General features: G+C 33.4%; 2 protein-coding genes across 3 annotated transcripts; one reads left to right on the top strand and one right to left on the bottom strand.

Moving 5' to 3' along the window:
- The first annotated feature begins 7,027 nt into the window (after nucleotides 1-7,027).
- Nucleotides 7,028-34,661, top strand: beta-Man (beta-mannosidase). Its single transcript, XM_075290343.1, has 11 exons — nucleotides 7,028-7,601; nucleotides 24,252-24,389; nucleotides 24,462-24,975; nucleotides 25,092-25,188; nucleotides 25,291-25,471; nucleotides 25,548-25,658; nucleotides 28,306-28,779; nucleotides 28,841-29,262; nucleotides 29,334-29,531; nucleotides 34,041-34,226; nucleotides 34,308-34,661. The coding sequence occupies exons 1-11, from the start codon at nucleotides 7,415-7,417 to the stop codon at nucleotides 34,581-34,583; spliced, it is 2,784 nt and encodes a 927-aa protein (XP_075146458.1). The 5' UTR covers nucleotides 7,028-7,414; the 3' UTR covers nucleotides 34,584-34,661.
- Nucleotides 34,662-43,236: 8,575 nt separating this feature from the next.
- Nucleotides 43,237-98,710, bottom strand: LOC142220898 (uncharacterized). Of its 2 annotated transcripts, XM_075290319.1 has the most exons (3): nucleotides 98,316-98,710; nucleotides 98,117-98,197; nucleotides 43,237-44,853 (listed from the first exon to the last, which is right to left on the bottom strand). In XM_075290319.1, exon 3 carries the CDS (start codon nucleotides 44,808-44,810, stop codon nucleotides 43,368-43,370), a length of 1,443 nt encoding a protein of 480 aa, XP_075146434.1. In that variant the 5' UTR covers nucleotides 44,811-44,853; nucleotides 98,117-98,197; nucleotides 98,316-98,710; the 3' UTR covers nucleotides 43,237-43,367. The 2 variants fall into 2 exon arrangements, with proteins under 2 accessions (XP_075146434.1, XP_075146425.1); XM_075290310.1 differs by lacking the exon at nucleotides 98,117-98,197 and having other exon boundaries at nucleotides 98,316-98,708.
- Between the last annotated feature and the right edge of the window lie 6,210 nt (nucleotides 98,711-104,920).

Genomic DNA, 104,920 nt, shown 5'->3' with positions numbered 1-104,920 from the left:
TTTATCTATATAGAAATATTTTTCAAAATTTCATTTTATAGAATTTTTTGAAAAAATTTGTTAAAATTTTATTTCCATAAATAATTTTTGTTAAGTTTTATCAACATTTTTTTTATATAAACGATTTTGTCAAAATTATATCTCTATAGAATATTTTATGGAAATTTTATTTCTATAGAAAATTTTATTACGTATAGAAAAATTTTCTCACAATTTTATCTCTATAGAAAATTTTCTAAAAATTCTATTTCTATAGAAAATTTTGCAAAATTGTATTTCTATAGAATTATTTGTCAATTTTTTTAACATTTTATTTCTATAGAAATATTTGTCAATATTTTACTTCTATAGAAGATTTTCAAAAAACATTTCTATAGAACATTTTCGCAAAACTTTATCTCTACCGAAAATTTTCTCAAAACATTTTATTCATTATATTTTGTCAAAATTTTACTTATATGTAAAATTTTACCTCCATACAATTTTTTTCAATTTTTTATTTCTATTGAAATTTTTGTTAAATATTATCAAAATGTTATTTCTATAGAAAGTTTTATAAAAATTTTAGTTCTATCGAAATTCTATTTCTATAGAAAATTTTATCAAAATTTTATTTCTGTAGAAAATTTTGTAAAAATTCTATTTCTATAGAAAATTTTATCTCTATAGAAAATTTTGTCAAAATTTTATCTCTACAGGAAATTTTCTCAAAAATTTATCTCTATAGAAAATTTTATCAAAAAAAAATTATAGAAAATTTTATCAACATTTTATTTCTATATATAATTTTTTCAGAATTTATTTCCATATAAATTTTTTTCAAAATTAGTTCTATAGAAAAATTTCTGAAAATGTTTTCTCTATACAAAATTTTCTCAATTTTTTTTTCTATAGAAAATTTTTTCAAAATTTTGTTTCTATAGAAAATGTCAAATCTTGCATACAAAGGTACTTGGGTTTAATCCCAGTTTGAATCAAACAACTACAAATTTTTCAGTAATGCTGATGACATTTCTGAGTGCCTCAGAGGTTCTCTAAGAGGTTTCACCGAAATGGAGATCCCTTTTCATTGAGCTAAGCATAGAATCGGTCAGCACTCAGTAATACGATAGCAGTTCACCACTGTGATATCACAATGGACTGAATGGTCTAAATGAGCATGAAAGTGTTGCCACTATACTACTTTAGAAACTATGTCTGCATTACCAAGGACTTTATATCTGCTTGACTGTCGATGAAAAGCAAATATCGCTCAAATGAACTCTTTCGTGGCAAGAAGAAAATTCCGAACTATGTTCGTTGGTATAAAATTTCGTTTGGGTGGCAAGATTTTTCTGCGTATGTCTTTTATGAAAGTCATACTCAAGGTCTCTGCACATTTTACTTACCTTACAAATTTTACTCATATCAAACATATGTATGTCCCCTACCTTCGTGTTGAATACACAGATTACTTCAAATTAATTTCCTTCACAATTGCAATCCCTACTTTTCTAATTTCCTAGCAAAGCTTAATTCATTCGACTTCTTATCCAAACCTTAACGTTTAATAAAAAGTTCATTAACAAGGTCATGAAGTCTTCCGTAAATTTCCATTCTAGTACAATGCTAGTGAAAATGTGCATGCTGTCATGGATGGATGATTGGGTGAATGAATGGACGTTAAATTGCTAGCACTCGTTTTAGCACTGTATCACTCTTTTACTTTTTGCCCCTCCACTACATACACTAAAATGGACCCATCGACCATTTCAAGTTCAGTGACTGGAAAATGATAATAGCTGCATTGTTTAGATAGTTTTAAGATATACAATTGACATGGTAAATAGTTTCTAAATTGATAAGAAATATATCACTACTAAAAGCTATTGAAGAATATTTAATATTGTGTCATGATCATGGTTGTCACTCGTCTAAAAAATAATCACCCAAAATTTGAAGAAACTTTTAAAATTTAAAACATTTTATTTTGAAGTTTTTGATCAAAATTTTACCAACTTTTTTCTCTAGAAAATTTTGTCAAAATTATATTTCCATAGAAAATCTTTTCAATTTTTTTTTTTTTGCTATAGAAAATTTCAAAATTTACTTCTATAGAATATTTTGTCAAAATTTTATTGCTATAGAAATTTATCTCAAAATTTTTTCTATAGAAAATTTTGTCAAAATCGTATTTCTATAAAAATTGAAATATATCTTATTTGGATAGGAATGTTTTGCAAAATCTACAAAAATACCAAGAATTCTACCAAACAGTAAAAAATCCAAAAACGTTTAAATTCGTTTTATATTCCAAATGAATTGGTTTAGTTTAAATTCCATTGTTTCCCCTGGATTGATATCATTAATGCTGAATATAATCTCACATCAAACACTTTTGTTATGAACTTATAGCATGCGATATAAAATACACTCGTATGAGAGTGCATAATGATTAATTCTCTGCAAAGACAATAGTAAAGAGAGGATCCCAATAAACACAAACACTGGGGCAATTCAAATATTTAACACGCTTTGAAACTTTTTTCAACGCATTGGGCTAAAATTCAAAAAATCGTGTTCTCAACAAACATACATTCAAGATGTTCTACGGGTAATTACGAACTTAGCTCCTTTTTGTTCTAGGACGCATCGTTAAGAAAATATGAACATAAAAAGATTTTCATATAAAAATTTCGAATGTTACAGCATTTCGGTGGAATTTTGGCGTTTTCTAGGCGTGATGAGAGAAGTTCATCAATGTGGTATCACAATGGACTGAATGGTCTAAGTGAGCCTGATATATCGGGCTGCCACCTAACCTAACCTAGGCGTGATTACGAATTAAGTTCCTTTTCGCTCTAGAACACATAGTTAAGGAGTTATGAGCAAACGAAATTTTTCATACATAACAGGTTGGCTGATAAGTCCCCGGTCTAACAAAGAAAAACACTTTTTTTTTTTAAATTCGTTTTTATTATTCAACATAGTTCCCTTCAAGAGCGATACAACGATTATAACGACCTTCCAATTTTTTGATACCATTTTGGTAGTACTCCTTCGGTTTTGCCTCAAAATAGGCCTCAGTTTCGGCGATCACCTCTTCATTGCAGCCAAATTTTTTCCCTGCGAGCATCCTTTTGAGGTCTGAGAACAAGAAAAAGTCGCTGGGGACCATATCTGGAGAATGCGGTGGGTGGGGAAGCATTTCGAAGCCCAATTCATGAATTTTTGCCATCGTTCTAAATGACTTGTGGCACGGTGCGTTGTCTTGGTGGAACAACACTTCTTTCTTCTTCATATGGGGCCGTTTTTCCGCGATTTCGACCTTCAAACGCTCCAATAACGCCATATAATAGACACTGTTGATGGTTTTTCCCTTTTTTTTTCCCAGAGGCCATTACTTTGCCAGCGGGCTTTTGAGTCTTTCCACGCTTCGGAGACGGTTCACCGGTCGCTGTCCACTCAGCCGACTGTCGATTGGACTCAGGAGTGTAGTGCTGTAGCCATCCATTGTCATATATCGACGGAAAAATTCGGGTGTATTACGAGTTAACAGCTGCAAACACCGCTCAGAATCATCAACACGTTGTTGTTTTTGGTCAAATGTGAGCTCGCGCGGCACCCATTTTGCACAGAGCTTCTGCATATCCAAATATTGATGAATGATATGACCAACACATTCCTTTGATATCTTTAGAGCCTCTGCTATCTCGATCAATTTAATTTTACGGGCATTCAAAATCATTTTGTGGATTTTTTTCATGTTTTCTTCGGTAACCACCTCTTTCGGGCGTCCACTGCGTTCACCGTCCTCCGTGCTAATTTCACCACGCTTGAATTTTGCATACCAATCAGTTATTGTTGATTTCCCTGGGACAGAGTCCGGAAACTCATTATCAAGCCAAGTTTTTGCTTCCACCGTATTTTTTCCCTACAGAAAACAGTATTTTATCAAAACACGAAATTCCTTTTTTCCATTTTTTTCACAATAACAAAAGTTGCTTCACAAAAGACTCTCTATCTCACAAACTAATTGACTTACCGACGTCAAATTTTGACGCGAATCATTTGAAGGTTGGTACTATATAAAAATAATATGCATTTAATACTAACGACGCCATCTATGTGTCGAACCGGGGACTTATCAACCTGTTATAATACCTGTTATAATACAAAATTTCGAATTTTGCAGGAGTTGGGTTGAATTTTTGATTTTCCAGGGGGTGACCACGTATAAATGTTTCTTGCCTCAACAATACACTCAAAAAAATATGTTCGTGGTATTAGAGTTTATACAACATACATATTAGGATACGCAATTTACACAACATTAAGGAAAAACTTCTTTAAAATGAATTGAATGAAGTTTTAATTAAAAGAAAACTTGTAATCTTTGCTTCAAAAAAAAAATTTTTTTTGTTTTCATTAAATTTAGGACACAAATTTTGGGCCCTCCGTTAAAACTACATGTCTTTGAACTAAGGCAAAGAAAAATATTTGTGATTTAAAGAAATCGTCCTTAAATTAATCTTTAGACTTAAGATTGAAACGAAGACTTATTTTGAGGATTTTGTATCTGTGGTTTAAAGTTTTTGTGCAATTAAGAAAACATTTTTATACCCTCCATCATATGATGGGGGTATATTAACTTTGTCATTCCGTTTGTAACACATCGAAATATTGCTCTAAGACCCCATAAAGTATATATATTCTGGGTCGTGGTGAAATTCTGAGTCGATCTAAGCATGTCCGTCCGTCCGTCCGTCTGTTGAAATCACGCTAACTTCCGAACGAAACAAGCTATCGACTTGAAACTTGGCACAAGTAGTTGTTATCGATGTAGGTCGGACGGTATTGAAAATGGGCCATATCGGTCCACTTTTACGTATAGCCCCCATATAAAGGGACCCTCAGATTTGGCTTGTGGAGCCTCTAACAGAAGCATATTTCATCCGATCCGGCTGAAATTTGGTACATGGTGTTGGTATATGGTCTCTAACAATCATGCAAAAATTGGTCCACATCGGTCCATAATTATATATAGCCCCCATATAAACCGATCCCCAGATTTGGCTTGTGGAGCCTCTAAGAGAAGCATATTTCATCCGATCCGGCTGAAATTTGGTACATGGTGTTGGTATACGGTCTCTAACAATCATGCAAAAATTGGTCCACGTCGGTCCATAATTATATATAGACCCCATATAAACAGATCCCCAGATTTGGCTTGTGCAGCCTCTAAGAGAAGCATATTTCATCCGATCCGGCTGAAATTTGGGACATGGTGTTGGTATATGGTCTCTAACAATCATGCAAAAATTGGTCCACATCGGTTCATAATTATATATAGCCCCCATATAAACCGATCCACAGATTTGGCTTGCGGAGCCTCAAAGAGAAGCAAATTTCATCCGATCCGCCTGAAATTTGGTACATGATATTGTTATATGGCCTCTAATAACCATGCAAAAATTGGTCCACATCGGTTCATAATTATATATAGCCCCCATATAAGCCGATCCCCAGATTTGGCTTGCGAAGTCTCCAAGAGAAGCAAATTTCATCCAATCCGGTTGTAACTTTTAACATAGTGTTAGTATATGATCTTTAACAACCGTGCCAGAATTGGTCCATATCGGTCCATTATTATATATAGCCCCCATATAAAACGTTCTCCAAATTTGACCTCCGGAGCCTCTTGGAGGAGCAAAATTCATCCGATCCGGTTCAAATTAGGAACGTGGTGTTAGTATATGGTCGCTAACAACCATACTAAAATTGGTCCAATCACACAAAAATTGGTCCATATCGATTCATAATCGTGGTTGCCACTAGAGCAAAAAATAATCTACCAAAATTTTATTTATATAGAAAATTTTTTCAAAATTTTATTTCTATAGAAAATTTTGTCAAAAATTTATTTCTAGATTTTTTCTAGATTTCGGTTCATAATAAAATTTTCATCATTGTCAAAATTTTATTTCTATAGAAAATTTTGTTCAAATTTTATTCGGTTCATAATCATGGTTGCCACTCGAGCCAAAAATAATCTACCATGATTTTATTTCTATAGAATATTTTGTCAAAAGTTTATTTCTATAGAAAATTTTGTTAATATTTTATTTTTGTAGAAATTTTTGTCAAAATTTTTATTTCTATAGAAAATTTTGTGAAAATTTTATTTCTATAGAAAATTTTGTTAAAATTTTATTTCTGTAGAAAATTTTATCAAAATTTTATGTCTACTTTGTCAAACTGAATTATATACGTATTGGATCGATCTTTTTTGATTTAATATATACCACGTATGGATACCTTGCCATCGGCAAGCGTTACCGCAACTTAAGTAATTCGATTGTGGATGGCAGTGTTTAGAAGAAGTTTCTACGCAATCCATGATGGAGGGTACATAAGCTTCGGCCTGGCCGAACTTACGGCCGTATATACTTGTTTACTTTGAAGTATCTGTTATAATTTGGATTTTTAAATTGACATTTGTTTGTACGTGAATATCTTTATTAATATATCGAAAAAAGCGAATAAAAATTCCATAAATATTATCGTTATCTTAGTTTTATTTTTTCCCCTTGTTTTTAAACCACATTACATCGAATTTAAACTTTAGTATATAACCCGACATACATGATCCCACAAAAATGCCTTAATTTATTTATGTATACTTAAGGTTTGCTTGTGTAAGTTAAGTTCAAGAAACTTTTGTTTCCAATGCCCTAAAATTTTTAACTCTATGTTTGTATTTTTATGGAAAAAAGCGCCAATTTAGCAACATTTCGGCAAGTGAACATCTGCTCAATTAATAATTCTTTAGTCTCTCTCTCTCTCTATCTCTCTCTCTTGGTCTCCCTTTTTATTCTACAATGCATTTAATTGTATACTCTCTCACTCTTATACAAATTTTCTAATCTCTCGACGAAGGAGTTTGCACGTTGGCTTGCAAATAAAAAAATAATAATAATTGTATGAATGAATGACTGGATAGACAGACCAGCAGATAGTCCCATTGCTTCTGATGGATACGTACAAATTCATTTCATATTCCAGCTGTTTTTCGCAACATAAGGTAGCCCCCACAACAGTCGTCATTTGTTTGTGGTCGCGGTAAAACCAACTGTACGATTTACCGGGTAACAGAAGCTCGAAGTGTTGGCGATAAACAAAGCTATGGTTTTTTTTGGAAAGTTTTAATCGTAAAATAATTCGGAAGAAATTAAATAGAAATTATCAACAAATTATGATGATATGCTAACAAAAAAAAAAAAACAACGCTAAGAATTTGTTAAACGAAGCACAGCAAAATAATTACGATAATTGTGTCAATTTGAAGAGTTTTTGTTTATATTTTTGTGGCATTTGCTTGAGTAAACAACGAGTGAATGTGAGAGTGAGGGGAGTTGGTGAATTTGTCAAGAAAATGTCGAGATTAGTACAGAAGAGTATGTCTGCGCTAAAAACACATATAATTGATGGGAACAAAGTACTGGGATTAATTGTTTGCTCTTTCTTCTTTGCTCTGCTGTCAAGCCCTCAACAAGTGGCATCGGATTCCGTAAGTGTTGTCTACTTGAATCGGAAATGGTCTCTGAGGAATCAAAATGAATGTGAGTATCGAAATAAATACAACAAATAAACTATTAACTAGGTATCAGGGATGGAAAATACAATTTTTAAGAAGTACAAAAAAGGTATTTTTTTGAGCAAAAAAGTACTTTTCACTAAATTTGAACAAAAATTCCATTGGAAGATTATTGTCAAGAGCTCCTTTAGACTGAATTTGAAAGACAATAAAATTTTGTTTGTCAACTCCTCATTTGTAAATATTTTTTAGTTTTATATCCGCTTACAAAGACTGCCGTAGTATTGTAATCACGGTTGCCACAGTTGTACTTCATGCTACATCATAAATTTTCTGTACATAAATTAAAGTAAATTTTTGACAATACTTTCTAATGAAATAAAATTTTAACAAAATTGTTTATAGAAATAAAATTTTGATAAAATTTTCTATAAAAATAAAATTTTGACCAAATTTTCCAAAAGAAAACAATTTTGACAAAATTTTCTGTAGAAGTAAAATTTTTACAAAATTTTCTGAGTTATTATGCAAAATAATATTTTTTGGTAGTTTTTGGTAAGAAATGTTGGTAGATTATTTTTGTCTCAACTTTCGACCGTGACTGACGAATGGTTCGCATTATTCTTGAAATTCAATAAAATCGTGTTTTTGACTATGGCTTTTAAAAATCAAGATTTTCTTCCCGCATGAACTTGTCTGTTTTGCCAAATTTGTAAAAGAGCAAATAAGCAAAATACTTTCTAAAAATATTAAAATATTTTATCAAAACTATTGTACCATAAATTCGATATCGGGTCAAAAAATGTCTATACAAAAGGTACTAAATCATTCGCGGGGGTACTACGGTACTGATCAGGGGGAAAAAGTATTGAAAAAAGTACTATAGTACTGCATTTTCCATCCCTGCTAGGTATCGATATTTTTAAATTTCACATTAAATTGACGTAGATTTTTACACTCCATTATCCAGCAAAGAAAATTAGAAGTTATTCCTACACCCTAAAAAAAAATCGCTTCTTTAACATATGTTCCAAACATATTTTGCAGGAAGCACATATATTATTGGATACTGCCGAAACATTAATATGTTTGTTTTATGTGAACATATTATATGTTTGGAAGCATTTTGAGCCCAAAAATATTATATGCTTGGAAGAATTTTTCGCAAAGACGATTGTGCTCATTCCCTAACATACTCGTAATTTTCACTTCAACGAAATATTTTAGTTCTGGGCACCTTTTTCTGTAATACAAATAATGTTGAAGAAATTATTCACTTTTATAAATTTTCTAAACTTTACCTTTCGCCTGCACGGAGAATCGAACCGAGGACCATACAGTTTGTAAGCCAACACACAATCCACTGGGCTATGTAGCTGTTATAGTCACCAGTAGATAATTATCGTTATAAGTTACATTTATATAGCATAGTTTGCGGCGCCCACGAGCCCATGCAAACAAAACATTATTTAACAGAAACATACATTTGTTTGCCACGTGGAGCAGTGGTTAGCATGTCTGCCTTGCATGCAAAGGGTCGTGGGTTCAATCCCTGCTCCGACTGAACACTTTTTTTTAATTTACACATTTATAATTATACTATATTAAATTTTTATAATGAAACTTCGAAATGTGGGTTATTAAAGATTTATAGTCAGTAACAGTGCTTGATATAAATGAAATTGACTGATTTTTGGATAAAATATTATTTTTTTATTGCAAAAATAACAATTTTGTAACAAAAAAACTGTTTTTGGTACAAAACTTTTAAATTTGGAAGGGATTCAAAAACACTAACAAAAGAAGAACGTGGAGCCGAGTATAAACATACATAAATAATTTTATAATATAAACATAAATTTATTTAGGCGTGAACAGTTTTTACTACCATCATGGGAGACCCCGTGCTGCAATGGTTAGCATGCACGCCTTGCATACACAAGGTCGTGGGTTCGATTCCTGCTACGACCGAACACCAAAAAGTTTTTCATCGGTGGATTATCCCACCTCAGTAATGCTGGTGACATTTCTGAGGGTTTCAAAGCTTCTCTAAGTGCTTTCACTGGAATGTGGAACGCCGTTCGGACTCGGCTATAAAAAAGAGGTCCCTTGTCATTGAGCTTAACATGGAATCGGGCAGCACTCAGTGATAAGAGAGAAGTTCACCACTGTGGTATCACAATGGACTGAATAGTCTAAGTGAGCCTGATACATCGGGCTACCACATAACCTAACCTAACCTACTAGCATTTAACACCATCGCTCTAAAATGCCTTTTATTTTTCTTTAATAATTCATTTTAAAGAAAATAAACTTTTTAAATTGTTTTAGCTGCAAAACTCGAACTTAATGCCCGCTTTTATATTTGAAGGTGTCCGTCAACTCCTCGTGGACTACTTATTAATAAAGAGGAACTAAACTTTGTTTTTATACATTTTACTGTGTAATTTTTCACTATTTCCTCCTCATTTAATTTTACTGTCCCAACTCTAAAAAGAGTATAGTGCCCTTTCGTTATTTTTATGAAGACCCCTGATTTCTTTTAACGAACCAAGAAAAAAATTGTACCCGTAATGCCAAAACGATAAACAAAACACATGTCCACACATACATAAAATGCTGGTCTCAAATGTCTATTCTCTTGGTTCCGAATGTCTATTCTCTTTATTCAAATTAAATAATATTTAGACTTAAGTACATCAAATTTTTGGCCTTATCATAAAACAGTTTTCCGAAACAACATTCAAGCGGTTTCACAGAAATTGTTCTCTTGTGATTCTTTCGCTGTGTTATGTTGATATCTTTCGTCAACTCTCCTGGTTTCCATCTCTATTTCTTTCTCTATACTCTCTCTGTCGCTAAAATATCACAACATAGGTATGTTTAGTCGAAATTTGTAAATTTATATATGTTTGCATTCACACATATGATTTTTATGAAACATTCATGCCCCAAACATAATATATTCTAACATATTAACATAGATGTCCCAAACATTTACTGTTAGTTTAGGAACATTACATGTTTGCACATAAATATATTGTGTTTTAAAATTGTGCCCGAAACACATTTTGTTTATATCGGAACATATGAAAAACATATTTTTCTAACAGTGTAAAAATACTACTTTCTAAGCGCTTCCCGGGATGCCCTATCACGACTCGAGACAAATATAATACAACAAAATTTTAAGAAAATTCAAACATAAATCTCCCAAATTAAAAAAGTGTCATTTTGAAGTTTTTGATCAAATTTTCGTGCACTCAAAAAAAAAGTGAACTCACTATTTCACTAAAGCCAAAAGCCAAAATTATTATATTTGGAGAAAGTTTCATTTACTCTAATAATTTTTTGCGTACCTTAGTTAAATGAACTAAAAGACGGGGAAAAAAATTATACACAAATTAAGGATAGAGATTTACTAAATTCGTATTTCTCATAAAATAGTTAATTATTTCTTCAAATTTTTAAATTTTACTACAAAAGCGTCCATCATGAACTTCGTATGTCACTAAAGACATTCTTGCAATTTTGAACTCAATATTTTTTCCTTCAAAATACAAAATTTTCTTTAAAAAGTTAAAAAGATTATTTATGTCTACAAAATTTTCTTAAATTTGTCGAAAAATATTTACTTATTTTTGTGATATCGGCGTGATGCCAGCGCTTGTAATACTCTTTAGTTAAAATTTTTTAAAAATATTAAAAAGTTTCTAAAATTAATCAAAAGTTTTCTTCACTGTTTTTTCAGTGTGGTTGGTAAAAAATTCTTCCTTTTAATTTCTTTTCATTCTTGGCGTTACATACAAATGGACAAATCTATTATACGCTGTACCACAGTAGGGTTGAAGGGTATAAATAGTGAAATACACTTAAAAAAAAGTGTACTTGGATCCAAAGATTTTGAGCTTCCCTTAAGGATTTTTGTATTGATTCCGAGCCAAAGATTCGGCTTCTTTAAAATAAAGACATCTTTGATGGACCTCCCTGGCTTTAAATCTAGGATAAATAAAATTAAAATTTGATACTGATCTCATTCATCGAATTTTTATCCTCTATTTGCGATATATTAATAAAGGTATGTGCAAACAAATTTTAAATACAAATTATGACAGGTACTTTAAAGTAACAAGTATATACGGCCGTAAGTTCGGCCAGGCCGAATCTTAAATACCCATCACCATGGATCAAATATTAGGGTTTCCTTTGAAATTTCAGGGGGTTTGAGGACAAATCAAGCAGAGCGGTTCAACCAATACACTTCCCGGAGATAAATCTAAAGATTTTACCTATGAAGACTATATCAGATTCTGGATTTGTAAGAACCATTTTTGTTTTAGAGGAATCATTAACATCTCTTGTAAGTGTGCAAGAACATTTTAAAATAACGTCTTGATTTGAAATCTTAAATCTGTAGATTTTCACCCGAGAAGTCAAATCTGGAAATTTTACATTGAGTTTCAAGTTATTTTCATGATCGGTGTGCCTTCTATACCTTCAAGAAGTGAAATTTCAGACAAATCGGATAAAAACTACGGTTTCTAGAAACCCAAGCAGGAATCGGGAAATCGCTCTATATGGGGGCTATATTAAAACACTGACCGATACTCAGCATTTTCGGCGTATCTCTTTATGATCCAAAAATAATTCTAGATTTCGAATTTCATACAAATTGGAAAAAACTACGGTTTTTATAATCCCAAGAAATAAAATCCGGAGATCGGTCATTATTGGGGATATACCAAAACATGAACCAATACACGCCCTTTTCGGCACACCTCTTTATGGTCCAAAAATACCTCCGGATTTCCAATTTCTGGCAAATTGGATAAAAACTTCCGATTCAAGAAGCCCAAGAAGCAAAATCGGGAAATCGCTCTATATGGTGGCTATACCAAAACATGGACCGATACTCACCATTTTCGGCACGCCTATTTATGGTCCTAAAATACCTCTAGATTTCCAATTTCAGGCAAATTGGACAAACACTACGGTTTCTATAAGCCCAAGACCCCAAATCGGCAGGTCGGTTTATATGGGGACCATACCAAAACATTGAAACTCACCATTTTTGGCACACCTCTTTATGGTTCTAAAATACCTCTAGATTTCCAATTTCTGGTAAATTGAATAAAAACTGCGGATTCTAGAAGTCCAAGAAGTAAAATGGGGAGATCGGTCTATATGGGGGCTATACCAAAACATGGACCGATACTCACCATTTCTAGCACACCTCTTTATGGTCATAACATACCTCTAGATTTCACATTTCAGGCAAATTGGATAAAAACTACGATTTCTATAAGCCCAAGTCCCCAAATCGGGAGGTCGGTTTATATGCGGACTATATCAAAACCTGGACCGATATAGCCCATCTTCGAACTTGACTTGCCTGCAGACAAAAGACGAGCTTGTGCAAAATTTCAGCATGATTGCTTCATTATTGAAGACTGTAGCGTGATTAAAACAGACAGCCAGACAGACAGACGGACATCGTTATATCGTCTTAGAATTTCTCCCTGATCAAGAATATATATACTTTATATAGTCGGAAATCGATATTTCGATGTGTTACAAACGGAATGACAAACTTATTATACCCCCGTCACCATTCCATAGTGGTGGGTATAAAAACAGTTTTTATACCCTGCTCCACACTGTGGAACAGGGTATTATAAGTTAGTGCATATGTTTGCAACACCCAGAAGGAGACGAGATATACACATGGTGTCTTTGGCAAAAATGCTCAGGGTGGGCTCTTGAGTCGATATAGCTATGTCCGTCTGTCCGTGAACACATTTTTGTAATCAAAGTCTAGGTCGCAGTTTTAGTCCAATCGACTTGAAATTTGGCACAAGTATGTGTTTTGGCTCAGAATAGATCCCTATTGATTTTGGAAGAAATCGGTTCAGATTTAGATATAGCTCCCATATATATATTTCGCCCGATATGGACTTCTATGGCCCCAGAAGCCAGAGTTTTACCCTAATTTGCTTAAAATTTTGCACAAGAAGAACAATTAGTACTATAGTCAAGTGTGCCAAATTTTATTGAAATCGGTTCAGATCTAGATATAGCTCCCATATATATCTGTTGCCCGATATAAACTAATACGGTCCCAGAAGCCGGAGTTTTACCCCAATTTGGTTGAAATTCTGCGCAGGGAGTAGTATTAGCATTGTAGCTATGCGTGCCAAATTTGGTTGAAATCGGTTCAGATTTAGATATAGCTCCCATATATAACTTTCACCGGATTTACACTCAAATGACCACAGAGGCCAATTTTTTGCTCCGATTTAGTTGAAATTTTGCACAGGGAGTAGAATTAGCATTGTAGCTATGTGTACCAAATTTGGTTGAAATCGGATTCAGATTTATATATAGCTCCCATATATATGTTTTTCTAATTTCGACAAAAATGGTCAAAATATCAACATTTTCCTTGTAAAATCGCCACTGCTTAGTCGAAAGGTTGTAAAAATGACTCCAAGTTTCCTCAAAACTGCTTCAGATTTAAACGTTTCCCATATTTTTTTACTAACATTGTGTTCCACCCTAGTGCATTAGCCGACTTAAATTTTGAGTCTATAGATTTTGTAGAAGTCTATCAAATTCTGTCCAGATCGAGTGATATTTAAATGTATGTATTTATTTGGGACAATCCTTTATATATAGCCCCCAACACATTTGACGGATGTGATATGATATCGAAAATTTAGATCTACAAAGTGGTGCAGGGTATAATATAGTCGGCACCGCCGGACTTTCCTTACTTGTCTTAATGTTAAAAAAAAAAAAAAACTTTAAATCAAAGATGCATATCCTTAAAATAAGTCTTAGCCTATATTTGAAGCGATTTTATCTTAAATTTAAAAATGCAATATGTCAGTTGAGTTAAAGACGATTTCTTAAAATTAAAAATGTTTTTATTTATTTTAAGGAAAATTTGCCTTACTTCAAAGATCTACAACTTCAGCAGAGAGACGGAAAATTTAAAGATTTGTGTCCTAAATTTAATAAAAAAAATTTTTTTGAAGCAAGGATTATAAACTTTCATTCAATTAAAATGCCATTATTTTAAAGAATTTTGTCCTTAACTTTGGGTAAATTTCGATTCCTAAAATTTAAGTTGCATAATCTTCCATATTAGGACACTACTTGTTTCAGTGTAGGTGAAAAAAATTTAGCTTATATCTGAAATTTCTTTATTCATATAAAAATCCAAGGCATAACCTCTACGAATAAACGCCAACGAATAAACGTAAATAAACGCCAAGGACTTGAAAATTGAATATTTCCATCCTATGATAAACCCATTTAAAATTCATTGGAGACGATCCAAATTTGTTCCACTTCCAGATCACAAGTTGGGGAACCTTTTTGGGAAGCTCTCTTTTTGCTGGGATATAATATTTAGCTTAACAATTGAGAAATGATCCATATTGTGAGGTTTCCAATTAATCAAGATTCGTTTGCACTTTTAGACTGATTACAAAACAAATAATTCTGTTGTAAACTTTTATCTTTTTATCTATTTCTTTAGTAATACGATCCATGGTAAATGTTTTTAAAATTTTGTGTGTCCACTCACATACTCTAGACATACAAATTTTGTTTCAATTGCTGGTATTATCATTTTTTATTATGGCGATTCAATTTTACTCGTTCAATTCTAATCATTAGTCATTATTTATAGAGGTGGCAATTGTATGAAATTAAGGAAAATAATTTTTATCAAATAGATAAATAGAACATTGATAGAATTTTAAATTATGATTCTAAAAACTACTGTCTGAAAATGACAAACAAATTCTAAGATTTCCTGACCTATCCAAATGAAATAAAAATTTAAATTTTTGTTAGTACTTTTTTCAAAATTGTTATTGAAATAAATATTTGAATTAGATCAATTTCCTAATGTAATATGCGATTTGTCTTTGTGGATTTGATAACACCTTCCCATTATATTTACTATCAGTGATTGAATCAGTTTTATTAAATGATGAATTACCTAGTGTTTGGTGATTAGATTAGGAAAGTGTAAATAAGTGACTTTCTTTAAAAATCAATTACCTCCTATACTATGGTCAATTGCAATATAACACACTATAGCACTGATGTTCTTAGAAAAACCATAAACGATAGTTAATATTGTTTTTGAACATGTTCGATCATTTTTGTTATACTTTACATTATTAAGCCAAAACTTAATTTCATTACACACGGAGAAAAAAGGGTCTTGTAATTATAAAATTTAAGAGCAAAATATTATGATTCAAAGAAAAAAACAATATAATGTTTTCTTCATAATACAGAGAAAGGTATAACGTTAGTAATGAAACCCAATATCAGTCATGAGTGCGTTTATAGGACCCTATTATTTTAATAATATATTGCATAACAAAATATTTAATAATATTGTAATAATAATATAGATAAAGAGTATTGCAACAAACCCGTTTACAGTAATATACAGTATTACTCTTCAAAATATTGCAACTGAGTATTGTAGCTTTGTGTTGTCTTTGTCTGCTTTGTTTTATGCAGAGGTTCTCTAATGTATATCTCTTGTTTTTCATTTTTCTCTTTGTGTAATATCTTAACACTCTTTAAATCTTCAATGTGGCATTGCTTTTTAACATATTGTGCCAAAACCGTGCTCTGTTTCAGCTTCATGCTCACTTTCAGCTTCATGCTCACTTATGGTATTTTAATGACCAGCATTCCATTGCACTGTTACTTCAAATGCCACATTGTTTTTTTTTTTTTTTGTAATATTTCAGTGTGTTCCATTTCTCTTGTAAAAATTGCACTGAGTGTTTCGTATGACTTATACGCTATTGTTGTTGTGTTGTTATGTATTATATTCTTTAATATTTTAGAAACGGTCAAGTGAGGTACACTGAGAAAAATATTGTCGTGAGATTTCATCTTGATCTTCTTCAAGTACGAATTCGAATTTTGCTTGGCGCGTAGTTTCTAATAAAGGGTGATTTGTTAAGAGCTTGATAACTTTTTTTAAAAAAAAAAACGCATAAAATTTGTAAAATCTCATCGGTTCTTTATTTGAAACGTTAGATTGGTCCATGACATTTACTTTTTGAAGATAATTTCATTTAAATGTTGACCGCGGCTGCGTCTTAGGTGGTCCATTCGGAAAGTCCAATTTTGGGCAACTTTTTCGAGCATTTCGGCCGGAATAGCCCGAATTTCTTCGGAAATGTTGTCTTCCAAAGCTGGAATAGTTGCTGGCTTATTTCTGTAGACTTTAGACTTGACGTAGCCCCACAAAAAATAGTCTAAAGGCGTCAAATCGCATGATCTTGGTGGCCAACTTACCGGTCCATTTCTTGAGATGAATTGTTCTCCGAAGTTTTCCCTCAAAATGGCCATAGAATCGCGAGCTGTGTGGCATGTAGCGCCATCTTGTTGAAACCACATGTCAACCAAGTTCAGTTCTTCCATTTTTGGCAACAAAAAGTTTGTTAGCATCGAACGATAGCGATCGCCATTCACCGTAACGTTGCGTCCAACAGCATCTTTGAAAAAATACGGTCCACACGGATGAAAAAGGCTGTTTTTCATATGTTTGGCTATAAACATTATATGTTTGGAACACAAATTTTTAAACACAATATTTTTGAGTGCAAGCATATAATGTTCATAAACTAGCATAACATGTTTGGGACATATATGTTAATATGTTAGAACATATTATGTTTGGGACATAAAATGTTTGTAAATATAATATGCTTGGATGCAAACATATATTAATTTAGAAATAGCCTATAAACATATATGTGTTTAGTAGCTTGGAGCGCTATTTAACAGGGAGCGATATTGAATTAAGTTGGTGGTTGTTACTTGTTATTACAAAATTAACATTTTATTTTTCCTTGGGCAATTGATCAGCTACTTCTTTGATCCTTACAAACTGTGTGGTCCGCTGTTCGAATCCCCGTCCGGCAAAAGGTAAAATTAAAATAAAAAAAATCATACAATTGAATAATTTCTTCTACAATGTTTGTATTACAGAAAAAGGTGCTAAGAACTAAAAAATCTCGTGGACGTGAGAAAGATGTGGGGGAATATACAATTGGGCAGAAACAAAATTTTGAGCATTCAGGTCGAAAACCTATGTTGTTAGCACCTATATTACCTGTTTATTTTCATAATTCGTTATGATTGTAAATATATAAATAAATAAATAAAATTTTGAGCACAATATTGTTTGGGAGAATTTTTTTTAAGCATATAATATTTTTGGGTGCAAAATGATTCCAAACATATTATATGTTCACATAATAACTTATTGTTTTTTGGAAGACAACATTATTGAATTTGGATGCAAAAATACAAAATGTTTGGAACTTAGAGTACCCAAACATATATTGTTTAGACTAATATGCTTTCAAACATATTATATATTGGAAGAGATCAAACATATAAATGTTTGGGCAATACCCAAAAATGTATATGCTTGAAGCAAAATATGTTTGGGAGTATATGTTACAGAAGCGATTTTTTGTGAGCGTGCAATGATTCCACCAGCGTACAAACCACACCAAACAGTGCATTTTTCGGGATGCATGGGCAGTTCTTGAACGGCTTCTGGTTGCTCTTCACTCCAAATGCGGCAATTTTGCTTATTTACGTAGCCATTCAACCAGAAATGAGCCTCATCGCTGAACAAAATTTGTCGATAAAAAAGCGGATTTTCTGCCAACTTTTCTAGGGCCCATTCACTGAAAATTCGACGTTGTGGCAGATCGTAAGTCTATTCATGATGAAATGTCAAAGCATACTGAGCATCTTTCTCTTTGACACCATGTCTGAAATCCCACGTGATCTGTCAAATACTAATGCATGAAAATCCTAACCTCAAAAGAATCACCCTTTACAAAGTTCTTCCTTGTCCAAAAGGCGATACACTTTTCAATGAAGTCGTTTTTTCCTTATAGTTAAGTGATTTAAAATTGGTTATCCTAACATGAAAGAACAGTTTTTTTTTTAATCCAAGGGCAACTTGGCTTTACTAATTCAGAAAAACTTTTCAAAACTTTTGAACAACTATAATAATAAAAGACATTGTCTTTAAATTTGTTGAATTTTTGCATCTTAACTACAAAGCAAAAACACATTTAAAAATAGGAGATTTTTTCAACACTTTATTTTAAAGATTTTTTTTAATTGAAAATCTAAGTTATCGTTAAGATGATGTCAAAGGACTCTAAAGCACATAAAGAAAACGAATAAATTTAAATTTGTTTCCTATTGTCAAGTACGCCAAACACAAATTGAAAAAAGAGAATTTTGTGTTAAATATGTACATACCTGAATTCTCCGCTTCTTTGAATCGGAATCAATATCAAATATCATTAGTGTAAAGACAAAAAATCTTTGGAACCGGACAGCCTATCATTTCAGTGAAAATTTTATAATGTTTATTAATTGTTCAACTAAACAACTGTAATCTTAAAATTATTACTTTTCAAGTAGATGAGATCTCCAAATAGAAGTCAACAAGTATTGACGGCATGTTGGGATAAACATATAAAAAGGTTTCTTCTTTACATCAATGAATTTTGGTCCAATTTGCTATATAAAACATTAAAGTAAAAATCAATCAATCATTTTATTATCAGATATTATTATACCCTCCACCATTGAATAGGTGTATAGAAACTTTGCCATTCCGTTTGTAACACATCGAAATGTTGATCTGAGACCCCATAAAGTTTACATATTCTAGGGCATGGTAAGTCGATCTAGCAATGTTCGCCGATCCGTCTGTTGAAGTCGCTTTAGTTTTAGAATGAAACAAGTTATGGACTTACAACTTGATACAATTAGTTGACATTGATGGGAATAGCCCCATATAAACTGATACTCAGATTTAACTTCCGGTGGACTGGTTTAACATTTTACATTGATTGTCGGTTTTGTCGAAAATCCACGAGTTAAAAATAATAGTCAAATTTTTTATATAGTCAAAATGTTATTTGTATAGAAAATTTTGTCAAAATTTTATCTGTATAGAAAATTTTGTAAAATTTTATTTATACAGAAAATTTTGTGAGATAACAATCTCTATAGAAAATTGTTGCAAAATTTTGTTTCTATGGCATTTATTCCTATAGAAAGTTTTGTCAACATTTTATTTCTATAGAAAATTTTGTAACAATTTTATCCCCAAAAAAATTTATTTCTATGGAAAATTTTGCCACAAGTTTATTCCCAAACTAATTTTATTTCTATGGAAAATTTTGTCAAAATTTTATTTCTATAGAATTTTTTTCAAAATTTTAATTATATAGAAAATTTCACCAAAATTGTATTTCTATAACAAATTTAGTCAAAATATTATTTCTATAGAAAATTTTGTCAAAATTTTATTTCTACAGAGAATTTTGTCAAAATGTTATTTCTACAGAAAATTTTGTCAAAATTGTATTTCTATACAAAATTTTCTCATAATTTTACTTCTATAATTATTTTTTGAAAATTGTGTTTCTATAGAAAGGTTTCTCCAAATTTTATTTCTATAGAAAAATTTCTCAAAATTATTTTTCTGTAGAAAATTTTGTCAAAATTTTATCCCCAAACAAATTTTATTTCTATGGAAAATTTTGTCACAATTTTATCCCCAAACAAATTTTATTTCTACGGAAACTTTTGTCAAAATTTTAGTTCTAGAGATTTTTTTTTTAATTTTAATTCTATAGCAAATGTCACCAAAATTGTATTTCTATAGCAAATTTGGTCAAAATGTTATTTCTATAGAACATTTTGTCAAAATGTTATTACTATACAAAATTTTTTCAAAATTGTGTATCTATAGAAAATTTTGTCAAAATTTTATTTCTATACAAAATTTTCTAATAATTTTATTTCTATAATTTTTTTTTTTGAAATTGTGTTTCTATAGAAAAATTTCTCCAAATTTTATTTCTATAGAAAAATTTCTCCATATTTTATTTTGTAGAAAATTTTGTCAAAATTTTATTTCTGTAGAAAATTTTGTCAAAATTGTATTTCTGTAGAAAATTTTGTCAAAATTTAATTTCTACAGAAAATTTTGCCATAGAGAAAATTTATTCCTATAGAAAATTTTGTCAACATTTTATATCTATAGAAAATTTTGTAACAATTTTATCCCCAAACAAATTTTATTTCTATGGAAAAATTTGGCACAATTTTATCCCCAACCAAATTTTATTTCTATGGAAAATTTTGTCAAAATTTTATTTCTATAGAATTTTTTTCAAAACTTTAATTATATAGAAAATTTCACCAAAATTGTATTTCTATAGCAAATTTAGTCAAAATGTTTTTTCTATAGAACATTTTGTCAAAATTTTATTTCTATAGAGAATTTTGTCAAAATGTTATTTCTACAGAAAATTTTGTCAAAATTGTATTTCTATACAAAATTTTCTCATAATTTTACTTCTATAATTATTTTTTGAAAATTTCTCAATTTTTTTTTCTGTAGAAAATTTTCCCTTCTTTTTGTTTTGTTATTGTTGGTTTTGTTCTTTAAGCATTGTTGTTGTTTTTTATTGCAGCTTAAAACCATACATTGACTAAACTACAAGTGTAGCTTAACCAACAGAGGAAAAGAATGTTTGTCAAATTTATTTGGGCAAAAACCTATAGAATGCAAGATGGTTGGATGGACGCACTATCAACCAAACTATCAACCAATTATCAGAATAAATTCAGGCAGTTTATTAAACCCAACAAAAACCACTCTTGAACCCTCCGAAAAAAGGTTTTACATTGATAGCCGGCTTATGCCGAAATAAATTCGAAACAAACATATCTCTTTTCCTATGCCACTGTCAAATCATCGATTTGAATTCAGTTGGCTGGGTTTATTTTGAGCGTGCCTCCTCTTCTTTTTCCATTCGTTTTGTTTTGTTATTGTTGGTTTTGTTCTTTAAGCATTGTTGTTGTTTTTTATTGCAGCTTAAAAATTTGGTCAAAATGATATTTCTATAGAGAATTTTGTCAAAATGTTATTTCTATACAAGATTTTGGCAAAATTGTATCTCTATATAAAATTTTGTCAAAATTTTATTTCTATACAAAATTTTCTCATAATTTTATTACTATATTTTTTTTGAAAATTGTGTTTCTATAGAAAAATTTCTCCAAATTTTATTTCTATAGAAAAATGTATCCAAATTTTATTTCTGTAGAAAATTTTGTCAATATTGTATTTCTGTAGAAAATTTTGTCAAAATTTTATTTCTGTAGAAAATGTTGTCACAATTTTATTTCTATAGAAAATTTTGCCAGTCAAAATATTATTTCTATAGAAAGTTTTATCTATTTAGAAAATTTTGTCAAAATTTTATTTCTGTAGAAAATTTTCTCGAAATTTTATTTATATAGACATTTTTTTTTAACGAAAACTTTCTCAAAATTTTATTTTTATAGAAAGTTTGTCAAAATTTTATTTTTATAGAAAAGTTGCCAATATTTTATTTCTATAAAAAATTTTGTTAAAATTTTACTTCCATAAAAATCTTATCAAAATTTTATTTCTATAGCAAATGTTTGCAAAAACTTTTTTCTATACACGCAAAAAAATAATTCTTTCATCCCAAACGAAATTTTAGACAAACAAAGTTCGTTTCTCATTTGCTTTTCACTGTAAGGAAGTGTATTTGGAAGAAAAGTATATACTTTTTGTGATAAGCGTTTATTCTTTTCCAGGATGTAAAAACAATTTCATAAGGACAAACTAAAAAAACATTGTTTTCTTGCTAATTGCATTTTCCCTCACATCTTTCTCACATCCACGAGATTGTTTAGTTCTTAACACCTTTTCCTGTAATACCAACAATGTAGAAGAAATTATACGATTTTATAAATTTTTAAAATTTTGTTACCTTTCGCCTGGACGGAGAATCGAACCGCGGGCCATGCACTTTGTAAGCCAACACACTAACCACTGAGCTACGTACCTGTTATGGTCATCAATAGATAATTATCTATATAAGTTATATTTATATAGCATAGCTTGCGGCGCCCACGAAACGAATAAACAAAGTTTATTTAACAGAAACAAACATTTCGTTTGGCACCGTGGAGCAGTGGTTGCTACGTCCGACTTGCATGCCAAGGGTCGTGGGTTCGATCCCTGCTTCGACCAAAGTTTTTTTTTTTGTTTTTTTTTGTTTTTACATATATTCCAGATATGTTCGGAAGATTCCGAAAAATTGTTCAACATTACATTGTACTATATTAAATTTTGAACTGTAAAATGTGTCTTATTAAAGACCTAAAGTCAGAAAAGAACAGTGTTTGATATAAAGGAAATGGACTGTGTTGTTGTTTCAAAAATAACTTTTTTTTATTGAAAAAATAAAAATTTTGTAACAAACGAATTTTTTTGGTGATAAAAGTTTAAAATTTTCGAAGCAATTCAAAAAACTCTAACAAAAGAAAAACGTTTTCGGTAAATGTTTTCCAAACGTTTTTTTTTTTTTCTTTGCGTGTAGAAAATTTTATTTCTATACAAGATTTTTCCAAATTTAATTTCTGTAGAAAATATTGTCAAAATTTTATTTTTATGGAAAATTTTGTCAAACATTTATTTCTATAGAAAATTTTGTCAAAAATTGTATTTCTATAGAAAATTTTCTCAACATTTTATTTCTATAGAAAAATTTCTCGAAATTCTGTTTCTATAGAAAATTTCCTCGAAATTTTATTTATATAGAAAATTTAATTTCTATAAAAAATTTTGTCAAAATTTTATTTCTATAGAAAACTTTGTCGAAATTTTATTTCTGTATAAAATTGTGTAAAAGTTTTTTTTTATATAGAAATTTTCCTCGAAATTTTATTTATATAGAGAATTTAATTTCTATAAAAAATGTTGTCAAAATTTTATTTCTATAGAAAACTTTGTCGAAATTTTATTTCTGTATAAAATAGTGTAAAAGTTTTTTTTTTTATAGAAAATGTTGTCAAAATTTTATTTCTAAAGAGAACTATTTCTTGTGAAGTAACTCTTCGTTGGAGAATAATATTTAGCAAAATCTACATCAACTAACATTAAAAAATCTACCATTTTTAATATGTCTTCCTTGCTTAAAATCCCGGAAAAAAAGAGTCGCCAACAAAGTAATGAAAATGTTCTTTTTGGATCCGGAAGTGGTGCAAAATTGACACATAAGCGATGAATTTAACATGGACTTGTCATAGGACGGAAGTCCTCCATTTCAACAGCCGTTGCACTGAATTTGCATCACTTCTTTAGGTGTGATCCGAATTCAATGTTTTGGATGTAAATTAAAAACTTCTGTGATATTTTATCAAATAAATAATTTTTATAATTTTTTATAATTTTTAATGGATTCTAACGGTTGTCGGAAACGTATGACCTCAAATATTTTCAAAAATGCACAATTTTTTCAGATTGGATTTATCATTTTTTCGACAGAGTTTTAACCTTTTACAGAGTTTTAACCTATTTGAAACAAAAACATTAAAAATAACCTATTATTAGTATGAAAAAGTTATAAAAGTTTATATAAAAATGTTATAAAAAATTGAATTAAAAGAACTTCCTGCGTAGTTAAAATAAATATTTTTTTTTAAATATTAATTATTAAATATTTTTATTTAAATTTCCATATTTCTTCTAATTATCCTTCAGCTATAAGTCTTACCGATATTTCCTTACCTAGCGGAGTATATTCGGCATTATATGGAGAAGAGGTATTGGACTCTTGGAATGATGTTAACATGAGATGGATAGCCTATGATAATTGGACATATACAAATGAATTTTCAGGTAAGGGCTTACACAATACCCCTTCAATCGAAATCGGGACGAAATTTGAATACAAAATCCCCCCAATTTTAGTTAACACCACGGAATTGCGAAATATTCGTTTTAAAAATCTTACTCTCTATGGCATTGATACAGTGGCCGAGATACGACTCAATCATTATCTTTTGGGTCGTACTGATAATATGTTTGTCCGTTACTCCTATGAAATATCGAAATTCTTAAAAGAGGAAAATCTTTTGGAAATTGAAATTCTATCACCCATTCATGCGGCTTTGAAAAAGTCACAAGAATTGCAGGCACAAAATTTAGAAGTGCCACCAAATTGTCCTAATCCCCGATATCATGGTGAATGTCATATGAATATGTTACGTAAAATGCAAGCAAGTTTCTCTTGGGATTGGGGTTTGGCAGCACCCTCCATGGGTATATGGAAAACGGTGGCCTTGGAATATTATGATGTGGCTTTGATACGAGACGTTGATGTGGCCATGACAAAAAATGATACCCATTGGAATATGGATTTGCGAGTATTTATGGATTGTGCTGGCCAACATGATTTCTATGCTGAATTGACCTTCTATGCTGTGTAAGTTGAAGATGCCTCAATTAGGTTTGAAATCAATCTCAATTGAAGTTCAATATTCTGGTCTTTGTCATTATGGATTTTTAATTTTGTTTATATGTAAATTGTACAATTGCTAGAGAACTACTTAAGAATCCGGTGATCATCAGTGACCATACCAAAATCCCAATTAGTTACAAGGCTCCCGTAATTATGTTCCAGTTGGCTTTTCCCATTGTAAGTATGCATGTGCGACAACGAGTCAGTGTTAAATTGCCACTGATTCGAAAAACAAAATTGAAATTTATTTTCATTGTTGCAATTTTTGTTTTTTTTTAGGATGAGGTTACTCTATGGTGGCCCAATGGCTATGGCGAACAAAAACTCTATCCCTTACATTTTAGCTTAAAGGCATGGTGGGATGCCGGCGGTACGAGTTTAAGGAGTAAAACTATTTCCAAAAAATCCATTCGCATTGGTTTTCGTACAATTGAATTGGTAGAGGAACCTGTTAGCGAAGGTAATCGTAGATTTTTCACCTATGAAGTCAAGTTGAGGTCTACTGCATATTCTCTTCTTGGTGTTTTTTTTTCCAGGATCTGGCAATACATTCTACTTTAAAGTCAATGGCAAAGAGATTTTCATGAAGGGCAGTAACTATATTCCAAGTCACATATTACCCGAATATAGTTTGGATGCTAACAGACGTGAGTAGTGCTTTTTTTATTAACCCTCTAATGCCCCATTTTTGGCTTACGACACAAAAGCAAGAGAACAAAACAAGAAAAATCAGTACGGTAAAATCCAGTGAAGACTGCAATAGAGTTCTGAATAAGTTTTGATTTAATTTTACTCATTTTGGTTGACTTTAGGTGTGTTTTACAAAAAGCTTCCCGGTTTGGGCGTTAGAGGATTAAGGATTAATTTAAAATACTTCTAAAAGTGATGTGGGTTCATCGTTGATATAAAAAAACAAGTAAGGAAAGTCTAAAGTCGGGCGGGGCCGACTATATTATACCCTGCACCACTTTGTAGATCTAAATTTTCGATACCATATCACATCCGTCAAATGTGTTGGAAGCTATATATAAAGGTTTGTCCCAATTACATACATTTAAATATCACTCGATCTGGACAGAATTTGATAGACTTCTACAAAATCTATAGACTCAAAATTTAAGTTGGCTAATGCACTAGGGTGGAACACAATTTTAGTAAAAAAATATGGAAAACATTTAAATCTGAAGCAATTTTAAGGAAACTTCGCAAAAGTTTATTTATGATTTATCGCTCGATATATATGTAAAGGGTGATTTGTTAAGAGCTTGATAACTTTTTTTTTTAAAAAACGCATAAAATTTGCAAAATCTCATCGGTTCTTTATTTGAAACGTTAGATTGGTCCATGACATTTACTTTTTGAAGATAATTTCATTTAAATGTTGACCGCGGCTGCGTCTTAGGTGGTCCATTCGGAAAGTCCAATTTTGGGCAACTTTTTCGAGCATTTCGGCCGGAATAGCCCGAATTTCTTCGGAAATGTTGTCTTCCAAAGCTGGAATAGTTGCTGGCTTATTTCTGTAGACTTTAGACTTGACGTAGCCCCACAAAAAATAGTCTAAAGGCGTCAAATCGCATGATCCTGGTGGCCAACTTAACGGTCCATTTCTTGAGATGAATTGTTCTCCGAAGTTTTCCCTCAAAATGGCCATAGAATCGCGAGCTGTGTGGCATGTAGCGCCATCTTGTTGAAACCACATGTCAACCAAGTTCAGTTCTTCCATTTTTGGCAACAAAAAGTTTGTTAGCATCGAACGATAGCGATCGCCATTCACCGTAACGTTGCGTCCAACAGCATCTTTGAAAAAATACGGTCCAATGATTCCACCAGCGTACAAACCACACCAAACAGTGCATTTTTCGGGATGCATGGGCAGTTCTTGAACGGCTTCTGGTTGCTCTTCACTCCAAATGCGGCAATTTTGCTTATTTACGTAGCCATTCAACCAGAAATGAGCCTCATCGCTGAACAAAATTTGTCGATAAAAAAGCGGATTTTCTGCCAACTTTTCTAGGGCCCATTCACTGAAAATTCGACGTTGTGGCTCGTTAGTAAGTCTATTCATGATGAAATGTCAAAGCATACTGAGCATCTTTCTCTTTGACACCATGTCTGAAATCCCACGTGATCTGTCAAATACTAATGCATGAAAATCCTAACCTCAAAAGAATCACCCTTTATTAGAAGTTTAGGAAAATTAGAGTCATTTTTACAACTTTTCGACTAAGCAGTGGCGATTTTACAACGAAAATGTTGGTCGAAATCTGAAAAACATGTATATGGGAGCTAAATCTAAATCTGAACCGATGTCAACCAAATTTGGCACGCATAGCTACAATGCTAATTCTACTCCCTGTGCAAAATTTCAACTAAATCGGAGTTAAAAATTGGCCTCTGTGGCCATATGAGTGTAAATCGGGCGAAAGCTATATATGGGACCTATATCTAAATTTGAACCGATTTCAACCAAATTTGGCACGGATAGCTACAATGCTAATTATACTCCCTGTGCAAAATTTCAACTAAATCGGAGCAAAAAATTGGCCTCTGTGGTCATTTGAGTGTAAATCGGGCGAAAGCTATATATGGGAGCTATATCTAAATCTGAACCGATTTGGCTGATATTTTGCAAGTTTTTCGAGACTCATAAAATATTCGGATGTACGGAATTTTAGGAAGATCGGTTGATATACACGCCAATTATGACCAGATCGGTGAAAAATATATATGACAGCTATATCTAAATCTGAACCGATTTTTTCCAAAATCAAAAGGGATCGTCTTTGAGTCGAAACAGGACCCTATACCAAATTTTAGGACAATCGGACTAAAACTGCGAGCTGTACTTTGCACACAAAAATACATCAACAGACAGACGGACATCGCTAAATCGACTCAGAATTTAATTCTAAGACGATCGGTATACTAAACGATGGGTCTCAGACTATTCCTTCTTGGCGTTACATACAAATGCACAAACTTATTATACCCTGTACCACAGTAGTGGTGAAGGGTATAAAAATAATATTACAGTGTGGATAATATGTATTACAACTAACTTCAGATTGTTACGAGGATTACCTTTTATATTTCGGGATTTGAAAGCAAATATTAATCATCAAAATTCCCTTTATTGTTTTTGAAAATATTCCCCATTAAGATCTGTACACTTTTGCATTTTTTAAACCATTTGTTTTTGGTTTCACAGTGGAGGGGTTGTCTATTTGGCCATGAGATTTAGTTAGATTAACTTTATCCTTACTTCATCTAATTGCGAATATTCTTCTATTTCAGTTGGACATCTCTTGCACTCTGCTAAATCAGCACATCAGAATATGATTCGTGTTTGGGGTGGTGGAATATACGAATCGGATTATTTCTATGATTTAGCTGATTCCTATGGAATTTTAATCTGGCAAGATATGATGTTTGCATGCGCCATGTATCCTGCCACCGATTCATTTTTATCTTCGGTACGTAAGGAAATTCTACAAAATGCCCAAAGAATTGCCCATCATCCAAGTGTGGCTATATTTGCCACAAACAATGAAAATGAAGTGGCCATAGCGCAAAATTGGTATGGAACTCTGGAGGAGAGATATAAAACGGAATATCGTAAACTCTATGTGGCCACAGTGGTCCACGAACTAAAGGCGGTGGGACACTCAGATCGACCAGATCCATTGGTATCATCACCATCGAATGGCAAGGAATCCATTAAGGATAATTATATATCCGATAATCCACAGGATCCCAATTATGGGGATGGTAAGTTTTGAGTATCATAGCTAACATTGGCCAATTTCTTAGAAAAATTCAATTTTTTCAGTTCATTTCTATGATGTCTTCAAAGATGGCTGGAATCCCTCAATATATCCTCGTCCCAGATTTGCTTCCGAATATGGATTCCAGAGTATACCTTCAATGACAGCATGGCATCGTTCTATGAATGAAGATGACAATTTAAATGACTTAATCGAACATCGTCAGCATCATCCTTTGGGCATGTTAGCCATCACCACTTTAGTTAGGCAACATTTTCCCTTACCTTTGCCCGAAGATGTCAATTATTTGGAAGCTTTGGCCTATTTCAGTCAACTTACCCAGGCCATGGCCACCAAAGTTGAGACAGAGTTATATCGTAGTCTACGCAATACTGAACATCGAACTATGGGCGCCCTCTATTGGCAATTGAATGATGTATGGGTGGCTCCATCATGGTCGGCCATAGATTTTTATGGAAATTTTAAGGTGTGATCTGTGTTTTGTCATTATTTTAATATTTCATTTGTAATTGTTATTATTTTATCCCCTCCCCACAGCTTTTACATTATTGGTCCAAGGAATTTTTGGCACCCACCTCTATTGTAGCCCTATTGGATAGCAAAACAAATTCTTTAAATGTATCCTTGATATGTGATCTATTTGAAGTGGACACTTATGGCCTACAAGTTTCGATGAATGTTTACAAATGGACTCAATTGTATCCCAAAGATACGAAAACATGGCCCGTGACTTTGGTAAGATTTTGAAAGAGTTTCGGCAGAGAGGAAAATTATGAACAGTCAAATATGTATGGCTTACGATTACCAATCTTGCCAGCTTATCTTTAAAAATCTTGTTTTGAATTGTTGATCATGATTGATTGGGAGAATTTCCATTCGTAGATTATCGAAAGTTGATGGGGATTTCAGTTCGTAAATGATCGGTGATTTATGAGAGCTTCGGTTTGTTGATGATTACGTCGGTCCGTTGATTATTGGTAGTTGATGAAAAATTCGGTTCATTGATAATAAGAACATCGATTCGTCAATGAGGAATTTCGATTCGATGAGTCGTAGTTTATGAGATCTTCAGATCGTTGATGCGGGCATAGATTTGATTGATGGGTTACGGAAGATGACATTCGGGTCGATTTTTAGATGATCGTGAATTGGTATCTTCGCTAAGATGAATTTGATCGAAAGTTAATGGTCAGAAATCGTTGGTAGATAGAAGATGGCGTGATTATCCGATGTTGTTTGGAATACAGATGATTGGAGGTTGATGAGAATAATTCGTAGATTTCGAATTCGGTTCTGAGATAATTGCTTCGTTGATGAGAATTTCTTTTCATTGATGATCGGTGGTAGATGGTAGATGAGTTGATCGGCAGTTTATGAACTCTTAGGTTAATTTGGTTACTAACGGTTTTACTACTGCTGATGACTGTCATGCTAGCTAGTCTACATCGGAAATGTACATTGGAAAAGTTCTCAGTGGTGCATTTTTAGGACCTGATTGGCATACTGTGGCGCGGTGGTTTATGAGAGCTTCGTCGATCAGGAATTCGATGGGGAATTTCGGTTCGTAGATGATTCATAGTTTATGAGATTTTGGGGTCGTTGATGAGGACGTCGATTTGGTGGATAAATTATGGAAGAAGACTTTCCGATTGTGGAGGAAGACATTCTAAATTTCGTCAATTTGTACATGATCGTGAAATGGTTTATTCGCTGAGATGAAGGTGGTCGAAATTCGTTGGTAAATAGAAGATGGCGTGATTATCCGATGTTGTTTGGAATACAGATGATTGGAGGTTGATGAGAATTATTCGTAGATTTCGAATTCGGCTCGGAGATGATCGCTTCGTTAATAAGAACGTCTTTTTGTTGATGATCGGTGGTGGATGAGAATTTGGATTTGCTGTTGAGGAATTCGGTTAGTAGATGATCGGCAATATTGCTAATCTACATAGGAAATGGTGATAAGAACGTCGGTTCTTTGGTAATCGGTGGATGAGAAATTCGATTCGTCGATGAGGAATTTCGGTTCATAGATGATTCATAGTTTATGAGATGATCGGCTCTTAGATGAGGACGTCGATTTGGTGGATAAATTATGGAAGAAGACTTATCGATTATGAAGCAAGACATTCGAAATTTCGTCAATTTGTAGATGATCGTGAAATGGTTTATTCGCTGAAATGAAGGTGGTCGTAATTCGTTGGTAGATAGAAGGTGGCGTTGTTTGAAATATATATGATTGGAGGTTGATGAGAATAATTCGTAGATTTCCAATTCGGTTCGGAGATGATCGCTTCGCTAATGAGAACGTCTTTTCGTTGATGATCGGTGGTGGATGAGAATTTGGATTTGCTGTTGAGGAATTCGGTTAGTAGATGATCGGTAATATTGCTAATCTACATAGGAAATGTTGGCCTGAAGTTCTCAGTGATTCATTTTAAGGCCCGAATGTCTCATTGGGGTATTGTAGACCCCAATGTTTCAGTGGTAGAACTATAGGCCCGGAGGTTTCAGTGGTGGAACTTTAGATTCGAAATCTCAGTCGTGAAACCGTATGACCAAACGTCTCAGTGGTGGAACCCTAAGGGCTCAGTGGTGGAACCCTAAGGCCTCAGTGGTACTATGAGAGTTGCCTTTTATTTTTCGGGATTGGGCAACCCTATTGTCGCAATATGCCAACTAATAATTCTATCGTAAAGCTGAACATTTTTGAGGTTAAACGCATTCTGAACATTTTGACATACGAGCGCTATTTGTGTTGTATACAGCAACATAAAAGATTCATCTCGCCCAAAAAATGGAATTAAATCGTGAACATTTTCGTGCGATTATTTTTTTATAACTTTCGACGTGCATCGATAAACCTAATTAAATTTTTTACTATGAAGCTCCGTCAAGGACCACTGTTTATCTATGGTATGGTGAAATCAACCGAGGCCGCAATTCACTCCAAGACGAATTGCATGAAGATTGCCCAAAATCAGTTGCTTTTCCGGAAACCATCGACCAACTGATATTCCAATATCGTCATGTGACCTCTATGTAACGACATGTTTTCATCAATATTATCCATGGAAGACTTAGCGGGTACCAGGGTCGTTACAAACCAATTATTTTTAGTTGACTGTCAGAGAGAGAAATACTGCTTATTTCTATTAAATGCACAAAAGTTCTTTATTTACACAGATTGAACACAATAATCACACAAAAATGTTAAGTAACAAATCTAATCGTAACGGAGTAACGCAGATAGTTACTCCTCGCGGCACTGGGAGTATGCGGGCGGATATACGTTCACGTTTTCCTTGACTGAGGACCAAGGGGAACTCGGAGACAGGGGTTGCAGATCGGCCGGCGACGTCCTATTTCGCTTATGAAGGGGGAGTGGAGAGTAGATCAGACGAAGATTATATTTCGCTTAGCAAGGGGTCGGAGAGGGGTGTCAGACGAAGATTATACTTCGCTGCGCAAGGGGGGAAGGAAAGGGGGTCAGACGAGGATTATACTTCGCTGAGGGGAGGACAGACGAAGATTATACTTCGCTAGAGAGAAAGGAGGAAGGAGAGGGGTGTCAGACGAAGATTATACTCACTGAGCAAGGGGTCGGAGAGGGGTGTCAGACAAAGATTATACTTCGCAGAGCAAGGGGGGAAGGAGAGGAGGTCAGACGAAGATAATAATTCGCTGAAGAAAAGGGGAAGACAGATGAATGGGAGGATGGAGAGGGGCGTCAGACGAAGATTATACTTCGCTGAGAGAATGGGAGGATGGAGAGAGGTGTCAGACGAAGGTTATACTTCGTTGAGAAAGGGAGGGAGGAGAGGAGTGTCAGACGAAGATTATACTTCGCTGAGAAAGGGGGCGGAGAGGGGTTCAGACGAAGATTATACGTCGCTGAGCAAGGGGGAGGAGAGCGGTGTCAGACGAAGATTATACTTCATTGAAGATTATATTTGTGTCAGACGAAGGTTAGGTTATAATACTTCGCTGAGCAAGGTGGGAAGGAGAGAAGGTCAGGCGAAGATTATATTTCGCTGGGCAAGGTGGTGAGGATAGGAGGTCAGACGAAGATTAAGGGTGTGAGGAGAGGGTGTCAGACGAAGATTATACTTCGCTGTCAGTGCTACACTGTATGGAAGATCCTCTTTTGAGATTTGTATTAATTTTATTTCAAGCTGAGATTTACTCCGCATCAACTAAAATTAATTCTTAACTCTTTGGCGATCACCAACCATCTGCCCAGTTTGTGCGCTTGCTACTCCTTTTATAGCTGTTTGGTCGCCCATGCACTCACACACAGTTGACTGCATAAATGCTTACTGCTTTCCAAATCCCACAGATGGCGCTATCCTATTTTCTTTTCCGTTAAATTCAAACATCTTACTTCAAAGAAAACGTTATTGACTTTTCTTTTAATTTAAATAAGAGAAAACATAATTAAATAGGATAACTTACATACATTATTCTTCACTAATATTATAAACAAAGTAATAATATTAGAAAGGCAATGGATTTTGTGGGTAAAAACGAGCTGGCGACTTTTGCCCTTACACCTACCGTGATATTGAGACATTCTTAGGCATTGGTAGGACCAGGATAGATTCAATATTGCATGGAGATTTGACCGTCAAAAAATTTGTTCGCGTTGGATCCCATAAAAATTAGTAAATCGCTCAAAAAAGGGCTCGTGTGGGGTTGAAAGAAATTATCCAAAAATAGAAACACTTTACTTCGAAAAGCGTCTAACGAAGTATGTGTATTTCAAGATGAGCTCAATCCCACACAAGTTGATCGCGTACGAAGCACTTTCAAGTAATTGATCGCCTGTTTTTTTCGGAAAACTGGACGTGACACATTCATAATCGTAGAACAAGGCAGAACAGTCAATTCTGAGTTGTAAATAACCATAACCATCGATTTGATGGGTCATCCGCCGTATAGTCCTGACATGGGACGAATGACTTCTTTTTATTACCGTACATAAAATATCAAATGAGAGGTCAATGTTTTCGATCCCGGAAGAAATTGCAAACGTGTTTCGACAATTGGTTCAAACGTATGCATACGGGCATAGATCTTAATGGGGAATATTTTGAAAAGCAATAAGGCGATTTTCGATGAGCAATATTTGCATGTGTTACCCAAACACGAAATATAAAAGGCAACCTTCGTATTGTAATTGGAATTTCGCTGCTCCAATTTTACAGAAACATTTCTTCATATATCTAAATTTTGACCTTATAGGTTCCAAATGGTGTTCAATATGACAAGGTAATACCGATTGATGACATCATTAGTGGAGAGTTTACAAAACAAAATAGCTTTGTGGAGTTTGTTTTGCATCGTAGCAATAATCTTGTACTGGCCCGTACCTTCTATTTCCCAACAACATTCAATAGTGTTCAAGCTGTAAAGGATCCTGAATTGGATGTGAGTACAAAGTAGCATATCTATTTGTTTTAAGTAAAAATTTTAATTTATCAAAAATGTTTGGTGTATTTTCGTTTTCAGCTGGAAGTTCGAAACACATTTTGTCGAACCACAGAAAATGTTAAGCTAAACAGTTTTAGCCTTGCTTTGACCTCTAAATATCCGGCCATATTCGTTTATATTGAATTGCTGCTTGAGGATCGTACGGATATATCAACATATAAATTGTCCAAGAATGGTTTTATGTTGACTTCTGGAAGTTGTGTAGTCCATTTGGAGTTTGAATCCAAGAAATGTGTTAAACTTAAGAGATCTGATCTGAATTTGATGACAGTTAATCAATTTCTAAAAGTGTAACAATTATAGATAATATTACTGTAATGTTTATTAAAAGAGAAAAATTAAAAAAAAAATAAAAATTATTAATTAAAATTATTTCCATTCCTAAAAGTTTTTGTAATGGAATGACAATTAAAAACCGCATACAAGTTGCATTATATGTTGTGATTATTTGGTGAAATGATAAACTTAACATAAATTTGTTAAAATTTTAATACAGACCAAATATGGATGAAAAAGGCTTTGCACATCAAATGAGTAACTTCACAAGTTTTTGAAATACATTATTACAGATAGCAGCAAAATATATTGATTTTCCATGGGAAACCCGAACTTTTATAGCAAAACCCGAATATAGTGGATAAATAGTCGAAATTGGGTTGTTGTCTATTGTTAGTCTAAATTTATTCTATATAGCATACCTTTTGGCGCAAGCATACCTTTAGTATTGTATTTAGCACTGTACACATAAATCCATAGTCTAAACTCAAATTTGGAACGGTATCACCTGATGCATACCTTTAGGCGCAATCATTTTACACTACAGTCATGTCCAGGTACTGTATTAAACATAAATGAAAGTCTGTTACTTAAATACGCACTGTATATTTTAAGAAAAAGAAATAGATGAAAAAATAAGATGCAAAAATTCGCAAAAAAATGTGGATAAATGTGCTGTGTAGTTTTTGAATATTATATATTTTTTTGGAGGAATCGGTGGTCTTGTGCATTTAAGGCCAAGGCAAATTTTTCCACTTTCCTTTAAATCTAGGCAGATTTGATTATTTATTTTACCATAATTAGGAGTATTCGAATTTTGTGACCATTTAACAGTTAGAAATATTTATACCCTTCGCCACACTGTGGAACAGGGTATGGTTAGGTTAGGTGGCAGCCCGATGTATCAGTCTCTCATAAACTATTCAGTTCATTGTGATCACTGAATGGTGCTCGATTCCATGTTAAGCTGAATGACAAGGGACCTCATTTTTATAGCCGAGTCCGAACGGCGTTCCACATTGCAATGAAACCACTTAGAGAAGCTTTGAAACACTCAGAAATGTCACCAGCATTACTGAGGTGGGATTACCCACTTTTTGGGTTTCGGTCAAAGCAGGAATCGAACTCACGACCTTGTGTATGTAAGGCGGGCATGCTAACCATTGCACCACGGTGGCTCCCTGCAATGAAAAAAGCATGCCCGGTTCCAAAGATTTTGTCTTTACTTTAACAATTTTGGTATTGATTCCCAGCCGAAGAAGCGGAAAAGCAAATTTTAATTTTTATAACCTCCACCATAGGATGGGGGTATATTAACTTTGTCACACATCGTTTGTCACACATCGAAATATTGCTCTAAGACCCCATAAAGTATATATATTCTGGGTCGTAGTGAATTTCTGAGTCGATCTGAGCATGTCCATCCGTCCGTCTGTTGAAATCACGCTAACTTCCGAACGAAAAAAGCTATCGACTTGGAATTTGGCACAAGTAGTTGTTATTGATGTAGGTCGGATGGTATTGCAAATGGACCATATCGGTATAGCCCACATATAAACGGCTAGCCGCCAAATTTGGCTTGCGATTGCTCTAAGAGAAGAAAATTGCATCCGATCCGGCTGAAATTTGGTACATGGTGTTGGTATATGGTCTCTAACAACCGTGCAAAAATTGGTCCACATCGGTCCATAATTACATATAGCCACCATATAAACCGATCCCCCGATTTGGCTTGCAGAGCCTGTAAGAGAAGCAAATTTCACCCGATCCGGCTGAAGTTTGGTACATGGTGTTAGTATATGGTCTCTAACAACCATGCAAAAATTGGTCCACATCGGTCAATAATTATATATAGCCCCCATATAAACCTATCACCAGATTAGACCTCCGGAGCCTCTTGGAAGACAAAAATTCATCTGATTCAGTTGAAATTTGGTAAGTGTTGTTAATATAAGGGCGGAAACACCCATGCAAAAATTGGTCGCAATCGGTCCATAATTATATATAGGCCCCATATAAACCGATCGCCAGATTTGACCTTCGGAGCCCCTTGGAAGAGCAAAATTCATCCGATTCGGTTGAAATTTGGTACGTGATGTTAGTATATGGTATCCACCAACCATGCAGGAATTGGTTCATATCAGTCCATAATTATATATAGCCCCCATATAAGCCGATCCCCAGATTTGACCTCCGGTGCCTTTTGGAGAAGCAAAATGCATCCGATCTGGTTGAAATTTGGTACGTGGTGGTAGTATATGATATTTAACAACGATGCCAAAAGTGGTCCATATCAGTCCATAATCATATATATAAACCGATCGCGAGATTTGGTTTTGGAGCCTTTTGGAAGAGCAAATTTCATACGAATCAGTTGAAATTTGGTACATTGTGCTAGTATATGGCCGTTAACAACCATACCTAACTAGGTCCATATCGGTCTATAGTTATATATAGCCCTCAGATAAATCGATCCCCAATCACACAAAAATTGGTCCATATAAGCGACCCCCATATTTCAATTCTGGCTCTCTACACTGAAAAAAAAGCATGTTCGGTTTCAAGGATTTTGTCTTTACATTAACAATTTTGGTATTGATTCCGAGCTAAAGAAGGGAAAATACATATAAGGATACTTTTAAGACACAATTCTCTTTTAAATTTAGATTTTGTGTACTTGACTCTAGAAAGCAAATTTTAATTTTTCGTTTTTTTAGTTTGTTTTCTTCATATGCTATTAAAGTCCTTTAAAAACGGGTTAACAACGACTTTATTTTCCAAATTCAGATTCGACTTCCAGCAGAAATTGTGCTATGTTTCAAGTAAAAAACACCTTTAAAATAAAGTGTTGAAAAACGTGTCCTATATTTGAACGATTTTTTGCTTTGTAGTCAAGATGCAAAAAGACAACAAATTTAAAGACAATTTCAGTAAATTTAAAGAATTTTTCTGAATTATTAAAGTTGACCTTAGCTCAAAATTTTTTTCTTTCATGTTATGATACCCATTTTTAAGTCAAATCACTTAATTATAAGGACAATACGACTTCATTGAAAAGTTTATGGACTTTTGGACAAGGAAAAAAACTTTATATTAGAGAAATGCGTCTTCTATGCTAAGCAAAATTTGCATTCGTATTTTAAAGAAATGAAATCTTTGACCTCAGGACAATATTTTTTTCAGTGTACGTACCGTGCAAAAGCCCATGCCGATTCGTAATTATTTGTAGACTTAGCTATACATACATTTGTTGTCTAATATATACCACGTATGGACTAACTCACAATTTAGAAAACGATGTTAACAAGTTTTAAAATACCACAATCCAAGTAATTCGATTCTGGATGACAGCCTTTCGTAGAAGTTTCTACGCAATCCATGGTGGAGGGTACATAAGATTCGGCCTGGCCGAATTTACGGCTGTATATACTTGTTCCTTTTTTAAGCTTTTTGTTTTAATATGCTATCAAAGTTCTTTAAAAACGCCTTAACGACAACTTTATTTTCCAAATTCAGACTCGACTTTCTATACAAACTATGCTATGTTTCAGGCAAAAAACGTCTTTAAAATAAAGTGTTGAAAAACATGTCCTATTTTTTAACGATTTTTTGCTTTGTAGTCAAGATGCAAAAAGACATCAAATTTAAAGACAATATCATTAATTTTAAAGACTTTTTCTGAATTACTAAAGTCAAGTTGACCGTACCCCAAAAAAATTTTATTTCATGTTATGATACCCATTTTTAAGTCAAATCACTTAATTATAAGGACAAAACGACTTCATTAAAAAGTTTATCGACTTTTGGACAAGAAAAAAAACTTTAGATCAGTGAAATGTGTCTTTTATGCTAAGCAAAATTTGCGTATTTTAAGGACATGAAATCTTTGGTCTCATGACAATATTTTTTCAGTGTGGAACAGGGTATTATAAGTTTGTGCATATGTTTGAAACACCCAGAATGAGACGAGATAGACATATGGTGTCTTTGGCAATATTGCTCAGGGCGAGTCCCTGAGTCGATATAGTCATGTCCGCCTGTCTGTGAACACATTTTTGTGCTCAAAGTTGCAGGTTGCAGTTTTAGTCCAACCGACTTCAAATTTGGCACAAGTTTCTGTTTTGGGTCAGAATATTGATATGGAGCCAAATTTGCTCGACTCCGACTCCAGGATTTTTAATCAACCTCCGTGTAATATAACTAAATCTCATTTTAATACCACTAATTTGTAGTTCTATTGTGGGGGGTACCTTTAATGGATCGATAGAAATTATCGTATTTATTTATGTGTGCAAAAAAGATGTTAATTTCACATTTGATGCCAATTGAACTCTATATTTCAATTTTAAGGCAATGCCGGTCATATGTTTAACAAATAAAATATATATGATATAAGTAAACATCATAATATGAGCAGAAACCAAAAGTCTTCAGTATATGTATTTATAGACAAGTAAAGAAAGTTCAAAGTCGAACGGGGCTCATTGAATTATACCCTTCAACACATTGTGGACCAAAATTATTGATAACATCTCAAATCCTTTAAATTTATATAAAGGTTTATATTCCCATATGCATGAATTTGAACCTGAACCGATTTAGACAAAAATGTAAAAATTGTAAAATTGTGTTGTGGGACAAAACACAATTTTAGTAAAAACAAATAAAGAAAGCCTGAAGTCGGTCGGGGCCGACTATAATATTCTCTGCACAACTTCGTATTTAGATCTGCATTTCGATAAAATCTCAAATTCTTCAAATTTTGAGCAAATTTGCTATAGAAATAAAATTTTGAGAAAATATTTTATAGAAATAACATTTTGAGCAAATTTTTTATAGGAATAAAATTTTAACCAAAACATCTATAGAAATAAAATTTTGACAAAATTTTTTATAGAAATAAACTTTTGACAAAATTTTTTATAGAAATAAAATTTTGACAAAATTTTTTATAGAAATAACATGTTGACAAAATTTTCTATGGAAATAAACTTTTGACAAAATTATCAATAGAAATAAAATTTTGCAAAATTTTTTATAAATATAAAAGTTCTACCAAACTTTTACAAAATTTTCTATAGAAACAAAACTTTTACAAAAAATTTTGTAGCAATAAAATTTTGACAAAATTTTTTATAGAAACAAAATTTTGACAAAATTTTCTATAGCAATAAAATTTTTACAAAATTTTTAAGAGAAATAAAATGTTGACAACATTTGCTATGGAAATAAATTTTTGAAAAAAATATCAATAGAAATAAAATTTTGCAAAATTTTCTATAGAAATAAAATTTTGCAAAATTTTCTATAAAAAAAGGTTTACCAAATTTTCTAAAGAAATAAAATTTTCACCAAATTTTTTATAGAAATAAAACTTTTACAAAATTTTCTATAGAAATAAAACTTTTACAAATTTTTTTTAGAAATAAAGTTTTGACAAAATTTTCTATAGAAATGAAATTTTGACAAAATTTTTTTTTTATAGAAATAAAATTTTGACAAAATTTTCTTAGCAATAAAATGTTTACAAATTTTTTTATATAAATATAATGTTGACAAAATTTTCGACAAAAATAGTATTTTGACAAAATTTTCTATGGAAATAAATTTTTGAAAAAATTATCAAAAGGAATAAAACTTTTACAAAATTTTCTATTGAAATAAAACTTTTACAAATTTTTTTTAGAAATAAAATTTTGACAAAATTTTCTATAGAAATAAAATTTTGCAAAATTTTGTATAGAAATAAAATTTTACAAAATTTTCTATAAAAATAAAAGTTTTACCAAACTTTATAAAGAAATAAAATTTTCACCAAATTTTCTAACGAAATAAAATGTTCACCAAATTTTTTATAGAAATAAAACTTTTACTTCATTTTCTATAGAAATAAAACTTTTACAAATTTTTTTTAGAAATAAAGTTTTGACAAAATTTTCTATAGAAATAAAATTTTGACAAAATTTTTTTTATAGAAATAAAATTTTGACAAAATTTTCTTAGCAATAAAATGTTTACAAATTTTTTTATATAAATATAATGTTGACAAAATTTTCGATAGAAATAGTATTTTGACAAAATTTTCTATGGAAATAAATTTTTGAAAAAATTATCAAAAGGAATAAAACTTTTACAAAATTTTCTATTGAAATAAAACTTTTACAATTTTTTTTTTTTTAATAAAATTTTGACAAAATTTTCTATAGAAATAAAATTTTGCAAAATTTTTTATAGAGATCAAATGTTGACAAAATTTTTTATAGAAATAAAATTTTGACAAAATTTTTTATAGAAATAAACTTTTGACAAAATTTTTTATAGAGATCAAATGTTGACAAAATTTTTTATAGAAATAAAATTTTGACAAAATTTTTTATAGAAATAACATGTTGACAAAATTTTCTATAGAAATAACCTTTTGACAAAATTATCAATAGAAATAAAATTTTGCAAAATTTTTTATAAATATAAAAGTTCTACCAAATTTTTTATAGAAATAAAACTTTTACAAAAATTTCTATAGAAATAAAACTTTTACAAAATTTTCTATAGAAACAAAACTTTTACAAAAAAATTTTTATAGAAACAAAATTTTGACAAAATTTTCTATAGCAATAAAATTTTGACAAAATTTTTAATAGAAATAAAATGTTGACAACATTTTCTATGGAAATAAATTTTTGAAAAAAATATCAATAGAAATAAAATTTTGCAAAATTTTCTATAGAAATAAAATTTTGCAAAATTTTCTATAAAAAAAAGGTTTACCAAATTTTCTAAAGAAATAAAATTTTCACCAAATTTTTTATAGAAATAAAACTTTTACAAAATTTTCTGTAGAAATAAAACTTTTACAATTTTTTTTAGAAATACAGTTTTGACAAAATTTTCTATAGAAATGAAATTTTGACAAAATTTTTTTTATAGAAATAAAATTTTGACAAAATTTTCTTAGCAATAAAATGTTTACAAATTTTTTTATATAAATATAATGTTGACAAAATTTTCGATAGAAATAGTATTTTGACAAAATTTTCTATGGAAATAAATTTTTGAAAAAATTATCAAAAGGAATAAAACTTTTACAAAATTTTCTATTGAAATAAAACTTTTACAAAATTTTCTATAAAAATAAAAGTTTTACCAAATTTTATAAAGAAATAAAATTTTCACCAAATTTTCTAAAGAAATAAAATGTTCACCAAATTTTTTATAGAAATAGAACTTTTACAAAATTTTCTATAGAAATAAAACTTTTACAAATTTTTTTTAGAAATAAAATTTTGACAAAATTTTCTATAGAAATAAAATTTTGAAAAAAAATTTCTATAGAAATAAATTTTTGAGAAAATTTTGTGCCAATATTCGACATATGTATATAGGTATATGGTCTTAAAATAAAATTAAAAAAATAAAATGTTTGAAATATTTCAAATAATTTGTTATGGTGGTGGGTATTAAAATGGATCGATTCAGACCATCTGCTAGTCTAGGAAAAATAAAATGATCTCCGTAATTGGAAGTTGGTTTTCATTTACATTCATATATAAAACATTGATCGAATGAATAACGAAATGGAAACTAATTTGCGTAAAAAATTATTTAGTTACACAAATGTGAAGTGTTTTAAAAATTTTAGTTTATCCGGAAACGGACCCGAGCAAAATTTTTACGACTCCAGCAAAATCTTCAGACTCTGACTCCAATCATGCAAATTTCTCGGACATTATGTATGTGATTTCGAATACCATTTTATGTTAAGCCAAAAAATAAATGTTTGCGACAAAAATGTTCCATGTTCCCCACCCAAAAAAATAACATGTTGCTCTAGGAGATGATCATATTCCTTTTCTGCGTGTGTACTGACAAGGACAAGAGATCATTGTGTTTACGACAATATTGTTTTCAGTAGTCGTACATCAAAAATCAATTAAAAGAAAATGAATATAAAAAAAATTCTTAAATTGTATTAACAAAAATAAAGTCGATTAGGCGACCTTACCCACTTTTAAAATAAAACATATCCCATTGATCGACATTTCATTTATTTGAATCATCAAAATGTAGTGAGACAACTTTTGTTGAAATCTCTTATCATGAAAATAAAATAAGCTATTTAAGTATTTATTTATAACGATATAATGAATAAAAAAATCTAAATTACATAGTAACTTTATATAAAACATATTGTAATAAATTACAAATAAATAACAATAATAATTATGGATTATTATAGATACAAAAAAATATGTTTTTTTTTGTGATAGTATTTACTCTCGGAGAATCTGTAAGCTGTTGGAAATAAATATATTTTTTCTTATACGAAACGAAATTGTACCCTTTACATGTTGATTATTCATTTAGTATTGTTGAAGACAAACGACTAAAACTCAAGGGTACGTTGAATTGAAATTTGTTTAGCATAAAAAAAAACAAACTTTCCCAAGAACAGAAAACTTTGTTGATTTAAAATTTCGTTTCCAATAAAAAAAAAAAAAAATAAATAATTTTTTGTGTGCATTTTAAAGTTCAGTTGTTTCCTCCTAAGCGATTTGTAGTTAAAGATATTCTTCAAGACAATTAAAATTTATTTTCCCTTAGAGAAGAAACTCTAACTACAAAATGTATTTTCGTTTCGTTGCTCCAAAATTCCATTTCAGAGGAATATATAATGTTTTTTTTTTTTCAAATAGGCTAATGATCTTACTTTAAGCTAGAAATAAATTTTAGACAGATATAATAAATTCTAAAAGACAAGATTTAGATCCACAATTGCTTTGCAATCCCATCCAAAGCTCTGCTCTATCTATCGAACGACTGTATTTGAACCTTAGGAGGTGTATAACCCTCAGGATATGGCACCAATTGATTATTGAGGACACGAGCATTACGCCAAGTTTTAACCTTATCTTCAGGCGTGTCGGGTACTCGTATGCCTTCGATGACGGTTACGGCGGGTCCATCCACTATGGAAGCAGTCGATGATGTTTGTGGTGAACGGGTATAGCTTTTGGGTTCATCAAATTGCACCGTCGTAGCATATGATATTTGAGGTTTCTTGTTATTAATCTGACTTAAGGATTGCAAAGATTTCTTCTCATTGGCTAAAGATGATTGTACAGTTTTTGTACCGGAATTTTCTTGAACTGCTGTGGAAGAGGTCACCATAATGGGTTGAGGTACACGAATATGTGCTCGTTTGGCTTGAGCATAATTTTTCTTAGTGATTATATTCACTGGAGTCCTATGAGATTGAGTATCATCCTGGGCCTTATTGGCATTGGAGGAGGAGGCTACATGTCTTGAGTTACGATAATAGGCATCATCATAATTGTCATTCACATAGGATTGTGTATAACCAAAATCAACAGGGAATGATGAGGGCACCAAATGCTCTTGTATTTGTCTTAAATTACGATTACGCATATCTCTAACCTCCAAGGGTTGCCGTTGTTTCATCTGTGAGTAGGAATGAGATTGGAATCTGCTTTGTTGATCTTCGGTGGGAAAAGAAAAATTCCTTTTCCTTTCGAGCGGCACATAAGAGGGAGGAGCTTTCACATTGGATCTACTCAATGGTTGCTGAGGTCTCAAATACATATCTTCGGTGTATTGTTGTTGATTGTAGTAGGACTCATCATTTTCAAAGCGTACACGACGAGCTGCCCTTGCTCGGGCCCCTTCCACATTTTCTTGCTGCCTCCAATTTTGAACCTTTATCAATTTCAAATCTTCCAATTGTTTCTGTCTAGCATCTGCATCCTCCTTACGTTGCTGATAATTTTTGGCCTCTCTGACTAATTCCTCTTGTCTCAACAAAGCCATTGAGTGGGGGAATAGTAAATCATCCGTGGAGGAGGAAGAAGATCTCATGGCACTTTTTGCCTCTTGAGGTTTACGCACATCTGCGGAGCGTACAAAGAAACTATGGCCATCACTAACTCGAGCTTTACGACTATTTTTTCCCACAAGTAGCTCGACATCATCCCCCTTGTCTGATTTCACAGTTACCACACGAACTTTTTCGGGATCCAAATTTCGGCCAAAACGTAACTCGGTCCTTAGAATTGCTGGCTTGAATACTCGTTTAGTATCCCCAGAATTGGCAGGTGTATAGCCTGTATCCTCAAGATTCACATGGGCTTCACCTCGAGCATATTGGGAGTAGCTTGAATGTAGAATACTCAGAATACAAAATAAAGACAGGAATTTTACTACTCCAGTAGACATTGTAGGGATTCGCATTCACTTGGCTGTATAGAGAATTTCAACAGTGAACAGTTTGACTCTGAAAGTAGAAAACAAAAACTGATTTACTATGGAGTTTTTATAAGGTATTTAAATGGATTTTTTTTTGAAATGTTCTTCTTATCACTACTGAAATTGAATGTCAGCAATATGTTAATGTATTGAGTTCCATTTTCTGTGCTAAGGTCAAGAAAGATATTTATGTTAATTTTATGACTAATAAAGAGAGTGGATTGGAAAATTTATTTTTTAGTTTAGTATTTTGAGGAGTTTTGATGAGTTTCTCAAGAGCATTCCAGGATCAGGGAACATAAACAAATTGTATTTTTATAGAAGATTTTGTCAAAATTTATTTTAATAGAAGATTTTGTCAAAATTTATTTTAATAGAAAATTTTGTCAAAATTGTATTTTTATACAAATTTTTTTAAAGTTTTATTTTTATAGAAATTTTTTTTCCAAAATTTTATTTTTATAGAAATTTTTTCCAAAATTGTATTTTTATAGAAAAATTTGTCAAAATTTTATTTTTATTGAAAATTTTGTCAAAATTTTATTTTTATAGAAAATTTTGTCAAAATTGTATTTTTATAGAAAATTTTGTCAAAATGTTATTTTTATAGAAAATTTTGACAAAATTTTAGTTTTATAGCAAATATTGTCAAAATTGTATTTCTATAGAAAATATTGTCAAAATTTTATTTTTTTGGAAAATTTTGTCAAAATTTTAATTTTATAGAAAATTTTGTCAAAATTTTATTTTTTTGGAAAATTTTGTCAAAATTTTATTTTTATAGAAAATTTTGTCAAAATTGTATTTTTATAGAAAATTTTGTCAAAATGTTATTTTTATAGAAAATTTTGACAAAACTCTTGTTCATCTCGAGAAGTAGTTAGAATTTTATGTCTTTGTATCGTTTTCAAGGTTGCCACGCGAGCCAAAAATAATCTACCAAAATTTGGAGCAAATTTTTTCAAAATTTTATTTCTATAAAAATCGTGTCAGCCAAAATTCTATTCCATTTTCTATAGAAAATTTTGTCAACATTTATTTTAGTAGAAAAAAATTTTCAAAATTGTATTTTTATAGATTTTTTTTCAAAATTTTATTCTTATAAAACATTTTGTCAAAATTTAATTTCTATATAAATTTTTTTCAACATTTTATTTCTATAGAAAATTTTGTCAAAATTTTATTTCTGTAGAAAAATTTGCCAACATTTTATTTCTGTAGAAAAATTTGTCAACATTTTATTTCTATAGAAAATTTTGTACCTCTTAGTTGGAGAGGAATATTTTCCAAAATCTACCAAACCTGAAGAATTCTAGCAATCTACCAAACAGTAAAATATCTACCATTTTTGGTAGAATTCTACCAACTGTGGCAACCGTGGTCATATTACCAATATATTTGAATTGACGCCTCGTGTTCAATGGCTTTTGTACCTGAGTGTGCTAAGGCGTTCTGTTATAGTGCCAACAGATTCAGGTTCAACTCCTGGAGGGAGCGAAAAAGTTTTTCAAATTGTAAATGTTAAATAAAAAAAGTGTAGAAAAAAATATTGATAACTATAAAAAGTGAGATTGCCGAAAAACAATGTTTTTTTTTGTATTTTTTCGTTCAAATTAACTTCCAAGGCATAACTTCTAAAGCAATGCAAAGCATCCAAAAACGGAGTACTTCCATCCTATGAAAAGCCCATATAAAATTCATTGGAGATGATCCAAGTTTGCACTATTTCCGGATCACAGATTGGGGATCAAAACTAATTTTGAGAAAACTGTTGGTGTGCTGAAAAAGTTTTGATTTTATCCATATTTGACCAACTCGGTAAAACATACATATGCGAGCTTTGTCGAAATTTGAGCCGATTTTGCTACAAATTGCTATAATATAAATTGTATTCTCTGTGCAAAATTTGAAGAAAACTTTGGCCTTTGTGGTCAAAGCGGTATATTAATAAAGCTACTCATGTACAAGCAAATGCCAGTTAAAAAATCCAAATTATAGCGGAATTCCAAAAAAAAAACTTCAAACCAAAAATGCTAAATTCTCAAAATAAGTCTTAGCCTATATTTGTAGGATTTTATCTTAAATCTAAAGATTCAGTATTTCAATTAATTTAAGGACGATGTCTTTAAATCAAAAATTCGTTTCTTTACTTAAAGGAACATTTTTCTTAGTTCAAAGACATTCAACTTTAACGGTGGGACGCAAATTTACAAAATTGGTGTTCAAAATTTAATAAAAAAAAAATTTAGAAGAAAAGATTATAAACTTTGTTTTAATTAAAATATCATTATTTTAAAGAAATTTGTCCCTAAATTTTTGTAAATTGCGCATCCTAAAATTTAGGTTATATTAGGTTAGGGTTTTCGTCAAATCTACGGGAATTTAGCTCCATACAATGAAAAAAAGCATGTCCGGTTCCAAAGATTTTGTCTTTACTTTAAAAATATTGCTATTGATTCCGAGCCAAAGAAGCGGAGAATACAAGTAAGGATACTTTTAAGACACAATTTACTACTACTAGGAAGCAAATTTAAATTTTTCGATCTCTCAGCTTGTTTTCTTCATATTCTATCAAAGTTTGTTAAAAACATGTTAAGGACAACTTAATTTTCCAAATTCAGACACGACTTCCAGTAGAAATTATGCTATGTTTCAAGTAAAAAACGTCTTTAAAATAAAGTGTTGAAAAACATGTCCTATTTTTGCACGATTTTTTGCTTTATAGTCAAGATGCAAAAATACAACAAATTTAAAAGCATTTCATTAAGTTTAAAGAATTTTTCTGAATTATTAAAGTCAAGTTTACCTTAGACAAAAAGAAAATTTCTTTCATGTTTTAATACCCATTCTTAAGTCAAATCACTTATTTATAAGGACAACACGACTTCATTGAAATGTTTATTGACTTCTGAAAAATGAAAAAACTTTATATTAGAGAAATGAGTTTTCTAAGCTAAGCTAAATTTGTATTCTTACATTAAGGACATGAAATCTTTGGCGTTCCAACTATATTTTTTTTCAGTGTATATCCATATAGACATTTTTAAAAGTTTCTTCGCTAAAAATGTTAAAGTTCTTCAGCTTCGTTTTCAAATATGTTCACGGGTGTTCAATTAGAGGGTGAGGTAATACGTTTTTGGTGTTGTATAGCAAGTATTTCTTAACAATATGGGACGTCTGCTTGAGTTCATTATCTTGGACAAACGCAAATCCATCATCCAGACTCATTTTCCAAATTATTCTTCAGTATATAAATTATCTATTTTATGTATATTTCCTTTAAGAAATATGAGGTTTCCAACGCCATTTGCATGCCGTCCAATTCCCACCTACCAAATAGACTCCTGGCAGTATAAAACACTAAGGGCTGCCATATATAGGCTGTCCATTACATCTCTTTTAAAGAGAACATGTTCTCTTTTTGTGTTCGTATCTTTTTGTTCACTCTCTTTTTGGTGCCGTATTTTTATGTCCAACAATGCTCTTTATGTACTCTATTTCAAAAACAAAAATCCTAGATTGATGGAATTTTATTTATTTAGTAGGAATTCGTCACAATTGTTCGCCACTAATTGTTTACTGGGTAAAATCTGTTGGCAAATTAAAGGCCGGAACACAATTGCGACGTTTCGACGTACGGCGTAAAAATTAGAAATAGATGTAATTGAACGTACGACGTAAATACGCCAATACGTTGTCGTCGTCAATTTATTTTGTTTATTTTTTAAGAAAATGTGATTCTTTTTGTTTTTTATTGTTTTATTATATATTTATTTCGTTGTTTCTATCATTAGAAACTATTATTATTTTAATTTTAACATCAATAAAATTATTAATTATTTAATAAAGAATTTTTTTATTTTAAACTTTTTTTAGTTAACATGTTCTCTTTTTTTAAAGCGAAAGTTCTCTTTTGAAAATTATCCATATGGAAACCCTAGCCATATAAAATATTAAAAATTTGTAATATTTTGTGTTTAACCCAATAATTTATATTTAGTTGTAGTGTACACGTTTTTTTTTTTTTTTGGCTAAATGAAATTAGCTTGTTTTTGTTATTTATTTCCCTAAACAGAATTAAATCTAAATTATTTTTCTTTCTATAATGTAGCCCGGATCTCAAGCTCTAATTTAAGGTATAATACATATACGTACATATACATATTTAGTTCATATTTTTCATGTCATTTCACAACTCACTTCAAATTTATAGGTGTAAATTTTTTTTTGCTTACTTTATCTAAATTTTAAAATAATAAAAAACTATGATTTTTAGAGAATATTTAATAAATAAAAACTAGTATAGTAATTGGACCTTAAAATTCTTCTAATGGACTTAATATACTCTCAAAATAAAGTATCCAAATCACGTGTTTCTTAACATTGACAGATAAACCCAGTACACATAATCTGCTAACATCTGGTGTTAACAGTCATTGCAAAACTGCATTGTGTTAAAATTTTCGGCAACAGAAAAACGTGCAAACAAAACCTGAATACGATCCACGATTTAAATTTGCTTTGGTGATTAACTTGTTTTACTACGAATGTTTCGGTTATGGTTTGGTTGTAAATGAATTCCGGTTTATAATATCTTACCTTACCCCCCAAAAAAAAAGTTAAGATTTGCAATGAAAACATTACAACGTATTATATAATACCTACAAATGTAGTTATCTTCCAGAGATCTGCATGAAGGCTAAGAAACAGTATAGTAAACAAATTGAGCAAATAAGAGTGTGAGAGAGAGAGAGGGAGAGAAACGTTACAAATTACCGTTTGTGTTTGTTTTACAAACATACGAATGAACTGAAAACCCCATAGTAAAAACCCGTGACATTGAAGTCTATTGAAACTGAAAGCTGACTGACTGGCTAGTAGGTTGGTCATAACAACAACATGGGAAAATAATACAACACAATAAAAGAGATACCGAGTAAAAAGCATGGCATGGTTAATAAACTACCATAGTTGCGCATTAAGGTAGTGAGATGGTACTTTGCTTGTTCGTAACGGGATTTTATTCTTAATAGAGAATGCGAGCAAATATTTACCAAAGCAATGCGATCTTTTAAAGGAAGTGATAAAAAGGTCAAGAGTATACGAGATCTGATAAGACAAAGATAATCGTTATTTTCATACTTCGTGCATACTGTTCGATTTTCTGCTATATATCTTTTGATAAGATATCTTATAACTCTTACACTCAAAAAACTGTGAACCTCTTAGGAAGGGACATTTTGAATAATTTTAGAAAATCTTAACTAAACTAAATTACAAACGCCGATATCACAAAAATAAGTATATATTCTTCGACAAATTCAGAAAAACTTATTAGTCATATTTATTTGTTTTTCACTTGTTAAGGTTGATACTGTGTTCACTTTTCGCGGCGAAAACCAGCTTATTTCCACGGTTACATTTTGGAATTAGTTAATTTCATAAGACAAAATGCTACACAACTAACGGCCATTTGCATGTAGCTCCGTTAGGCTTTAACTGCCAGTTGACAGAAAGAAAAATGGAAATATCTTTTCTCCGGTTAACTTTAACTGAACAATTTTCAGCAGTTAAGTTTCTAACTGGCATATGGAATATATACGCAAGATGACAGATATGTAGATATCACGGTTTGAAAGTTCGTTAGCTAACGTAGCACTAACGGAGCTTCATGAAAATGGGGGTAAACCTTAAAAACTTTTCCACCCACGGTTTGACATATTTTTATACCCTAAACCACATAGTGGTCAGGGTATAATAAGTTTGATCGGCAAAAAAATGTGCCTACCAGAAATATTGATTTTGGACCCCATAAAATATATACCGATCGACTCAGAATCACCTCCTGAGTCGATCTAGCGCTTGGTGTCCGTCCGTCTGTCCATGTATTTGTTGTTCACAGGATTCCGGTCGCAATTATTAACCGATTTTGATGAAATTTGGTACAAGGAGTTTTTTGGGCACAAGGACGAACGCTATTGAATTTGGAAGAAATCGGATCAAATTTAGATATAGCTCCCATATATATGTATCGCCCGATTTCGACAAATGGGGTCACGTTGCGTTTTTTTTCAAACGGATCGTCACCAAATTTGGCAAAAGGTAATCTTTTCCAACGCCCTTCAAGTCTGCAAAATTTCATCCAAATCGGTTCAGATTTAGCTATAGCTCCCATATATATGTTTCGCCCGATTTTCCCAAATTTGGCCATAAAAACCTTATTTATTGAGCGACCTTACTAAAACTTGGCTTACTCTAATCTTTTATGGTACTGACAATATGTTCCAAAAATAATCGAAATCGGTTCAGATTTAGATATAGTTCCCATATATATGTATCGCCCGATTTGGTCAAATTTGGCCGTAAAACCCTTATTTATCAACCGATCTTACTCAAAGTTGGCTAAATGTAATCTTCTATAGCACTAACTGTATGTGCAAAATTTCATCGAAATCGGTTCAAATTTAGATGTAGCTCCCATATATATTTATCGCCCGATTTTGAAAAATTTGCCCCTAATAACCTTATTTTTGACCATAGGGGCCTGATCGTACTCAAATTTTACACAAAGTGACCTTCTGTGGTATCAATCCTGCAAAATATTATACAAATTGGTTCAGATTTAGATATAGGTCCCATATATACATAAGCGTAGGAAGGCCTCTGGGGAGGGGGCTTAGACCCCCCCAGAAAAATTTTAGTCCCCCCCAGAATTTGAAACTCTATTTATGATTTTCCATTTTTCAATAAATGTCAATAGTTTTTTTTTTTAATTTTTATAAAAATTAAACAAGTATATACAATCGCACAAAGTTCCGCTAAAGACTTTCATGAACAATCGAATTACTTGGGTTGTGGTAGCAGTTGCCGATGGCAATGTTTCAAGTCAGATATTTATGAAATAAAGCTGTGGTTGAACTTATGATTGATTTAGTTTAGTCAATTTAATTAAACAAATAGTAATTGATATTAAAACTATTTTTTCATAAATTAATATCTTAATAATGCTGCGAAAAAGCGTCGCCAAAAAAGTAGTGAAAATGTTCTTTTTGGTCTAGAAGTGGTGCAAAATTGGCGGAGAAGCAATGAATGTAATATGAGCTTGTCATGGGACAAATGTCCACCGTTTCAACAGCCGTTGCAATGAATTTGCATCACTTCTTAATGTGATATCCGAATTCAGTGTTTTGAATGTGAATTAAAAAATTCTGTGATATTTTCCTAAATAAATAATTTTTATATTGTTTTTATGATTTTAATGCATTCTGACGCTTGTTTGAATCGTTTTTCCTCGAACAATTTCCAAAATTATCGATTTTTCTATAATGGATTTAGCAGTTTTGTGGCAAAATTTGAATAATTTGTACCAATTTATTTATTCTTACTCTTTTTTTAAACTATTTGAAAAAAAGAAAACAAAAAATTACACATTAAAATATGAAAAAAATCAAGTAAAAAAACTTCCTGTGTAGTTAAAATAATTGAGGACATTTTTGGAAGTACTTTAGAACAACTCACAATTTTTTTGCTGGGAAAAGTGTGGAACTACTTTTAGTTGCTTTATTATAAATTAATTGACGAGTTATTTTGATGTCTAATTTTTTATTAAATTTTATGAAATAAAACATTAATTGAACCTATAAGTTCACCTATAAGTTTCCTAGGGGAAACTAGCTACGCTAATGCATATATATGCATCGCTCGATTTTGTCATATTTGGCCATAATACACTTATTTATTAACCTATGTTTTTGAAATTTTGATGTACTAGCTGATCGTATGTAGACTTACATGTAGTTCTTATATAATTCTATTGTCCTATTTGCAGAAATTTGGATTTATTGCCCACAACTAATTGACCGATTTCCTCTTTTTTAATAATGGACTCAATATTAGTGGCATAATAACTATTTTGGTGCAAAATAAACTATAGCTGCTAATATTAGACATTTCTGCTCAGATTGTGACAAGACACCCATAAACATGTACCCCCCTTTATGTTCTCCAAAACCTATACCAATGATATCCCACAAATGCTTAAACTAAAAAAAAGCATACTCCGTTCCAAAGATTTTGTCAAAATTTGTATTCGTATTTTAAAGACATGAAATCTTTGGCCTCACGACAATATTTTTTCAGTGTATGTTTACTAATTCAGTAGGGGTGGTTTAGGGTATGATATAGTTGGCCCCGTCCGACTTTTTACTGTACTCACTTGTTCAAAGATGCGTTCAACCAATAAAAAAGCAAAAAGACAGTGCATTTACTAACGATTTCTGGGAATTTCAGTACAAGGTCCCTGAGGACCTTTTCACTCGTTCCCGTACTAAACACTTTCAAATCTCGTATCGCTTTTTTACGATTCTAGATAAAATTTCCATGCAATACATGTGGAGGTCGGGTATTCTTCCATTGGACCATAAAGTAGTAAATGAAAAGGTCCCCAGGGATCTTCTCACCTGTCGGAAGGTGTTAACTCAATGATAATGGATCCGAGTTCGAACGGCATTCCACGTTGTGGTGAAGCTACTTAGAGAAGCTTTGAAACACTTAGAAATATCACCACAATTACGGAGAGGGGATAAACCACCGGGATGCTATATCAGTTGTTTCCACTTCCGATTAAGTTAAGTTTTTTTGGACCAGTCTTAGAAGATACGTTATTTAGCGGTATTAAGTCAAAATTTAAATTTTGGACAATATCAATAAAAAGTAAAAAAACACAATGAAAATAAAATTAAAAGTTTTACGACGGCGGGAATTTGAACCTGTGTAAATTACGAGAATGTGCAATTTTTTTTTTGAGTTTAAGTGGAAATAAAATATATGTCGAAAATAACAAAATAAAATATTATAACATAAAAAAAATAATATTTTAGAAAAACATTTGATAAAATATAACCGTTGAATAAAATATATTGACAAAAATAAATAGTGAAATTGGTAACAAAAATTATGTATTTTATTTATTTTTTAATAAAATTCAAATGAACTTCCATGGCACAATTTCTAAAGCAATGCAAGGATCCGAGGGTGATAAGGTCAAAATTTGCTCAATATAAACTTGACGTATTTCTTTCAATTTTGCATTTAAAAAACCTGAACACCCCTCATTTTGAAAGTGTGTGTGTGTGTAGAATGTTGCTCCTATTTTGATTTTGGAATTCACTCTTCAGTTGTCAAAATGCCGTCCAAGCAAGAAGAGCAGCGTATCAAAATTTTGCTCGCGCATCGCGAAAATCCGAGCTACTCGCACGCAAAGCTGGCAAAATCGCTAAAAGTTGCCAAATCAACCGTTACAAATGTAATTAAAGTGTTCGGGGAACGTTTGTCGACAGCCAGGATGTCTGGATCGGGGGGAAATCGAAAACCGGAAGCCGCTGAGACGACAAAGAGAGTTGCCGGTAGTTTCAAGCGAAACGCTAACCTCTCTCTCCGAGATGCCGCAAATAAGCTGGGTGTATCGTCTACAACCGTGCATCGAGCCGGACTATCGACTTACAAGAAGGTAGTGAGTCCAAATCGCGATGATAAACAAAATACGACGGCCAAAGAGCGATCCCGGAGGCTGTACACGACGATGCTGACGAAGTTTGACTGCGTGGTAATGGACGACGAAACCTACGTCAAAGCCGACTACAAGCAGCTTCCGGGACAGGAGTTTTATACGGCAAAAGGAAGGAGAAAGGTAGCAGATATTTTCAAGCACATAAAACTGTCAAAGTTCGCAAAGAAATATCTGGTTTGGCAAGCCATCTGTACCTGTGGCTTGAAAAGCAGCATTTTCATAGCTTCCGAGACTGTCAACAAAGAAATATACGTGAAAGAGTGTTTGAATAAACGTCTGCTGCCTTTCCTGAAGAAACACGGTTGTTCCGTACTGTTTTGGCTGGATTTGGCATCTTGCCATTACGGTAAAAAGGCCATGGAGTGGTACGCCGCCAACAACGTGCAGGTGGTTCCCAAGGACAAGAACCCTCCCAACATGCCAGAGCTCCGCCCAATTGAGAAATACTGGGCTATTGTCAAGCGGAACCTAAAGAAGACCAAAAAAACTGCTAAGGACGAGCAGCAGTTCAAGGCAAACTGGCTTTCTGCAGCGAAGAAGGTGGACAAGGTGGCTGTACAAAATCTGATGGCAGGTGTCAAGCGTGAGGCCCGGCAATTCGGATTTGGAAAAGCGAAAGCCTAACTGAATATTTTCCTGAATTTTATACTAATTGAACTTGAAAAAGAAATTTAATTTGATTTTTTAAATAAACGATTTCACCGATTTACACGCGTTTTCCCTTGACCAAATTTTGACCGTATCACCCTTTACTCCGTTTCCCCCCTTATGACAAGCCCATGTAAAATTCATTGGAAATGATCCAAATTCGCATTACTTCCGGGGAGTTCAAACTACTTTTTTAGAAGCTCTTTTCTTGCTGAGGCTCAAAATATCCCTTGCCACATAATTTTCATTTAATTTCCACTAATATTTTTGCGTATATTCAAATTTCTTTTGTTCGGTAGCAAATTTCATAACAGACTATCAGGGCGATGTTTCGTTGAATATAATCTTCAAGATCATCAACATTTCCCCCCTTTACATCTAGGTCTGACAATACCAGCGAATCTTGTGGATGCCACTTTGACTCTCATTATAAGAAAAATGAGGCAATGAGATAAAAACAACTGAAAGTGAAAGTATTAGACAGCAATGTTGCCTGTTTAGTTGCAGTAAACATCACACAGATCTGAGTGGGTCTCTAAAGTAAGGGGTTTTTGAAGGGGATTCCCCTTTATGCATAAGGTGTTGATTGTGGGTCTATAATTTAACATGGATGGTTTCTTAGATGTGGGTTTCCTTTGACAGACTCCAAGTATTTTCAAAGCTGTAACAACGAAGCTACGCTTGACAATCATTAGAAACGTCAAAACACGCCTACTTTTTGATGTTGCACTCACACGCTTGTGGTATGCGGTATTGGGAAAAATCACTTGAGAAAACCTATGATGAAAATTGGCAATTATTTTATTTAATTGAGCTCTGCCAATGTTGCTACAGATACCAATCTTTATACTGTTGCTGTTTTTCTCCAAGAGATGATCATCATGCTAAATAAGGTAGGCCTTGAATAAAACATGTTTTCAAAGCTTGTTGCATGTTCCATGTCTCTTCTTTATCTCGGTTTCGGATATTGCAACATATAATTTTTTCCTTAAAATACCTTAATTAGCTATAGATAAACAATAGACATCATAAAAGCCTAATCGAAATATCCCATATTCATAATAGATATTTTTCGATGCGTCATCTTTTAATTGTGAGCTACCCACCTAGTCGATGGCGGATTATTATGATCGGAGCAAATATTGACATGAATCTTTTATAAGTGTTACAAACGCTTTTGTTCGTACAACTAAAATCGAAAGTGTTGTGACGCTTTATTGATGTACAAGCAGTGTTGCCAGGTGATTTTTCGTTTGAAGATTAAAACAAAATCTAACTTGTTATTGATTTTTATACCCACCAACATAGAATGGGGGTATATTAACTAAGTCATTCGGTTTGTAACACATCGAAATATTGGTCTAAGATCCCATAAAGTATATACACGAACGAAAAAGACTGTTTTTCATATGTTTGGGTGTAAAAATTATATGTCTGGAACTCAACTTTTTTAACACAATATTTTTATGTGCAACAATGTTCATAAACTAGCATAACATGTTTGGGACATATATGTTAATATGTTAGAACATATTATGTTTGGGACATACAATGATTGCAAATATAATATGCTTGGGTGCAAACATATATTTATTCAGTAATAGCCTATAAACATATATGTGTTTAGAAAGAGAGACCTAGAGAGTATGCTGCAAGTAAAAGAATGGAAGTAGCCAATTGGTGCCTTAAAAATTTATATACACAAAAAAAAAGTTTCATTAAAATTTGTTTCTACCAGAGTCTGCCTAAGGTGAAACAAAATATGTTTGAACAATACAAAAAATATTTTGTTTGGACCAATAGTGAAAATAAATATATTTGAAGCAAAACGTGTTTGGGATATATGTTACAGAAGCAATTTTTTTAGGGTGTATATTCTGGGCCGTGGTGAAATTCTGAGTCGATCTAGCTATGTCCGTCCGTCCGTCCGTCTGTGGAAATCACGCTAACTTTCGAACGAAACAAGCTATCGCCTTGAAACTTGGCACAAGTAGATGTAGGACGGATGGTATTGCAAATGGGCCATATCGGATCACTTTTACGTATAGCCCCCATATAAACGGACCCCCAAATTTGGCTTGCGGACCCTCAAAGAGAAGCAAATTTAATTGGATCCGGCTGAAATTTGGTACATGGTGTTAGTATATGGTCTGTAATAACCATGCAAAAATTGGTTCACATCGGTCTATAAATATATATAGCCCCCCATATAAACCGATCCCCAGATTTGACTTTCGGAGTCCAAAATTCATCTGATTTAGTTGAAATTTGGTACGTGGTGTTAATATATGGCCTCAAACACCCATGCAAAAATTGGTCGAAATTGGTCCATAATTATATATAGCCCCCATATAAACCGATCCCCAGATTTGACCTCCGGCGCCCCTTGGAAGAGCAAAATTCATCCGATTCAGTTGAAATTTGGTACATGATGTTAGTATATAGTATCCAACAACCATGCATGAATTGGTTTATATCAGTCCACAATTATATATAGCCCCCATATAAACCGATCCCCAGATTTGAACTCCGGTGCCTTTTAGAGAAGCAAAATTCATCCGATCTGGTTGAAATTTGGTACGTGGTGGTAGTATATGATATTTAACAACCATGCCAAAAGTGGTTCATATCAGTCCATAATCATATATAGCCCCATATAAACCGATCCCGAGATTTGGTTTTGGAGCCTCTTGAAGGAGCAAATTTCATCCGAGTCAGTTGAAATTTTGTACATTGTGCTAGTATATGGCCGTTAACAACCATTCCTACTTAGGTCCATATCGGTCTATAGTTATAAACGCCAAGTTTTTTTCCGAATTTTATTTGACATTTCTCTAAGACTTACTCAATTTGAACCATGGAGAGATACACAATCCAACAACGTGTTAAAGTTATCCAGACTAATTATGAAAATGGGCGTTCAAATCAAAATGCATATCGTGCACCTTCATCTTCATTGATGAGGCATATTTTCACCTCAGTGGATTCGTCAATAAACAGAATTGCCGCATTTGGGCGAATGAGAATACAAGAGTGATTGTCGAAAAACCAATGCACCCACAAAGAGTGACTGTTTGGTACGGTTTATGGGCTCGCGGCATCATCGGGCCGTATTTTTTTCAAAATGAGGCCGGTCAGGCAGTTACTGTGAATGGTGTTCGCTTTCGTGAGATGATAACGAACTTTTTATGGCCCGAATTGGAAGATATGGATGTGGACGATATGTGGTTTCAGCAGGACGGTGCCACTTGCAACACAGCTAACGAAACAATGGCTCTTTTGCGCAACAAATTCAATGGCCGTGTTATCTCACGTAATGCCAATTGGCCGCCAATATCATGTGATTTGACACCGTTGGACTTTTTTCTTTGGGGTTATTTGAAAGAAAAGGTGTACGTTGATAAGCCAGCAAAAATTCAAGAGCTAAAGGATGAGATAATTCGGCACATTAACGGCATAGAACCTCCATTATGCCTCAGCGTCTGCGAAAATTTAGACCATCGGATGAAGGTGTGCCACCGAGGTCGCGGCGCCCATTTGGTCGATATTTTGTTCCATACATAATTGAGTAATACCAATATATCATAATAAAATAAAATTACAATAATTTCCTAAATAGTTTGAGTTTTATTCAAAATCAACATTGGCCCTTGAAATTTTATCCACCCTTTATATAGCCCTCAGATAAATCGATCCCCAATCACACAAAAATTGGTCCATATCAAGTTTATAATTGTATATAGCCCCCATTTAAGCGACCCCCATATTTCAATTCTTGCTCTCTACGTATTGTGCAAAAGTCCATATCGATTCGTAATTATTTGTAGACTTACCTATACACACCTTTTTTGTCTAATATATATACCCCGTATGGACTAACTTACAATTGAGAGCACGGTGTTAAGAAGTTTTAAGATACCTTGCCATCGGCAAGTGCTACCGCAACCCAAGTAATTCGATTGTGGATGACAGTCTTTAGTACAAGTTTCTACTCAATCCATGGTGGAGTGTACATAAGATTCGGCCTGGCCGAACTTACGGCCGTATATACTTGTTTTAATTTATACTATAATTTCTGTGACATTACAATTAAAAAATTAATTGGATCAATTAATTTCGCGATTTAATCAAAACAAACATTTTTTGTGTGTTCTGTGATTGAAGACATTTCAATTCAAAATTAATTGGATCAATTAATTTCGTGATTGAAGACAACAAATATTTTTTTGTGTGTAGGCGCCAAATTATGACCTTTTTATACCCTGCGCCACACTGTGGAACAGGGTATTATAAGTTAGTGCATATGTTTGCAACACCCAGAAGGAGACGAGATAGACACATGGTGTCTTTGGCAATAGTGCTCAGGGTGGGTCCCTGAGTCGATCTAGCCATGTCCGTCTGTCGGTCCGTCCGTCTGTCTGTGAACACATTTTTGTGGTCAAAGTCTAGATCACAGTTTAAGTCCGCCTTCAAATCGCCTTCAAATTTGGCACAAGTTCCTGTTTGGGGTCAGAATAGAACTCTATTGATCTTTGAAGAAATCGGTTCAGATTTAGATATAGCTCCCATATATATCTTTCGCCCGATATGCACTTATATGGACCCAGAAGCCAGAGTTTTACGCTGATTTGCTTGAAATTTTGCACCAGGAGAACAATAAGTACTATAGTTAGGTGTGCCAAAGTTGATTGAAATCGGTTCAGATTGAGATATAGTTCTCATATACATATTTCGCCCGATATAGACTTATATGGCCCCAGAAGCCAGAGTTTTAGCTCAATTTGGTTGAAATTTTGCACTAGAAGCACAATTAGTAGTGTAGTCAAGTTTGCTAAATTTTATTGAAATCGGTTTAGATTTAGATACAGCTCCCATATATCTTTCGCCCGATTTTCCGTCATATGGCCACAGAGTTCAAAGTTGTAGTCCGATTTACGTGAAATTTTGCACAGGGAGTAGAATTAAAATACTAAGTATGCGTGTCAAATTTGGTTGAAATCGGTTCAGATTTCTATATAGATTCCATATATATGCTACTCCGATTTGGACAAAAATTACCAAAATATCCACATTTTCCTTATAAAATCACCACTGCTTAGTCGAAAACTTGTAAAAGTGACTCAAATTTTCTTTTATTTCTAATAACATACATATCTATTGACCGATAAATCATAAATACACTTTTGCGAAGTTACCTCAAAATTGGTTCAGATTAAAATGTTTCCCATATTTTTTTACTAATTGGGAAGCCACCGTGGTGCAATGGTTAGCATGCCCGCCTTGTATACACAATGTCGTGGGTTCTATTCCTGCTTCGACCGAACACCAAAAATTTTTCAGCGGTGGATTATCCCACCTCAGTAATGCTGGTGACATTTCTGAGTGTTTTAAAGGTTCTCTAAGTGGTTTAACTGCAATGTGTAACGCCATTCGGACTCGGCTATAAAAAGGAGGTTCTTTGTCATTGCGCTTAACATGGAATCGGGCAGCACTCAGTGATAAGAGAGAAGTTCACCTATGTGGTACCACAATGGACTGAATTGTCCAAGTCAGCCTGATATATCGGGCTGCCACCTAACCTAACCTTTACTAACATAGTGTACCATCCCAGGGCATTAGCCGACTTAAATTTTAGGTCTATAGATTATAAATTTGGTTCAAATTGAGTCAGATTTAATTGTATGTATTTGGAACTAAAGCCTTTATATATAACACCCAACACATTTGACGGCTTTGATATAGTATCGAAAATGTGGATTTACAAAGTGGTGCAGGGTATATTATAGTCGGCCCCGTCCGACTTTAGACTTTCCCTACTTGTTAACCATACAGTAGTTCATTCTTACTATTTTTGGGAATCGTATGAAAATGTACTTTTGCTTTAGTTCATATTGAACTTATGTACACAGTCATTGGACTTTATACCTACTTTTAATTCATAAAATGTTTGAGATATGCGTAAAAAAAATAAGATTTTATTAAGCTGTAGAAATTTTCGAAAAAAAAAATAACAACTAGCAAATATTGTTTAGCTATGGATTTGTTTTTTCTGTGTAGATTAGATTAGATTATGGAGGATGACATCAATCCGTGGAAACGGATTTGTTGTCCAATTATACCTAATTGGTCCATTGCGGTTCTTCTTTCTCTTCTTCTTCGTGACTGTTCCATTTATTCCAGACTAAACAAAAGCATGCCAGGTTTCAAAGATTTTGTCTTTACACTGATGATTTTGGTATTGATTCCGAGCCAAAGAAGCGTAAAATTGAAGTAAGGATTTTTTTATATATATTTTTAAGACAGAATTGTCCTTTAAATTTAAGTTTTGCATACTTGATTCTAGGCAGCAAATTTTAATTTATTAATTTTTCTGTTTTTTTTTCTCCATGCTCAATTAAAGTCATTCAAAAATTTGTTACCGACAACTTCAAGTAGAAATTATACAATGTTTCAAGTTAAAATCGTTTTTAAAATAAAGTGCTGGAAAACATATCCTATTTTTAAACGCTTTTTTGGCAAGATGCAAAAAGACAACAAATTTAAAGACAATTTTATTAATTTTGAAGAATTTTTCAAAATTATTAAAGACAAGTTGACCTCAGTCACACAAAATTTTCTTTCATTTTAAGTATCCCATTTTTATGTTGTATCAGTTAATTATAAGGAAACAGCGATTTTATAGACAAGTTTACCGTCTTTTGGACAATGAAAATAACTTCATGGCTGAGAAATGTGTCTTCTACTCGTATGCTAAGCAAAAAATGCATTCGTATTTTAAGGACATGAAATCTTTGGCCTCACGACAACAATTTTTTCAGTGCATATGCTAAGTTCTTATTTCAAGTTAAAAATCCTAGAATCCAATAATCTGTTTGTTTTTACTATCGAATCAACGAACACGCCTAATTAATCAATAGAAAAGGATAAACTCTCTAAGGCCTTTGATTCGGTGGATCATAACATATTGTGTGCTAAGTTATTAAATATTTATAATTTTTCGTCATCCGCGACACGTCTCGTTTGGTCCTATTTGTGAAATCGGTCGCAATCTGTTAGTGCAAATGGTTTACTGTCAGGAACTCTGCCAGTCAACAGAGGTGTTCCTCAGGGGTCAATCTTGGGCCCTCTGCTATTCTCAGTCTATTCCAACGACCTTCCCTCTCATCTATCGTACACTAAGGTACATTTATATGCCGATGATGTACAAGTGTATATTTCAAGTCCCCTATCGGAGCTCAATGACTGTGTTGACAGATTGAATCAGAACCTGCACGCTCACAAAAAATCGCTTCTGTAACATATACTCCCAAACATATTTTGCTTCAAGCATATACATTTTTGGGTATTGCCCAAACATTTATATGTTTGATCTCTACCAATATATAATATGTTTGAAAGCATATTGGTTTAAACAATATATGTTTGGGTAGTCTAAGTTCCAAACATTTTGTATTTTTGCATCCAAATTCAATAATGTTGTCTTCCAAAAAACAATATGTTATTATGTGAACATATAATATGTTTGGAAGCATTTTGCACCCAAAAATATTATATGCTTAAAAAAAAATCTCCCAAACAATATTGTGCTCAAAATTTTATTTATTTATTTATATATTTACAATCATAATGAATTATGAAAATAAACAGGTAATATAGGTGCTAACAACATAGGTTTTCGACCTGAATGCTCAAAATTTTGTTTCTGCCCAATTGTATATTCCCCCACATCTTTCTCACTTCCACGAGATTTTTTAGTTCTTAGCACCTTTTTCTGTAATACAAACATTGTAGAAGAAATTATTCAATTGTATGATTTTTTTTACTTTAATTTTACCTTTTGCCGGACGGGGATTCGAACAGCGGACCACACAGTTTGTAAGGATCAAAGAAGTAGCTGATCAATTGCCCAAGGAAAAATAAAATGTTAATTTTGTAATAACAAGCAACAACCACCAACTTAATTCAATATCGCTCCCTGTTAAATAGCGCTCCAAGCTACTAAACACATATATGTTTATAGGCTATTTCTAAATTAATATATGTTTGCATCCAAGCATATTATATTTACAAACATTTTATGTCCCAAACATAATATGTTCTAACATATTAACATATATGTCCCAAACATGTTATGCTAGTTTATGAACATTATATGCTTGCACTCAAAAATATTGTGTTTAAAAATTTGTGTTCCAAACATATAATGTTTATAGCCAAACATATGAAAAACAGTCTTTTTCATCCGTGTGGTGAGGATTCATACTTGGGCATGTGCTAACGGGCTCTGCATAAACCCCCGAAAATCAAAGTGCCTCATCATGGGTAAGAGGAAATCGAATCTCCGATATGATGTCAATGTTAGTATTAATGACATCGGTATATCGATTGTGTCGTCGGCAAGAAATCTCGGGGTTATCTTTAATGATACACTGACATGGTCGGATCATATCTGCTCCGCTGTGGGACAAAGCTATGCGAAGCTACGTGCACTCTGGTCGACTCATTCTTTTACTCCTTTGGGAGTCAGACGTCTATTAGCGAAGACTTACATTTTGCCAGGTCTATTATATGGTTCTGAATTATTCGCTAGCTGTGACTCTGCTACACGCAAAGAAAAAAAACGTTTGGAAAACGTGTACCGAAAACGTTTTTCTTTTGTTAGAGTTTTTTGAATTGCTTCGAAAATTTTAAACTTTTATCACCAACAAAATTCGTTTGTTACAAAATTTTTATTTTTTCAATAAAAAAAGTTATTTTTGAAATAACAACACAGTCCATTTCGTTTATATCAAACACTGTTCTTTTCTGACTTTAGGTCTTTAATAAGACACATTTTACAGTTCAAAATTTAATATAGTACAATGTAATATTGAACATTTTTTCGGAATCTTCCGAATATATCTGGAATATATGTAAAAAAAAACAAAAGCAAAAAAAAAAACTTTGGCCGAAGCAGGGATCGAACCCACGACCCTTGGCATGAGAGTCGGACGTAGCTACCACTGCTCCACGGTGCCAAACTAAATGTTTTTTTCTGTTAAATAAACTTTGTTTATTCGGTTCGTGGGCGCCGCAAGCTATGCTATATAAATATAAATTATATGGATATTTATCTATTGATGACCATAACAGGTACATAGCTCAGTGGTTAGTGTGTTGGCTTACAATGTGCATGGTCCGCGGTTCGATTCTCCGTCCAGGCGAAAGGTAAAAAAAATTTTAAAAATTTATAAAATCGTATAATTTCTTCTACATTGTTGGTATTACAGGAAAAGGTGTTAAGAACTAAAAATCCTCGTGGATGTGAGAAAGATGTGAGGGACAATGCAATTAGCAAGAAAATAATGTTTTTTTTTTTGAGCTAGTCTTTATGAAATTGTTTTTACATCCTGGAAAAGAATAAACGTTTATCACAAAAAGGATATACTTTTCTTCCAAATACACTTCCTTACAGCGAAAAGCAAATGAGAAACGAACTTTGTTTGTCTAAAATTTCGTTTGGGAGGAAAGAATTATTTTTTTGCGTGTAGTCGAAGGAGATTGAACGTCCTTTTTAATAGCATAACACGCTACATCTTTGGGCTGAGTCGTCGTGATTCCGTTACCCGATATTCACTAACTCTATATGGTGTATCCTTTGATAGTTTGTTATCTATTAGGAGCCTTGTATTCCTCCACAAATTGGTCTACTCTGGGACACCTGAGTATTTATTCAATAGGCTTCGATTCACTCGCTCCAGTAGGGGTAGGAGAATTATACCGTTTGTGCAACGTAGCCTTGTTTCTGATTGGCAATTTTTTGTGTCGTCCGTTCGTCTTTGGAATTCGTTACCTATCTGTATTCAAACCATTAGCGACACCAATACATTTAAGAAAAAATTGTTTAATTACTTTGCTATCACCTGAAAGTCTTTGTTTTTCCTAATTCGTTGTTGAATGTTGTATTTTTATTTATTTGTTTTTTTTTTTCTTTCTTTGTATTTTTTTTTCTTCTTATTCTCGTCTCTGTTTCTGTATATTAATGTCACTTCTAATTTTATCTTTGTTACCGTACCCAAATTTAATTATACCAATTTTTACAATATTGTCAAATCTTATAACTTTTATTATTATTTTTCTTTTTTATTTGCCATTCTCTTTTATTTTTGATAATTATATTTTATTTTTAAAATCATTACAAACATAAAATTTAATTGTCAATTTCATTTCATTTCATTTAGTTTTTCGTTTCTTATTTTTTTTAATTACATTTAAGTTTCGATTTATGAGATTATACAAACATTGGATAAACTTCCCTGTACTATAATTATAAGAATCTGTTATTCTTGTTGTACAGGTTTTATGAAATAAATAAATAAATAAAATAAACAACAAAACGAGCTCGACCTGACTCAAATTTGCTTGATTGCATATTTCCATTCCCGAAGAGACACGACCGTCTTCTCTTGTGTTATTGTGTTCAATTCGATCACCGTAACAGAAAATATTGAAAAGTGTAACGCTTCTTAATGCCACTTACCAAATACATTGCACTCTAACAGGTTGGCTGATAAGTCCCCGGTCTAACAAAGAAAAACACATTTTTTTGTCAAAATTCGTTTTTATTCTTCAACATAGTTTTCTTCAAGAGCGATACAACGATTATAACGACCTTCCAATTTTTATACCCACCACCATAGAATGGTGACGGGGGTATAATAAGTTTGTCATTCCGTTTGTAACACATCGAAATATCGATTTCCGACTATATAAAGTATATATTCTTGATCAGGGAGAAATTCTAAGACGATATAACGATGTCCGTCTGTCCGCCTGTCTGTCTGTCTGTCTGTCTGTCTGTCTGTTGTAATCACGCTACAGTCTTCAATAATGAAGCAATCGTGCTGAAATTTTGCACAAACTCGTCTTTTGTCTGCAGGCAGGTCAAGTTCGAAGGTGGGCTATATCGGTCCAGGTTTTGTTATAGTCCCCATATAAACCGACCTCCCGATTTGGGGTCTTGGGCTTATAGAAATAGTAGTTTTTATCCAATTTGCCGGAAATTTGAGATCTAGAGGTATTTTATGACCATAAAGAGCTGTGCAAAAAATGGTGAGTATCGGTCCATGTTTTGGTATAGCCCCCATATAGACCGATCTCCCGATTTTACTTCTTGGGCTTATAGAAACCGCAGTTTTTATTCAATTTACCTGAAATTGGAAATCTAGAGGTATTGTAGGACCACAAATACGTGTGCCGAAAATTGTGAGTATCGGTCCATATTTTGGTGTAGCCCCCATAGAGACCAATCTCCCGATTTTACTTCTTGGGCTTATAGAAACCGCAGTTTTTATTCAATTTACCTGAAAATGGAAATCTAGAGGTATTTTAGGACCATAAAGAGGTGTGCCAAAAATTGTGAGTATCGGTCCATATTTTGGTGTAGCCCCCATATAAACCGATCTCCCGATTTGGGGTCTTGGGCTTATAGAAACCGTAGTTTTTATCCAATTTGTCTGAAATTGGAAATCTAGAGGTATTTTAGGACCATAAAGAGGTGTGCTGAAAATTGTGAGTATCGGTCCATATTTTGGTATAGCCCCCATATAGACCGATTTCCCGATTTTACTTCTTGCCTTCTAGAATCCGAAGTTTTTATCCCATTTGTTTGAAATTGGAAATCTAGAGGTATTTTCGGGTCATAAAGAGGTGTGCCGAAAACGGTGAGTATCGGTCCATATTTTAGTATATCCCCCATAAGAACGATCTCCCGATTTAACTCCTTGGGTTTCTAGAAACCGTAGTTTTTATCTGATTTGCCTGAAATTGTAAATATTCTGGTATTTTAGGCTCACAAAAACGTGTATCGGATTAAGTTTTTATCGGTCCGTTTGGTAATGCCTCCGTATAGACCGACTTCACTTCTTGAGGGTGTAGAAGGCGCACTGATAATGAAATTGCTTGAAACTCAATGTAAATTTTCCAGATTTTACTTCTACAGATTTAAGATTTCAAATCAAGTCGTGTTTTTATAATTTTCTTGCACACTTACAAGAGATGTTAATGATTCCTCTAAAACTAAAACAAAAATGGTTCTTAAAAATCCAGAATCTGATATAGTCCTCATAGGTGAAATCTATAAATTTATCTTCGGGAAGTGTCCTCAAGTCCTCAAGCCCTCCTGAAATTTCAAAGGAAACCCTAATAGTTGGTTCATGGTGGGGCCGTTTTTCCGCGATTTCGACCTTCAAACGGTCATTCAAATCATTTTGTGTATTTTTTTATGTTTTCGTCGACACGAATAATTTGAAGGTTGGTACTATATAACAAGTCACCATTCTATGGTGGTGGGTATAACAAGTATATACAGCAGTAAGTTCGGCCGGACCGAATCTTAAATACCCACCACCATGAACCAAATATTAGGGTTTCCTTTGAAATTTCATGAGGGCTTGAGGACTTGAGGACACTTCCCGAAGATAAATTTAAAGATTTCACCTATGAAGACTACACGCAAAGAAAAAAAACGTTTGGAAAACGTGTACCGAAAACGTTTTTCTTTTGTTAGAGTTTTTTGAATTGCTTCGAAAAGTATACACTTTTATCACCAAAAAAATTCGTTTGTTACAAAATGTTAATTTTTTTAATAAAAAAAGTTATTTTTGAACCAACAACACAGTCTATTTCGTTTATATCAAACACTGTTCTTTTCTGACTTTAGGTCTTTAATAAGACACATTTTACAGTTCAAAATTTAATATACTACAATGTAATGTTGAACATTTTTTCGGAATCTTCCTAACATATCTGGAATATATGCAAAAAAAAAAAAACTTTGGCCGAAGCAGGGATCGAACCCACGAACCTTGGCATGCAAGTCAGACGTAGCAACCACTGCTCCATGGTGCCCAACTAAATGTATTTTTGTGTGAAATAAACTTTTTTTATCGGCTCGTGGGCGCCGTAAGCTATGCTATATATGAATATAACTTATATGGGTAATTGTCTATTGATGACAATAACGGCTACATAGCTCGGTGGATAGTGTGTTGGCTTACAAATTGCATGGTCCGCGGTTCGATTCTCCGTCCAGACGAAAGGTAAAAAAATTTAAAAATTTATAAAATCGTATAATTTCTTCTACATTGTTTGTATTACAGAAAAAGGTGCTAAGAACTAAAAAAACTTTGTGGAAGTGAGAAAGATGTGAGGGAAAATGCAATTAGCCAGAAAAAAAAATTTTTTGAGTTAGTCTTTATGAAATTGTTTTTACATCCTGGAAAAAATAAACGTTTATCACAAAAAGTATATACTTTTCTTCCAAAGACACTTCCTTTCAACGAAAAGCAAATGAGAAACGAACTTTGTTTGTCTAAAATTTCGTTTGGGAAGAAAGAATTATTTTTTTGCGTGTATATCAGATTCTGGATTTATAAGAACCATTTTTGTTTGAGTTTTAGAGGAATCATTAACATCTCTTGTAAGTGTGCAAAAAAATTATAAAATAACGTCTTGATTTGAAATCTTAAATCTGTAGAAGTAAAATCTGGAAATTTTACATTGAGTTTCAAGCAATTTTCACGATCAGTGCACCTTCTACACCCTCAAGAAGTGAAGTCGGTCTATATGGAGGCATTACCAAATGGACCGATAAAAACTTAATCCGATACACGTTTTTGTGATACCTAAAATACCAGAATATTTACAATTTCAGGCATATCAGATAAAAACTACGGTTTCTAGAAACCCAAGGAGTTAAATCGGGAGATCGTTCTTATGGGGGCTATACTAAAATATGGACCGATACTCACCATTTTCAGCACACCTCTTTGTGACTCGAAAATACCTCTAGATTTCCAATTTCAGGCAAATAGAATAAAAACTTCGGATTCTAGAAGCCCAAGAAGTAAAATTGGGAAATCGATCTATATGGGGGCTATACCAAAATATGGACCGATACTCACCATTTTCGGCACACCTCTTTATGGTCCTAAAATACCTCTAGATTTCCAATTTCAGACAAATTGGATAAAAACTACGGTTTCTATAAGCCCAAGACGCCAAATCGGGAGATCGGTATATATGGGGGCTATACCCAAATATGGACCGATACTCACAATTTTTGGCACACGTATTTGTGGTCCTACAATACCTCTATATTTCCAATTTCTGGTAAATTTAATAAAAACTGCGATTTCTATAAGCCCAAGAAGTAAAATCGGGAGATCGGTCTATATGGGGGCTATATCAAAATATGGACCGATACTCACAATTTTTGGCACACATATTTGTGGTCCTACAATACCTCTAGATTTCCAATTTCAGATAAATTGAATAAAAACTGCGGTTTCTATAAGCCCAAGAAGTAAAATCGGGAGATCGGTCTATATGGAGGCTATACCAAAATATGGACCGATACTCACAATTTTTGGCACACGTATTTGTGGTCCTACAATACCTCTAGATTTCCAATTTCAGGTAAATTTAATAAAAACTGCGTTTTCTATAAGCCCAAGAAGTAAAATCGGGAGATCGGTCTATATGGGGGCTATACCAAAATATGGACCGATACTCACAATTTTTGGCACACGTATTTGTGGTCCTACAATACCTCTAGATTTCCAATTTCAGGTAAATTGAATAAAAACTGCGGTTTCTATAAGCCCAAGAAATAAAATCGGGAGATCGGTCTATATGGGGGCTATACCAAAACGTTTACCGATACTCACCATTTTTGGCACACCTCTTTATGGTCATAAAATACCTCCAGATTTCAAATTTCAGGCAAATTGGATAAAAACTACGATTTCTATAAGCCCAAGACCCCAAATCGGGAGGTCGGTTTATATGGGGACTATATCAAAACCTGAACCGATATAGCCCATCTTCGAACTTGACCTGCCTGCAGACAAAAGACGAGCTTGTGCAAAATTTCAGCACGATTGCTTCATTATTGAAGACTGTAGCGTGATTACAACAGACAGACAGACAGACGGACAGACGGACATCGTTATATCGTCTTAGAATTTCTCCCTGATCAAGAATATATATACTTTATATAGTCGGAAATCGATATTTCGATGTGTTACAAACGGAATGACAAACTTATTATACCCCCGTCACCATTCTATGGTGGTGGGTATAAAAATAATATGCATTTAATACTAGCGACGCCATCTATGTGTAAGACCGGGGACTTATCAGCCAACCTGTTACAACCTATATCCAATTGTATTGGCTTCCAGCCAAGGTCAAGTGTTCGTCAATTCCATTGAATGAAAAATGGACCTTTATTTTTTATGATTAATGTCATGCACAGACCAACTCACACTACACCAAAATACCACCCAAAATTGCTTATTATCAAATCAATCTGACCTTTCTTCCTCATACTCAATACGCTACCCATAGCATTTGTCTCTCACTAAACAATGGCCTTTTCTTCCAATTTAAGTCGTTAGGATTTTGGGTAGTGATTGTAATCAAAACCGCTACGCTTGCGCATAGTTAACCGCTGTTAGTTATCTCCACCGCAAGTGTGGCAAACTAGACCACACAATCCCATGTATTGACCATAACCTAGACCAATATTAATCTTGCAGTAGTTTCAGCTATTGGCATAATAAATAATGAAGATGACGATGATGATGATAATCATCATTATTGAATATTTTTTTTTTTTTTATGGGATTTTCTCATGAATCGCCCTTTGTGTTTGCGTATGAATCAGACTTTAATTAACATATGACTGAGTTGGCCTGTGTTTGCGTTTGTTTAGACTTGTGTCCATTTTGGGAAATCATTAAATGATTGATACCATTGTGGTTACATGACGTTGATGAAATCTAATGATTACCATTTGCATGAGATGTAAAAATAATTGCCGGTAAGTTTAAAACATTTTTGCTTTTTTCGCAGCTCATTTTTAATATCATTAATATCTTGCTTTTGGGGGGAGCATATCCAAAGGTTTTGATTTGATGTCAAATTTTTTGAAGAAGTGAGGAAATGTAAAAAACGTTAATTAGACGTATTTATATTTAGGCTTATCAGTTTGCTCATTATAAATTTTAATTAAAATCAGAATAGCCAAAGGGGCTATAACGCCCTTAGCAAAAAAAGTTATTTTTAATGCAGTTAGAGATTCAGGCTTCTATATAACAATACAATTCATTTATAATAAAGAAACTACACTCTAAAAAATAATTTATTTTCTTTTTTTGAGTTCTAGGGGAATTTTAAACATCTCGCCTAAGTATGCGAAATAACTCCTTCTAATTTCAAATCTAAATTCTAAAGATTTAAAATCGAAAAATATTTCTTTTAGTTTCGTTAATAATGATGAAATACCCGGGTCAACGGTGTGGTGGTGGGTATAAAAAGTGGTGAGAATCAGGGTTGCCATTTTGGTCCGATCGGACCAAAATTTGTTCCAAAAAATTATTAATTTTTAAATTTAGTCAGATGGTCGGACCAAATGGAATTTGGTTGATTTTGGACCGTTTGCATCAAGCGGTATTTATTTAAAAATTTTCTATAGAAATGAAATTTTCTATAGAAGTGAAATTTTCTATAGAAAAACATTTTCTATAGAAATTTTCTATACACACAGAATTTTTTTTTCTGATTCAATCACAAAATTAATTGAAATGTCTTCAATCATAGAAATGATAGTATCAATTAAAAAAATAATTGATGCTATTTGTGATTGATTTTTGTTTCAATTAAAAATCTGTTGAACCAATTAAAATTTTAATTGAATATTTTTTTTTCGTGAAAATATTTTCTGTGTAGAAAAGAAAAATAAAATTTTGCCAAAATTTTGTAGAGAAATAAAATTTTAAAAAATATTTTATAGATACCAAATTATGCCAAAATGTGGGGAGCCACCGTGGTGCAATAGTTAGCATAGCCGCCTTGCATACACAAGGTCGTGGGTTCGATTCCTGCTTCGATCGAACACTAAAAAGTTTTTCACCGATGGATTATCCCACCTTAGTAATGCTGGTGACATTTCTGAGGGTTTCAAAGCTTCTCTAAGTGGTTTCACTGCAATGTGTAATGCCGTTCGGACTCGGCTATAAAAAGGAGGTCCCTTGTCATTGAGCTTAACATGGAATCGGGCAGCACTCAGTGATAAGAGAGAAGTTCACCAATGTGGTATCACAATGGACTGAATAGTCTAAGTGAGCCTGATACATCGGGCTGCCACCTAACCTAACCGAATCTAACCTTGTATAGGAAGAAAAATTTGTAAAAATTTTATAAAGAAATAAAATTTTACGATAACTTTCTATAGAGATAATATTTTGATAAAATTTCCTAAAGAAATAAAATTTTGACAAAATTTTCATAGAAATAAAATTTTGACAAAATTTTCTATAGAAATAAAATTTTGACAAAATTTTCTATAGAAATACAATTTTGAAAAAATGTTCTATCATTCGTTTTGTTTTGTTATTGTTGGTTTTTTTTCTGTAATCATTGTTGTTGTTTTTTTTGATTTCTATAGAAAATTTTCTATAGAAATAAAATTTTGATAAAATTTTCTATAGAAATAAAATGTTGACAAAATTTTCTATAGAAATAAAATTTTGACAAAATTTTGTATAGAAATAAATTTTGACAAAATTTTCTATAGAAATAAAATTTTGACAAAATTTTCTATAGAAATAAAATTTTGACAAAATTTTCTATAGAAATAAAATTTTGACAAAATTTTCTTTAGAAATTAAAATCTTGAATAGAAATAAAATTTTGTCAAAAATTTCTATCGAAGTAAAATTTTAGGAAAATTTAAACTATTAAACGATATTAATTTAATTTGGAACAATAGTACGAATTTTGGTCCAACTGTGGAAAAATGTTGGTCCAAACTAAAAATTCATTGTGGCAACGCTGGTGGGAACTACGTAGGCAATGTGTAAGTGGCAAGAAAATTAAAAAAAAAATGGTCGGCATCTATCGCAAAAAGTCTATACTTCTTTCCAAACAAACTTTCTTACATCAAAAAGCAAGTGGTAAAATAGGGTTTCTTTTGTCTAAAATTTCGTTTGGGAGGAGAGAATTATTTTTTCCATGCACATTTGTGAACCTAAAATAACAGGTTGGCTGATAAGTCCCGGTCTAACAAAGACAGGTAGTACTCCTTCGGTTTTGCCTCAAAATAGGCCTCAGCTTCGGCGATCACCTCAGCCAACTTTTTTTTATACCCTTCACCACTACTGTGGTACAGGGTATAATAAGTTTGTGCCTCAACCTACAGGGTATAATAAGTTTGTGCATTTGTATATAACGCCAAGAAGGAAAAGTCTGAGACCCATCGTTTAGTATACCGATCGTCTTAGAATTAAATTCCGAGTCGATTTAGCGATGTCCGTCTGTCTGTCTGTCTGTTGGTGTATTTTTGTGTGCAAAGTACAGCTCACAGTTTTAGTCCGATTGTCCTAAAATTTGGTATAGGGTCCTGTTTCGGCTCAAGGACAATCCCTGTTGATTTTGGGAAAAATCGGTTCTGATTTAGATATAGCTGCCATATATATTTTTCACCGATCTGGTCATAATTGGCGTGTATATCAACCGATCTTCCTCAAATTCCATACATCCGAATATTTTATGAGTCTCGCAAAACTTACAAAATATCAGCCAAATCGGTTCAGATTTAGATATAGCTCCCATATATAGCTTTCGCCCGATTTACACTCATTTGCCCACAGAGGCCAATTTTTTGCTCCGATTTAGTTAAAATTTTGCATAGGGAGTAGAATTAGCATTGTAACTTTGCGTTCCAAATTTGGTTGAAATCGGTTCAGATTTGGATATATCTCCCATATATAGCTTTCGCCCGATTTACACTCATATGACCACAGAGGCCAATTTTTAACTCCGATTTAGTTGAAATTTTGCACAGAGAGTAGAATTAGCATTGTAGCTATGCGTGCCAAATTTAGTTGACATCGGTTCAGATTTAGATATAGCTCCCATATATATGTTTTTCTGATTTCGACAAAAATGGTCAAAATACCAACATTTTCCTTGTTAAATCGCCACTACTTAGTCGAAAAGTTGTAAAAATGACTCTAATTTTCCTAAACTTATAATACATACATATCGAGCGGTAAATCATAAATAAACTTTTGCGAAGTTTCCTTAAAATTGCTTCAGATTTAAATGTTTCCCATATTTTTTTACTAAAATTGTGTTCCACCCAAGTGCATTAGCCAACTTAAATTTTGAGTCTATAGATTTGGTAAAAGTCTATCAAATTCTGTCCAACTCATTATCATTATTGTCCGGAAACTCATTATCAAGCCAAATTTTTTTTTTGCTTTTTTCCATTTTTTTCACAACAACAAAAGTTGCTTCACAAAAGACGCTCTATCTCACAAACTGATTTACTTACAGATGTCAAATTTTGACACGAATCTTTTGAAGGTTGGTACTATATAAAGGGTGATTTGTTAAGAGTTTGATAACTTTTTTTAAAAAAAAAAAAAAACGCATAAAATTTGCAAAATCTCATCGGTTCTTTATTTGAAACGTTAGATTGGTCCATGACATTTACTTTTTGAAGATAATTTCATTTAAATGTTGACCGCGGCTGCGTCTTAGGTGGTCCATTCGGAAAGTCCAATTTTGGGCAACTTTTTCGAGCATTTCGGCCGGAATAGCCCGAATTTCTTCGGAAATGTTGTCTTCCAAAGCTGGAATAGTTGCTGGCTTATTTCTGTAGACTTTAGACTTGACGTAGCCCCACAAAAAATAGTCTAAAGGCGTCAAATCGCATGATCTTGGTGGCCAACTTACCGGTCCATTTCTTGAGATGAATTGTTCTCCGAAGTTTTCCCTCAAAATGGCCATAGAATCGCGAGCTGTGTGGCATGTAGCGCCATCTTGTTGAAACCACATGTCAACCAAGTTCAGTTCTTCCATTTTTGGCAACAAAAAGTTTGTTAGCATCGAACGATAGCGATCGCCATTCACCGTAACGTTGCGTCCAACAGCATCTTTGAAAAAATACGGTCCAATGATTCCACCAGCGTACAAACCACACCAAACAGTGCATTTTTCGGGATGCATGGGCAGTTCTTGAACGGCTTCTGGTTGCTCTTCACTCCAAATGCGGCAATTTTGCTTATTTACGTAGCCATTCAACCAGAAATGAGCCCCATCGCTGAACAAAATTTGTCGATAAAAAAGCGGATTTTCTAGGGCCCATTCACTGAAAATTCGACGTTGTGGCAGATCGTTCGGCTATTCATGATGAAATGTCAAAGCATACTGAGCATCTTTCTCTTTGACACCATGTCTGAAATCCCACGTGATCTGTCAAATACTAATGCATGAAAATCCTAACCTCAAAAGAATCACCCTTTAAAAATAATAAGTATTTAATACAAGCGACGCCATCTATGTGTCAGAGCGGGGACTTATCAGCCAACCTGTTATGTCTAGATATGAAATTTCAAGCAAGTAGTAGAATCGGGGGACTATGGACAAATATAAACCAAAGTTGACAAATATCTGACAAATCGGCTAAAAATTGCGGTGTCTACAAGCCCAAGAATTGAAATTGGTACATCCGAAGAAACAATACATTCCGCCTGAACGAAATTTCAGACAAACGAAATTCCCCTTTAATGTAAAGCATTTTCTTTAAGACCAAATAAACCAGAATTCTTGACAAACGAACAAATTATTATATTTAACCTTCTTTATGTGTTTTTAAAGAAAATTTGTTAGCATCAAAAGAAAACATTGTTTGTCTAAAATTTCGTTCCTCAGAAAAGAAAGCTGTTCTCTCAGTAGTATATCGGTCGATACATTCAAAAAAAGTTGACTTGGAATTCGATAAAAAATTTTAAGACATACGTTTTTTTCGGGTTGTATCTTAAAAGATACAGTGCACCTTTGAGGGTTAATATTATGTACATATTTTCTTCAGTGTATGGAGACACTATATAGTTGTGAAAATGCCTATAGGAACAGCGGAGAAAATTTGCGTCTGTCTATATGGAGGCTTTACCAAAATATGGCTCGATACACACCATATGTGGCACCCTAAAATATATCTTGTTATCAAGTTTCATACCAGGTATACCGGTATGAAATGAGCGTTTTTTTTTCATGTGGCACCAATTTTCCACACTTTTGATAGAAACCCCAGAAGACAAATCGGGAGTTCGGTCCAAAAACATTAAAAAGTAAAATCGTGGAAATTGGTCTATATGGGGACTAAACCATAAAAAGGACTTATAAAACCAATTTAATTGGTAGACTTAAAATACCTGAATTTCAGCGACTATACACATGGACCATGGACCATGGACCCATATAGCCCATCTATTAATTTATTCTGATCATGAATATATATTTTTTTCATGGTCGAAAATAAATATTTCCATATATAAACAAGTAAGTAAAGGAGAAAGTCGGGCGGGGCCGACTATATCATACCCTAAACCACCATTACAGAATTAGTAATCATAAGCATTTGTGGGGTAACATATAGGTCTGGGAGATAAACCGCAGTTGCATATTTAAGAAAATTAAGGGGTACATGTCTATGGATGCTTTGTGTCAATCTGACTATAGCTCATAGTCAATGTTGCCACGGAAAATGTTCGGTTTATCCTACAAGGACAAAAAAGTTCCCTACTTTCCCATACATTCCCAAATAATTTTCCCTACTATATTTTTCGTTAAATTTAAAAAATTTTACAAAACAAAAATGGTTCTAAGTACTTTATTATCTTAAAACATGAATATGCAACGTATATAACTTAGAATATAAAATTGTATTACCATCACGGTTGCCACAGTTGGTAGAATTCTACCCAAATTAGTAATCTTTTTTGTTAAATCTCTATAAAAATAAAATTTTGGAAAAAGTTTCTATAAACAAATTTTTGTGAGAAATTTTTCTATAGAAATAAAATGTTGACAATAAATTCTATAGAAATAAAATTTTGAGAAAAAATTCCACAGAAATAAAATTTTGAAAAAAATAGAAATAAAATGTTGACAAAATTCTCTACAGGAATAAAGTTTACCACACATTGTTAAAAATCAAGCCTTGCCGGCTTCTAATTTCTAAGTAAAAATTATTACAAAATGTGTTGAGTGAAAATGTCCTACATTGTGGCCCTACATAGAAAAACCCTACATATAGGGAATTTCCCCTACTTCTAGCAACACTAGCTGTGTTGATATTGCGCCTACGGAGTTAGTATGCCACTAATATTGAGCCCATTATTAAAAACGAGAAAATCGTTAAATTATTGTGGGTGATAAATACAAATTTGTAAAAATCGAGCAATATTCTTATGTAAGAGCTACAAGTACGTATAAGTACGATCGGCTAGTACATCAAAATTTTAAATTTGAGTACCATTGGTTAATAAATAAGAGTACTATGGCCAAATTTGGGAAAATCGAGCGATGCATATATATGGAAGCTATATCTAAATCTGAACCAATTTGCATAATATTTTGCGGGTTTGATTAATACCACAAAAGGTTACCTTGTGCAAGATTTGAGTAAGATCAGTTAAGAAATGAGGCCTGTATGGTCAAACATAAGGTTATTAGGGGCGAATTTTTCAAAATCAGGTGATACATATATGGGAGCTATATCTACATCTGAACCGATTTCGATGAAATTTTGCACATATAGTTAGTACTATAGAGGACTGGATCTAGCCAACTTTTAGTAAGATCGGTTAATAAATAAGGGTTCTATGGCCAATTCTGGGAAAATCGGGCTATACATATATATGGGAGCTATATCTAAATCTGAACCGATTTCGATGATTTTTTGCACATATGGTTAGTGCTATAGAAAACTACATTTAGCCAAATTTGAGTAAGATCGGTTGATAAATAAGGGTTTTATGGCCAAATTTAGAAAAATCGGGCGAAACATATATATGAGAGCTATATCTAAATCTGAACCGATTTGGATGAAATTTTGCAGACTTGAAAGGCGATGGAAAAGATTACCTTTTGCCAAATTTGGTGACGATCCGTTTGAAAAAAAGCGCAACGTGACCCCATTTGTCGAAATCGGGCGATACATATATATGGGAGCTATATCTAAATTTGATCCGATTTCTTCCAAATTCAATAGCGTTCGTCCTTGCGTCCAAAAAACTCCCTGTACCAAATTCCATCAAAATCGGTTAATAATTGCGACCGGAATCCTGTGAACAACAAATACATGGACAGACGGACGGACGGACGGACACCAAGCGCTAGATCGACTCAGGAGGTGATTCTGAGTCGATCGGTATATATTTTATGGGGTCTAAAATCAATATTTCTGGTAGGCACATTTTTTGGCCGATCAAACTTATTATACCCTGACCACTATGTGGTTTAGGGTATAAAAACGGCATAGCAAACTTATTATTCCTTCACCCACCTAGAGTGTTGGGCATAAAAATAATTACGAAAAATATGGTAGGTTTTGCCCACTATTCAGTTGAACCTCAACATGGTGAGTGTGACCACGTTATGAGAAAGCAAAGCGGGGATTTGGTAATTGTCGCATAAAAACACAAATTAGTTGTCGTCTTGGCTTGCAAATAAAACTAAATGGAAATGTAATGGAATTAATAAAATATCAACGTGATCAGACAGATTAATGGGCGTCAAAGACATGCGGTCACCTTTATAATCCAGATAGAAAAGTTAGCAATAACCCACCAGCACCACAAACAACAAAAAACGCTCTAACCCCCCAACATCCAATTTCAAGTGGACATATTGAACGATCAAAATGCCACAAATCACGGAGCTAATGTTTTGTACTTTTATAGATGAACAATGCGATGACTAGATTGGATTCATCCAATGTCTAGTATATCACTACAAGGTGAATAACACTTTCTTTTTCAATTGAAATTATTTATCGCCATACTTGCATTTATCCATCTATCTGTCCATTCATGCAGCTCATGTCCGATATTCGTTCGCATTCAAGTGGCTTTTGTTGCAGATACAACGTATAACACAAAACGGAAGGAGTTTGCGTACAGAATGATCAACTACCTTGAAATTCCCATTCATCCGTGTTGAGGCAAAAAAAAAAAAAAAATGAAGAGTGGTATTAAGTAATCGCAGTCAGAGTTGATGTTGAATGCAAGTGACATGTCACCTTTTTTTACATAATCGCTATGTAAAAAAAGGTTGATGTTGAATGCAAGTGACATGTAGTGTAAAAAAAAGGTTCGTGTATTTCATACACTGTCCAAAAAAGATCAACGATTTTTTTGGGCAAATATAACCCAGAAAGTATAGAGGAATAGGGGGCTAATCACTGCATCCTATGTGGAATTCATAATTGTATCGAAAAAATTGTCGATACGATTAAAAGTTTGAGTCATGGCATTCGATCGAAATTTGATGCAATTTCTCTAGCATTGCCAATAGCAAAAAAATTAAACGACAAAATTAAGTTAGCAGCATAAAATAGAATGTGAAAAAACATATATTTTTGAAGATTTCAAAGTAAAAAGTGAATTATATTTTATATTATGGACCTATATCCCTTTTTTCTTACATTCCTCCAAATTCCTTTCGAATCGGAGGATGAGATGAATTTAAAACAAGTATATAGGGCCGTAAGTTCGGCCAGGCCGTATCTTATGTACCCTCCACCATTGATTGCGTATAAACTTCTACGAAAGACTGTCATCGACAATCGTATTACTGTGGTATCTTAAAACTTCTTAACATCGTTTTCTAAATTGTGAGTTAGTCCATACGTGGTATATATTAGACAAAAAAAGTATGTATAGGTAAGTCTACAAATAATTACCAATCGATATGGACTTTTGCACGGTACGTACACTGTTAGAAAAATATGTTTTTCATATGTTCCGATATAAACAAAATGTGTTTCGGGCACAATTTTTAAACACAATTTATTTAAGTGCCAACATGTAATGTTCCTAAACTAACACTAAATGTTTGGGACACATATGTTAATATGTTAAAATATATTATGTTTGGGGTATGAATGTTTTATAAAAATAATATGTGTGAATGTAAACATATATAAATTTACAAATTTCGAGCAAACATATATATGTTTACAATTTCTATGAAAGGGTTGTATGTTGTTTCGGAAAACTGCTTTATGATAAAGCCAAATATTTTATATGCTTAAGTCTAAATATTATTTAATTTGAATATTAGAATGAGTATTCGGAGTAAAAAGAATAGACATTCGGAACCAAGAGCATAGAGATTTGAAAAAAACAGCATGTGTTTTCGCATTGAGAGGAGAATTTTATGTATGTGGGGACTGTAAATTTTTAATAACCCACATTTCGAAGTTTCATTATAAAAATTTAATATAGTATAAATGTCTAAATTGCAAAAAATTGGTTCGGTCGGAGCAGGAATTGAACCCACGACCCTTTGCATGCAAGGCAGACATGCTAACCACTGCTCCACGTGGCCAACAAATGTATGTTTCTTTTAAATAATGTTATGTTTGCATGGGCTCGTGGGCGCTGCAAAGTAAATAAATGTAACTTGTAACGATAATTGTCTACTGGTGACTATAACTACTACGTAGCCCAGTGGATAGTGTGTTGGCTTACAAACTGTATGGGCCTCGGTTCGATTCTCCGCCCAGGCGAAAGGTACAATTAAAAAAAAAATTATAAAATTGAATAATTTCTTCAACATTATTTGTATTACAGAAAAAGGTGCCAAGAACTAAAAATTTCGTGGAAGTGAAAATTATGTGAGGGAATGATCACAATCTTCTGGGGAAAATTCTTCCAAGCATATAATATTTTTGGGCTCAAAATGCTTCCAAACATATAATATGTTCACAAAAACAAACATATTAATATTTCGGCAGTATCCAATAATATATGTGCTTCCTGCAAGATATGTTTTGAACATATGTTAAAGAAGCGATTTTTTTTGAGGGTGTAGAGAGCCAGAATTGAAAATTTGCTCCTCCAAGAGGCTCCAAAACCAAATCTCGGGATCGGTTTATATGGGGACTATAAATGATTATGGACTGATATGGACCACTTTTGGCATGGTTGTTAAATGCCAAAAGCCACATCGTACCAAATTTCAACCAGATCGGATGAATTTTGCTTCTCCAAAAGGCTTGACCTCCGGTGCCTGGGGATCGGTTTATATGGGGGCTATATGTAATTATGGACTGATATGAACCAATTCCTGCATGGTTGGTGGATACCATATACTAACATAACGTACCAAATTTCAACCGAATGGGATGAATTTTGCTCTTCCAAGGGGCTCCGGAGGCCAAATCTGGGGATCGGTTTATATGGGGCCTATATATAATTATTGACCGATTTCAACAGGTTTTTGCATGGGCGTTTGAGGCCATATACTAACACCATGTACCAAATTTCAACTGCATCAGATGAATTTTGGTCTTCCAAGAGGCTCCGGAGGTCAAATCTGGTGATCGCTTTATATGGGGACTATATATAATTATGGACCGATGTGGACCAATTTTTGCATGGTTATTAGAGACCATATACTAACACCATATACCAATATACCGGATCGGATGAAATTTGATTCTCTTAGAGGCTCCGCCAGCCAAATCGGGGGATCGGTTTATATGGGGGCTATATATAATTATGGACCGAAGTGGACCAATTTTTGCATGACTGTTAGAGACCATATACTAACACCATGTACCAAATTTCAGCCGGATCGGATGAAATTTGCTTCTCTTAGAGGATCCGCAAGCCAAATCTGGGGATCGGTTTATATGGGGGCTATATGTAAATATGAACCGATGTGGACTAATTTTTGCATGGTTTTTAGAGACCATACACTAACACCATGTACCAAATTTCAGCCGGATCGCACGAAATTTGCTTCTCTTAGAGCAATCGCAAACCAAATTTGGGGGTCCGTTTATATGGGGGCTATACGTAAAAGTGGACCGATATGGTCCATTTGCAATACCATCCGACCTACATCAATAACAACTACTTGTGCCAAGTTTCAAGTCGATAGCTTGTTTCGTTCGGAAGTTAGCGTGATTTCAACAGACGGACGGACGGACGGACATGCTCAGATCGACTCAGAATTTCACCACGACCTAGAATATATATACTTTATGGGGCCTTAGAGCAATATTTCGATGTGTTACAAACGGAATGACAAAGTTAATATACCCCCATCCAATGGTGGAGGGTATAATAATACGGCGACAAATAAGGGATACGAGTCATTGGTGTAATGGTTTTGAAATGGTGTGCACTGTTAGAAGTCAATGGACGAAGAGGCTTCAATTGTTTCTTGGAGGAATATACTTTTTGGTGGCATGTCAACGTCAATTCTATCGATATTATAATTGTTTGCCGTCTTAACCCTTTTGGCCAATGGAAACTTCCACCATATGTTATCGTATGGTAATAGATCACAATCTTTTGGATCTTTGCCAAGCTGAGATGCTCGCTCCCGAACTCGACTATGATCAGTTTTTGTTTAACTTTTATTAGAGCCAGGCCGAATCTTATGTACGCTCCACCATGGATAGCGTTCAAAGTTATGCAAAAGACTGTCATCTGTTGAAGTAGAGATTCTATTTGTAATTACCATTTAATATGGACCAATTATTCGCTTAGTAGTTAGTTAGTTAGTTAGTAGCCCGCTGACACACATCAATAATTACTACTTTTGCTTAGAGAATGAAGCCTACCTGGCGGTGACTGACACTAATTTTTTTCCTCCGGAGGCGGCGGCTTGGCGGCTAAGCCGATATAAATTTGTCTATTCGGTGGCGCAAAATTATCCATTATAAAAACAATTTGAAGTTATCCAGATAGTAATGAGATTAGTTGTACAACCAGTCGTACAATCACATTTACATTTCATTCAAATTTTCTGAACTGAATTTTTGCAAAATTACTATAAAAACTTGATACTGATGGAACTTGGGTGGAAAGTTAAACATTTTGACAAAAAATGTCGAATTAAATAAATATTTTTGATTAATTGGCGGGAAATTTTGAGTCGAGATGAGTCGACATAATCGGCGGCGGCTTCGACTGGTAAAAACTGGTCGACGGCGGCTAAAAGTGGCAGCGCGACTCGGCGGCATCATTTTCTGCTTGTGTCTAGTTGCTCTTGGGATAGCAACTTTCATCCGATCCAGTTGAAATTTGGTACGTGGGCTTAATATATGCCTTATAACAATCATGCAAAAAGTGGTCCATAACGCTCCGAAATTATACATAGCCCCCATATAAACCAATCCCCAGTTTTGGATTAAGGAGCCTCTTGGAGAAGTAAATTTCATCCGATCCGGTTAACATTTGGTACGTTGTGTTAGCTTTGGCCTCTAACAACCATGCAAAATTGGGCCACATTGGCTGAAAATTATATGTAGACCCACATAAACCGATCTCCAATTTTGCCTTGCTAAAATTGGTCCATAATTATATAAAGATCCCATATAAACCGATTTCCTGATTTTAGACTCCAGGCAATGCAATTTCATTCAATCCTGTTAAAATTTGGTAAGTGTTGCCAGTAAACTAATAGAAAACTTCCACCCCAAAATCATGAACGAACGGTAACAAAACGGAAATGGACACGTTAACGAAAAATGCAGGTAAAGCAAATCTTCTCCGATCCGGTTCACATTTGGTAAGTGTTGTCAGAACACTAATAGAAAAGCCAACGTTCCAAAATCGTGAACGGACGGTAACAAAACGCAAAACGTGCACGAAAAATCAAAACGGAATGTTCGCGACCTCTTCCAAGGGCGTCAACGATTTCATTAACGGCTTTCGTTTATCTTTGGCCATGAAAAGTCTTCAAATATTCGTTAGACGTTCTTATGGCAACTCCTTCGGTGGTTTAATGCAGAGAGAATAAAAACACAAGAGGACGAAAATTTCTCTTCTACAAAAACAACAAATGTGAACCGAATATATGTCGCACAATGCCTGCATCTTTGGTATTACCGACGTTGCAGTCGAATGGCTGTTTTGATAAATTGTTTATAAAGGCATTGGCAGTTATTATTTTAAATTGTCTGCCAAAAAATTTAATAGAATGAAAAGATTCATATAAAAGAACATTTGTTATTACAAAGTAGGTTCTATCCTATTTTCCTTACGTTTTGTAAAGCCGGCAGAGAACTGAACTGGGTGACGCCGACGCAAACTGTATGCTATTTGAGAGTAGCGCCGACAAAAACTGCATGATATTAGAGAAATTTTCCTCATGACTGCCACCTACTGATGCAGTTTCGCTTCACAGTTTCGTCCTCTTGTATTTTTATTCTCTCTGGTTCAATGTACTAGGTGGACTGTTAACGGGTATAGAGAAGACAATCCAGGTTCGAGTATCAGCAGGGGATTTTTTATACCCTCCATCATAGGATCGAAATATTACTCTAAGACCCCACATCGAAATATTGCTCTAAGACCCCATAAAGTATATATATTCTGGGTCGTGGTGAAATTCTGAGTCGATCTAAGCATGTCCGTCCGTCCGTCTGTTGAAATCACACTAACTTCCGAACGAAACAAGCTATCGACTTGAAACTTGGCGCAAGTAGTTGTTATTCATGTAGGTCGGATGGTATTGCAAATGGGCCATATCCATCCACTTTTACGTATAGCCCCCATATAAACGGATCCTCAGATTTGGATTTCGGAGCCTCAAAGAGAAGCAAATTTCATCCGATCCGTCTGAAATTTGGTACATGGTCTTGGTATATGGTCTCTAACAACCATGCAAAAATTGGTCCACATCGGTCAATAATTATATATAGCCCCCATATAAACCGATCCCCAGATTTGGCTTGCGGAGCCTCTAAGAGAAACAAATTTCATCCGATCCGGTTGAACTTTGGTACATGGTGTCAGCATATGAAATTGGTCCTCATCGGTCCATAAATATATACAGCCCCCATATAAACCGATCACAAGATTTGACTTCCGGAGCCACTTGGAAAACCAAAATTCATCTGATTCTGTTTAAATTTGGTACGTGGTGTTAATATATGGCCTCAAACACCAATGGAAAAAGTGGTCGAAATCGGTCCATAATTATATATAGCCCCCATATAAACCGATCCCCAGATTTGACCTCCGGAGTCCCATGGAAGAGCAAAATTCATCCGATTCGGTTGAAATTTGGTACATGATGTTAGTATATGGTATCCAACAACCATGCAGGAATTGGTTCATATCGGTCCATAATTATATATAGCCCCCAATATAAACCGATCCCCAGATTTGACTACCGGTGCCTTTTGGAGAAGCAAAATTCATCCGATCTGGTTGAAATTTGGAACGTGGTGTTAGTATAAATATGGCCGCTAACAACCATACCAAAAGTGGTCCATATCGGTCTATAGTTATATATGTCAAAATTTTATTTCTATAGTAAATTTTGTTAAAATTTTATTTCTATAGAAAATTTTGTCAAAATTTTATTTTTATAGACAACTTTGTCAAACTGAATTATATACGTATTTAATCGGTGTTTTTTGATTTAATATATACCACGTATGGACTTATTTACAATTTAGAAGACGGTGTTAGGAGGTTTTAAGATACCTTGCCATCGGCAAGCGTTACCGCAACTCAAGTAATTCGATTTTGGAGGGTACATAAGCTTCGGCCTGGCCGAACTTACGGCCGTATATACGAGTACTTGTTATAGACACATAGTGTCTTTGGCAAAAATGCTCAAATTTAAATATAGCTCCCATATATATCTTTCGCCCTATATGGACTAATACGGTCCCGGAAACCAGAGTTTTACACCAATTTGGTTGAAACTTTGCACTAGGAGTACAATTAGTAGTGTAGTCAAGTGTGCCAAATTTTATTGAAATCGGTTCAGATTTAGATATAGCTCCCATATATAGCTTTCGCCCGATTTACACTCATATGACCACAGAGGCCAATTTTTTGCTCCGATTTAGTTGAAATTTTGCACAGGGAGTAGTATTAGCATTGTAGCTATAATCGGTTCAGATTTAGATATAGCTCCCATATATATGTTTTTCTGATTTCGACAAAAAATAGTCAAAATACCGAAATTTGAGATCTACAAAGTGGTGCAGGGTATAATATAGTCGGCCCCGCCCCACTTTAGACTTTCCTTACTTTTTTATAAATTCGTAACCATAGCATTTTCAGATTATGAACGCTAGTAGTTGTTTTGACAACGCATGGTGTCATTTTATCGTTGTCAGATTGACACCGTCTGTTCTCCGTTTGACATCACATGTGTGTATATTTTGATTTTTTCTATGTAGATTTGTTGTTTGAGTCGCGTTTTTGGCTCCAAAGGTATTAGTTCCTGGCTTTTCATAATTTTTAACTTTAAGATTTTTTGTGTCATAATGGAGAGTAGAGAAATGGGCTTAAGAGTATGGTAACACTAGGCAAATATTTTCGAAACTTCAGCATACCGTTGTACTATTGTTGTGATATATGCAATGATTTCTGTCAAATATTTGCCCAGTGTTACCGTCAGATAAGTGGTAACATTCATGTGACATTTCACGATGTCATAATTGATTATGAATATGACTGAATAATAAATGTATGTTCATGCAGCATTCAGCCTACTCCATACTTCAAAATGCTGACTCTTTTCGTACATTTTAAAGTATGTTAAAATATTTGATGAGTGATTTATTACACAAGTCCTCCCTAAAACGACGAAGATGAATGGTAAAAACACTTGATGATTGAGGAATTACAAATTTTAATGAGGACTTAAAGAGGCATTATTAAGAGTGTCATTTGCAGATGCAAATGTCTGTAACACTTGACAAAAGTGTTAAGTATTTTAGACTGGTCTTTACGATTCAGCCACCATGGGAGGTGATTTTAGCTTTTCACTGAAGAAGCCAGACAGACATTTTGGATAGATGGAGATAGACCTTATGGCGGCTACCTACCATTATCATAAATATATTATCAAGATGTTGGAAAGGGGGGGTAGCATTCAAGCCGAGATTATTATGCTTGACTATCGCTATCATCACTTTTACTTTCATTTGTAGGTAACATTTTTTTTAACACCCATGGACCTCTTGTAACTATGGCTGGTAGGTTGTAGCACTTTGTAAAACAAAGACCATAAAACGCCAAGATGTTGGCTTTTGTATTTAAATTTTGATTAAAACAATATTTCTTTTAATTAGAAAAAATGTTCATTTTTTTTATTTAATTAGCTGTTCGGAATGCCCTACACTGGGGTGCATATTTGGAAAATGCAAGGCACATGGATCTCACTTTGTTATTCACTTAACAACAAGAATTATGCAAACTTCAATGATCCATCATTATGTTTGACATGCCATCCAATGATGATGACGATGAAGCTCATTTTTGGCCAAATTATCCAGTGAACATATGTATGTGAACTTTTAAATGAGACGAAACTCTGGCAAAGGTCATACAAATGTTGTAGATAAAAAGTTAAACATAATTTTGCTGTTAGTAATATTAATCGTATTTTTATGTTTCCTTGTCGGTTGCCTTGTATTGCTAATACTTCATGTTGCTTTTTTATGTAATGTTTTTAATATTTTTTTTTTATTATTTTGTTTTTGTTTATTTCTTCTGTGTCCCATGAATTTCAATTGAAGTGTAAGTAAGTGCACACAATCGAATGAAAGTGCGTTGTAAACCCTCACTGGAAATAAGCATTTGTAATACTTTTATAATACGGGGACCCATAATTCTTTGGCAGCTTTTACACCAAGGTCTTTGAAAAGTAAAAGTTATTTTTTTTTTTTCGTCAAAATGATTTTATGATTGAGGAGTGTTACCATCATCTTCATGGTAATGAATGATGAATTTTAAGTGTTTAATATTCAATTTACCCCATTGCATTTTGAAATCATATTTCAAAATCAATCAAATGACACAATAATTGCTATGAAAATGTATATACATACTAACTGCATGTAGGTGTCTATCATAAGAGTTATTTTTCTTATCTTGGTAATAGAATTTTAATTGAATCGTATGCATTAAACAATAAGCAAAATGTGTATAGGAAAGTATCATTCGTGTAATGGGGCTCTATAATAAACAAATATACAGTGAAGCCTCTCAAAAGTGGACACTCACAGTCGCTTAAATTTTGTCAACACTTGGGAGGTGTCCACTTATGAAAGGTTTCTATTATTATGATAATTTAGCAAACGTCATATGAAAATTGTGCACTTATGCGAGAAGTGTCCCGTATTCATAGGGTCAAGTTTGAGATGTTTGAATTTAAGCATACCATTCCTTTAGGAAGTGGTTAATTTTACACATATGATTTTTACACTTCCAATTATAATTTAACTAAGTTTATTGATTTAGATTTGTTTAGAAGAATACATTTAATTCTTTTTATGAACACACTTTATTTTCATTGATTAGAATAACTGAAATATATCAATGTTCTTTCTCTCTCTCTCTCGCTCTCCAACAATACAACTGTAAAGAAACATTTTTAGTACATTACTATACCGAAAAAATTATCCAGAAGCCTTCGTCGCCTCAATCAATACGAAATTTTAAGTAATCGAGCTAACATTGAGTCATGTCAATGCTCTCTCCCTCATCTACGTACTGTTATCTCCAGACAACAATACACTACAAATAATTAAGCTAACTTAATATTCTCAATGTCCTGTTATTATTTGTCCTGAAGATAAAACACCTGATCCCATACAAAAATTTTACTATCCGGCCATAAGTTATCGTAATTTTTATACCCTCCATCATAGGATGGGGGTATATTAACTTTGTCATTCCGTTTGTAACACATCGAAATATTGCTCTAAGACCCCATAAAGTATATATATTCTGGGTCGTGGTGAAATTCTGAGTCGATCTAAGCATGTCCGTCCGTCCGTCCGTCCGTCCGTCTGTTGAAATCACGCTAACTTCCGAACGAAACAAGCTATCGACTTGAAACTTGGCACAAGTAGTTGTTATCGATGTCGGTCGGATGGTATTGAAAATGGGCCATATCGGTCCACTTTTACGTATAGCCCCCATATAAAGGGACTTCCAAATTTGGCTTGCGAGGCCTCTAAGAGAAGCAAATTTCATCCGATCCGGCTGAAATTTGGTACATGGTGTTAGTATATGGTGTCTAACAACCGTGCAAAAATTGGTACACATCGGTGCATAATTATATATAGCCCCCATATAAACCGATCTCCAGATTTGGCTTGCGAGGCCTGTAAGAGAAGCAAATTTCATCCGATCCGGCTGAAATTTGGTACATGGTGTTAGTATATGGTCTCTAACAACCGTGCAAAAATTGGTCCACATCGGTGCATAATTATATATAGCCCCCATATAAACCGATCCCCCGATTTGGCTTGCGAGGCCTCTAAGAGAAGCAAATTTCATCCGATCGGGCTGAAATTTGGTACATGATGTTAGTATATGGTCTCTAACAACCATGCAAAAATTGGTCCACATCGGTCGATAATTATATATAGCCCCCATATAAACCGATCTCCAAATTTGGCTTGCGAGGCCTGTAAGAGAAGCAAATTTCATCCGATACGGCTGAAATTTGGTATATGGTGTTAGTATATGGCCTCTAACAACCATGCAAAAATTGGTCCACATCGGTCCATAATTATATATAGCCCCCATATAAACCGATCCCCCGATTTGGCTTGCGTGGCCTCTAAGAGAATCCGGCTGAAATTTGGTACATGGTGTTAGTATATGGTTTCTAATAACCATGCAAAAATTGGTCCACATCGGTCCATAATTATATATGGCGCCCATATAAACCGATCCCCAGATTTGGGTTGCGGAGCCTCAAAGGGAAGCAAATTTCACCCGATCCGGGTGTAATTTAAAACATGGAGTTAGTATATGATCTTTAACAACCGTGCCAGAATTGGTCCATATCGGTCCATAATTATATATAGCCCCCATATAAAACATTCTCCAGATTTGACCTCCGGAGCCTCTTGGAGGAGCAAAAATCATCCGATCCGGTTCAAATTAGGCACGTGGTGTTAGTATATGGTCGCTAACAACCATACCAAAATTGGTCCATATCGGTTCATAATCATGGTTGCCACTAGAGCCAAAAATAATCTACCAAAATTTTATTTCTATAGAAAATTTTGTCAAAATTTTATTTCTATAGAAAATTTTGTCAAAATTTTATTTCTATAGAAAATTTTGTCAAAATTTTATTTCTAGAGAAAATTTTGTTCAATTTTTATTCGGTTCATAATCATGGTTGCCACTCGAGCCAAAAATAATCTACCAAGATTTTATTTCTATAGAAAATTTTGTCAAAAGTTTATTTCTATAGAAAATTTTGTTAAAATTTTATTTCTGTAGAAATTTTTGTCAAAATTTTCTTTTTATAGAAAATTTTGTCAAAATTTTTATTTCTATAGAAAATTTTGGGAAAATTTTATTTCTATAGAAAATTTTGTTAAAATTTTATTTCTGTAGAAAATGTTGTCAAAATTTTATGTCTACTTTGTCAAACTGAATTATATACGTATTGGATCGATCTTTTTTGATTTAATATATACCACGTATGGACTTACATACAATTTAGAAGATGGTGTTAGGAGGTTTTAAGATACCTTGCCATCGGCAAGCGTTACCGCAACTTAAGTAATTCGATTGTGGATGGCAGTGTTTAGATGAAGTTTCTACGCAATCCATGATGGAGGGTACATAAGTTTCGGCCTGGCCGAACTTACGGCCGTATGTACTTGTTTGTATTTATATTGCTGGCCTACGGAAATCTCATTGTCATATGAACATCACTAACATGGAATCATGTCAATGCTCTCTCTCTCTCTCTCTTCCACCCACTTAGTCATTAGACAAGTATACAACTACAAGGTAAAGTTTTATGTGCATTGATATACAAAAAATGCACAAAGTTAAAATTTGACTACATTTTGAGAATTGTAAGGGAAGGCACCCAAACTATTAACCAATGTGTACCCTCATCGAACTTTATCTATACAAAATTGTAAGTTGATCGAACAAAAAAATTAATCATGTCAATGCTTTCTCTCTCTCTCTCAACCACTTACTGTTCTCTACAGCCAACAATACAACTTCAATTGATTAAATTAACTTAATCGCCTACAGAAATCTCACCACCATATAGACATCACTAACACTGAATGATGTCAACGCTCTCTTACTCTCTCATCCACTTACTCTCCAGCTAACAATACAACTTGAAGGAGTCGTTTAAGGTGCATTTCTTTCTATACAAGAAAGAAAAAAAAAACAGAAATTTAAAATTTAGCAACATTTTCAAAACTCCAAGGAAAGGCAAACAAAACAATTAATATTATTTCGTTTTAATGTTTTTAATTAAACTTTGTTTGTCATTCCGTTTGTAACACATCGAAATATTGCTCTAAGACCCCATATATATTCTGGGTCGTGGTGAAATTCGGAGTCGATCTAAGCATGTACGTCCGTCTGGTGAAATCACACTAACTTCCGAACGAAACAAGCCATCGACTTGAAACTTGGCACAAGTAGTGGTTATTGATGTAGGTCGGATAGTATTGCAAATGGGTCATATCGGTTCACTTTTACGTATAGCCCCCATATAAACGGACCCCCAGATTTGGGTTGGGGATCCTCTAAGAGAAGAATATTTCATCCGATCTGGCTGAAATTGGGTACATGGTGTTAGTATATGGTATGTAATAAATGTGCAAAAATTGGTCCACATCGGCTCATAATTATATATAGATCCATATAAACCGATCCCCGGATTTGAGCCTCTTGAAGATAAAATTCATCCGATCCGGTTGAAATATGGTACATTGCGCTAGTATATGGCCGATAGCAACCATGCCAAAATTGGTTCGTATCGGTCTATAGTTATATATAGCCCCAATCACAGAAAATCACGATTGCCACTCGAGACAAAAATAATCTACCAAAATTTTATTGCCATAAAAAATTTTGTCAACATTTTATTTCTATAGAAAATTTTGTCAAAATATAATTTCTTTACAAAATTTTGTCAAAAATTTATTTCTATAGAAAATTTTGTCAGAACTTTATTTCTGTACAAAATTTTGTCAAAATATTATTTCTATAGAAATTTATGAAGGACCTCTTAGTTGGAGACGAATATTTTGCAAAATCTTGCAAAACATCAAGAATTCTACCATTCTACCAAACAGTAAAAAATCTGCCATTTTTGGTAGAATCGTGTTCATAATTGTATATAGCCCCCATATAAAGTGACACCCATATTTCAATTATGGCTTTATAATTACTGGACAAAAGTTCATATCGGTTCGTTATTATTATATATACCGGTCTTGAAGGGTATATATGTACCGGTCAAGAATTGTATATGTATTTAATCGACCTTTCTTTTGTCTAATATATATCCCGCATGGATTAACTTACAATTTAGAAAATAATGTTAAGAAGTTTTAGGATGCCTTGCCTTCGGCAGCAACCCACACCGAAAAAAAAGTGAAATGTTTTAAATGAAGAATGAACTACCACGCACGAAAATTGAACTAAATTTTACTCCACATTTTGAGATTTCCACAAAGCGTTGTTAAAACCAGGAAATTTTTAATGAGGCCACTATGGTCAAAAATAAGGTTATTTTGGAAAATCAGGCGCTACATATATATGGGAGCTATATCTAAATCTAAACCAATTTGGATGATATTTCGCAGGTTTGGTTGACACCACAGCAGGTTACTTTGTACAAAATTTTAGTAAGATTGGTTGATAAATAAGGATTTTATGGCCTAATTTGGAAAGATCGGGCGATACATATATATGGGAGCTATAGCTAAATCTGAACCGATTTCGATGAAATTTTGCAAAATTGAAGAGTGATGAAAAATAATACTTTGTGCCAAATTTAAAGACGATCGGTGAGTAATAAAGCGCAACGTGACCCCATTTCCCGTGACCCGATTTCTTCCAAATTCAATATCGTTCGTCCTTATGCCCAAAAAACACTCTGCGCCAAATTTCATCAAAATCGATTAAAAACTCCGACCGGAATCCTGCGGATAATAAATACATGGACAGACAGACAACAAGTGCTAGATCGACTCAGGAGGTGATTCTGAGTCGATCGGTATATATTTTATGGGGTTTAAAATCAATATTTCTGGTAGGCACATTTTTTGGCAGATCAAAGTTATTATATCCTAACCACTATGTGGTTAAGGGTAAATATAAATAAAAAATATAATAAACAAGTAAGGAAAGTCTAAAGTCGGGCGGGGCCGACTATATTACACCCTGCACCACTTTGGAGATCTAAAGTTTCGATACCATATCACACCCGTCAAATGTGTTGGATGCTATATATAAAGGTTTGTCCCAAATACATACATTTAAATATCACTCGATTTGGACAGAATTTGATAGACTTTTACAAAATCTATATACTCAAAATTTAAGTTGGCTAATGCACTAGCGTGGAACACAATTTTAGTAAAAAACAAGTAAGGAAAGTCTAAAGTCGGGCGGGGCCGACTATATTATACCCTTCACCACTTCCAATGTGTTGGATGCTATATGAATCCATACACATATATTCTGTATATCTGAGCAGATCTGTACAGAGTTCTGCTATACTTATAGATTTTACATTTAAGTCGGCTAATGCGCTGAGGTGGAACACAATGTTAGTAAAAAAAAAAAAATATAGGAAACATTTAAATATGAACCAATTTTGAGGCAACTTCGCAAAAGTGTATTTATGATTTATCGGTCGATAGATGTGTAATAGAGTAATAGGAAAATTTGAGTCATTTTGATAAGTTTTCGACTTAGCAGTGGCGATTTGATAAGGAAAATGTAGGTATTTCGGCCAGTTTTGCCTAAATAGGAAAAACATATATATGGAATCTATATCGAAATCTGAACCGATGACAATCAAATTTCACATGCATAGTTACTATGTTGAATCTACTCCCTGTGCAAAATTTCACGTAAATCGGATAACAACTTTGACCTCTGTGGTCATATGACGGAAAATTGGGTGAAAGATATATATGGGAGCCATATCAAAATCTGAACCGATTTCAACCAAAATAAACACGTATATGCAGAACCCGAATTCTACTGCCTGTGCAAAGTTTCAAGTTCAATTCTACTCCCTCTGCAAAATTTCACGTAAATCAGAGTAGTACTTTTGCCTCTGTGGGCATATTAGTCCAAATCGGGCGAATGATATATATGGGAGCTATATCTAAATCTGAACCGACTTCAACTAAATTTTGCACAATTAACGGTAATATAAAACGTACTCCTTGTGCAAAATTTCAAGCAACTCAGGGCAAAACTCTGGCTTTTGAGGCCATATAAATCCAAATCGAACGAAAGATATATATGGGAGCTATATCTAAATCGGAACCGATTTTAACCAAATTAAGCACATTTAACGATACTATTAAACGTACTTGTTGTGTAAAATTTGAAGCAAGTCAGGGCAAAACTCTGGCTTTTGGGGCCATATAAGTCCAAATCGGTCGAAAGATATATATGGGAGCTATATCTAAATCTGAACCGATTTCAACTAAATTTGGCACAATTAACGATACTATTAAACGTACTCCTTGTACAAAATTTTAATCAAATCAGGGCAAAACTCTGGCTTTTGAAGCCATATAAGTCAAAATCGGACGAAAGATATATAGGGGAGCTATATCTAAATCTGAACCGATTTCAACTAAATTTGGCACAATTAACGATACTATTAAACGTACTCGTTGTGCAAAATTTGAAGCAAATCAGGGCAAAACTCTCGCTTTTGGGGCCATATAAGTCCAAATCGGACGAAAGATATATATGGGAGCTATATATAAATCTGAACCGATTTAGCTGATATTTGGCAGTTTTTATGGGACTGACAAAACATTCAGATGTACAAAATTTGAAGAACGTCGGTTCATAAATACGTGAATTATGATCAAATCGGTGATAACTATATATGGCAGCTATATCTAAATCTGAACCGATTTTTTCCAAAATCAATAGCGATTGTCTTCTACCCGAAGAAAGATGTTATGTAACATTTGAGGACGATTGGTCATAAACTGCGACCTGTACTTTGTGCACAAAATTACATATACAGACAGACGGACGGACAGACAGACAGACAGACGAACATCGCTAAATCGACTCAGAATCTAATTCTAAGCCGATAGGTATACTAAAAGATGGGTCTATGACAATTATTTCTTGGCGTTACATACAAATGCACAAACTTATTATACCCTGTACCACAGTAGTGGTGAAGGGTATAAATATGGGAAACATTTAAAACTGAAGCAATTTTAAGGAAACTTCGCAAAAGTTTATTTATGATTTATCGCTCGATATAAATGTAACGGGTGATTCTTTTGAGGTTAGGATTTTCATGCATTAGTATTTGACAGATCACGTGGGATTTCAGACATTGTGTCAAAGAGAAAGATGCTCAGTATGCTTTGACATTTCATCATGAATAGACTTACTAACGAGCAACGCTTGCAAATCATTGAATTTTATTACCAAAATCAGTGGCAGAAAATCCGCTTTTTTATCGACAAATTTTGTTCAGCGATGAGGCTCATTTCTGGTTGAATGGCTACGTAAATAAGCAAAATTGCCGCATTTGGAGTGAAGAGCAACCAGAAGCCGTTCAAGAACTGCCCATGCATCCCGAAAAATGCACTGTTTGGTGTGGTTTGTACGCTGGTGGAATCATTGGACCGTATTTTTTCAAAGATGCTGTTGGACGCAACGTTACGGTGAATGGCGATCGCTATCGTTCGATGCTAACAAACTTTTTGTTGCCAAAAATGGAAGAACTGAACTTGGTTGACATGTGGTTTCAACAAGATGGCGCTACATGCCACACAGCTCGCGATTCTATGGCCATTTTGAGGGAAAACTTCGGAGAACAATTCATCTCAAGAAATGGACCGGTAAGTTGGCCACCAAGATCATGCGATTTGACGCCTTTAGACTATTTTTTGTGGGGCTACGTCAAGTCTAAAGTCTACAGAAATAAGCCAGCAACTATTCCAGCTTTGGAAGACAACATTTCCGAAGAAATTCGGGCTATTCCGGCCGAAATGCTCGAAAAAGTTGCCCAAAATTGGACTTTCCGAATGGACCACCTAAGACGCAGCCGCGGTCAACATTTAAATGAAATTATCTTCAAAAAGTAAATGTCATGGACCAATCTAACGTTTCAAATAAAGAACCGATGAGATTTTGCAAATTTTATGCGTTTTTTTTTTTTTTTAAAGTTATCAAGCTCTTAACAAATCACCCTTTATTAGAAGTTTAGGAAAATTAGAAATCATTTTTACAACTTTTCGACTAAGCAGTGGCGATTTAACAAGGAAAATGTTGGTATTTTTACCATTTTTGTCGAAATCAGAAAAACATATATATGGGAGCTATATCTAAATCTGAACCGATGTCACCCAATTTTGGCACGCATAGCTACAATGCTAATTCTACTCCCTGTGCAAAATTTCAACTAAATCGGAGTTAAAAATTGGCCTCTGTGGTCATATGAGTGTAAATCGGGCGAAAGCTATATATGGGAGATATATCCAAATCTGAACCGATTTCAAGCAAATTTGGCACGCATAGTTACAACGCTAATTATACTCCCTATGCAAAATTTCAACTAAATTGGAGCAAAAAATTGGCCTCTGTGGGCAAATGAGTGTAAATCGGGCGAAAAATATATATGGGAGCTATATCTAAATCTGAACTGATTTGGCTGATATTTTGCAAGTTTTTCAAGACTCACAAAATATTCGGATGTACGGAATTTGAGGAAAATCGGTTGATATACACGTCAATTATGACCAGATCGATGAAAACTATATATGGCAGCTATATCTAAATCTGAACCGATATTTTCCAAAATCAATAGGGATCGTCTTTGAGCCGAAGCAGGACCCTATACCAAATTTTAGGACAATCGGGCTAAAACTACGAGCTGTACTTTACACACAAAAATACACCAACAGACAGACAGACAGACAGACGGACAGAAAGAGAGACAGACAGACGGTCATCGCTAAATCGACTCAGAATTTAATTCTAAGACGATCGGTATACTAAACGATGGGACTCAGACTTTTCCTTCTTGGCGTTACATACAAATGCACAAATTTATTATACCCTGTACCACAGTAGAGTGGTGAAGGGTATAGAAATATAATACAAAATATAAGGTGGTATAAATTTTCACTTGAAATGGGTAATTGACATACACTGAAAAAAATATTATCGTGAGGTCAAAGATTTCATGTCTTTAAAATACGAATTCAAATTTTGCTTAGCATAAAAGACACATTTCTCTAATATAAAGTTTTTTTCCTTGTCCAAAAGTCGATACACTTTTCAATGAAGTCGTATTGTCCTTATAATTAAATGATTTCATATAAAAAAGTGTATCATAACATGAACGAAAAAATGTTTGGGCTAAGGTCAACTTGACTTTAATAATTCAGAAAAATTTTCTAGATTTAATGAAATTGTCTTTAAATTTGTTGTCTTTTTACATCTTGACCACAAAGCAAAAAATCCTTCAAATATGGGATATGTTTTTCAACACTTTATTTTATAGAAGTTTTTTACTTGAAACATAACATAATTTCTACTGGAAGTCGAGTCTTAATTTGGAAAATAAAGTTGTCGTTAACTCGTTTTTAAAGGACTTTGATAGCATATGGAGAAAAAAAGCTGAAAAAGTGAAAATTTAAAATTTGCTTCCTAGAAGCAAGTACACAAAACCCAACAAAAAAAGAGAATTGTGTCTTAAAGGTATCCTTACATGTAATCTCCGCTTGTTTGGCTCGGAATCAATACCAAAATTTTTATAGTAAAGACAAAATCTTTGGAACCGGGTATGCTTTTTTTCAGTGTAAAAAAAGCTTTTCACTTAAAATGATTAATATTTTTAATATTTTAATATCAATTCTATGTTGTTTATTTGACCTTATTTCATACATTGGTAATGAATGATGATTGTTTCTTTCTTTTCCATATGAAAGATAGGAAGGCTTAATTATAAGATACCAAACCTGTTTTTCAAGCTAAGTATATGCCGACAATTAAAAATCCACAAAACAGTTGTTTCTGCTGATGACATTCAATTTCAATATCTATCAAATAAATTAACACTTGTTTCAATATTTCTTTCATTAAAATTAATTTTAAAATAATATTTGCACAGTGTTTTGTTTTCTCAAGTTAAAAAAAAAAAAACTACACAAAACTCACATCAGCTACGATAAACACAAACACAGGGTGTAACACTCAAACAACAGGATAACACCACACACACACACGATTGCAAGGCCGCTTCGTTCGGTTCAATTCGGTAAAAAAAATTCACAAAATTATACGATTCGAAATCGATGTTTTTTGGTGGTGATCAAAACCACAACAGTTCAGTACCCGTACCGAGTGGTAACTGAATGAAATTGAAATTTGTTGGTGGCTTGTAACTGAAGTAGAAAAAGCGAAAACAGCAACAATAACAACCACAAAAGATATTTCGTAAAAAAAAATAGGCGAAAAAGCAAAGCACACTACTTCAACAGCAAAAAAAGCACAACTGTTGTGGATGGATGAATTATATGGAGTTTATGGTTGCTGGTGTCTGATAGACTGGCTGACTGAAAATCGGCCAACAACAAGAGTAGGCAAGTAAACAATCAGTCAACTATATCCACATCTCTGCAAAGCGGTTATCACAATCAACCAACCGATCGCCCGGTTCACCAACAACAACAACAGCAACAACTACATCATAAAACAATCTGCGAAAACAAAACGGGAGAGTCAAAGAAAAAGAGGTCAATCCCTGGGATAATAACTCTTTTTCTCTCAGAAAGTGGAAGAGGCAGAGAGAGAGAGTAGTATAATTTAAATCATTTTTAATATGAAAAATGACCATTAATTCATAAAATGATCGATATGGTTAAGCTAATATTAGCAATCTACATGTACCCCTCATTTTGGCTTAATTTAAAGCTGCTGGCCACACACAAATTAAAAATGTAAACAAAAGCAAATCTGAAGAAAAATAAATTAAAACGCAACATGCTAAGCGTCATCCGCAAAGCATAGCACAATAGCAGACCAGTTGTGTTAGGTTGTGGTGGACAATGTGCTACCACACCTAACGATTTGGGTGATTGCCCCTGGAAATATCTGAATGGATTTTTGGGAGCAGTTTTGCCAAAGAAAATATGTGTATTGTAGATCAATTGAGGTTCCAAAATAGTAATTAACAATAAATAAGTGCCATTAGTTCTCGGAAATCATCCACTATGAATTTTTATCTACACGCTCACAAAAAATCGCTTCTGTAACATATACTCCCAAACATATTTTGCTTCAAGCATATACATTTTTGGGTATTGCCCAAACATTTATATGTTTGATCTCTTCCAATATATAATATGTTTGAAAGCATATTGGTCTAAACAATATATGTTTGGGTAGTCTAAGTTCCAAACATTTTGTATTTTTGCATCCAAATTCAATAATGTTGTCTTCCAAAAAACAATATGTTATTATGTGGACATATAATATGTTTGGAAGCATTTTGCACCCAAAAATATTATATGCTTAAAAAAATTCTCCCAAACAATATTGTGCTCGAAATTTTATTTATTTATTTATATATTTACAATCATAATGAATTATGAAAATAAACAGGTAATATAGGTGCTAACAACATAGGTTTTCGACCTGAATGCTCAAAATTTTGTTTCTGCCTAATTGTATATTCTCCCACATCTTTCTCACTTCCACGAGATTTTTTAGTTCTTAGCACCTTTTTCTGTAATACAAACATTGTAGAAGAAATTATTCAATTTTATGATTTTTTTATTTTAATTTTACCTTTTGCCGGCCGGGGATTCGAACAGCGGACCACTCAGTTTGTAAGGATCAAAGAAGTAGCTGATCAATTGCCCAAGGACAAATAAAATGTTAATTTTGTAATAACAAGCAACAACCACCAACTTAATTCAATATCGCTCCCTGTTAAATAGCGCTCCAAGCTACTAAACACATATATGTTTATAGGCTATTTCTAAATTAATATATGTTTGCATCCAAGCATATTATATTTACAAACATTTTATGTCCCAAACATAATATGTTCTAACATATTAACATATATGTCCCAAACATGTTATGCTAGTTTATGAACATTATATGCTTGCACTCAAAAATATTGTGTTTAAAAATTTGTGTTCCAAACATATAATGTTTATAGCCAAACATATGAAGAACACTCTTTTTCAACCGTGTATACGGCGTCCGATGAAAACAGAAAAGTCAAAATTGTAACTTGGAGTTGGAAGTATGGAAATCAATTTTCGTACTACAAGGTACGTGAAGTAGATCATTTAATGCCAACTTTTTTCAACTATCGTTCCTCGAGAGTGAACAATGTGCATTAGTTACCCCTGGCAACTATTTCCCTAAAAATGTGAATGTAACAGCTCAAAGAGGAGCTGTTACATTCATGAAAATTTAAAAATAATTCGGTGTTGATACACCCAAAGAATGGAATGTTAGAGTTTTTTGAAATTCTTTGAAAATTTCAAAGTTTTATCAACCAAAAAAAAAAATCTTTTGTTATAACATTTTTATTTTTGCAATAATAGAGATAATTTTTGAACTGTTCTTTTCTGTCTTTAAGTCTATATTAAGACACATTTTGAAGTTTCATTCATGCATTTTTGGAATATATGTAAAAATATATGTAACAAGTATATACGGCCGCACCCAGAGAAGGAATATGACCACCTCAAACATGTTTTAAGAGCAAAATGTTATTTTTGTGTGGTGATCATGTAACATGGTTTTCGCAACCATGTTATTTTCTCGGAAATCATGTATCTGGTTTCGGCAAGCTGGTTATATTTGACGAGAAAATAACATTTTAGTGACAAACATGTTACATGGTCACCATACAAAAAGAACATTTTGCTCTTGAAACATGTTTGAGGTGATCATATTCCTTCTCTGCGTGCGTAAGTTCGGCCAGGCCGAATCTTATGTACCCTCCACCATGGATTGCGCAGAAACTTCTACGAAAGACTGTCATCCACAATCGATTTACTTGGGTTGTGGTATATTAATACCTCTTCGTTTTCTAAATTGTGAGTTAGTCCATACGTGGTAGAGAGCCAGAATTGAAATATGGGGGCTATATACAATTATGAACTTGTTATGGACCAATTTTTGTGTGATTGGGGATCGATTTATCTGAGGGCTATATATAACTATGTACCGATATGAACCTAGTTAGGTATGGTTGTTAACGGCCATATACTAGCACAATGTAACAAATTTCAACTTACTGGGATGAAATTTGCTCCTCCAGGAGGCTCCAAAACAAAATCTCGGGATCGGTTTATATGGGGGCTATATATGATTATGGACTGATATGGACCACTTTTGGCATGGCTGTTTAATATCATATACTACCACCACGTACCAAATTTCAACCATATCGAATGAATTTGGCTTCTCCAAAAGGCACCGGAGGTCAAATCTGGGGATCGGTTTATATGGGGGCTATATTTAATTATGGACTAATATGAACAAATTCCTGCATGGTTGTTGGATACTGACATCACGTACCAAATTTCAACCGAATCGGATGAATTTTGCTCTTCCAAGGGGCTCCGGAGGTTAAATCTGGGGATCGGTTTATGTAGAGGCTATATATAATTATGGACCGATTTCGACCAATTTTTGCATAGGTGTTTGAGGCCATATATTAACACCACGTACCTAATATCAACTGAATTACATGAATTTTGGTCTTCCAAGAGGCTCCGCACGCCAAATCGGGGGATCGATTTATATGGGGGTTATATATAATTATAGACCGATGTGGACCAATTTGTGCATAGTTGTTAGAGACCATATACTTACACCATGTACCTAAATTTAGCCGGATCGGATGAAATTTGCTTCTCTTAGAGTCAAGGTCGTATTCAGGGGGGGGATGAGGGGGATCAAACCCCCCCCCCCCGAAATGAATGAATATATTTATATAAATAAATATATATTTTTAGCTGCATAGAAAATCTTATCGAAGATATTGAAGAAAAGCTGGAGGTTTTATTTTGAAAAACGCTTACCTATAAAACTTGCACAAATCATAGAATACTAGTTGAAAAGCCCGTCAAACGACGGTCGAAAAAAACAAATTGTTTTTCTTCTCGCACCACAAATTTCATTTTTGGAAAATGTATTTCTGCTATTTATGTGTGTTTGTTGTTCTTTTTGTGAACATGACTCGCTTTGTTTGGCCATAGCAACAACAACGAAACAGCCAAACACACATGTGTAAATGAAATGGCGCAAAACCTGCGAAAAGAACCTGCCTAATTCAGCGATGGAAGCACTTGGAGATTCCAATAAAGAGATATTTCCAAACGTGCATATTCTTTTAACAATTTTGGTCACTTTGCCAGTTACTCAGGGATGGAAAATACAATTTTTAAGAAAGTACAAAAAAGGTATTTTTTTGAGCGGAATGGTACTTTTTGCTAAATTTCAACAAAAATTTCACTGGAAGATTATTGTCAAGAGACTAAATTTTAAAGAAAATAAAATTTTGGCAAAATTTTCTATATAAATAAAATTTTGCAAAAATTTTCTATAGAAATAAAATTTTGCAAAAAAATTCTGTAGAAAAAAAATGTTGCAAAATTTTTTCTATAGAAATAAAATTTTGCAAAAATTTCCTATAGAAATTAAATTTTTAAAAAATTTTCAATTGAAATAAAATTTTGACAAAATTTTCTATAAAAATAAAATTTTGCAAAAATTCTATATAGAAATAAAATTTTGACAACATTTTCTACCGAAATAAAAAATCGACAGTATAGAATCGCATTCTTTTTTCGACTAAAACATTCTTGAAGTTCAATAAAATCCTGTTTTTGACTATGTCTTTTACAAAATCAAGATTTTCTTCCCACATGAACATGTCTGGTTTGCCATATTTGTAAAAGATTATTAGCAAATAAGGTTGATAAAGACTTTCTCAAAATATTAAAATATTTTGTCAAAGCTATTGTACCATAAATCTGATATCGGCTCAAAAATGTCTACACAAAAGGTACTAAATCATTGGCGGGGGTACTACGGTACTGACCGGGGTGAAAAAGTATTGAAAAAAGTACTATAGTACTGCATTTTCCATCCCTGCAGTTACTACGTGCTCATCCGAACGTTCATTTTCAACAATGAAGAGATTAAAGACGTATCTTAGAAATTCGACTAGCGAGAGTAGACTCAATTGATTGGCATTAATGTCGGTTCATCGCTGAATAAATGTGCCGACTGAAGAAGTCATTGATTTATTTGCTGCCCAAAAAGTCCGTCGGTTCAATTTAATATTATAAAACAAGTAAGGAAAGTCTAAAGTCGGGCGGGGCCGACTATATTATACCCTGCACCACTTTGTAGATCTAAATTTTCGATACCATATCACATCCGTCAAATGTGTTGGGGGCTATATATAAAGGTTTGTCCCAAATACATAAATTTAAATATCACTCGATATGGACAGAATTTGATAGACTTCAACAAAATCTATAGACTCCAAATTTAAGTCGGCTAATGCACTAGGGTGGAACACAATGTTAGAAAAAAATATGGGAAACGTTTAAATCTGAAGCAATTTTAAGGAAACTTCGAAAAAGTTTATTTATGATTTATCGCTCGATATATATGTATTAGAAGTTTAGGAAAATTAGAGTCATTTTTACAATTTTTCGACTAAGCTGTGGCGATTTTACAAGGAAAATGTCCATTTTTGTCGAAATCAGAAAAACATTTATATGGGAGCTATATCTAAATCTGAACCAATTTCAACCAAATTTGGCACGCATAGCTACAATGCTAATTCTACTCCCTGTGCAAAATTTCAACTAAATCGGAACAAAAAATTGGCCTTTGTTGTCATATGAGTGTAAATCGGGCGAACGATATATAGTGAGATATATCTAAATCTGAACCGATTTCAATAAAATTTGGCACACTAGACTACACTGCTAATTGAACTCGTAGTGCAAAATTTCAACCAAATTGGGGTAAATCTCTGGCTTCTGGGACCGTATTAGTCCATATCGGGCGAAATATATATATGGGAGCTATATCTAAATCTAAACCGATTTCTTCCAAAATCAATAGGTATCTATTCTGAGCCAAAACACATACTTGTGCCAAAGTCGATTGGACTAAAACTGCGACCTAGACTTTGATTACAAAAATGTGTTCACGGACAGACGGACATGGCTATATCGACTCAGGAGCCCACCCTGAGCATTTTTGCCAAAGACGCCATGTGTCCATCTCGTCTCCTTCTGGGTGTTGCAAACATATGCACTAACTTATAATACCCTGTTCCACAGTGTGGCGCAGGGTATAAATATTGTATACGTACCTATGCACAAATAAAATTTTCTACACATGAGATTATATGAATATTTTTTTTTTTAGTTGAACCCCCCCCCCCCCCGAATTAAAATCCTGGCTACGGCCTTGCTTAGAGTCTCCGCGAGCCAAATAGGGGGATCGGTTTATATCGGTGCTATATATAATTATGGACCGATGTGGACTAATTTTTGCATAGTTGTTAGAGACCATATACTTACACCATGTACCAAATTTCAGCTGGATCGGATGAAATTTGCTTCTCTCCGGAGTTCAAATATGGTGATCGGTTTATATGGGTGCTATATATAATTATGAACCGATTTCGATTTTTTTGAATGGATGTTTGAGGCCATATAATAACACTATGTACCAAATTTCAGCCGGATCGGATGAATTTTGCTTCT

Source organism: Haematobia irritans, chromosome 1, assembly GCF_050003625.1.
Source record: "Haematobia irritans isolate KBUSLIRL chromosome 1, ASM5000362v1, whole genome shotgun sequence".
Taxonomy (NCBI): domain Eukaryota; kingdom Metazoa; phylum Arthropoda; class Insecta; order Diptera; family Muscidae; genus Haematobia; species Haematobia irritans.
This window is presented reverse-complemented; position numbering and strand designations above follow the sequence as displayed.

Coding starts and splice junctions, on each gene's coding strand:
- beta-Man (XM_075290343.1), top strand. CDS start 7,415: ATGTCGAGATTAGTACAGAAGAGTATGTCTGCGCTAAAAACACATATA. Junction 25,472..25,547: donor AGAGGAACCTGTTAGCGAAG/GTAATCGTAGAT, acceptor TTTTTTTTCCAG/GATCTGGCAATACATTCTAC. Junction 34,227..34,307: donor TAAAGGATCCTGAATTGGAT/GTGAGTACAAAG, acceptor TTTCGTTTTCAG/CTGGAAGTTCGAAACACATT.
- LOC142220898 (XM_075290319.1), bottom strand. CDS start 44,810: ATGCGAATCCCTACAATGTCTACTGGAGTAGTAAAATTCCTGTCTTTA.